At 38.3% G+C, this 125,951-nt stretch overlaps 8 protein-coding genes across 10 annotated transcripts; 5 read left to right on the top strand and 3 right to left on the bottom strand.

The window, feature by feature from the left end:
- The first annotated feature begins 52,911 nt into the window (after positions 1 to 52,911).
- On the top strand, positions 52,912 to 54,290 carry LOC121793869 (E3 ubiquitin-protein ligase ATL6-like). Its single transcript, XM_042191895.1, has one exon. It carries the CDS (start codon positions 52,992 to 52,994, stop codon positions 54,084 to 54,086), a length of 1,095 nt encoding a protein of 364 aa, XP_042047829.1. The 5' UTR covers positions 52,912 to 52,991; the 3' UTR covers positions 54,087 to 54,290.
- A 1,639-nt stretch (positions 54,291 to 55,929) lies between these two features.
- On the top strand, positions 55,930 to 58,334 carry LOC121794079 (receptor-like cytosolic serine/threonine-protein kinase RBK2). 2 transcript variants are annotated; one of them, XM_042192079.1, is made up of 9 exons: positions 55,930 to 56,063; positions 56,222 to 56,304; positions 56,373 to 56,696; positions 56,881 to 57,132; positions 57,203 to 57,357; positions 57,432 to 57,511; positions 57,596 to 57,731; positions 57,812 to 57,961; positions 58,030 to 58,334. In XM_042192079.1, the coding sequence occupies exons 1-9, from the start codon at positions 56,023 to 56,025 to the stop codon at positions 58,198 to 58,200; spliced, it is 1,392 nt and encodes a 463-aa protein (XP_042048013.1). In that variant the 5' UTR covers positions 55,930 to 56,022; the 3' UTR covers positions 58,201 to 58,334. The 2 variants fall into 2 exon arrangements, with proteins under 2 accessions (XP_042048013.1, XP_042048014.1); XM_042192080.1 differs by lacking the exon at positions 56,881 to 57,132.
- Positions 58,335 to 64,719: 6,385 nt separating this feature from the next.
- On the top strand, positions 64,720 to 67,870 carry LOC121795348 (trafficking protein particle complex subunit 6B-like). Its single transcript, XM_042193873.1, has 4 exons — positions 64,720 to 64,997; positions 66,560 to 66,677; positions 66,757 to 66,985; positions 67,537 to 67,870. The coding sequence occupies exons 1-4, from the start codon at positions 64,846 to 64,848 to the stop codon at positions 67,563 to 67,565; spliced, it is 528 nt and encodes a 175-aa protein (XP_042049807.1). The 5' UTR covers positions 64,720 to 64,845; the 3' UTR covers positions 67,566 to 67,870.
- A 295-nt stretch (positions 67,871 to 68,165) lies between these two features.
- On the bottom strand, positions 68,166 to 72,456 carry LOC121795347 (aspartic proteinase 36-like). 2 transcript variants are annotated; one of them, XM_042193871.1, is made up of 12 exons: positions 72,078 to 72,456; positions 71,871 to 71,991; positions 70,702 to 71,129; positions 70,447 to 70,603; positions 70,283 to 70,365; positions 70,095 to 70,191; positions 69,885 to 69,957; positions 69,606 to 69,812; positions 69,397 to 69,527; positions 69,122 to 69,223; positions 68,952 to 69,049; positions 68,166 to 68,609 (listed from the first exon to the last, which is right to left on the bottom strand). In XM_042193871.1, exons 1-12 carry the CDS (start codon positions 72,329 to 72,331, stop codon positions 68,429 to 68,431), a joined length of 1,932 nt encoding a protein of 643 aa, XP_042049805.1. In that variant the 5' UTR covers positions 72,332 to 72,456; the 3' UTR covers positions 68,166 to 68,428. The 2 variants fall into 2 exon arrangements, with proteins under 2 accessions (XP_042049805.1, XP_042049806.1); XM_042193872.1 differs by having other exon boundaries at positions 69,397 to 69,521.
- Positions 72,457 to 74,374: 1,918 nt separating this feature from the next.
- LOC121793432 (zeta-carotene desaturase, chloroplastic/chromoplastic-like) lies at positions 74,375 to 78,969 on the bottom strand. The gene is made up of 14 exons (XM_042191436.1): positions 78,610 to 78,969; positions 78,330 to 78,454; positions 78,106 to 78,240; positions 77,841 to 77,913; positions 77,661 to 77,734; positions 77,306 to 77,410; positions 76,761 to 77,005; positions 76,581 to 76,668; positions 75,982 to 76,024; positions 75,739 to 75,895; positions 75,512 to 75,640; positions 75,360 to 75,432; positions 74,897 to 75,061; positions 74,375 to 74,695 (listed from the first exon to the last, which is right to left on the bottom strand). Exons 1-14 carry the CDS (start codon positions 78,758 to 78,760, stop codon positions 74,561 to 74,563), a joined length of 1,698 nt encoding a protein of 565 aa, XP_042047370.1. The 5' UTR covers positions 78,761 to 78,969; the 3' UTR covers positions 74,375 to 74,560.
- Positions 78,970 to 83,089: 4,120 nt separating this feature from the next.
- LOC121794872 (late embryogenesis abundant protein 47-like) lies at positions 83,090 to 84,148 on the top strand. The gene is made up of 3 exons (XM_042193248.1): positions 83,090 to 83,270; positions 83,395 to 83,670; positions 83,752 to 84,148. The coding sequence occupies exons 1-3, from the start codon at positions 83,127 to 83,129 to the stop codon at positions 83,938 to 83,940; spliced, it is 609 nt and encodes a 202-aa protein (XP_042049182.1). The 5' UTR covers positions 83,090 to 83,126; the 3' UTR covers positions 83,941 to 84,148.
- A 175-nt stretch (positions 84,149 to 84,323) lies between these two features.
- LOC121795346 (serine/threonine-protein kinase EDR1-like) lies at positions 84,324 to 93,715 on the bottom strand. Its single transcript, XM_042193870.1, has 13 exons — positions 93,246 to 93,715; positions 91,169 to 91,591; positions 89,440 to 89,543; positions 87,388 to 88,481; positions 87,084 to 87,124; positions 86,592 to 86,660; positions 86,018 to 86,118; positions 85,804 to 85,882; positions 85,624 to 85,722; positions 85,386 to 85,454; positions 85,220 to 85,269; positions 84,806 to 84,982; positions 84,324 to 84,730 (listed from the first exon to the last, which is right to left on the bottom strand). The coding sequence occupies exons 1-13, from the start codon at positions 93,636 to 93,638 to the stop codon at positions 84,619 to 84,621; spliced, it is 2,811 nt and encodes a 936-aa protein (XP_042049804.1). The 5' UTR covers positions 93,639 to 93,715; the 3' UTR covers positions 84,324 to 84,618.
- Positions 93,716 to 114,535: 20,820 nt separating this feature from the next.
- Positions 114,536 to 118,208, top strand: LOC121795345 (leucine-rich repeat receptor-like serine/threonine-protein kinase BAM1). The gene is made up of 2 exons (XM_042193869.1): positions 114,536 to 117,523; positions 117,590 to 118,208. Exons 1-2 carry the CDS (start codon positions 114,952 to 114,954, stop codon positions 117,946 to 117,948), a joined length of 2,931 nt encoding a protein of 976 aa, XP_042049803.1. The 5' UTR covers positions 114,536 to 114,951; the 3' UTR covers positions 117,949 to 118,208.
- The last annotated feature ends 7,743 nt before the right edge of the window (positions 118,209 to 125,951 follow it).

Here is a 125,951-nt window from a genome sequence, read left to right as displayed (position 1 = left end):
TAAAAAAAATGCACACAATTGATTTTCTTATGAATATTGCAATTAATATGCGTGAAAGGTATATAATTTAGGGTAAATTTAAATCCTAAACTATATTTGCGTTATTAAAAATGTACAAAATATGATACTCCATATTTAATTAAATCTCAAACTATTCGTATCAAAAATATCATGTGTCCAATTTTCGGTCTTCGAAATCTCGGTATAATCCATCATATGTCAGAGTATACTTTCATTTTTATTTTTAAAATTACTTGAGACAAAATGATGTTGTTTTCCGTGGGAATTCCCATTGGGCGCGGGGCGGTTTTCCGTCGTGAAATCCTCCGGAAAAATTGATTTCAATTATTTTATAAATATATTTTTTCATTTATGTTTACTCTCATTCTTCTCGTCATTTTACTATCTCTATTTCCATTTTCACTTTCATAACCTCTCTTTCTATCTTTCCTATTCTCTCTCTAAACGAATTCCGACGAGAGCAAGTCTTCTTATGATAAGTTTTAATTGGGTTATTTACTTATTTACAGTGTGTTGCGATTATTACTGGAATTACAAGAGATAAATAAAACCGAGCGTAAACTGGAAATCAAACTTAGCTGAGTCGAGGAACGTCCTCTTTCCGCAAGACGAGATACGCCCCGGTAGTGCTCTCGGTTTAGCGTGTCGTCCCCAAAGAAAAAACGGCAACGTCTCTGGTGAAGCAGCACCGCTATCAGCAGAGCTCCGGTGAAATGGAAGAGGAGAGAGCAGACCTTTGGGAAGAAAGACTATGCAAAGAGAGTATGATGTTTGTGTGAATGTTCTATTGATACAAGAAATGACTAGCCTATTTATAGACCTAGTCCACTGTAGGGGTCAACTCAGCCTTGATGGCTGTCATCATGGGGTGGTTGTAATGACTGGCCGTTACGAATTTGAAAGCTGAAGTAGTCGACGATGAATCTAGACGTTGTACACGCCCTAGTTCATCCGTCGCATGTGGACTGCGTTACGTGGCAGCCTCGTAGACTTTGACTGCGTCATAGTTGACGATGTGTCATGCCACTGGTCTCGCTGACTAAGCGTTGGTCCAAAACATTAAGTTTGGTCCAGGGACAAGCCCAAGAACCAAGTCCAAGTCCAAGGGCAAGGGCACGGGCTCGGGCTCGGGCACGGGCACGGCTCGGCTCGGCGCACATGCGCGCGCGTGTGGGCTCTTCAACCCATCTTAGTCCATTATAATTATTAAGTGTAGTAAAGTCACTTAATAAATACACATTAAAAGATGTGTCTCATCTCCTATATGGGATAATTAACACTAGTTAATTACTGCCTAAGCTTTAATCTCATAGCTTTATTAAAAGCTACAATGTGACCAACTTTAATCCAATTTTTCCCACTCACCGGAAATCAGATTTGAGAAAGTGAATATGCTACGGTCATCTACGCGGAACGTAGATCGAAGCTATATAATTTAATTTCCAAAAATTAAATATCTCGTCACATTTATTATTGGTCAAATTTCATTGACCGGGCATCTTAAATTCAAGATTCCAATAATCCCCCACATGAGTGGAAAAAGCCAAATGTATATGCATGCAGACACAAGCTCAACCCTCACGAGGTATATAAGTATAAGGATAGGTAGTTTTTGGCCTTGAACTGTCCATAGATAGCACCATCGGATACACAAGCGGACTAGTAACGCGGTGCCTTGAACTATTCCTCCACGGCGTGTACCGAGACAATGATGTTAACACTTAAACACCTTAACCTCTTTCGTTCTCACAATTTGTGTCCATTGCGGTCTTGGACACCACTTTGGATTCATAAGTGCGTTTTGTGAAGCGATCACACTTCGCATTTACATAGGTGATTCTTAGTCAAGTACCTTGCCCTACTTGGTCTTTTTGAGAACTCCATCTCTTTGAGATCCTTAAGAACCATTAAAAGTCATAGACTTAGCCTTACCACTTAGGTAGGTTTTTCAACACTCTATTGCTCTTAGGGAATAGATGTAGATGGGTGTTTCTCATGAACTCTCATAGCTTAGTATTCCCATTAAACCAAGTTCTTGGGATCTCCAGTCATCATGGTTGGGTTACCACTATGATTATTCTTTTAGTTTGTGGATTTTAGACTCATTCCCTCTAGCAGTTTATTCATTTGATCATGGTTTAACCCTTTGGTTAGCAGATCCGCTAGATTATCTATTGACTTCACATAGTCGATTGTAATCACGCTAGTTGTGATCAAATGCCTCACGGTGTTGTGTCGTCGACGAATGTGTCGAGACTTACCATTATAGAAGCCATTATTTGCTCTTCCGATAGCTGCTTGGCTATCACAGTGAATTAACACTGGAGGCGCAGGCTTGGACCAACAAGGAAGGTCCTCTAGGAAATTCTTAAGCTACTCGGCTTCTTCACCAGCTTTATCTAAAGCTATGAATTCAGATTCCATTGTTGATCGAGCTATACAAGTCTGTTTTGTGGATTTCCACGAGACAGCACCGCCCCCAATAGTAAAGACGTATCCACTTGTAGAGAGTGAGTCTTTGTTATCGGATATCCAGTTTGCATCACAGTACCCTTCAAGTACCGGGGGTATCTTGTAAAGTGTAGCCCATGATTTTGAGTGTATTTTAAATATCTCAAAACCCTTACAAGAGCAGTCCAATGCTATTTGTTTAAATTGCTCGTGTAGCGTGCTAATTTGTTCACAGCGCAAGCGATATCGGACCGTGTGCAATTAGTCAGATACATAATGCACCCAATGTCCTTCGCATATTCTTCTTGTGCGACAGGTTCGCCTTTGTTCTTGGTTAAATGAACATTTAGCTCTATATGTGTCTTAGCCGGCATGATATCTTAAGCGTTGAATCTTCTTAGTACTTTCTCAACATAATGAGATTGTGTTAAGGTGATTCATTCGGATGTTCTTAGAATTTTCATTCTAAGAATTACATCGGCTAGACCCATGTCTTTCATGTCGAAGTTTCTTTTTAACATTGTTTTCGTGTCGTTAATCACTTGGGTGTTACTACCCATGATTAACATATCATCAACATATATACACACTATAACGTATCCATTATTAGTGTTCTTAATGTAGACACATTTGTCACATTCGTTGATTTTAAATCCATTTGATAACATCACGTTATCAAATTTCAAGTGCCACTGCAACGGTGCTTGTTTCAATCCATAGAGGGATTTAACCAGTTTGCATACCTTTTTCTCTTATCCAGGTACTACAAAACCTTCAGGTTGTTCCATATAGATTTCATCTTCAAGGTCACCATTTAGAAACGCAGTCTTAACATCCATTTGATGAATCTCAAGATTGTGTACAGCAGCAATCGCGAGAATTACTCAAATTGATGTAATCCTCGTTACAGGTGAGTAGGTATCGAAGAAATCGTACCCTTCTTTTTTGTTTAAAGCCTTTGACTACCAGTCTAGCTTTATACTTGTCCACTGTTCCATCGGCATTAAACTTTCTTTTAAGGACCCATTTGCATCCTTAAGGTTTAGCACCCTCAGGTAGATCAACCAACACTCACATGTGGTTTAGCAAAATTGAATCAATTTCGCTTTGAACAAATTCTTTCCAATGCAACCCGTCTGGTCCTGCAAAGGCTACTTTTATCGATGTTGGTTCTTCATCCAACATGAATGCAATATAGTCAGGACCAAATGTCTTTGGTGTTCTGACCCTATTCCCACGTCTCAGTGCTGCCTCATTCAGATCAGGCCTTGCACGTTTGCGTGAATCGGGTTCTATCTCCAATGGTTTAGAACTGGTGGTTTCATCCTCAATTCTTGTCTCAGAATTGGATGCTACGTTTTCCTTATTTTTACAAGGAAATGTATTTTCAAGAAATACAACGTTTCTTGATTCAATCGTTGTTCCTACCGTCACAGTTGGAATTTCAGACTTGTGGACCACAAATCTGTATGCACTACTATTAAGTGCATATCCAATGAAGATGCAATTAATCGTTTTAGGTCCGATTGTAACTTGTTTGGGCGGGGGGACCATCACCTTAGCCAAACACCCCCACACTTTGAGGTATTTGTAAGATGGTTTCCTTACTTTCCACAGCTCATACGGGGTAACATCTTTGCCCTTGAGAGGGATTTTATTCAAGATATAGTTGGCTATCAAAACCGCTTCCCCCCACATGTTATGTGGTAATCCTGAAGTCAGAAGCAGTGCATTCATCATCACTTTTAGAGTTCGATTTTTACGTTCTGCAACCCCATTAGATTGGGGTGAATAGGGAGCAGTTGTTTGATGAATTATGCCACTTGCGTTGCATAGTTCTTCAAACGGGGCTACATATTCGCCTCCTCTATCACTTCGAATCATTTTGATTTTGCAACCAAGTTGATTCTCACCTTCGTTCTTATAATTCTTGAACGCTTCTATTGCTTTATCTTTGCTTTACAAAAGATAGATGTAGCAATATCTTGTGCAATCATCTGTAAAGGTGGTAAAGTACTTTTTACCACCTCTTGTTTGCACAAATTTTAAGTCACATACATCGGTATGAATTAATTCAAGGGGTTTGGTGTTTCTTTCAACTGAATGAAACGGTTGAAAGAGCAGGTTTGCGTAGGTGTCGTTCAAGCAAGATGCGTCCTACTGATCAGTAAGAAACAATCCCCTGCTAAGCCTAAACCTGGTATCAATAAATCCTCAACCCTCTTCTACTGGGTAGTATAGTGAAGGTAGGGGTCGAATCCCACAGAGATGGTGACGGTTGGACAGATTGCGGTGATATTTTGGATGGTTTGGTTAGCTACCACGCTTGGGTTGAGTCTCTACATAGACGGGAAATTAAGATGGTGTCCTACTGACTAGAAAGGGTGAATGGTGGTCGACATGTAGTGGTGTACGTGGAATTATGGTGAATGCGGTATAACGGAAAATATGTGGAAAGTACTAGGTTTCTATAAAAGGCTAAACAGAAAAGCATGGAATAAGTGGTAGTTGTGGTGACTAGACTGTCGGATCTGCAGGGTGTACTAAAAGTGAGGACAAAAAGCAAAAAGCATCTAAAAAGCAAAGTGGTCCCCAACATTGGATCTGGACATCATCTTCTTCAACAAACACAAACTAAAATCAGAAAACAAACCAGATTCAACACCATTAAAACACAGATTGATAACTCACGAACACAGATCTACAATCAAAGATTCCAAATCGAAAATCAAACATCGAAACTGAAATTCCGCCTACTGATCAACATGGAAGAAAACAGGAAACACATAACTGCACCTTGCATGAAACAAACCTCTATGAAATAAAAGTAAACAGATTATGTTAACTCGAAGAAATAAACTACGAACTGGAAACACACGATTCGATACTCAAAACGACCAGAAACTCTAGATCCAAGCTAACTAGGCATAAAGAAAGGAGATCGGCGAAGTAAACTGAACAGAAAACAACTTCATAGCATAAACATGTTCGGATCTTCAAACAAAGTACTTCTAGGCAGTGAAATTCAAAAGCAAACAAAGATCCAGCGTAAGGAAAAACAAGCAATTTAACTACGAAAGCGAAATAAAAGTGTTTTGCCACGCCGGGCGATGGAACTTCTAACTACGATCTTGCTGACTAGATGAGAACGTCTGGAACTCCGGGAACTTCTTGACGACCTTCAAGTGACCATGGCAGTGGCGAGGAACGAGACTCTGGACTGGGCTGAAGGACTGAACTACCGAGAGAATTCTACCTAAGAGTGATGATGATGAATCTTCGTTATCTCTCTCCATGTGGCTTCCTTTTATAGGGAGGCTTACCCTTGATTTTAGGGTAAAACCTTGTGGTGAGATGACTTCTTTGCCCTTAATTGTGGTTGATCAGTCCCAGCTATCATTCTTCTCCATCTCGAGCCATTTTCGCATGTATACTGGTCAGTACGTAATCGTCCTGACGCCCTTTGCACCTGAAGTATTTGAAGCTTTGCCTACTGGCTAGAACACTCAACCCGCACACTTTGAGCAACTGTTTTGCAGATATAATCAATTACGCACATCATACTGACCAGTAACCAAGGCATAGAATGCGACTTATCAAACTGCTGACACTTACCACATGCTTGTCCTCAAGTGTGAAGACAAACAAAAGAAGTAAGTCGTATTCTAGCCTGGTTACTCCCCTGACCGACTCTACCTAAACTAGACTCTATACCACGACGCAAAGAAAAACACTTGAACAAACACAGAAAAACACACAATCAAACATAAAAAGACTAAAACACAAAGATTGGGCTATATTTTCAACCATCCCTCCCCTCGGGATTAGGTGCAATCCGGCCTTAGACAGCCTTGAGCTTCCGCCACCCCCTCTTTCTTTCCCAGTCAGTATATCCGCTTGTCAAGATCGCCCAAACTCTCAGCCAAACACTAGGTTCACTCAGTCACTCATACCTTACAAGGACGATTAGGACTGCATTCTCTCAATATGCTCAACCACAATTGCTTCGGACTTAGATCTCACGTGCAGCTACTGAAGGACTTAAAGGCTTGTAATGGGGCTATTGGTTTGTAATGTTTTGGGGTGGATGTTCCTAAGGCTCTAGGTTCAAAATTTCTGCTTTATTGAGGTGGGGGAACTGTGTGCGTTTGGGCTCTTGGTTGTTGCTTCTCTGGGTTGGTGCTCCTGGCTGGGGTCTCCAACTGGTCAGTGGCTTCGCCACCCTTATACCTTCTTCATTTTTTTGTGGCCGAGTTTTTTTTCTGACCATTTTTCTTCATATTCTTCTCTCTTTTTTTCTTTTTTTTTTCTTTTTGTGGCTTCGCCACCCTTATACCTTCTTTTTGGGCCTGGGATGACTCCCTGGTCGATTTTCTTCCAAACTTTCTTGCCCAGCTGGATTCTGCTTTCTTGTACACCTTTCTGGCCAGTAAGCTCCAATCGTCTCATTCCTTGCTCACACAGTCCCAGACTCCCAGTGGCTAGGGGTGTATATTTGGGTATAAAGAGTTAAGAAAATGGGTTTTAAAGGTGGTTTTTTTTTGGGGAGGGGGGGTTCCTACTGCGTTCAGTGTTGCTACCCGTGGTCACTTCACCCTAGGCAATTTGTGGCAGCCGCTCTTTTCTTTTCTAAACATGTGGAAAGTGGTTCCACTTAAAGCTTATAACTCACATTTGGCTTTCGTGTTTGGCTCTAAGTATGGGCTTTTCTCTCATACTTACATCATCTATCCTGGCTAGGAGGTACTAAGGGGGGTGGTTTCTGTTTTCCAGCATGTCTTATTTCCCTCAATTCCCCTCACCGTCAACTCAAGACAGTTGAGTTTTAAGCCAAATCAACACACAAAATAAAAAAAAAACTATACCTAACAGGACACTAACACAAGCACAAACACAGACCACACATATACACATTCATCATACTGGTCATTGCGTCCCCCCCTCCCACTTCACAAGTGTCTGCCCTCAGATAGGGCTGTGAAATGGAAAAGGTAATGGCCAGTATGATGGACACATAGACAAACAGACAAAAACAACATATTAAAACTAAAACTTCTCACACTTAGACTATGGAATGGGCTAAGTGGGAGAGTTTGAAAATCTAAACAGAAACCAACAAACAAAACACACATATATACAAAACTCCTCACACTTAGGCCATGCAATGGGCTAAGTGTGAGCCAACATGCTTACGAAAAAGAAAACAGAAAACACAAACACATGCGCCAAAAAAACAAACCCTTTACTTCTCACACTTAGACTATTAAATAGGCTAAGTGTTAGAAATGGGGTTTGCACACAAACAACAAATTATACTACCAAAAAAAAAACAATTAAAGTACGAAAAAAACTAAAAACTGAAAATAAAAAGAAAACTAACTGGTCAGGTGGGGTGGTGGTCACTTGTTCCTCCTGCTCCTTCGCGGGGCAGGTGGTGCAGGAGATTGTTCCTTCTCGGTCCCAGCTTGCTCCTCATCTACGTCCGCCGGCTCCTCGGCCTCTCCTCTCTCTGTCTCGGGTTCTACTGGTACACTTGGTCCGGGATGCTGGGCTTCATTGCCCCTGTCTCCTGTAGCTTCTTCCTTCCTCTAGCTGGTTACTTCCTCCAATATCTCATCTATCACAGATGCCATCCTGTTCATCTCAGTTATCAACCGCTGGTTCTCCTCTCCTAGCTCGGTCAGTATACTCTGTCCCGCAGATTCCTTTAGGATCCTTTCCATTACCGACGCTAACCGGATCATCTCTGCTCTCATCTGTCTGTTCTCTACTCTTATTTCGTCCATAGCCTTCTCAATCCTTTCTTGACGCTGCTCTTGTGCTGATTCCTCCCGGGCTGCTGCTACCCGTCCGGTGGGCAAAGCTTCCTCCCCCATTGCATAAAAGCGTGGCACGCCTTGCCTTAAGTGGACCGCGTTCGTTCGGATGAACAGGGGGGTATCAAACAAACCTGGGCCGTCCACCATTGTCAAGGGAGATAAGTCCTCTCCCTCCGAGACGGTTATATTGTTTCTCACAAAAATTCCCAATAAGTGGCAGAGGGAAAGATTCCGTGCTGGGTGGGTGGCGATGAGGTGGCATTGGTACGCGGTCCAAAATCCCAAGTGCAACTTCCTGCCCTTCTTGGCACACCACAAGAGGTACAACTCCGTCATCGATGTTCTCACTGCCGAATTTGACTGTCCTAAAAGGTTGAAGTCTAAAAACAGCTGCACCAGGCGTAAAATAGGGTCGTTGAAATGGATGGACCGCGAGAGGGTGGACTGGAACTCTCCCGAAGCTGGGTGGGTTAACTCTGCCCATGCCTCCTGGGGTTCAAACTCCACATGCCTGCGTGGGATTCCCCTCTCTCTATTCCTCCACTCCGAACTCAACGCCTCCTCCAAAGTACACATACCCATTCTTACCGTCCACTCGATTATACTCAGCTTAATTTCACTCCCAAACACCCTAAAACTGATGCACTCCTCGTCCAAATCAGTGGTGACTTTAAATCGAAAAGTCGAGAAAAATTCTTTGGCCAGCTTAACCGGGATATTCATAACCTCATTTTCCAACAGCCATTCGAAACCCAACGCATGCAAAAGGGTGAGAAACGATTCGCTAGCTTTCAATTCATCTAAAGAAGGGAGATGAAGTACCTTCCCACTCTTGATTTACTTGCTTTTGTCGTCCTTGGTGCGGTAAGCGGCCTTGAGCTCCTTGGAGTCGAACAACGTCATCTCTTCTACCACGTCGTCAGTGAGGTCAACCGTCCACCTCCGGTATCTTAATCTCTCTACCGGTGGGTGGACTAACTCTCTATGATCATCCAAGAGCTGCTGTTCAGTGTACTCCTCATCGCCCAGAGAGATGTTGCTGTCGGAAGATGATTCAGTGCTGGCTGTGTACTCGTCGTCACTCAACTCCCGCCGGCTTGGTGGAGTTCTTTGAGTTGCTTCAGTAATGACGATTCTGGTGTTCACGACACGCGGTTTCTTGGTACTAGGCTGTTTCCTCATAACGGCCTTGCCTTTTCGTTTCCTCTCCTCTTTGTATCGGACTTACTCCTGGGTAGTGGGGCTACTCTCTACCTTGGCGTCGTCCTTCTCCGGTCTTTCGGGGCTAACTGCCTTGGATTCGAGGTCCGGACCCTCAGCCATCCGTTCAGTTTCCACACCCTGATCCACTTGCACCAGAGAGGGTTCCTCGACCAAAAGGTGAGGACTCATCCCCAGGTTTTGTGGGAGTTGTCCGTTCATCGTCACTCACGATCTCCAGCGGATCTGCCGCCGTGTTCGGTTTCGCCCTGCTGGATGCCCACTTACCCAAACATCGTTGCGGCACCCTTTGTGGTTTGGGCCGGTCTACCTTGGAATCCGTCTTCACTACCAGTCTCCGCTTGACGGGAATCGGCTTTACTACCTGAGGTGCCATTGGGGTAGGTGCTTCTACTTCTGGTTCTGCTGCCTCTGTTTCTGTTTCCTTGGCTTCCGTAATCGTATTACCCTTCTCTTCTTCCGGCTGGTATGCCGGGCTTTCTGGCTCACTTACTCCCCTTGTCTTTTCACTTATGCCTACTGCCTTCGAAGCGGGGTCTAGACCCTCAGCCTCCGAGGTAGTAGCTTGTGCTGCTTGGTTCACTTGGTTCAAAATGGAATCGAACTCCTCATCAGTCATAAGAGTCCGCTTCTGGGCTGACTCGTTCAGATCTAAGTCCTCCCTTGCCACTTCTTGAGATACCGGCTCCGCTTCGGGCGTCTTCTCCGTTCCACCGCTCCCCTCTTGAGTCATTTTTTCCTCATGCTCCTCAAGGTCGGAGTCGTAGTGGGCAACGATGGCGTCGAGTTCCGCCGAATTCGGTACCGAGGTTTCCGATGGCGCGGTCGCCGAGGGAGTTCCCTCCTCTGAATGTACTGCTGCATGGCTGACCGGCGCAGGCAGAACTTCACTGGTTGCGGTTTCTACACCTCCCGTTTGGCCAAAACTGGTCAGTGCCGTCGTCCAGTCCCTTGTCGGGTCTTGTTGGCGCAGAAATGCCATTATGGCGTCCAAAGAAATTGTGAGTGGCGGCTGAGCGGCAGGCGCTGGTGGTTGTGGCTGCGGTGGTTGTGCCTCTGGGATTTCTTGGCGGCGGGGTTTGGTCTTCCTGGCGAACGCTTTCTTACCCATGATTGAAAATTGCAATTTGGTGGTGGCAAGTAGGGTTTAAACTGGTGGAAATGGGGAAGAAACTTTTGGGAGAGAAAATGTAAATGAGGGTTTGTGAGGGAGAATGGGTGAGACGGTATAGTTATTTTTTGAGAGAGAGTGCGGTTGTGGGTAGTTGAAACCGGCTATGGAAGGTGACCGGTCGCGTCGTTTCAAGTGAGAGACGGTTGAGAATGCCGGATCCTGATTGGTCTTCTCTCTGCTCACGCGCCTCTCCCAGCTGCCGCCACCCTGTAAAAGCTGCACCAACTTTAATTCAAATTTTCGTCCTCTCCATAATTCCCCCTAACTTACCTAATAAGGAAAATAATTCAAATGGACACTTAAATAAAAATTGAAATAGCACCAAATAAGCAATCTCGTGGTCAATGCATACTTCAAAATAATAATTAAGCCCCGGAAATATTTTTGGGTTTTCTAAACATTAACATGCAAAGGTTTAAATCAATTAACTACCACATATTCACAATATTTACATCTTTTTCTAGGCAATTTAGAATTCTACTTGGCCAGTAAGTGTAGACTTTCAAAAGAATTGGCCCAGTGAAATTCTAAATTCCTATCCTACTGGTCAGTATGTGGCCAAGGTACGTGGTTGTAGTGGAATTTCATCCACTACAGCCACATCACTGTTGTCTCTAAATACCTTGAGCCTATGCCCATTCACAATTAAAGGTTCAGAGTTAGGAAGACTCCCTGAAATTTCTACTGCTCCATTGGAATGAAGTGAGTTGATGACATAAGGTCCTGTCCATTTCGATTTGAGTTTCCCAGGCATGAGCTTCAACCTTGACTGGAAGAGTAGTACTTTCTGGCCTACATGGAGCTCCTTGGTTCTCAGATTTCTATCATGCCACAATTTAGTTCGCTCCTTGTACCACATGGCAAAATCGAATGACTCCAATCTAAGTTTCTCAAGCTCCTGAAGCTGCAGCTTCCTTTCCTCTTCACAGGCTGTAGCATCCATATTCACTTCCTGTACTGCCCAGTATGCCCGGTGTTCAATTCCAACCGGTAAATGGCACATCTTCCCAAAAACGATCCGATACGGGGACATCCCTATGGGGGTCTTGTAGGCTGTTCGGTATGCCCAGAGAGCATCTTCTAACCTCACACTCCAATCCTTCCTAGAAGGATCAGTCTTCTCCAGAATCTTCTTGATCTCGCGGTTAGAAATCTCCGCCTGACCGTTAGCTTGCGGATGGTAGGGACTCGAAAGTCTGTGGTGCACACCGTATTTTTTCATTAAGGCCTCAATCGTGCGATTACAGAAGTGTGTACCTTGATCAGATATGATCGCCCTCGGAACTCCAAACTGGCTGAAAATATGACTCTTTAAGAACTTGGCCACCTCCTTTGCTTCACAAGTGCTCGTGGCTTTGGCTTCTATCCATTTGGAGACGTAATCCACCGCGACTAAGATATACAAATTGCCATAGGATGAAGGAAACGGACCCACGAAGTCCATTCCCCAAATGTCGAACAATTCACATACAATTACCGGAACCTGGGGCATCTCGTCTTTCGCAGATATCCCACCGGTCAGTTGACAGCGCTCACAACTTCTGCAGAACTCGTACGCATCCTTGTTGAGGGTTGGCCAATAGAAGCCGCTATCCAAAATCTTCCTTGCTGTTTTCTTGGATCCGAAATGTCCTCCACATGCTAACGAGTAGCAATGGATCAGAACGTCTCTTTGCTCCCAGTCAGGAACGCACCTCCTTATCACTTGATCGGATCCTACTCTCCACAGATAGGGGTCGTCCCAAAAGTAGTATTTTGCCTCACTCTTGATCTTCATTCTTTGGGCCTTAGTAATACTCGGCATTTCTGGAAGTTCTCCAGTCACCAGGTAGTTGGCCAGGTCTGCATACCACGACTCTTGCCCTACCTTTTCTTTTCCTTTTGCTGTATCGTACTGGCCAGTAAGTTTCATTACTTCTTCCCAGTCAATCTTCATTACTTCAAAAATTACCTCACATAAATGCTCCTCTGGAAACTTGTCGTGCACCTCTTCGCTGTTTCCATCTTGCACTATTCTACTCAAATGGTCCGCCACCTTATTCTCGACTCCTCTCTTATCTTCCACCGCGCAATCAAATTCTTGTAACAAGAGGACCCATCGGATCAAGCGGGGTTTGGATTCCTTCTTGGCAATCAGATACTTAATCGCTGCATGGTCAGTATAAACGATGACCTTGGATCCCAACAAATATGGCCAGAACTTCTCGAACGAATACACCACTGCCAGCATCTCCTTTTCAGTGGTATCGTAATTCCGCTGGGCTTGATTCAGAGTCTTAGAGGCATAAAAAATTACGTACATCTTCCCATCGATCTTCTGACCCAGTACGACTCCCACTGCATAATCATTGGCGTCGCACATTACTTCGAAAGGGTAGTCCCAGTCAGGAGCCCGTATGATAGGTGCGGATATGAGCTTTTCCTTGAGAAGGTTGAACGCAGCCTTGCATTGCTCATCAAAAACAAACTCTACGTCATTCTGAAGAAGTCGGGTGAGGGGTTGGGCAATCTTGGAGAAATCCTTGATAAATCTTCGATAAAAACCGGCGTGCCCCAGAAAACCCCTTATCCCCTTCTGATCAGTAGGGAATGGTAATTTGGATATCACATCCACTTTGGCTCGATCCACCTGGATACCTCTTTCCGAGACCACGTGTCCTAAAACTATCCCTTCGGTGACCATAAAATGACACTTCTCAAAATTCAAAACCAAACTCTTGGCTTGACACCGCTCTAGAATTATGTCCAAATGATGAAGGCAAGTATCGAAAGAGTCTCCGTAAACCGTGAAGTCATCCATGATTATCTCTATGCAGACCTCAATCAAATTGGAGAATATGCTCATCATACATCGTTGAAACGTACCTGGAGCGTTCTCATAAGCCGAAAGGCATGCGTCAGTATGCATAGGTTTCGAATGGGCAAGTGAAGGTGGTCTTATCCTGGTCTTCAGGATCTACATAAATTTGGAAGTAACCGTTGTACCCATCTAGAAAACAGAAGTACTTTTTCCCAGCTAATCTCTCCAACATTTGGTCGATGAAAGGCAAGGGAAAATGGTCCTTCCTGGTCGCATTATTCAGCTTACGGTAATCGATGCACATTCGCCAACCCGTGACCAGCCTCGTTGGAATCAGCTCATTCCTCTCATTTTTAACGACTTGGATTCCCGACTTCTTTGGGACCATGTGGATCGGGCTGACCCACTCACTATCTGGCACTGAATAGATAATCCCTAGCGACAACAATTTCAAGATTTCCTTCAATATTTCTTCTCGCATGTTGGGGTTTACCATCCTTTGGGCATCTCGATGTGCCTTTGCTCCCTCTTCCAGCCTGATGTGGTGCATGCAGACATCGAGACTTATTCCCACTAAATCTGTAAGGCTCCATCCAATTGCCTTTCTGTTCTTACTCAACACAGTCAGTAGCCTTGCCTCCTGTTCCTTTGTAAGGCTGCTGCTGATAATCACCGGATATGAGTTCTCCTCTCCGAGGAAGGCATACTTCAAATTCGATGGCAATTTCTTCAGCTCAACTTGGGCTGGAAGCGTGTCTTCGGGTAGAGGGTTTTTCTTAGCCTCTCCTTCTTTTTCTATTTCTCCCTCTGAAGATTCCTCTATACTGACTGGTAGCTTGGCCCCTGTGGCTCCAATGAATTCCGATTTCTGGCAGAAGTCCTTAATTGCTCCCTCTATCTCTTCATCGGTTAACCCTTGGCTACTGATCAGATCACACCCTGCAGCAGCTTCTATGTCCGCCTGCTCATAAACATCTAAAGCCTGGAGCTTCTCCTGCAATAGTTCGGTCTCAAGAAAATCTTGGACTAGGGGGTCAATCACATCAACATAGCACAAGTTTTCAGAATCAATAGGTTTCTTCATGGCCTCATTGATATCAAAAGTAAATTTCTCTCCATGGAAATCAATGCAAATTGTCCCCTCGGCCATGTCTACTATTGTCTTGGCCGTTCTAAAAAATGGCCTTCCTAACAATATGCCACTAGATTCCCTAGCCTCGGACTCACTCATTTTGATCACGTAAAAGTCCGCAGGGTAGGTAAAATCATGCAATCTAACCAACACATTTTCTAGAACACCCTCAGGACTTATGCATGACCTATCAGCCAGTTGGATCAACACTCTAGTGCTCGACAACCTAACTCCCTTCAATCGGTTATAGATTGACAAAGGCATGACATTAATAGAAGCTCCCAGATCACACATTGCATGCTCGACTTTCACATCTCCTATAGTTATGGGTAGAGTGAACATACCTGGATCGGCCCTCTTGGGCGGTAGCTTCTCCTGCACAATTGCAGACGCGATCCCTTCTACCATGATCTTCCCATCCTCTTGGGCTTTCCCGGCTATGAATTCCTTAATGAACTTCCCAAGTGGGGGTAGCTTCATGGCTTGGAGGAATGGTATGGTGACATCCAATTTCCCAAAAATCGACAAGTAGTCCACCGGGTTTTCCTTCTTTCTTTTTATAACAAAGCGGAAAGGGAATAGTCTCTCCCCCTTTTTCTCCTCTACCGGTCCCTCAGCAACCTTCTTAGAATCTTCCTTGGGCAATTTCTGGGTCTGAGCCTCCGTTCTGGATTCTACCTCTTGATTGGGTTCCTTCCTGACCATTACGCTCTCGGGTTCACCTCCTCCACATGGCGTCTCCCCCAAGAGAAATGGGTCCTGCTTCCGCGGCATGGATCTCTTAAGCTCTTCCACTGAGATGGTGTCGCCCCCTATCTTCGTTCCACTCGGCTCTCCACTTGGTTGTTTCGGTCGAGGTCCATCATAAGTAGTTCCTGACCTCAATGTAACCTTACTCACATTCGCCTTTTCGGGTATTTGGACTGTAGACGGGAGTTTCCCTGCATTTCCTCTTATTTCACCCATAGAACTGGCCAGTTGGGCCAACTGCTTATTCATCATATCCATGTTCGCTTTATGTTCCTTCTGGGAACTTTGGTTGGGCTAGAAATTTTAGAAGTTTTGCTGGGTCTGGTTAGGTGGGTACTGGTTATACTGGCCAGGAGGGTTGTACTGGTCCTGGCGATATTGGTTCTGATTTTGGTTTTGGAACTGATTTTGGTTCTGATGGTGCTGGGGTGCTTGATTCGGTTGATTTTGATAATTTTGGAAGTTTCTCTGGTGGGGTGGTGCATAAACAGGTTTTTGGTTTTGGGATTGTTGGTTCCTTCCTGACCAGTTGAACTGGTGGTCCGAGTTTGCTGGTCCACGATTGGGGTTTTGGTTTTGGTGGGGGTTATATTGGTTCTGACCTTGACCTTGGTTTTGATTTTGGTTCCCTTATCCCCATCGAATGTTTGGGTGATCCCTCCATGGTGCGTCCCGTTGTCTCCCCTGGATCCAATTCCCATTTGAGTTAAAATACCCGGCAGCATTAGCCTGTTCCATACTGACCAAGTTGTTTGGCTGATCATAGCTCGGTCCTTGGTTTCCCTGTTCTGCACCCTTGCCGTTCCCAACTGGGGAAACCGGCGGTGTATTCTTCTCGATTGCGCTCAGGAGTGACTTCTTCAGCTCATCCATCTTCAAATCCATCTTCTGTTCAAGCTTCTGCTCCTGGTCAGTAGACGAGGCACTTGCAACCCTTTCTCGGTTGTATCCATCCCTTGAATGGTCATACTCCTTCTTCGCACTCAGTAGCTTCCTTAGGACCCTCTTTGCTTCGCTGACCCGTAGCTGTGTGAAGCTTCCTCCCGACGACGAATTGGCCAGGTCCTTGGTTGTTATGTTCATCCCCTCATAGAAAGTATGATGTATCTCAATATCCGCCATGCGATGATTGGGACATGCATCTAAAAGGCTCATATACCTCGCCCAATAATCGCTCAAGAGTTCATCGTACCCTTGCTTCACACTAGTTATTTCCCTCTTCAGCACGCTCGTGTTGGATGAAGGGAAAAACTCGCCTAGGAATACTGACTTGAAATCGGCCCAACTCTCAATAGAGTCGGGGGGCAGGCGCATGAACCAGGTGTTTGCCTCCCCTTTCAAAACGAACGGCAAAGCCTTCAATCTGTAATCATCCTCGGTCGCCCCTGCTGGCCTCCTCTTCGCCCTACAAATCTTACAAAACTCATGAAGGAACTCGTAAGGCCTTTCGTAACTCTTCCCGCAGTATGTAGGCAGAATTGCGATCACATGAGGCTTCACATCACAGGCAGTTTGTCCTGGGGTCACAACTATGGCTTGAGGTGGTTCTCCCTCGGTATGTGCGTTCAACGTCCCGATCTCAGGATCTTCTTCTCCTTGAGCGGCCATCCTTCTCGGGTTTCCCTCTATCCTTAGGATCTCTTCCGGTATTGGTCCTTCTATGGTGTATTGCTCCTCGTCACTACTCGAACCTAAATCAGACAAAGCCGTCGACAAACCGGATCGAGTGGTTACGAGTATAGATCCTCGCTGAAGTATCTTCGGCCTCCACTGGTCAGGAGCCGAGCTGCTGCTCATAAACTGAAACGAAAAGAAAAGAGAAAAATTATGAACAGTATATACGCCAAAATATCACTCTCAATAACAGCTAATAACGCCATCCATCCCCAGCAACGGCGCCATTTGAAAGAGCAGGTTTGCGTAGGTGTCGTTCAAGCAAGATGCGTCCTACTGATCAGTAAAAAACAATCCCCTGCTAAGCTTAAACCTGGTATCAATAAATCCTCAACCCTCTTCTACTGGGTAGTATAGTGAAGGTAGGGGTCGAATCCCACAGAGATGGTGACGGTTGGACAGATTGTGGTGATATTTTGGATGGTTTGGTTAGCTACCACGCTTGGGTTGAGTCTCTACCTAGACGGGAAATTAAGATGGTGTCCTACTGACTAGAAAGGGTGAATGGTGGTCGACATGTAGTGGTGTACGTGGTATTATGGTGAATGAGGTGTAACAGAAAATATGCGGAAAGTACTAGGTTTCTATAAAAGGCTAAACAGAAAAGCAGGGAATAAGTGGTAGTTGTGGTGACTAGACTGTCGGATCTGCAGGGGTGTACTAAAAGTGAAGGTGATAAGGCTAATTTCATGCATCGGTCTAGGGATTTTATTTCGTGAAAACGCTGGGTCTAACGCATGTTTAAAGCCAGGTGTGTGAAGGTTTTCGCTAGATCCAGAAAAGGAAGAGGACGCTTGCATGGTCCTAGGAAACTGGCGAAAGAGTGGACATTATGAAGAAAATTGCTTGACGGAGGAAGCCTCGGAGTTGAAGGGTAGAATAGGGATTTCTACGAAGACTCTAGAAGGCTATGTCCGCATCTATAAAAGGAAGAAGCATGCAAGCTGGAGGGACCTTCTCGGTTGGAGGCCTCGCTAACAGCCTGTAGCTTAAGTTCACTTTTCACACACTTGGGTTCTAATTCGCGGAGGATCTCGGGTTCGCACTGGGGTTCACGTTTAATTTTCTCGGAAGTATTTGTGGGTTGTAACACCGTCTTTCTGTGGGGCGAAGAAACAATTTAATTTCTATTTTCGTACTTTGCTGATTTCGCCGAGCTCCGCTGTTCGAAGCTCGGTCCTCTGTTTCTTTGCTGAATATTTCTCTTATCTTAATGCAAGTTTCATTTTCGCTTATGTTGATTGTGTTGATTTCTGTTTGTTGATTGTGTTTACTTGAATGCTGGAGTTGGAATTGTTGGAGTTGGTTGTTTTCGTGGATTATTGCAGGTTCGTGGTTGGATCTGGGAGAATGGAGTTTGTTTGTGGATGAATCGGGGTTTTGTCTTGCTGATATTGTAGGATTGTCTGTGATTGTTGGAATTCGGAGTTGATCGGAGCAGATCTGTAAGAATCGGAGTTATGAAGTTGATTTTGATGGTTGTTGAGTTCGGATGGCTTGGATCTGGAGTGGATTAAGCACTCGACGTGAATTTGAGCAGTGTTGATTTAATTTCATGCCTAGTTTTCATTTCGCTTCGCCTAGTTTATGTCGATCTGATGTATTTCCGATTCGTAGCAAGTTTCCGGCGTCCTGATTTCTATATTCTGTTTGAATCTAGGTATGTGCTCTGTTTTCTCCATTTACGTATTTGAGTCGGTTAGGAAAATGCATGTCGTTGTTAATTAGGGCATGAGTTGGTTGTTTGCAGCTTTTACCGTACTTGCTATATTTGGAGTCATGGTCCCCACTACTTTTATTCTCTCTGTCTAGTCTTAATTAGTGAATCGTTTACACGGTCTAGGAAGTGATTTTATTACCTCGCGGTCATGACGATGTTTGCTGTCAGTGTGTTTACAGTTTCCTAGGTCTAGCATTTACATTTCGTGCCTAGGACTAGAGTTAGGTAAAATTCTCAACCCTTTGCGTGGCAGCAGCCGCTTGTTTCCAGAGTCTCTAAGCACTACTTTACGAATCCATCTTCGTGGGATCGACCCCGCTTCCCTATAGTAATCCATAGTATTTGGGGTTGAGGGATTTAATTGTTGAAGGGGAGTCGAGTGTGTCCAACGACAGAAACACTCTGTGTTCCTTGAGTTCCTGGACCTAGTGATCCAATGGATTTAAGAAGCGCGGTGTCTTGACCGAGCATCTGCATTAACTTTCTCTGTGCACACTTGCTCACTCCGCTCCTGAGTCATATCTTAGAGAGCACGCACTTCAAATGGCGCTGTTGCCGGGGATGGATGACGTGCTTTGTGTTAGTGTTCAGAGCCTGTGGTGTAAATAGTTTTGATTTATTTTCTCTCTCTTTTATTTGTAGTTTATGAGCAGAGGCTCAAGATCTACCTACTGGAGCAACTCATCTGGGTGGAAGCACGGCCAGTTTAACTGGCGGGTAAAGGATACAGTCTCTACTGTGACCACCAGATCAGGGTTGACCACGGGAGATCCGTTTCCGAGTGAATTTACTAGCGACGAATCTTGGACGTCATCAGGACGCGAAGATCCAGAGTCACCACCCGAATCAGAAACAGAGTCAGAAACAGGGGAAGCAGAGGAAGTAGTCATGGCGCAAGTAGTAGATCCAGATCCAGAGATCGGTTCGCTCACTGCCCATTTAGAAGGAGAACCAGCTCAAGCAATAGTGATGAATCTACGCCAGAGGACTATTGAGATCAAGACAAACGTACTTGGCATCTTGCCAATGTTCTCTGGGCGTAGGAATGAGTGTCCGTATGAGTTCCTAAATGAATTCAGTAAGTTGTGTGGTATTCATAAGAGGCCGAATGATGCAACAGAGGAGGATTATCGCCTACGTGCAATTCCATTTACCTTGAAGTGGGAAGCTAATACGTGGTTATTGAGGTTGCCCCCAGATTCTATCCGCACATGGAGGGACTTCAAGTTGGAATTCTTAGATTATTTATTTCCATCCAACAAGACGAATGCACTGAAAAAAGAAATACTAGAGTGTAAGCAGGATTACAATGAATCGCTGAGTCAGTATTGGTCGAGATTCAAGGGGTTGTTGGATGCATGCCCGAACCACCGAATGATAGAGGCAGAGACCTACTCTCTGTTTTACGAAGGGGCAACTCCTGAGTCAAAGGACCTAATGAATTCCTCGAGTGGAGGGAATTTCACAAGAAAAAGAGGAAGTGAGGCAAGAGAAATCCTGGGGAAGTTGATCGACGCTAAAAAAGCATACGATAACCCTTGGAATGCAGTGAGGAGAGGATCGGTGCATGCTGTAAGAGAGCAAGAAGATGACAAAGTAGAAGCAAGAATTGATAGGCTCGAGAAAGCTCTTTTGAACGCGATTGAAAAGACGATTCCACTGGCTTCACAAGAGAATGAGAAATCTCCTGGTCCAGGAGATAATCAAATTCAGCAATATTACGGGATCCAGGAAGGAGATTATCAGGCCCAGGTCAATTTAATGGGAAGTTGGAATTCCGATGGGAGCTGGAATCCAGGGAGACAGAGAGATGCGCCCTGGAGAAACCATCCAAATTTCAGATGGACTGACAATGAGCAGAATCAGCCGGCACCACAACAAAGTCAGCAATTTGCACCTCAGCCCGAAAGACAAGGTAACTGGTCAGGAAGGAATCAAGAGGGGCAGGGCAGCTGGATCAATCGGAACCAAGGAGACCACTCTAGCTGGGGAAACAGAAATCAGAACAGTCAAGGGAACTCTTATGTACCACCGCACCAAAGGAATTTTCAGAACAATTACCAGGGTCAAGGAAATCAATACAACAACTCTTCAGGAGGTCAAGGAAACGCTCATCAGGGTCAAGTGAGTGAACCGACTTTGAGCATAGGTCCAGGGCCCAGTCAGCCATCGAAATCACCAAAGAGTATCGATGATATGGTGCACGATCTCGTCAGTTCTCAGCAGCATATGCAAAACAACCTGCAATCGAACAATGACGTAGTGCACAAGCTTCAAGAAGCTCAACATGAGCAAAATGCAGCAATGGATATACTGGCCAAGCAGTTATCCCAGATAGCCACTTCTTTGAGTGATATGAGGGGAAATGAAGGGAAGATTCCCGCCTCCGTAAGGCCACTGGATAGAGCGAATATAAGTCAGATTACCTTGAGATCCGGGAAAGGATATGATGGGCCAGTGGTAAGAACGAAAGAAGCGACAAGCCCCAAGGAAGGCAAGGACGAGGATACAATTCCTAGGCCTAGGAACTTGGAGGGAGGAACTTCCTAGGTCAAGGATTATCTTAAGACAGGGGATTTGGAGAAACCCTTACCAAGGTCAGCTGAGCCTTTTTTCCTCGATCCAGAGCCGGAGTTGGAGAACGAGGCAGTAAGGGAGGAAACTGGAGAATTCTTAGCTGAAAGCTCTACAGGAGCAGGGAAGCGACTGAAGCCTTTCCCAAGTCGGGGGGAAGCCAAGAAGAAGAAGGAAGAACCGGTGGACTTCATGGATATTTTTGGGAAATTGGAGATTAATCTACCATTTTTACAGGCCTTGAAATTGCCGGTGTTTAGCAAGTTTATCAAGGAATTTATAGTTGGGAAGGCTAGACCCAGCGGAAAAATTTTGATAGGCGAGAACGTCTCTGCAGTGATTCAAAAGCGGAGGATGCCTTCGAAATGCAATGATCCAGGTATGTTTACCTTACCCATCTCTATTGGTAATGTAAAAATCGAGCATGCTATGTGCGATTTAGGTGCATCCATAAATGTGTTACCACTGTCTATATACAAGAAGTTAGTAGGGGTAGGCATGGTGGACACGAAAGTTGTGATCCAATTGGCAGACAGGTCATGCATTTGTCCTGAAGGAGTTCTTGAGAATGTGATAGTAAAGGTACATGACTTCTTGTACCCAGCTGATTTCCATGTGATTAGAATGAGCGATAATGAATCCGCAGAATCTGGCGGAGTACTTTTAGGGAGACCCTTCCTACGTACCGCCAAGACTATCATTGATGTTTTTGATGGTACCATCTGCCTTGATTATAATGGGGAGAAATATACATTCAGTATAGATGAGGCAATGAAAAAACCTCTTGACGTCGAAAATTTGCATGCTATAGATGTTATTAACCCCTTGGTCCAGGAATACCTTGAGACAGAATTAATGCAGGAACAGATCGAGAATTTCGAGATAAGTCATGCCATTGATAGAGAAGTAGCTAGTTGGTGTCAAGCAATGAACACGAGTGAGTTATCAGATGATGAGCTAGCTGAAGCGATTCTGGAATTCTGTGCGAACCCGAAGCTAGCTAGATCAAGGAAGGCACCTTATGTGGCGAGCATGGACAATTCTACTGAGTCTAAGAAGGGAATCGCAACAGGGTCGACAAAGAAAAATCCCTTGCCCCAGGAAAAAGATGTCCCCAAGAAAGAATTGAAAACGCTTCCACCTGGGCTCAAGTATGCGTATCTGGAGGAGAATGAAAATTTCCCGGTAATTATTAACAGCGGCTTGACCGAGGGACAAGAAGAGAAATTGCTGAATGTGATCTGGAGACACAAGAAGGCTATTGGGTGGACACTCTCTGACTTGGTTGGAATCAGTCTAGATATGTGCATGCATCACATTCGTCTAGAAGAAGGAGCAAAGGCCTGCAGGGACCCAAAACGCAAGTTGAATCCGAACATGAGGGAAAAAGTGCTGAAGGAAGTATTGAAGCTGCTCTCCCTAGGAATCATTTATTCCATACCAGACAGTGAATGGGTTAGTCCAGTACATATGGTACCCAAGAAGTCAGGAATTCAGGTGGTAAAGAACGACAAGAATGAGTTGGTGCCCACTAGACTAGTAACTGGGTGGAGGATGTGCATCGACTATAGGAAGTTAAATGAAGCGACCAAGAAAGACCATTTCCCTCTACCTTTCATTGACCAGATGCTGGAAAGGCTGGCGAGCAAGCAATATTTCTGTTTCCTAGACGGGTATAGTGGGTATTTTCAAATCTATGTGGATCCCGCGGACCAGGAGAGACAACTTTCACGTGTCCCTTTGGAACGTATGCTTACAGGAGGATGTCGTTTGGCCTGTGCAATGCGCCAGGCACCTTTCAGCGGTGTATGATGAGTATCTTCTCGGATCTCCTGGAGGATTGCATCGAGATTTTTATGGATGACTTCACTGTGCACGGGAATTCATTTGACTCGTGTTTGGCAAGTTTGGATGTAGTGCTGAGGAGGTGTCAGGAGAAGCACTTGGTTTTGAATTTCGAGAAATGCCACTTTATGGTCCCCGAAGGAATTGTCCTAGGGCATGTGGTATCGGAAAGAGGCATACATGTAGATCAAGCAAAAATCGATGTTATCTCAAAACTGCCTTACCCGACGAATCAGAAAGAGGTGAGAGGATTCCTAGGGCATGCAGGATTTTATAGGAGGTTTATAAAGGATTTTACGAGAATTGCTCAACCACTCACTCACCTGTTGCATAACGATGTTGATTTTGTCTTTGATGAGGAGTGCAAAAAGGCTTTTCAGTTGTTGAAGGATAGGCTAGTATCTGCTCCCATTATTAGAGCGCCCGACTGGAATCTACCCTTTGAAATTATGTGTGACGCAAGCGACTATGCCGTGGGAGCGGTGCTAGGTCAAAGAGTCGATGGGAAAAGCTATGTGATCTTTTATGCTTCAAAAACGTTGAATCAGGCTCAGAGAAATTATGACACTACTGAAAAGGAAATACTGGCGGTAGTGTACTCATTTGAGAAATTTCGCCCGTACTTGCTTGGGTCGAGGGTGATAGTATTCACCGACCACGCGGCTATAAAGTACCTGTTGGCAAAGAAAGAATCCACACCGAGATTAATCCGTTGGGTGTTGCTTTTGCAGGAATTCGATTGGAAAGTCAGAGATAAAAAGGGGACAGAAAATAAGGTGGCCGATCATCTGAGTAGGATATTTCAAGGGGAGACCGATGAAGCAATACCGGATGCATTCCCCGAGGAACATTTGTACTATGTGAAAGAATTTCCTCGACCTATCAGCTGGGAAGAGATTATGGCGTTAACAGGTCCAGGGGAAGCCGGAAAAGGGAAATGTCATCAAAACGATGAGCCATGGTTCGCTGACCTGGCAAATTACCTAGTCACTGGAGAGGTGCCCAGTTCCCAAGTAATCTCACGGGCCCAGAAGATGAAATTGAAGAGCGAGGCTAAGTACTATTTCTGGGATGACCCGTATTTATGGCGAATGGGAGCCGACCAAATAATCCGGAGGTGTATTCCGGAGTGGGAACAGAGGGATGTGCTGAATCATTGCCATACCCTAGCTTGTGGAGGTCACTTTGGACCTAGGAAGACCGCAAGGAAGGTGTTAGATAGTGGATTTTACTGGCCTACATTGCATAAGGATGCGTTCGAATTCTGTCAGAATTGTGAGAAGTGTCAACAGACAGGGGGAATCTCCAGGAGGGACGAAATGCCACAAGTTCCAGTGATTGTGTGTGAGATCTTCGATGTCTGGGGAATGGATTTCAAGGGTCCATTTCCGTCTTCATACGGGAACGCATACATACTTGTGGCAGTTGATTATGTTTCAAAGTGGATAGAGGCCAAGGCGACCACATCGTGTGAAGCCAAAGAGGTAGCGAAATTTCTTAGAGCTAACATCTTTAACAGGTACGGAGTGCCCAGAGCTATAATATCTGATAATGGGACGCATTTCCGTAACCGGACTATTGAAGCTCTAATGAGAAAGTACGGAGTTCACCATCGCCTTTCCACACCATATCATCCTTAATCAAATGGGCAAGCTGAAATATCAAACAGGGAAATCAAAGCGATTCTGGAAAAGACGGTTAATCCGTCAAGGAAGGACTGGAGTAAGAGACTTGATGACGCACTATGGGCATACAAAACAGCATATAAAATGCCCATTGGAATGTCTCCTTACAGGTTAGTATTCGGCAAGATGTGTCACTTGCCGGTGGGAATTGAGCATAGGGCGTACGCAGTCAAGGAGATTAATATGAATCCTCAAGCCTGTGAGGGAGAGAAGAAACTGCAGCTCCAGGAGTTGGAAGAATTGAGGCTTGAGTCTTACGAATCAGCGATGTGGTACAAAGAAAAGACCAAGCTTTGGCATGATAAGAATCTCCGGACCAAGGAACTGCAAGTTGGGCAGAAAGTTCTCCTGTTCCAATCTCGGGTCAAGATAATGCCTGGTAAGCTGAAGTCCAAATGGACTGGACCATACACTATTGTGAGTCTTCGTGCAAATGGAGCAGTAGAGATCCAGGGAAGTGCTTCAAACTCAACTCCTTTTCTTGTCAACTGTCATCGTGTGAAGGTATTTAGGGATAACTCGGAGCTGTGTGTAGTGGACGAAATGCCACTACGCGCACTCCCTGATATCGCCTGATCGGTCTAGGAAGAGAGTGTTCTTAAGGACTTCCTAGGTCCAGTATCCAAGAAGTTTTACCATGACCTGACCTAGGAATCGTGAGAACACTTGAACACAATTTGTAAATATTTAATTGTTTTCCTTAAATCAAGAAAACCCAAACAAATCAGAAAAAAAATAATCTTCCAAAAATATTTTCGAAATAACAGACTCCTTGGGAATGTTTTTGATATTGTCATATCCTAGACCTGGGGGGTCTGGCGTTTCATTTTTCTAGTTTGATTTTTTTTTATGTGTAGTTCTGCAGAGAGTATCTACTGGGGCAGGGAGTTGAGGAGCAAAACATTGGAGGGAATTGGCACCGGTTAGGATTTCAAAAAAAAAAAAAAAACTAAATGGACACCTTAATGGGGAGGCGTACAGTCGCTAGCGTCATGCCTGCCAACTGCCTGCAAAACCGTTCTCTCCCATACCTATCGGCTAATAACCGTGTTCTCCTTTATTTTTCCTTACTCTCTCTCTACATCCAGAATTCCCCAAATTTCTCTCTAGGTTTTCTTTCTCTAACCCTAATCCAAGAAAATTTCTGTCCAAGTTTTTGTCAAAATTTCTACAGAATTCTTCATGGAAGCAGAATACCGGAAACACTTCAGGATCCGCCGATTCTAACGCGGCGGCATTCATGGCTGACCTACTACAAAAATTTGGGGGGCCAAAAAAAGCTATGGAGGCGTTCGCCATGTTCGCATATGTGATGGGGAAATCCGTACCAGCCGTTTCAACATCCGCCGCACCGCCACCAGAGACAGTTCAAGAAGCCACCGCTGAGCCGGAGGCAGTTCCAGAAATCACTACTGCCATTCAAGAAACCACCGCTGCGGAAACTCGTGAAGAAGAAGCAGATCTGACCGCGGGGTTGGAATTGTTGGTCGTAAGTGAACCCAGGTTAGGTTCTGTCACTGAGGGGGAAATCCCTGTTTTAGAGGTAGAGGGTAAAGTGGTTGGCGTTTCTGAGGGGGTAAATCCTGTGTTTGCCGCTGTGGATTTTGTTGAGAAAGAATCCCTACCTGAATCTGAGGGTGTGGATCTTTCTGTTGTTACTGATAGTCGTACAGAGGGGGAAACCCCTGTTTTGGAGGAGTTTGTTGAGGGGGAAACCCCTATTGTTGGTGATGATGTTCCAAAGGGCGATGACACCCAAGAAAATGTTAGTAAGGGGGAAACCCCTGTACAAGCGGTGGGTGCCAAAGCCCACGTTAGAGATGGTTTGGAGGGGACAGAAACCCCTATTTACATCACGGGGGCAACCCCTTTACTGAGTGAAGAGGGAGAAGCCCTCGTTTCTGGAAATGTACGGGAACCCGTCGGTGACGGGATGAATTTGATAGTGGACCAGACTGATGCCCCTGAAGGGACCGATTCACCGGTTAACGCAAGGGAAGCAAGAAGGCAAGCTCGCCGGAGCCTACTTGATGAGATAGATGAAACCGTCCAGCAGACGGAAGAAGGGTCGCTGGGTCTAGAGACTGCAGCCCCTGAGCAGGTAATCTCTCCTAGTCTTAACGATGATGAGAGCGACAAGGAGGAGCGCTGCCAGGCGGTGGATAGAAAGAGGAAAGGAAAACAGATTGCTCATTCCTCGACCAAGAAAGCAAAAGGAAAGCCCGTTGAACACTCTCTCACTCCACCTGCTAAGGTACCGTACGCTGCTGAGTCCTAAAGCCCTGAGGGGTCCAGTGAATCCGAAGAAGCACAAGAAGTGGAGCTCAACTTTGAGCCGAAAGAAATCTGGATCACTAAAGAACTGCTGAACGAGATGAAGAAGTTCGCAGACCCAAAACGCACAACAATATATGCGGAGAAGAGTGCCGTGGGGAAGTATGCCAAATCAGGGAAGATGTACGATTCGGCCGAGCTTAAGGGGATCTCAAGCAATTACGAGTTTTGGGGGTATATAGAGGCAATCGGTTTTGACTGGTTGCTAAAACATAGCACCCTTGAGGTTCCGATAGACTTGGCACGTGAATTTTTCTCGACTTTTCGGTTTAAGTCCACCACTGACTTGGATGCCGATTCCATCAACTTTCGGCTTTTCAATGAAGAGCATGTGATGAGCATCCGTGAGTGGACTTTACGAATGGGTCTGCTGACGCGTACAGAAGATGACGAAGGATTATGGAACGAGAGAATGGTTGGCCCACCAAAGTTCACACCAGGTTTCAAAGCGCAGAGCGCATGGGAATTCTTGACTCACCCGAGGGTGGGTCAATTTAAAACTAGTTTTTCGAAGGCTCACCATATCGAGGACAGGGTCCTGAGGTTCGCCCAAACCTTCATTAGCTACAATCTGATGGGCACGGCCAACAACGCATTGACGACCCCCGACTTATACTTCACCTGGTGCATGGCCTTGAGAGTGCGTGTCCATTTGGGTTATTGGTTAGCCCAAGCCTGCCACCAAGTAACTGCCAACCCTTCTCGGCATCTATACACATGCCATCTCCTTGGGGCTTATCTACAGCGGAATGTGATCATGAAGATCCACAAGGCTTGCCGGGAAGTGAAGATGTGTCTACCCCAATGGTTTTCAACATGGATTACTTCTTTAACAAGGGGCTGCTAATCACGCACGGGAAGGATGTCTGTTTTTATGAAGTTGGTAAATCGGATGCCCAGATCAAACAGGAGCAAGAGGTGGCGGGAGTGAAGAAAGTTGCTGATGTGGATGGAGCCAGACAGTCAGTCGTGGAAGTGGAAGTAATGAGGAAGGAAGTCGGATGGATGAGATCCGAAATTAAAAAGGTGAGGGAAGAAATAATGGCCCTACGGGGTAATGGAAAGGACAGTAGTGAGGCTGAGAGGGTCAGGAAAGAAGTTGTCGGAGTAAGAACGGGAGTGGAAGAAATGAGAACGGAGGTTAGGGAGGTTAGGAAGGAAATGGTGGCCCTCAAGGGGCGCATCTCTGATCTGGTGGCGACGTCATCCAGATGCACTGAGAGGATGACGGAAGGTGTCTCGCTGATAATGGCAATGACGAAGTGGTCGCGCGAGAAATTCCCGGACGCACCAAAGACACTTCCTGGACCTAGTAGCGGATCCAAGGCGCCAAGTCCAGGAAATCTATCTATCCAGAAGCAGCCACAAGTCACCAAGCCTGTAATCACCCCGTTCTCTACTAGACCCATGACCCTGAAGAAGACCGTACCCGGACAGATAGAAGAGAGGACAGAGAAGCCGGAATCGCCGGCAAGAAAGAAAGCTAAAGTGACCCAACAGGCCGTGCCACCCAAGTCTGGCTCCCGAGGGGGCCAGACCCCGAATTAATCTCCCAAACCAAGTAACCTTTACTTTTCTGTCTTTTACTTTTCGTTTTTCTTGCGTTTATGTTTTTATGTGCCAGCATGCTTTGTTTTGTATATATGTGTTATACCCTTCTACACTTAGCCCAATTTTTGGTCTAAGTGTGAGAAGGGGTTGTTTTGTCTTGCATGTCTTGGTTTTGTGTGTTGTGCCTTCTCCCACTTAGCCCGATGTTCGGTCTAAGTGTGAGAAGTTTGTTTTGTTTGTGCGCCTTGTTTGTTTTTGTTTCATGTTTCTGTCTGCTGTTCTTACTTCCTTTCCCCCCTTCACTAGGATAGCTTGGGGACAAGCTTGAGTGAATAGGGCGGGGGGAGGGAGTAAGTATGGTGTCTGTTTTTCTGTTTTAGAGTCTTTAGGATGTGTGTTTCGCATGAGCTAGCAAGACAATAAGGCAAGTTTCCCTTAGTGAGAGCGATTAAAGAGAGAATGCATGTCAACTTTGACACCTTCTTCCTTAATAAACTAAAAGCGGTCTGAATGAAGTTAGGACGATGGAAAAAACCTTAGATAACCTAGCTGTGCAACCCTACTATAAGAGTGAGTTATAAGCCTAAACACTTTTTGTGCTAACATGTAAAATGGGCTACCACTTGATGCTTAGGGAGTAGAGTATGAAGGAGAAAAAAGTGGGTTATGGAGGTATAAGCTGGACGAAGTCCAGAACAGGAGGTATAAGCTGGACGAAGTCCAGGGGAGGTAAAAAAATAATAAAAATAAAATAATAATAATAATAATAATAATAATAATAATAATAATAATAATAATAATAATAATAATAATAATAATAATAATAATAATAATAATAATAATAATAATAATAATAATAATAATAATAATAATAATAATAATAATAATAATAATAATAATAATAATAATAATTTGGAGGTATAAGCTGGATGAAGTCCAGGGGGAAAGGGGATATAATACAGGAAAAAATAAACAGAAAAGAAAAATCATTATCCTCAAGGGCAGAAAGCAATTGCAACCTGACCCAGGAAAATCAATAATAAAAAAAAAGAGAAGAAAGAAGGGAAAAACTCTCATAACCCGACGCATCAGTGGTATAACTTTAACTATGGAGCGTGTTGATCCTAACATCCCTGGTGAGAAATGAGTGATCGAGCGAACCTAACCGCTGGGAAATCAAAAGGATATCTTGACGAACTGACAGACCGTTTAGATAGAAGAAGGAATGGGGAGGATTTAAAGACTGTAGACGATCGGATTGAACTTAAGCTTGTGGGGACGGTCGCCTAAAAGTTGAAACTAGTTCATGTTTATCTGTTATGTTTGTTGTGTTTTGTTTTTGTGATGTTTTTTTTTTTGAGTCTGTTAGTTGTCTAGGTCTAGGAGTCTATTTTTGTTTGTAAAGTCGTACTTGGGGACCGTGCATTGAAATTCGCCTTATTTCTTTTCTTGTCTTTCATACTTGAGGACAAGCATGGTTTAAGTGTGAGCAGTTTGATAAGGCTAATTTCATGCATCGGTCTAGGGATTTTATTTCGTGAAAACGCTGGGTCTAACGCATGTTTAAAGCCAGGTGTGTGAAGGTTTTCGCTAGATCCAGGAAAGGAAGAGGACGCTTGCATGGTCCTAGGAAACTGGCGAAAGAGTGGACATTATGAAGAAAATTGCTTGACGGAGGAAGCCTCGGAGTTGAAGGGTAGAATAGGGATTTCTACGAAGACTCTAGAAGGCTATGTCCGCATCTATAAAAGGAAGAAGCATGCAAGCTGGAGGGACCTTCTCGGTTGGAGGCCTCGCTAACAGCCTGTAGCTTAAGTTCACTTTTCACACACTTGGGTTCTAATTCGCGGAGGATCTCGGGTTCGCACTAGGGTTCACGTTTAATTTTCTCGGAAGTATTTGTGGGTTGTAACACCGTCTTTCTGTGGGGCGAAGAAACAATTTAATTTATGTTTTCGTACTTTGCTGATTTCGCCGAGCTCCGCTGTTCGAAGCTCGGTCCTCTGTTTCTTTGCTGAATATTTCTCTTATCTTAATGCAAGTTTCATTTTCGCTTATGTTGATTGTGTTGATTTCTGTTTGTTGATTGTGTTTACTTGAATGCTGGAGTTGGAATTGTTGGAGTTGGTTGTTTTCGTGGATTATTGCAGGTTCGTGGTTGGATCTGGGAGAATGGAGTTTGTTTGTGGATGAATCGGGGTTTTGTCTTGCTGATATTGTAGGATTGTCTGTGATTGTTGGAATTCGGAGTTGATCGGAGCAGATCTGTAAGAATCGGAGTTATGAAGTTGATTTTGATGGTTGTTGAGTTCGGATGGCTTGGATCTGGAGTGGATTAAGCACTCGACGTGAATTTGAGCAGTGTTGATTTAATTTCATGCCTAGTTTTCATTTCGCTTCGCCTAGTTTATGTCGATCTGATGTATTTCCGATTCGTAGCAAGTTTCCGGCGTCCTGATTTCTATATTCTGTTTGAATCTAGGTATGTGCTCTGTTTTCTCCATTTACGTATTTGAGTCGGTTAGGAAAATGCATGTCGTTGTTAATTAGGGCATGAGTTGGTTGTTTGCAGCTTTTACCGTACTTGCTATATTTGGAGTCATGGTCCCCACTACTTTTATTCTCTCTGTCTAGTCTTAATTAGTGAATCGTTTACACGGTCTAGGAAGTGATTTTATTACCTCGCGGTCATGACGATGTTTGCTGTCAGTGTGTTTACAGTTTCCTAGGTCTAGCATTTACATTTCGTGCCTAGGACTAGAGTTAGGTAAAATTCTCAACCCTTTGCGTGGCAGCAGCCGCTTGTTTCCAGAGTCTCTAAGCACTACTTTACGAATCCATCTTCGTGGGATCGACCCCGCTTCCCTATACTAATCCATAGTATTTGGGGTTGAGGGATTTAATTGTTGAAGGGGAGTCGAGTGTGTCCAACGACAGAAACACTCTGTGTTCCTTGAGTTCCTGGACCTAGTGATCCAGTGGATTTAAGAAGCGCGGTGTCTTGACCGAGCATCTGCATTAACTTTCTCTGTGCACACTTGCTCACTCCGCTCCTTAAGTTCACTTTTCACACACTTGGGTTCTAATTCGCGGAGGATCTCGGGTTCGCACTGGGGTTCACGTTTAGTTTTCTCGGAAGTATTTGTGGGTTGTAACACCGTCTTTCTGTGGGGCGAAGAAACAATTTAATTTCTGTTTTCATACTTTGCTGATTTCGCCGAGCTCCGCTGTTCGAAGCTCGGTCCTCTGTTTCTTTGCTGAATATTTCTCTTATCTTAATGCAAGTTTCGTTTTCTCTTATGTTGATTGTGTTGATTTCTGTTTGTTGATTGTGTTTACTTGAATGCTGGAGTTGGAATTGTTGGAGCTGGTTGTTTTCGTGGATTATTGCAGGTTCGTGATTTCAGTACTTGACTCATGGTTTTTATGAATAACATTTGTAGTTGACTTACTTGATTCACCAAAATTTTCAGAAAGTTTTTTAAGAATGTTCTCTGTTTTTGAATTAAAAGAAATATTCTTATTTTTTAAAATTTCATTACTTTTGAAAAAGGTTTGGAAGTATCATTAAGGATACTTTGTCTGTTAGCAGGAAAGTTATTTGAAGAAATAGTATCTAATTGATTTGCCATAGTATGAAGAATCTGGTTTGCATAATTATTTTGTTGAATGATTTTTCGGAATTCTCTATTTTCTTCAGGGTCATTCACTTTAGTTCGTTTGAAAGGGTCAGCAATAATTTCCCCTTTGGAAGTTTGTATTTTTAAGGATTGAAGAGGGGGATGAATTGCTGTAAAAATATCATTATTTTCAGAAGAACACCATTTTCTCATAAGGTTTGAGCCGACTTTAAAGGCCGGTTTTTTAAAACAATTATACCATCCTTCCGAAGATAGGTATATTATCATTAAATCATAGAAAAGGAAATTTGTTTTAATTCTCATCATTTCTTTCATCCACTCATCTTTTATTTTATCTTTAACTTCATCGTTTAACTTATTGAACCATTCTTCTTTTTCTTTGTAGACAGGATTGTTTAATTCTTCGTTCAAATAAACCATATCAGGTTTAAAATCTTTATTACAAGTTATGACCATTGTACTTCTAGTAGGTGAGTAAGGATCACCTATATTTTCTTCGACAGTTAAATTTGATTGAGGTATGGGGGTTTTGAAAGTCCAATTTCTTTCTGAAGTGCTAGGCATATCAGAGCAGGAGGCTCTACTACTTTCATAGATAAAACTCCTGCTGTTTCTGGAATTTGAGAAAGAATTTGTTCTATCAAATTTGACTATTACAGTTCCATCAGGTTCTTCAATGATATCTGATGGTTCAGTTTTCTCTATGTTTCTAGGGGCTTGTGGTTTTTTTATGATAAACTGACTTGGAATTGTAATCTCATTTCATTTAAGTCTTTTAGGAGTATAGGTGGTAGGTTATTCAGCATCAACCTGTAAGAGGATGGTTTCTCCTTTTGAGAAAGGATTCCTGCTGAATTTAGGATTTAAGTTTGAAGACATAAGTCTAAGATAGACCCTAAACATTATTACAAAATTATTACATTCATGAAACTCATCTCTTTGTATTTGGACATCAAGGATGAGAGACTCAAGAATCATGGGATCTGTAAGGTCTACAGACAAATTAAGAGAACAATTAAAGTATATGGGGCAAGGTCTACAGAGAAATTAAGAGAACAATTAAAGTATATAGGGCCATTACATATATTGGTTTGAACCATTGCTAAAATAGATGTTTTATATTTTTTGAGTCTTCCATCTCTTAGAGTAATATATATGGGAGAATCAACTCCTATGTGAACCAAATGTTTGACAGCAATTTGAGCAAGACCAAAATGGGCATATCTATACTTTTGTTCCTTGTATCTTTTTATAGATTCTCTATTAAGGAGGGGAAAACTTTCCGATTTTTGCAATATGCTTCTAGTTTCTTCATGAGTTCTTATACAAAAGGTAGTTTTAAAATCAATGAGACCTATATCATAGAAATTTTCTACTTTTTCTTTAGGAATAGTCCAATTTGAATAATCAATAGGGGCATGGATCTCGCTACTTGAAACAATATTTTTGTCATTCTTATTTTTAGTACTGGATCTTAACAGATTTCTAAATCTACTGGCCATATATAAAAAGGGATAAAGACTTGGATTAGGAATTGGTTTAGATGGGAGAAACTGGTCGCAGGGGAACACTATGCGTGGAACACCTAAACATAAGGCTTGCCAACCGTCTTATAAGCTTACCAGGCCTGAATTCCAACGTTTCTCTTACAAAACTTACTCCTAAGATCAATCTTATCATCTCTGTTTTAAATATTAAGTCAGTTGAATTTAAAAAACTACTAACATCCATTACCGCCATCGAAATGGCTCTGATACCATTTGAGGTTGAGTTTTGATTAATTTTGATTAGATCATAAAATCCTATGATGTTCACCTTGTTGTTAGAACACGTATTGGCAACAGTCGTGTTGTGTAATAACGTATTGGTTTTCATCATATGATCTATGATAAAGTTTTGATAAATTATTCTATTATTAAAAGACATATGAAGAAGAGATAATATATGCAGAATGAAAGTAGTTTGCAAAATGAAAGAAAGTGATATGAAAAAGTAATATGAAAACTCACTTTGGATTAAAACTTGGAAGGTAAAAGAGGGAAGGAGGGAGAAGAGCAATGGTTCTGAGATCAGTAATCGGTGTGCTTCTCTTCCTAAAAAACCTCTTATTTATAACTAACAACCCTGGCTACATAGGAGTACAGTATTTTACAGAAACGTAAGTAGTGACGTAAAACACAATAATTTACATAGTGGAGCAACAATTACAAACAGTTATTTACAAAAAGAGTGGCTACGTGGTGATTTTTTCTGGAGTAGCCGTCATTCTTGACTTTTAAGAGGAGAGCTTTTGAAGAAGGTGGCTCATAAATCAATTATGCAGCCAATATGATGTTAATCCGCTGAATTTTGCTTTTACAATACTTGATGTATTGGCAACGTCTCCATTCTTCATTATTATGGTAGAAGTCCATATGATGACTTCTTCTCATTCGGTATTTGTACATTTCTTCCAAGCATCTTTCTTCATTAAGAATTGCTGCCTGGAGCCATCTGAGTTCTGATCTAAAATCGAATCTTTGAAAAGGATGCATTGGTCAAGCTGCAGTAATAATGGAGATAATTTTGAGAGTTCTTTTCATCCTTTTAATTCTATTGACTCTATGAAAAATGTCATCAATGGTTTCTCTAAGAAATGGAAAATCCACTACTTCTGGAGGGACTTCAAGAATAATCTTTGTAATCTCTGAAAGGGAGATGATCATTTCGGTATCAATCTTGATATTTTCAATGAGAAACCTAGAATAGGCTTCAGTATTCTTCTTTCTAAAGAAACCTGTCATCAAAAATCAAAGGGGTCCTGACTTCCAATAGGATCAGAAGAGACCGATTCTTCAGATTTTGATTTTGAAGAGACAGACTTTTGAGCCATAAAATCAAAGAAATCCCTCTTCATATGTTCTGGAAGGTTTTCCAGAAAATTATTTGGCTCCGCAGTACTGGCCTTCTTTGTTCTTTCTGCCTTGCTTTTCTCTTTCTTGTCTTTTTGGAAAATCACCTTTTCACCAGTGGTAAAAAAATTGTTTGACAGCAGATTCAGCTCCAATATGATTTTGGAACTTAGCCCACCATTTAACTTTATAGACCCTTGTCAAGGAGAAAGGAGTAGGATCTGGAAAGATTTTTTCAAAATTAAAATCCCAGGAAAAAATCTAAGGGACTTTGAATTCCGCATGGAACATGAAGAATTTTTGGAAAATTTTGAGAGTAATATTCAGCAAAAGTATGAAACCCTTGTTGAACATCAAAAAGGAGAATTTGGATTGAAGATCCCATTTTCCTCCACCAGCCAGGGAACCAAACAGGGAACTGTTTTTCACAATTATGATGAAAGCTTATGAACCAAGAGTGATTATAATATCTCAATAAGAAAGCTCTGAACCAAGCATTCTTATAATCGATATAATTGTACCCTTGAGCTGGGTGGTTAAAATTTTTGAACTCATTGAGGCCACCAAAAGTGGTTGTGGTAAGGACTCTTTTGATAATGCATTTTGAATACTCAATTTCTTTAGATCTGTTGTAAATATGAGTTATTTCAACTGAGTCAGAGTCAATTAGAATAAACTCATAGTACTTCTGATCTTTTAAACAATCATCAGATTCTCAGAGTTGGGAAGTATTTGAAAACCGGTTTCTTATGAAATCAATTTGAGAAGGTTTGGCAGGAAACTCAGAGAAAGGAGTCGTCCCACAATCTTCATGCCAGTGTTTAGAGAAGTACTTGAACTGATCAGGCATGTTAGGTATTTGAATATTGGTGGATTTTGGAATGTTTGAGGTAAGAACAGTTTTATAAGGTATTTCAAGGGCGTTTTGAAGAGGGGAAAACCTGTTAGAAAGAGTTTGATTGGGTTTTTGATGAATTGTTGGGGTCGAGGAAGAGACCAGGGCTTTTGAGGTTGCTTTTGAAGGGAAGACTTCATAGTGTTTGATACTTTGTCTCTTGGATGTCCTAGAGTCTGTCAATGTGACCTTGAAGAAATTCTCTAGTCAGAAAATCAGGTAAAGAATTGTTTTCTCCTTTAATGAACTCAATTTCAAAATCAAATACGGATAAAATGGGAGAAATGAATTTAAATTTTATCTTCCTTCCCTGGACATTGGTAGTGATGCCATTATCATCGACATGGAAGGGATAGATTTGAGTTAGGAAGGGTGTTCCTAGAATCATATTATAAGTGATATCTTCAACAATTGTGAAAATATTTTTGAAACAATATCCTTCATTACAGATATGGGCTTTGGAGAGTTTGTATCTAATCCTCAAAGGATTATTATTGGCTGTATAAAGTTTTTCTTTGGTTTTATCGCAATATTTAGTCCGAACAATTCCTTCTCCGATTATGTTGTGATCAGCTCCCGAGTCAACCAAAGCCATAATATTAGTTTTGAAATCATTTATAACAAGAGTTATGTTAACATGCCATTTTTGATAAATTACCTCTTGGATGACTTTTATGGAATTATTTGCTGAATCTTGTTCCGGATTTTCCCAATTATTTACTTCTGCATTATTCTCAATGACAGAAAGTCTTGTTTCCAACTCAAAATTCTTTTCTTTTAATCCATAAAATTCTTTATTAATTTGTTTCTTAAGATTGTTAATCTCACTCTGGAGGTCTTTCGTCGTTATTTGTTTTGATATACTTTGATAAGGATATTTATCCCATAGTTTGTTTAAACTAAATTGTTCCTTGATATTAATCTTTTTGGAAGTAGAAGGTTCCTCAAGAATTAAGTCTTTTAACTTATTAAGATATTCATCCCTCGTTTCAGTGTCAGGAATTTGGTGGACGAGATCAAGAATAGCTTCTTTATTTTCTTTGGAAATGACATTGATGCAAATTTTGCAAATATCCTTTTCATTTTCAACACTACTATGGTAATTACTACTTTCAGAAATGTTTTGAATTTCTTCAATCTCAGACTCACTTCCTGAGTTTGAGGAATTATTTTCTTTTCTTAACATGTTATTAATTTGTTTACTTAATAACCTGATGTTTTTCTTCTTTTTCTTCCAACATTGGTCTTCAGTGTGGCCCGATTTTTTGCAATACCAACATTTTATGTCATTCCTATCTTTATTATTAGTTGGTTTGAATTTTCTTATAGGTCTTGTTCTTCTAAAATTACCTTGGGGCGGTTTGTAATTATCTTGCCTTTTCGATTCTTTTTTGAATTTTCTAGTTTTCCTTTTGATCTTAGAAGAAGGGGCTTCAATTTTTTCGATCCCGAACATTTCACAGAAACATCCTAATTCATTTTTCTCCTTTTGTTTGTCTTTTCTATATTTGTTTTGTATTTTTATTTCCATACAAAGGGCTAGCCCTTCTTTTTTGACAAAAGCAAATAATTGGGCAAACGTTATATTTTCGAAAGAGATGTTTTCAGAGTTAATATCATCTTTGAGTTTTTGTATTATTCTTTCGCTAAAAATTTTAGGTAATCCTGCTATGAATCTTTCTTTCCAGAAGGCTTGGTTACAATCACTCCTTTTGAGGACATGAGTTAAAAAGACATCTTTGTACCATCTGTAATCAGATAAGGAAGGACACCTAAGGTTGTTTAAAACCATAGAAGAGCTATTATACTCTTCCCTAGGATTTCCTACGAAATACATAGAAATGGTGACAACAAGAAAGTCACAAGCATCGCTTGCCTCTTGTATATCTCCATCTTGATCTTCAATATTAACAACATGATTAAGTATTTCCTCTTTGCTTTCCAAACTTAAAGCGTTATCCCACCAATTTTTAAGTTGACCTGTAAAGCCATTAACAAGGAGGACACAAGCTTCTTTTTCAGAAATACCTGCGTATCTATACGCCATCTTTGCCATTCCCATTTCTTGTAAAGTATTGAGAATTTCATATTCAGGTTTTCCATCAATATTCCATTCGGTAATTGAAGTTCCGTCATAACTGGATTTATGAAATTGACCTCTTTCTTCGTAGAGTAAGTCTGCCGGCGAAGGTCTATTATAATAAGGTTTACTGTTGTTAAATTTTTTCCCTTTGAAAATTTTATTTATTTTGAGAGGGGAGTTATTAGAATCTTTGAAAATATCTTCTAATTTTTCAACAAAATTATCTTCCTTTTCAGAGGAAGAGTAACTTGATTGCTCAGTACTTGACTCATGGTTTTTATGAATAACATTTGTAGTTGACTTACTTGATTCACCAAAATTTTCAGAAAGTTTTTTAAGAATGTTCTCTGTTTTTTAATTAAAAGAAATATTCTTATTTTTTAAAATTTCATTACTTTTGAAAAAAGGTTTGGAAGTATCATTAAGGATACTTTGTCTGTTAGCAGGAAAGTTATTTGAAGAAATAGTATCTAATTGATTTGCCATAGTATGAAGAATCTGGTTTGCATAATTATTTTGTTGAATGATTTTTCGGAATTCTCTATTTTCTTCAGGGTCATTCACTTTAGTTCGTTTGAAAGGGTCAGCAATAATTTCCCCTTTGGAAGTTTGTATTTTTAAGGATTGAAGAGGGGGATGAATTGCTGTAAAAATATCATTATTTTCAGAAGAACACCATTTTCTCATAAGGTTTGAGCCGACTTTAAAGGCCGGTTTTTTAAAACAATTATACCATCCTTCCGAAGATAGGTATATTATCATTAAATCATAGAAAAGGAAATTTGTTTTAATTCTCATCATTTCTTTCATCCACTCATCTTTTATTTTATCTTTAACTTCATCGTTTAACTTATTGAACCATTCTTCTTTTTCTTTGTAGACAGGATTGTTTAATTCTTCGTTCAAATAAACCATATCAGGTTTAAAATCTTTATTACAAGTTATGACCATTGTACTTCTAGTAGGTGAGTAAGGATCACCTATATTTTCTTCGACAGTTAAATTTGATTGAGGTATGGGGGTTTTGAAAGTCCAATTTCTTTCTGAAGTGCTAGGCATATCAGAGCAGGAGGCTCTACTACTTTCATAGATAAAACTCCTGCTGTTTCTGGAATTTGAGAAAGAATTTGTTCTATCAAATTTGACTATTACAGTTCCATCAGGTTCTTCAATGATATCTGATGGTTCAGTTTTCTCTATGTTTCTAGGGGCTTGTGGTTTTTTTATGATAAACTGACTTGGAATTGTAATCTCATTTCATTTAAGTCTTTTAGGAGTATAGGTAGTAGGTTGTTCAGCATCAACCTGTAAGAGGATGGTTTCTCCCTTTGAGAAAGGATTCCTGCTGAATTTAGGATTTAAGTTTGAAGACATAAGTCTAAGATAGACCCTAAACATTATTGCAAAATTTTTACATTCATGAAACTCATCTCCTTGTATTTGGACATCAAGGATGAGAGACTCAAGAATCATGGGATCTGTAAGGTCTACAGAGAAATTAGGAGAACAATTAAAGTATATAGGGCCATTACATATATTGGTTTGAACCATCGCTAAAATAGATGTTTTATATTTTTTTAGTCTTCCATCTCTTAGAGTAATATATATGGGAGAATCAACTCCTATGTGAACCAAAGGTTTGACAGTAATTTGAGCAAGACCAAAATGGGCATATCTATACTTTTGTTCCCTGTATCTTTTTATAGATTCTCTATTAAGGAGGGGAAAACTTTTCAATTTTTGGAAAATCACCTTTTCACCAGTGGTAAAAAATTGTTTGACAGCAGATTCAGCTCCAATATGATTTTGGAACTTAGCCCACCATTTAACTTTATAGACCCTTGTCAAGGAGAAAGGAGTAGGATATGGATAGATTTTTTCAAAATTAAAATCCCAGGAAAAAATCCGACGGACTTTGAATTCCGCATGGAACGTGATGAATTTTTGGAAATTTTTGAGAGTAGAATATTCAGCAAAAGTATGAAACCCTTGTTGAACATCAAAGGGGAGAATTTGGATTGAAGATCCCATTTTCCTCCACCAGTCAGGGAACCAAATAGGGAACTGTTTTTCACAATTATGATGAAAGCTTATGAACCAAGAGTGATTATAATATCTCAATAAGAAAGCTCTGAACCAAGCATTCTTATAATCGATATAATTGTACCCTTGAGTTGGGTGGTTAAAATTTTTGAACTCATTGAGGCCACCAAAAGTGGTTGTGGTAAGGACTCTTTTGATAATGCGTTTTGAATACTCAATTTCTTTAAATCTGTTGTAAATATGAGTTATTTCAACTGAGTCAGAGTCAATTAGAATAAATTCATAGTACTTCTGATATTTTAAACAATCATCAGATTCCCAGAGTTGGGAAGTATTTGAAAACCGGTTTCTTATGAAATCAATTTGAAGGGAAGACTTCATAGTCTTTGATACTTTGTCTCTTGGATGTCCTAGAGTCTGTCATTGTGACCTTGAAGAAATTCTCTAGTCAGAAAATCAGGTAGAGAATTGTTTTCTCCTTTAATGAACTCAATTTCAAAATCAAATACGGATAAAATGGCTTGCCATCTGGCAAAAATGTGTTTTGAAACAATATTTTGGACATCTTTGGTAAGGACTTCTTTTGCGGATTTGCAATCAATCCTTATTAAGAATTTTTTGTTGTAGAGGTCATCTTGGAATTTTTGGATGCATAAAACAATGGATAAGATTTCTTTTTTAATAACGGAATAATTTATTTGTGCATTATTCCAGATACCAGAATGGTACCTGACAAGGTTTTCTTTTGAATCTATTCTTTGTTTTAAAATTCCTCCATAACCAATGTTTGAAGCGTCTGTTTCAATTATTAAAAAGGCTTCTAGATTGGGGATGCCAAGGCAAGGAAGAGTCTTGACTTGTTGTTTGATAGTTTTGACAACTTTAGTATGTTCTTCTGTCCAATCAGAGGGGTTTTTCTTAAGCCTTTGATAAAGAGGTTTACAATTTTGTCTAAGGTTGGGAAAGAAGTCTGAGATGTAGTTCAAACATCCTAAGAACCTTTGTAATTGGGTTTTATCTTTAATTTCATCAGGAAATTTGTCTGTGAAGGTAATAGACCTAATGATGGGTCTAAAGGTCCCTTTGTCAATCTCGTAACCTAGGAACCTAACATTAGTTTGAAAGAGTTTCATCTTTGGGGTGGAGATGACTAAACCATTTTTCTCTATAGTCTTGAGGAAAATTCCTAAATGCCTTATGTGCTGATCAAGATCTTGAGAAAAGACGAGAACATCATCAATATAGACAATGCAGAATTGACTATATAGATTTAGAATGTCATTCATGATCTTTTGGAATTCAGAGGGGGCATTTTTTAAACCAAAGGGCATTATGTGCTGTCTTATATCTATCTTTCTCAGCAATTTGAATTTGCCAGAATCCTGACTTAAGATCGAATTTGGAGAATATTTTGGAATTATAAAGTCTATTTATGAGGTCTCTCTTATTAGGGGAGCATTAAGGTCCTATTTCCCCCTTAGTGTTAAGTTCCAACTTAATATCAATCGTTAGATTAAAGGGATGGACGAACTAGATGATGATTATATATCTGACTCTGTGTTACATTATTAGGTCTAATCGGTACATTATAAGGGTATAACAGTAAAAATACAATGGATGACACACGTTTCAAAACGGCAGGTGCGATAATTAAGCGGGATTTTCATAGACCTTCCATCTGTTCACTCTCTCTCTCACTCCAAACGTATTATCCCTCAACCCACGATCAAAATCGTCTCCCCTAATTCTAAGAAAGTGCAAAACACCCTAGCCGCAACTCAAATCGAAGAAACACCATCCCTAGCGTGAAAACAACCTTCGGTCGACGATTCACAGTTTTAGTCTGATTCCTTCGCCGCGCGATGATCGATTTGCATTCGACAACAAGGTAGGTTTCAAAAGTTTCAATTTTTGGTAAGAGACACTTCTAATTGTTTATTTTCGCCGTCAAAACACCACATAGTCGACGATTCACAGTGTTCTACTAAACAATGTCACAATTTTCACCAACGTTTGGTCAATCTTTCTGTAAATCATGAAATCGTGTTCATTTTTGTTAGGTTTCTGTCCATTGTTGAATTTTTAGTTAATTACTGCTTTAGATTTGTGTTTTGGTCGATTTTGTTGAGGAAATCTTATTGTAGTTGTCTGACAGTGGTTTGAATATCCGACATACCAAGAATGACGAAGAGAGGGAGACCATTTAAGAGCCAACCCACCCAAAATGAAGGTGAGCAAGATTAACATGATTTGGCATTTTATTTCATCGATTAGTTATACATTGTGGTAGGCAGAGGTGTACATTATGTTGTTTTTATAACCTACAGCTTTCGTACATTATGGTTGGGTTGGGTTGTACATTATGACAGACAGAAGTGTACATTACGTTTGTTTTGAACTTACTCTCCATCATGGTTGGTTTGCTGTAATTGTTGGCTGAATTTTTTCACGTTTGGTCAATCTTTCTGTAAATCTGCAAATCGTGTTCATTATTGTTCAGTTTTTGTATACTGCTTATTTAACATCGTTACTGTATGATCCTGTGCTACATTATAAGTTCCTATTTTTACATGATTTAAGAACCTATGTTTATGTTACATCATGTAGGCACTTTAGTACATGAATAGCTTCAGATTATATGTATTTTTTCGTGCTACATCATAGTAGCTTATTTGTACATCATTGGTTAATACATTATTCTTAGATAAATGTACATTATTGTAAACCAAATCTGTTAATTTATTCCTACTACCACTGTACATTGTTTTTGTGCAGTATTTTGATTAAAAAGCTACATTTAGGGGTTGTATTTGTACATTATTTCAGTAGGAAACAATGATACATTATATATGCATACTTGTACATGACTTTAAAACATCATTTAGATATATTAGTACATCAATTGATGTTAATTTTATGCATCATGTTCTGTTACATCATGTATCTAGATTTGTACATCATGGTCTGTTACATTATTTAGCCATAGATGTACATTAACCGATACTGCATTGTATGTGTTTCTGAATAGGTTCAACAAGTACAAGAATCGATTCAAGGATGACTTTGACAATAATATGCCCATTGCATTAACGCAATGACGAGCTTTAAAGATGTTCAAAGATGTGCTACATTATTATTGTGTTGTAGATTATAATGTGCGAAAAGTATATTTTAATGTAGACTATGATTTATATGATTAGGGGCAGAAGTTATATCCATTCCCCAAGGGTTTAATAGTCCATGGGGCTAGGGTGTAGTACCAACCCAGTAGCACAACGTTCACTAAGGGCAAGAAGTTAGAGTCATTCTTGTAGGATTCAATTATTTATTATTTTGTGTAGTAGTCTCTGTTGTATTCTTACACTTTTTAGATTACATTATTCAGGTTAATCGCTACATTATTTGCTACTAATGTACTGTACATTAAAACCATAAATACGTACATTATCAAAATGACTGAAACCAAATTGACGGAAAAAATATACATTAAACTACTACTTTCGTACATTATTCATTGTAAGGCATATAAATTATAAGACTATATTCGTACATTATTTCCTGTATAAAATCCAAAACACACATTAAAAAGCAAAATTTTAAGCATGTGATGGTATTATACCCTAGCCCCATGGATTGCTAAACCCTAGGGGAATGATTCAAACTCCCTACCCTTGGCGATGGTTTCATTTTGTGAGTCGGTACTACATTATTCAGGTTAATTGTTACATTATTTGCTACTAATGTACTGTATATTAAAACCATAAATATGTACATTACCAAAAATGACTGAAACCATTTTGATGGAAAAAATATATATTAAACTACTACTTTCGTACATTATTCACTGTAAGACATATACATTATAAGACTATATTCGTACATTCTTTCATGTATAAAATCCAAAACGCATATTAAAAAGCGAAATTTTATGCATGTGATGGTACTACACCCTAGCCCCATAGATTGCTAAACCCTAGGGAAATGATTCAAACTCCCTACCCTTGGTTATGGTTTCATTTTGTGAGTCGATACTACAACCTAGCCCCATGGATTGTTAAATCCAAAGGGTATGGATTCAAATCCCACCAAACATCATTTAGTATGATGCATGTACATTAAAGCCAATTTTCCAACATTATTTACTGTATGAAATCCTAAATACACATAAAAAAGTGAAATTCGATGCATGTGGTGGTACTATACCCTAGTCCTATATAATGCTAAACCCCTAGGGGAATGATTCAAACTCCCTACCCTTGGTGATGATTTCATTTTGTGCGTGGGTACTACAACCTAGCCCCATGGGTCGCTAAACCCAAATGGTGTGGATTCAACGTGTTGCAAGACGTTAAACTACTTATTACGTATTATACCGTTTTCGTACATTATTATACCATTTACGTACATCAGAAACAAACAATAAAAACAAAAAGTATAGGCAAGCGTTGGTACTATGTCCTACCCCGATGGATTACTAAACCCTTGGGGAAATGATTTATCTTCCTTTCCTTGGTGAAGGTTTCGTTAGTGAGTCAGTACTACAACATAGCCCAATAGATTGCTAAACCCAAATAGTATGCATTCAACGTGCTGCAAGACATTAAACCACTTCTTACGTACATTGTTATACCGTTTACGTACATTATTATACCATTTACGTACATTATTATTTTATTGATGACCAAATACTGAAAGTAACGAAGTAGATGAAAACCTAGAGCTCTTTGAATTGTTGGAAGAAATATAACTTGAATTATACTATTTAGAATCGATGATTGTTGGAAGAACAATATTATTCACACTGATTGATACATAATTTAAGTCCGATCCTTAACAAACCTTAAGTTTTATACACACATAACTATTAGTAATCTACATCATGGTAGAAGGCCACTCTACATTAAATAACTAAAATCGTACATTACTTTCTGCAAAATTACAAGTGGCGGGTTCGGCCGGTTCAGGTTCGGGCTGCTTGTTAAGATCGATCTCCTCTTGAAACCAATAGGGTTTCGTGGGGTGGAGATTGGTGGAGTGGAGGGCGTCGACTCTGGCGCCGACCTCGGCGGCTTTCTTCCTTACGGAGCCGACAGCTTTCTTCCTTATGGAGGCGGCGGAGATGGATCTGGAATTGAACATTACTGACAGCAATACATACAATCAGATTCACATTAGGTGTTTCAAGAAATTATGTAACACAAACAAACAATACACACAGTCAGATTCTACAATGAACGATTACTCCTACTAAACGGTATTTGCAGTTAACAACTCGGATTTATAATCAATGACGGCAAAAAATTAATTACCTTCTTCAATTGTTGAGAAAAACGAAAGCAATGAACAAGTTCTACAAATAAACAGTTTTTTACGATGCAAAATAAAAAACCCAGACGACTTCAATTGAAAAAAACCGACATCAATTTATGGAGAAGGTCTTCAATGGAGAAAAATGATGAGGGAGAGAAGAAAGATTGTAGTGTGTAATCTCTAGAAAAACTGACGTGATATTTGATAGAGATAATCAAGGAAGTTACCATAACCAACTCATTTGTGTATACAAAAATTGGTCTTTTAGATTTTTTAATGTATTTTAATTAAATACAAGTGGCGCTATTTTTGGCCATTAGATCTTCAAATTGTGGGGCTGGGATTTAAGGAGAAGGTTGAACAATAATTAGAAAAATGATATGAATACATCTATATATATATATATATATATATATATATATATATATATATGGGAGCGTTATTCTCCTATTCATCCCTTAAATCCTTTATTCTTCTTAATATGGGCCGTTAGATCTCATTCATCAACGGTCCAGATGATCTGCATTATTACACTATAATGGTGCATTATTAGTCGGTGTGCATTATTCAACTGAAAATTTGCATTATTAAATGACACGTGGCACCAATCTAACCGTCGGATGACAAAATCGTGGGGCTGAGATTAAAAAGAACAAAGAACAAAAGATACAAAAAAAAATGAATACATCCCTATATATATATATATATATATATATATATATCCCTATAGAGTCCTATTATTCACAAATCCACTCTTAAAGATCGAACCACCGAACCATACCAAATTAGAGTTTTTTTATCTAGTTTTTTATGGATGAGAGACACAAATTTATCATTTATTTTCGCCTTCATCACGAGCCTATTTTAATTCATCCGAAGGTAAATAAGTCATACAAACATGTTACAAAGATTTAACTTCATTCCAGTAGGTCCTTACTTCATTTCAGTAGGTTTTTACTTCATTCCAGTAGGATTATTACTTCATTCCAGTACGTAAATGCGGTTTCGCCGTCGCGTGCCGTTCTTTCTCTCTACAATATCTATCACCACCACCACAACGCTGATATGGTGTAATAAACACATGGAATGATGCAATAAATTATTGGAATGAAGTATGTGAAGTCCTACTGGAATGAAGTAAAAACCTTATCCAATGAAGTAATAACGTTTCTGAATGAAGTAATAAACGCACTTGAATAAATTGCATTTTTTAATGTAAATAAAGTAAAAACTCAGGTCAATGAATTCAAATGAAACATATGTTCAATCATTTCAAAACCTACTGGAAGAAAGTAAAAACATGTTATAGTTTCAAGGTATTACGTACGGAATGAAGTAATAAACCTATACAATGAAGTAAAATGGGCTTGTAATGAAGACCGAAAAATTTACACAGCAGCACATCTCATCAAAAAATCTAGATCTAATGGCCCAGATTTGGTCTCTAGTTCGGTCTTTAAAATTGGTTCGACATTGATCACAACCCTATCCCTATATATATATATATATATATATATATATATATAGTGTTAAACTCCTTTTCTCCCCTTAGATTTAAGTTCCTTCTTAAATTGGACCGTTGGATTTGGAGGATGGACGATCCGGATTACATTCCAAATAATCATCCCGTAGTTCATTATTTAGTGTATTTCGTGCATTACGAGGGTGAATTAGTAATTTCGTGCATTATGAGGGTGAATTAGTTCATTATTTGGTATAATCTATTCATTATTAGCCGATGTGCTTACATTATTTGCCTATGTGCATGCATTATGTTCATCTCTGTTTTTAATTGTCGAATAACAAATGGAATAATTGTTTATTCATTACCTCATATAATCTCTGCATTACGTTCATATGTTATTGCATTATTTTCCTACCTCCATGAATTATGTTTACTTCTGAATAAACAATTATTCCATTTGTTATTCGACAATTAAAAAAAGAGATTAACATAATGCATGCACATAGACAAATAATGTAAGCACATCGGCTAATAATGAATAGATTATGCCAAATAATGAACTAATTCGCCCTCATAATGCACGAAATTACTAATTCACCCTCATAATGCACGAAATACACTAAATAATGAACTACGGGATGATTAGCTAGGAATGTAATCCAGATCGTCCATCCTCCAAATCTAACGGTCCAATTTAAGAAGGAACTTAAATCTAAGGGGAGAAAAGGATTTGAATACAATCCTATATATATATATATATATATATATATATATATATATATATATATATATATATATATATATATATATATATGTATATATGAGTGTTATATTGCTAACTTAATTCTTAATTACTAACTACAATTAAATAATAGCCATTAGATAGTCAAATCAATGGCCTAGATCATCAGCCCCGTAATGTCAATACGACCAACAAAAAAAATCAATAAGGGTATTAAAGTCAATTTACAACAAATTAGTTGTAACTAATTTTTGAAAAAGATCTCATAACTTTAAAACGCATATAACTTTCTCTATTTAAATTATTTTTTTGCACAACATATATAAAATTAAAGATAATTTCATATGGATTCTAACGAGATCTCACTTGCATATGTTCCAATATCAACTTTGAATTTTTTTTTTCAAATTTTCAATTTTTTCGTACAACAACAAATGTCAACATAGTATATATAATATGTCAATATAATACATGTAGAATGTCATTTTTAAAGTAATGTGTTGACCTTCTCAAGGCATTGTGTTGATATTTTCAAAACATTATATTAATATTTTCATCCAAAACCCTAATTTGGTAGTTTTTTTTATCTTTTTCGATTTAATTAATAAAAATGAAAATTACACGTGGTAAATTTTAGACCACTAGATTTCTAAAATCATATGGTCTTAAATTAGTTGTAGTTAGCAATTAAATGATGAGTTAGCAATTGATCACTCCCATATATATATATATATATATATATATATATATATATATATATATATATATATATATATATATATATATAGGAAAATGATCAATACAAAACTAGATCTCAATACAAAATCCAGACCAAATCCTGACCATGAGATTTGACAATCCAATGGTCAATAATTAAACAAAAACACGGAGGGTCATTGTAAAGCAGTTTTAGGTCATATTATAAACTTTGGATTTGAGGTCATGTTAAGATCATTTCATGTCATCCTTACTATAATGACGTAAAAATAAGCTTACAATGACCTAAAAATGACTTTTGTATGCTTGATTCTGCATTTTTGTATTAAGAATGGTTTTGCATGGATCAAAACCCTATATATATATATATATATATATATATATATATATATATACATATATATATACATATATATAAATACATACATATATATATATACATATATATATATATAGAGGTGTGATCAAATACAAACTCACTATAATACAAACTATACAAACTGATGTCAACGGAGTGTACAAATTCTGTCAACGGGGGCTGATTTCAATAGGGGCTGATGTCAACGGAGTGTACAAATTCTGTCAACGGGGGGCTGATGTCAACGGAGTGTACAAATTCTGTCAACGGGGGCTGATTTCAACAGGGTGTACAAATTATGTCAACGGGGGTGTACAAATTCTGATTGTTCGATGTCAACGGAGTGTACAGATTTGTAGGAAATGTTGACATTAGAAAAATCTCTTATATTAACCGTTGATTAATTGTATTAAGTGAGTAGGATTAAAGTTTGTATAGTTTGTATTAAAAAGAGTTTGTAGTTTATCACACCCATATATATATATATATATATATATATGGATGTATTCATTTCCTTTTTGTATCTTTTGTTCTTTGTTCTTTTTAATCTCAGCCCCACGATTTTGTCATCCGACGGTTAGATTGGTGCCACGTGTCATTTAATAATGCAGATTTTCAGTTGAATAATGCACACCGACTAATAATGCACCATTATAGTGTAATAATGCAGATTTTCAATTGAATCATGCACACCGACTAATAATGCACCATTATTGTGTAATAATGCAGATCATCTGGACTGTTGATGAATGAGATCTAACGGCCCATATTAAGAAGAACAAAGGATCTAAGGGATGAATAGGAGAATAACGCTCTCATATATATATATATATATATATATATATAGAGAGAGAGAGAGGTGTGATCAAATACAAACTCTCTAAAATACAAACTATACAAACTATGTCACCGGAGTGTACAAATTATGTCACCGGAGTGTACAAATTATGTCAACGGACTGTACAAATTCTGTCATCGGGGGTTGATGTCAACGGAATGTACAAATTATGTCACCGGGGGGATGTACGGAGTGTACAAATTCTGTCGACGGGGGTGTCCAAATTCTGATTTTTCGATGTCAAAATGTTGACATTAGAAAAATCTCTTATATTAACCGTTGATTAATTGTATTAAGTGAGTATGATTAAAGTTTGTATAGTTTGTATTTTAGAGAGTTTGTATTTTATCACACCCCTATATATATATATATATATATATATTGTATATATTTAACTTAAAAAACCTAACCCTAATACATATCATTTTGTAATTTATTTGAGTGTTCGAGATTTTCCATAAAAAAATTGTGGATTTCTTCTATCTAGATCTTTTAATATTTCTATCTCTTCCATTCATTTTGTAATATTTTTTTAATTTAGATCATTTTAATTATTTTTATACTGTTTGTTGGGTCATATATAAATTAAGAGTTTAGGCCTTTATTTAAATATAGATTACAGTAATGTTAACATATTAGTGTGTCTTTGTGTATACATTTGTAGGCTTTGTTTTTTGTTATATTTTATATATTTTCAGTTTTTTATATATTTTATATAATTTCGGTTTAGTTCGGTTTTCGGTTTTTCGGTTAGTTCGGTTCGGTTTTCATTTTAGGGAAAATTCAGTTTTTCGGTTCGGTTCTGTTTTGGCCAAAAACCGAACCGAAAACCGAATGCACACCCCTAAGCAAGTTAGTAATTTAATAAAAATTAGCATTATAACGCATCCCTTAATTCACATATATTGTTTCACACATTAAATATTTAGGCCGTGTAATTTACATTTTAACATACTCCATCAACTATAGAACTGGACCGGGAAAATTGCCTTCAAATCCAGCCTAATAACTATGAAATTAAGTCCACACTCTGTGCCAAAGGGTTTTGTGGTAATAATGCAATTTTATTTTATTTTGTTTTGTTTTTGTCTAGAAAATAATAATAAATAAATATACGGGAATGGAAATAAGAATAAGAATAAGAATGACCAAGTAGGCGATAATAAATAGTGGCTTCTGATAAATTCATTTGATTATTCCAATTTGTTGAATAATCCATCACAAACTTGTATCACGTTTAGATCTCATTAATTAAACTAATTAAAAAGCAAATACTCCAAATGCTAATGAGATAATCGATGACTAGACAACAGCAAACAGTTGTGCGTTTGTTCATTTTAATGTGTATTTATAGTTGTTGTGATCCATAATATGAGTACTTTATACACATGTACATAAATATAAGGTATATACCTGAAAAAGCTAATAATACAAGGCATAAGCCTGCCACTGCCACCCACTGTATACTAACTAAAAGTATGAATGATTTAGTAATTTTTTTCCCCACTTGCCGGATTAATTAAATGCATTAAGTTGGGTATTACGATTTTTTTTTAAAAAAAAAAGGGATATACAATTAAAAGCACGAATCATGCAGAATTCCTTGTGGAATGTGCCTAATATATTTAATCAATTTAATATTTTGATGGTTTATACACCACTCTATTTTACATTATAACTGAAAACAAATACTATTAATAGTCATTCAAGATATCCATTTTTTATATTTAATTTGACGTGGAATAGATTAGTATTTTTGTGAGATGGAGCAAGTTCTTTTAAATTATGTTAAATCTTAAATATTTAGACCGGGCCATCATGGGGAGTGATCAATTGCTAACTCATCATTTAATTGCTAACTACAACTAATTTAAGATAAAAAAAACAATATAGTGTTTCGAAAAAGATAAAAAAAAACTACAAATTAGGGTTTTGGATGAAAATATCAATATAGTGTTTCGAAAATATCAACACAATGCTTTGAGAATGTTAACACATTATTTTATATTGACATTCTACATGTATTATATTGACATATTTTATATATCATTTTGACATTTGTTGTTGTACGAAAAAATTAAAAAATTTTGAAATTTTTTCCAAATTTTGACATCGGAACATATACAAGTGAGATCTCGTTAGAATCCTTATGAAATTATCTTTAATTTGATATATGTTGTGCGAAAAAATAATTTAAATCGAGAAAGTTATATGCGTTTTAAAGTTATAATATATTTTTCAAAAATTAGTTACAGCTAATTTGTTGTAAATTGACCTTAATACCCTTATTGAGTTGATCGTATTGACATTCCGTACTAATGATCTAGGCCCTTAATTTAAATATCTAATGACTATTATTTAGTTATAATTAGCAATTAAGTATTGAGTTAGCAATATAATACTCATCGGGCAATTATTATCTCATAGTACTACTTATGCATAGTCTAAATAACGATATTAGTCAGAAACGTCAAAATTGGCCTAATGCTTCCTCACTACAGCCTACCTTGGGCCAAATAAATAAAAGTTGCAATTAAATTGGAGATGGGGACATAATTTGAACAAGGAAATGAGACAAATCAAATGTTTAGCTGGGAAGTTTCTTTTCCAAGTTTCTTTTCCATTTTTCTGTTAGAACTGGGAAGAGAAATTTGTGATAAGAGAGCCCACATAAGTAAGTCATAGCCGCCGCCCCACTTGCTAAATATACACAACCCAACCTCATAAATTCCAAAATTACCATAATTTCATCCATTCCATTTATCGCTTTAGTATATATTCCTCACTTTACAATTGATTGGATTCAGATATTCACTTGTTGCGTCTAATGTAGTTTAAAACACTATAGTCAAATCGTCATTAAAATATTTAGATCTTTTATTTACGGATCATTAATTAATAATTATAGTACTCTAACTCCACCACAAATAGTCTAATGTGATGAAGGAAAACGGCGGAAAAATGTAAAAGTATCATGATTGAATTGATCAAATTCTTTTTTATCGGAATACAAGGAAATAACAATTTAACATAATCCATAATTTGAGTTGTGATTAAAGCCATCTTTATATTGTTACTCTATATACTTTTATATTACAAGCACATTCCATTCAATTCTACTCAACGACAATTTCACTTCCTTATATTCCATTCAACTCTACTCAACGACATTTCACTTCCTTGTAGTCGTATGTAATGAGCAGTATATATATGCACACAAACCTAGCTACAAAGACATTTTAACACCCATAACCAAAATGAAGGAGCAGCTCTTCACCACCGTCACCAAATGCCACCGCATCTTCTTCCTCTTCCTCTTCCTCTCACAGGGGGCAGCCCAATCGGGCCCCACCCCGGAAAACAACCCCACCATGTACGCCCGCTTCACCCCCTCCATGGCTGTCATCATATCCATCCTCGTCGCCGCGCTCTTCTTCATGGGCTTCTTCGCCATCTACATCCGCCACTGCTTCGACTCCTCTGGTGGGGCCAGCGTCAGCCGCGGCGGCCTCTCCCTCCTCAGGGCACGCCGCGCCGCCGCCGCCCGCGGGCTGGAGCCGTCGGTGATCGAGACGTTCCCGACCTTCTCCTACTCGGAGGTGAAGGACCACAAGATCGGCAAGGGCGCGCTCGAGTGCGCCGTCTGCCTCAACGAGTTTGAGGACGACGAAACGCTGCGTTTGCTGCCCAAGTGCGACCACGTCTTCCACCCCGACTGCATCGACGCCTGGCTCGCTTCGCACACCACCTGCCCGGTCTGCCGGGCCGATCTCATCCCCCAGACCGGTTTCGAACCGGTCCAACCGCCTGACGATGCAGTGGTAATAAGTGAATTGAGAGACAACGACCAGCAGATTGTAATCCAAGTGGACGAAGAAGAGCGAAACCCGAGCTTCGAGGTGCCAAACCGGAGGCCGAAAATGGTCGGTTTGGGTAAGTTCCGGTCGCATTCGACCGGGCACTCGCTGGTCCAACCGGGTGAGAATCTCGAGCGCTTTACTCTGAGGTTACCCGAGGGAGTGAGGAAGGAGGTGATGGACCGGGCAAAGCTGAACCGGTCTAGAAGTCTTGCGGCCGGACTAGAAAGAGAAGGAAGTTCGAGAAAAGGATACCGGACCGGGGGAGAAGAGGGCAGCAGCCGGGCCGGGAGGTTCAATAAGAGACTCGAGCTACCCGGTCGAGGAGCGAATGCGGACCGGTGGGTGTTTTTCACGAGAGGGATATCGTTCCGATCGCCGAGGGTGGTGGCGGAGAGCAGCAAGACGCCGGTGAAGATGCCTTCGTTCAAGTGCTTGGAACCAAAAACCGACGGGGATGACAACCGACCATTTTCTGAGCCGCCGCCGGTTTAGAGGAGTTGATTAGTCAATATTTGGCCATGCAGTAGGGATAGGTTCAGTGGAAAAGTCAAACTAGCTATTTTGATTATTCCATCGGAATCGGATACTAAATACTCCAATTGTTTTAGTTTTTTCGTCCATAAAACGCATTTGTATTGATTTTCCACTTTTTTAAAAAAAAATTATTTGATTATAATTTTTTACCGTTCTTCGATATGATCGGTCGTCTTGTCTGAGTAAGATCCCTTATGGGTGGGAAGAGGAAGTGGATGCCGTAAATGACTTTTGTTTGTTTGTTCAAAATTATATCTAATGTTATGTATGTATACGGTTTTCTAAAACATAAAATAGTTTATATTAATATGGTTTTTATTATAGGGTATTTGGGATCTAAGATTTCTAAAAGGGTCGTTATGGCGACATTTAACCAAGTATTAGTTTAATAAATTATGTAGTACATGAAAAAAAGATCACCTGAGTTTGAAAATTAATAATTGACCACATATGGAGTAGCCTAAAAGGCTAAAAGCAATTATTTTTCTTTAGCAATTAGTTGAATGCTATGACTAGTGCATGTGGTCAATTTGAAAAGTACTACTACTACTACTTCCTTTTAGTTTGGGTCGTCGGTGTTTCATCATACCATTAAATACTAAATGGCAAAATGTCAAGACATAAAAATAGTAGTAAAAAAATTACATCATGAAAGTTTGCCTTGTTAGGATTTTTAAAAAATAAATAAGTTGACAAGGTATTTTGAAAGAGAGACAAAGAGCATTGGCAAATTGGATTCCAGTTAATCCATGACTCCTAGCTCAACTGGTTGAGAAGAGAGGCAAGGATACTGCCCATCCAGGAGGTCTTGAGTTCGAATCCTGGATGGTGCAACCTGAGATTAATTCGAATCCTGGATGGTGCAACCTGGGATTAATTCGAATCCTGGATGGTGCAACCTGGGATTAATTTCCCCTGTGGGCCTTTACAAGGCGACAGCTTGGCAAGCTGATGAGCCTTGACCCGTCCGGGACAGCGCTGGTCTACGGGTCGAACCCGTCGGAGGGTGGTTGGTCTACGAGCCTGACCAAGGCTAGTTCACGAGACCGAATCCGGCTGGAGGGAGGCTAGTTCACGAGCTACAAGGGTTGGGAAGGGCTAGTTAGCTTGCCAAATGTATCACGAACTCCGATGTATGTGTGTGTTAAAAAAAAATTAGATTCCAGTTATAAGTTATAACCAAAATTTGCCATTCTCCTAAATCAAATCAATCGTCATAAAACATGGTGGAATTGGTGATCTCGTAATTCAGAAATCATACTAATGTGATAATGTCAATATTGCGGAAATCGAATAAAATAATTTTCTTTCAGGGCAAAATACCAGGACACTATTTTCATAAGGGCAGAATAATTGATGCTAGGTGGAGTCATTAATTACTTTTTGTCACAAATAAATAAGTCATTGCTATTTGGGTCAGTTTAAGTGGCTTTAAAATTTTCGTTGCCAATTATCCTTAGTCATATCATTATGCGTTTGGGTTGTTTGAAAAATCATCACTTTTTTTCATACATGGAATTTATAAATGAAAATTACTCGTTACGCTATATTGCATTATTATCCTATTCATCTATCATTGATGAAGAAGAGTAAAAATAGGAGATCTCCTTATATAGATGAAAATGTTCTTTGGTTTTTACTTTTCTTATTTTTTCCTAAATACTTAGACAAATTACTTAAAACTTTTGAAACTTGTTTTAGTAAACATACATAAAAAAACAGTTTTTTTTCTGTGATTCTGATTTATATCCCTGGAAAAATATTTATTTATGACGATATAAAAAACAAAAATATGATTGCGTATCATTTGTTTTTGGCAGCAAATGTTTCTTGTATACTTAAATGCTTCCAAAAACAAAAATATTCCTTGTATATATATTAACACTTGGTTTTCATGGCCGATCAAAAAACTCAAGAAATTGTTCCTATCCGCCGGTAAGCTCTAACCTTAATTAATTATGCCCTTTTTTCTTTGAATGTAAATTTTTTTTGTAATATTATTCTTAGAGATGTTGGTTAATATTTCCTAATTTTACGATCAAAGTATTTTCGATATTGGTAGGCTTTTTATATTTTAATTTTTTGAGATGCAGGAAACATGCAAAAAACCCTTCTATAGGAACACCAGCATACCAAAAGTTCGCATTCTCATTCCCTTGCTCTACTTCTGCACAAGGTAACGTTATAATCTTTTCTCTATTCATTTTATCATTTGAACTACTAATTTATTTCATTTTTCTTTAGACTTGAGAGCTTACGAGACAGAGCAAAAAGACACGAGCAAGGAAGCCGTGAAATATGAGACGGAGACGGAGACGGAGACAGAGGCAGAGGAAAAACCACCGATAAAGAAATGCGGTAGCAAGACCTCGTGGGGGTGGAGAAGATTCGTGAAGCTTTGGAAGAAGAGCCCCATCAAGAGAATACCAGTGCCTAAAGTTGTCTCAAGAAGAAAAAGCAGAATTTCTAGGCAAAATAGTTTTGACATTGATAATAGCCCCTTCAAATATACTTGGAAAACTTTCACATATCCACAACTCAAAACTGCAACCAACAACTTTAGCCCAGGTACGCTAATTACTTCACTCAATATCAATTCGTTGATTCATTAATATCAGTAGAGTCCATAACTAATACTATATTTTGTGATGCCAACTAATATTAATGAATCAACAAACTGATATGGTTTCCCAATTCTCATATATTGCTACTCAACTATATGAGTATTGTATTGATGAAAATTGGGTATTAGAGAACTTGATTGGGAAAGGAGGTTATTCTGAAGTATACAAAGGGTGTTTGGCAAATGAGGAATGTGTAGCAATCAAGAGGCTGAACAAGGGAGTGCCAGAAGAGGATGTGTTTAATTTCTTATCTGAGATTGGAATCATTGCACATCTTAATCATCCAAACACAGCAAGAATGATTGGATATGGAGTTGAAGGAGGAGCATTTCTTGTTCTCCAATTATCACCATTAGGAAGTTTGGGTGCAATGCTTCATAGTAAAACCCTTTCCATCAATTCAATATTAAAAATATACTTTCACATTCAAATAACAACAAATTATTGTAGATTCGGATACAAAATTGGAGTGGAGCAAGAGGTATAAGATAATGCTTGGGGTAGCAGAAGGCCTACATTATCTACATGAATGTTGCGAGAGAAGAATTATTCATAGAGATATTAAAGCCGATAACGTCCTTTTATCTGAAGATTTCGAGCCTCAGGTAATTAATTCGACGTTGCTTTAGTATGTTGTGCATTGATGAACTAACTAATTGGCTACATTGTGATGAAATAGATTTGTGATTTTGGGCTCTCAAAATGGTTACCCAAACATTGGTCCCATCACAATGCCACCAAGTTTGAAGGCACATTTGGGTGTGTACGTATTTCATAATTATTAAGTATCAAACTTACATACTATTTCCTAGCTAGGTATTTTATGATTGAAAGAATTGGCAGATACTTTGCTCCCGAGTATTTTATGCATGGAATCGTTGATGAGAAAATCGACATATTTTCTTTCGGTGTTCTACTTTTAGAGCTCATAACCGGGCGTGAAGCAATAGATGAGTCCAAGAACAGCCTTGTGCTTTGGGTACCTTTATATCATTTTTGGTTTCACAATTTTAAAAAAAAGTGTGATTATAATTGCAAAATGGTAAATGTGATGTGTAGGCAAAACCATTGCTGGATAAGAATGCAGTTGAGGAGCTAGTTGACCCAAGTTTGGAAAATGAGTATGTTGCAGAGCAAATGGGTTGGGTAATTTCGACTGCCAATTTGTGCATTCAGGAAAGTCCAGTTCTTAGGCCTCAAATGCACCAGGTACATTATTTCATATATACAACCATTTCATTTTATATTACATCACTATTTAATCAAATTATTGATAGGTGATTGAACTATTAAGAGGGGAAAGTAATGAAAAACGAGGGAGCCCAAAAGGAAAGAAGAAGCAGTCGTCGCATCAGAGAACTTACTCTGAAGAACTTTCTTATGTAGATGAATACAACTCAACTAAGTGTTTGATTCACCCTAATAATAAACATGATAATTTCCAATGACAACCTAGCCATGGATTCATTCCTAGTTTTTTCTTTTAACTTCTTGTAAATACTAAGATTTTTTTCCCTTTTTGGGCTTTGTAGATATCATTTATTTGAAGAAGCTACCGTAAGAGAAGGTAGTTAAGCTGTTGAGCAGTTATGTGGTTAGATAGTTGGTATAATATTTAAATTTTTTTTTAAAAAAAATCCATGCACACCCATTCTCAAGCTAAGCAATAAATCAGAATATTCCCCTTTTTCACATACTACCTACCCTCTCAAAAGCAATAAATTCTAAGTTCTTCCCAATTAACGCTTGATGCTCGTTCTCCATTCGTTGTCGATCATGATGCATGAGCACTCTGAAACTCTGTACCAAAACATCTCAAAAACTCTAGTTGTTCATTTGCCTATAATATGTACATTTTAAAAATTAATACTATATACATTGTCTTGATCTATGTATTATCATCCTTATTGGTGGCAAATCGTGTGGGTTGGGTCATTAATAACCCAACACAATAAGACAAATCGAATCCAACCTGTTAACTGTCAACCCGAATATGAACCCGATCTACTACCTTCACATCCGAACATAATCCGCACCTGACACGAACTCGTTAGTGACATGATATAATATGAGTTGCACGACACGATAACTACCCGAACCTGATATTACACAATTAAACATGTTTTTTAAACCCGACTTACATGATAAAAATTCGTTTTACACGATTTAAACTTGATTGACAGGAAATTAAAGATTTAAAGTAAAGCATAAATTTTTAAAAATTATGAAAATAACTAATATTGTTTCTTAATGGGTTATCCACATCCAACCCGAAATTATCGAGTTTTTAAGGGATTAATCCGACTTGGCCCAGACCCATTAATTTCATACGGATTATCGTGCCGTGTTAGAGATTGTGAACTCTAATCCTTATTTATTTTGTACATACATGTATGATCATCCCCCAACACCCCATCCAGCTTAATCGTGTCAGATGCTCGTGTTACCGATATTGGTGCTTATTTAGTTTTGTTCGTTTAATTGAATTGAAAATGTACCCGATTATGGATTTGTCTCGACCATGAAATTGAAACCGAACTGATGGGGCGATCAATTAGTCTGTTAGATAACTTGAACCGAATTAAAAAGTGAAATTAACATGATTCAAATTTATTGTCGTTAATAACAGCTCCACGTTAAAGCTAACCACTTTCTCTCTACTAAAAAACTGCTCAAAACTTGTAGTTTAACTCTTTAATTTAAATTGTTTTTCACAAAAAATATACTCCTACATACTTAGATTAATGGTAATTTTACAAGGTATCCACAGAGGTGGATATGTTCAAACCAATAAATTTGATAAATATTTTATATTTGTTCATACATTTTCGAACAGCAGTCAACTGTATATTAACTGATACTACTATGTTTTTTCCTAGAAATTGGTATATATTTTGCATTTAAACTAATATGATCGATGTATCCACAGACGTCCTAATTACACATACAATTTGCAATGCAAAAAATGTTGGCAAAGCAAAACATAAAAGTTCTCTATAGCATCTGTATTTGTTAATACGCAATTGACTATTTTCCAAATATATATAAACATGATATAAACATTTTTAACTTTTTAAATCTCAGCATGTGAAATTAAAATTTTGTTAGTTAAATTAGAGCATCTGCAATAGCAGACGAACGCACGCCCTAGCGACCGGCTAGCGGCTCAGGCGTCGCGTTCGTCCGCTATTGCAGTCGGCGAAAGCGGGACGGACGAACGGGGTGGACGAGCGGTCGTCCCGGTGTGATGGCGTTAGCCGATATTGTGATGACGCAATCGGCGAGCGCTATTTTTGTTTTTTTTAAATATTTTATTTCAACTCTATATATATGGCTTGTTGCACTTCATTTCATTTACACCACTTGTATTAACGAGTTTCTCTTTCTCCACTCTCATTTCTATTGAAGATAAATGGATCACGATAGTGACTCTCCCGCCACGAGAGAATCACAAACGCCGACGTTCCCCGTCGGAGGTGGAAGAAATGCGGGTGGAATGGGCGGGAACGCCGGCGGAATGCCAGGGATGGTCGGGAGAGGGGGGAATGATGCCCGGAAGGCGGGGATGAGAGCTTGGGATGCCGAGGATGACTGCGGGGATGCCCGGTATGAGTGTCGGGATGGGGGGAATGATGCCCGAGATGGCAGGGATGGGCGGGATGATGCCCGGGATGGGGAGCGGCTTGGGAATGGGTCTGCAGGGCATGTCTGCCGCTGCCGGAGGCAGTAGATCGGTGGTCCCCCAATCGCCTGGGGACAATGTCTATCGGCCCTCTCTGGATTTTTTGACAGGTGGCTCCCAGGTCCCTACTCCACCAGATACTCAGTTCACTAGCTGCGAGACTTTCTCATTGGAGGAGTTGAGTCTTTCTCCGATTAGGGAACTTTCCACACAGGTGGTAGGGCGTCGAGGTGCTTCGACAGGGAAGTCGAAGAAGAAGGGCAAGGGGGTGGCAGGTGAGTCTTCGTAGCCGGGGGGACGAGGGGGAGGCCGGTGAGGGAAGGAGGTTCGTCTGGAGTCCAGAGGAGTGTGTGGCTGTGGCAAAGGCCTGGATCAATGTTTGTGAAGATCTCATTCGGTCGAATAATCAGTCCATCGACAGGATGTGGACTAGCATCTCCAAGGCCTACGAAATATTTAAGCCGAGGGGTGTGAAGTATCACACGTCTGAGGAGAACCGGAAACAATGGGAACGGATAAAGGCTGCCGTCTCCATATTTTCCGTCATCTACGACAACAACGTCCACACGATGACCAGCGACATGAGCATGGAGGATGTGAAAATGCTGTCGATGCATCAGTTCCCTGCTGGCTGGCTGAAGCGGACGAGGCTCAATCTCTCCGGCGAGTACAGCAGCAATGCCGGTTCCCACGACCTCTTCCACGATGCCGAAGAGGCCCCTCCACCAGTTTCCCGCCGCCGTTGCCCGGTTGGGAAAAAAACGGTAATGCGGATGTCTAGGGGAGCCTCGAGCGGGTCCCCGGAGATCCTAGCTCCCAGTACCTAGCCTAGTGCAGCTCTCACCGACCTCGCGCATATGCAAGTGCAGAGGAACTTGTTCGAGGCCATACAGGAGTGGAACACAGCAACGGACCCCAAATACAAGGACTTTCTGGAGAGCCTCATCCATGATATGAGGCGCGGTTTGGGGCTGACACCCCCGCAGGGGTGCCGCTGGAGGAGTTGTTAGGGACTACGAAGAGTGAGACGGGGGCCGCGTGTGGTGAAGCTTGGAGATGATTTTTTTTGTTGCACTATGTATTTTTTTAATTGAAATATGTATGTTTTTTTTAAATAAAATGGTTGTAATTTCTCCATATTCGTACCGAATTTTTAATTCCGTATTTGTGAATTTGTGCATTTGTTTTATTGGCTAGGACGTCGGCTAGTCCTAGTGCTAGCATATTACTGAACTGTGGGATGTCCTAGTGATATGGCAGACTGTGAAATATCTTAGTGATGTGGCGGGAAGTATTTTTGGTTAATGGCCAGTCTTACCTAGTGTGGATGCTATAAGAATTTGATAGTAGTATTAAAAGTCTTACCTAGTGTGGATGCTATAAGAATTTGATAGTAGTATTTTAATACAAAGAAACACGAATAAAAAAGATTTCCTCATTGGAGTGGGAAAAATATTGCACCAAGATCAGCGGAAGGGATCACCTCATACCTTCCCTAATACATTTTATAATACACCATTAAATAGTTGACAAGTGGAACCTATTTTATGGTTAACAAAGTTATTTCTAGAAATTATTCCATAGTTTTGTTATTTCATGCACTTTTGCTTATTCTATTTAATCAAAGAATCTACGTAAATTGTTAAAAATATTTAATAAGTCAAATTTTTTTTACTTCAAAATATTTATATAAAAAGATTAATTTTTTATGTATTATATCAAATTTAAAATTTCTTTTTTATTTCTTTTCTAATTTTATTGCGATTATATAATTTTTAATATTGTAAAAGATGTCGATCTTAAATAAAAATGCAATTAACCAGAATTTGACCAAATATCATGTTTTATATAGCTATTATCGAAATACAAAATAATATAAAAAATATAGTACTCCATAAAAATAATTAAAAAATTTTAATTAATTAATTTTTTGATATAATTAGTTGATTCTATTATAATGAAACCGAATTTTTAAAAAAATATAGTCAACTAATTATGTCAACCTTTTTTAACTTAATAAAATTTGCAGTTATTTTTATAGAATATATAAAATAAATTTTATATTGAGATAATAGCGATATAAAACATAAAATTTGATCAAGCTTTAGTTTGTTCACAATTTTATATAAGAGCGACATTCTTTTAGTGATATTAAAAGATAAATCATCAAAGTAAAATAAAAAAAAAGAAATAAAAAGGGAAATTTTTGACATTTTTATATTTTTCAGAATACGTAAAAGTTACATTTTCTCTTATAAATCTTTTTAAAAATTAAAATTTGACTTATGATATTTGTTTAATAAGAGTTAACAAAATTATTTTGATTAAATATGGTAGTAAGAAAGTGCAGGGAATAATTTCCAGAAATAACTTTTTTAACCATAAGAGCATCCACAACCGTGCTCTTGCCAGCGGTACGGTTGTGGGCCCGGGCGGTACTATTCATGCCTGCTCTCTGGCAAGAGCACAACACCCACAACTGTGCTCTTCCGCAAGGACGAGCACAATTAATATAAAATTCAATTAAACAATAACATTTCCATAATATTAAAATCCATTTAAAAACCATAATAAATATTACAAATTACAAATAAAATTAAAAAATACATAATTAAAATCCTAAAAATTAAAAATTACATAATTAAACTCCTAATAAGACTACGCATCCGGCGGGATCAACCCCAATTGTTTTTGGAGACCTTTTATCATGGTCTCGTGTGTTTCAAGTTGCGTGGGGGTCATAGATGACCTATCGGCCATATTGAGTTGGCTTAAGAGCATCCACAGCGAGTTGTTCGGGGGTGGAGGTGGCACATAGGGAGCGGGAGCGGCTTCAGGAGTGGCTTCGGGAGTCGAGCCGCGACGACGGTTGGCCGCCGCCTTCTTCCTTCCTTGGGGGCGGCGTTGGGAACCGCTCGGTCCGGCGTCGGGGCTACCCAAGTTAGCTCCGGCGAGTTGGCTAGCCACTTCTTCCGAGCCGGAGTCGGATAGGGCTACTGACCTTGATCGTTTGGAGGAGCCGCTAGAGGAGGATGTTATGCCTCCCTTATACTTCGGGTGCGTCCGCGTCTCCTGCCAAACGTTAAGATATTTGAACGACTTACCGTTCATGGATTGGTAGGTGCTCAGCGCGGCGGTGATGATGTCGACCTCGCTTCGGCCGCTCCCGGCATTCCGGGACTCCTGGATGAAATAGCCGTTGAACTTGCCAATTTCTTCGTTGGCTCGGCCGATGCAGTTGCGCACCATACTCTCGTTGCGCTCGATCGTTCCGGGCGGCCGGTTTGCATTGTACCGGCTAGAGACGCGCCACCAAAAGTGATCGCCGGATTGGTTCGTTCCAACCACCGCATCTTCGGAGATTTCCAAGTACTCCTTTAACAATCTTTCCATCTCCGCCGGTGAGTACGGTGTGCGGACACCGGCGCGAGATGGAGGAATCGGCATTTGAGAAGGGGCGCGAGGCCTAGGCTCCGGTGTCCACCCCGTAGCGCCCTTCGGAGGCACCTTGGTCGTCGATTGGGTATGGACGGTAGCCACCCGGAACGGCCGAATCTTGGGTTTGAGGAGGGGCCGAATATTCCGTTTCCGGACTAGGAAACGGTTGTGAACTGAACCATTCGGGGTTCCAACTGTGGGAGCCCGAAGGGTTATCGTCTTGGCCGGACATAGTGATGTTGTAGGGTATGAGAGAATGAAGATGAAAATGGATATGAGAGAATGGATATTGGAGAATGATGATGAGAGTTGTGTAGTTTGATGTGAATTTTTGGGGTGAAATTGGGGGTATTTATAGATGAAAGTGTGTATTTTTGGGGTAAAAAAAATGAAAAAAAAATTTAAAAAGGTGTAAAAAACGGTTATAAACGGATATATTTTTTTGGGGAAGTGAAATTCTTTTTTATTTTTTATCGGTTTTTTTAATAAAAACCGATTTTAAAAAAAAATAAAAAAAATGTTTAAATGCAACGGTCGAGCCGTTGACGAATGGGAGCGCGCCACGTGTGCGTCCGCTGGCACGGACGTGCTCGATACATCTAGCAGCGCCGTGCCAGCGGCCCGAGCGCAGCGGCGGCGGATGGCGTCCGTGCCAGCGGCGCGGACGGCGGTGGCGACGGACGCCACCGCTGCACATGCTCTAAAATAGGTTCCACTTGTCAACTATTTAATGATGTATTATAAAATATATTATGCAAAGTATGAGGTGATCCCTTCCGCTAAAATAGGTTCCACTTGTCAACTATTTAATGATGTATTATAAAATGTATTATGCAAAGTATGAGGTGATCCCTTCCGCAAAATCAGGGTTCCAAAATCAGAAAATCAGATCACATTTAATAATCGAAATCTTAGCTCGATTGATTTCGATATATCAATACACAGAGACGCAAAGGAGAGAAAAGTAGCGAATATGGTGAGAGAAGTATCGGAAAGCTGTGTGGAGAGTTTGCTGTCGGAGATAGTGCTATCGTATTGCTCAGGCTTCTACGCCAACAAGCCCGAACTCGCAGCGCGGAGGATCGAAGCCATTGGCTTTCAGGTCGGTCACCAATTAAGTGAAAGGTCAGTTGATATTTTTCTAGGATTGTTAGATTCCAGAAATGTGATGAATTGATGTCCTAAATAGGGAATTTTCAAGGATTGTGAAATTTGCAGAATTTTGATGCAGCCGAGAGAAATCACCCTATTTTTGAGGGGTTTGTGCAACCTAGGTGTCGATTTCGACTTGCATTCGCGCAAGAATTCTTGAAAACTTAAATCATGAGAATGATCTTATCGATTTCGTTGAGCTTATTTCGTATACCGGAAGTTTGGTTAGAGCGTGAGGTGATCGTTCAGTAAGTCCATTTGCTTGAAGCAATATTGGATCACAACTTTAATATGAGCGCCTAACATCCATCAGTGATACTACTAGTTTCATTCATATGCAGCATTAGTCCCTCTTGATAATGCCTCCCTTAGCTCCCTAGTAAGATATGACCCTAATGTATGATTTCAATGTGGTCATTTATGTAAAATTTGCTTAGATAATTTTTTAATTTGAAATAGTTCGGTATCATATGGGATCTAATCAAGTTTTCCATAGAGTAGTTCAGGTAAACCAGATTAAAAAAGGCGTCTTTGACTCTTGGTAAATTTGGCACTTGTATTTCTGCAATTGTTAGATAAAGATCCTATACAGGGCATAGCCATGCATATAATGGAAATGTGGAATATATACTTATATCATGGCCTCGGCCCTAGCTTAAGTTTCAAATTCAGAACTCATACATCTGTAGCCAATCATTGCAGCTGACTCTTTTAATTTTGCATATGGTCACCTATAAATAGAGAGTGAATATTCTATGAGACTAAACATGTATCATGTGGGTTTAGTTATGACAATATGGCTTGTTGAATGAGGTTTTGTTGTGACAATATGGTCCAGATTAGTTCTAAGACTTGAGTAACATCTTAACTTCATGTATGATATATTGTCCTTGTACATTGATGTTAATTAGTGGCCAACAGAAATTATATCTCATATAGTAATGCATAATTACTAATTATGTTTGAATGTCATTGTCTGATACAAGATGAATACCAAACACGGATTTTAATAAGGGAAGGATGTGCAATTGACAGACTGAAGTGGGATTCTGATTTCATGGCTAATTGGTTATAAACCAAAAGATGTATAGGGTGGAGCAAATTGTTTTTTGAGACATACAACTATTCTGCATCATCTGAACATTGCAATAGGATTGATATTTAACTGTAGTAAATGCATTATATATTGATACTTGATAGAAAATGTTGGAAGTTTAACAGATTTAGGGGGGGTGACTCAAATTAGCATTTTTTCTGCATCATATCAGTTTTCTTATCTGTCATGCATCTGACTACTTGAAGTTGAAGAAACAATACTAGTGTATGATAATTTTTCACTTCACACGCTGAGTTTAGATCATTATTTATCTTACCTCAGTTCGCATTTCTTTCGACTAGTCATTTCCGCTTTATGGTTTCTCTTTCTTTTGGATTCAGCACAACAAAGTCCTTTTTGAGAGAGAACTTTCCTATCCAAATACAGAATGTTTTGATTTACATATTTTTCATCCCCATCCTTTCAATTTCCCACTTAGGTACACAATGGATCGACCAAGGTTCACCGATAACCTGGAGGCCATCAAATTTATCTGTAAGGACTTTTGGTCCGAACTCTTCAAGAAACAGATAGATAACTTAAAGACAAATCATAGAGTAAGTACCAGAATTTGAACACAGGTTCATATTACTCTTATGCGAAAATTGATGACATAAACCTTAATTTTCCTCGCAGGGTACTTTTGTATTGCAAGATAATCGATTTCGATGGCTAGCACATATGTCTATCGACCCATTAGTTCAAGCATCTGGCAATATTCAAGATCCTTCAGCAATGGCGGAAAACAAATCCGCTCAGGCTACTGGAATGCACCTATACTTTCCTTGTGGAATTATAAGAGGAACACTTTCAAATTTGGGAATAGAATGTGCAGTTTCTGCAGATATATCCAACCTCCCAGCATGTGAACTTATTACCTTAATTACATATAATAGTTTTAGCTATATATAGAGGGAGAAGTTAATTGCTACATGAATGCTCGTGCTTAAATGATGTAGTTGTGCCATTCATTACCTTTACTTATCAGTAACATTTGTGCACTATATTCCCAAAAACTCCTGAAGGTTTAGTGTTTCTCACTTCCTTGACTTGATGCACATTGTCAAGCCCTCACCCTGTGATGCACTCTGCCAGCCTTCCTCTAGCCCCCCCCCCCCCCCCCCCCCCCCTATAATACTCCAGTCGTTGTGTTGGTCTATCTGATGTCCAATCCATCTTGCCCTCTGTGGTCTTATCTTCTTTTCTTTTGTGTTCCTTTGAAGAATCACGCAGTAACTGGTTATAACAAACACAGTTATGTCCCTGATCTCCCAGACTACTGTTGCACAATGCCTTTATATGTTGCATTTTTGCTCTTTGGGGAAAGTTTGAATGCATTGCATTTTCTGAAGCCAAACATAGTCACACTTGACATTTCTGTAATTTTCTAAAATTGAATGCTTTTTCTTCATGCAGGTTCTTTCGTTATCCGAATAAAAGCCTGATAGTCCATCATAAAGGGCCGGAGATGCTGGTTGATGCTGCTGTGTTAAAACTTTTTTTCATTCTTACAGTTGGAGATCATAATCTCTAGTATACCACCTACCCCATCTTTGTGTTAATTATGCATGACTAAGTTGTCTTATTTACTGGATTGATGTTAGAAACCTTGTTATTTCAATCTGCTGTGCTATTCATTACCAGACTTTTGGTTTTGTAAAGTCTACATCTGTGAATTTTTGGACAGATGCGTACTGATCTTTGAAAATTTCCAGGTTAATAGTATTAACTAATTTTCCTGCTTTTTTTAGCAATGGAATTAGAAATACTATAATTCTAATAGATTAACTCTATTTTTGTATTTATACCGGATTCTCTTGTTCATCTTGCTTGATTAATCTTATCAAATATAACGAGTTTTGAGGAGCTTTAGAATTTGGATCTTCCGAAAATAGGAATTTATTAGACTTTATATGGATTTGAGTTGATCGTGATAGGACCTTTAAAATTTGTTTATTTACCAATAAAAAAAAGTAAGCATATAAATTGAAGTGTAGTAAGGGAAACATACATTGTAGTGCGGAAGAGGATAAAGAAGTCGAGAGTTAATGAAATGACAGACATGCCACCAGAAATGTTTTTCAACATTACTTATTTATAGTCTATAGATGCTGTGTAAAAATGTCCCTGTCACTAAACATTCTAAATTTATAAAAAGAAGAATTCGCCGTAATGGCAGCAGTGGTTTCTGAGATGAAATTCTGCTATACAGATCGCACCGCCTTCAATTTCACCTATTGCTACAGAGCAAAACGAATCAGAGGTACTAGTCAGTCACAAGCTGAGTATCAAACCAAAATTCACTTCTCTAGTTCTGCAAAGGCTGGAGTTCCTGCTCTGCTACAACCGAATCAACCGGTTTGTACGGGACTTCAGCCTGCCTCTGCTTCCTCCTCCAGATAAACCATCCCCCAGATGCCACTAGTCCAATTACAACCACTACAGAAAATGCTATGACCAAAGCCAAATAATGCTGTTTCCACCATGTCCTAGACAAATGCAATCATACTCATATTTAATACTAACGAAACTTTGATTATAAGATTCTGAGAGTCTTATTAATACTATAATATATTGTTCCAACAAAATAATCAAAACTTAAAAAATTTCATAATACATGCAATAAGAAAAACTTGAAAGCGCAGATATGCGTGAATGTAATCATATTTCAGTACATAGATAGGAAAATACTATCCTCCACTAAAGACAAGAAAATCTTCCTTAACAATTTATAGAATAGAAAATTGATGGAGCCTAATTTTCCTTAGCTAAAAAGAGAATTGCCATGCCTAGCATTAAATGTAAAACAATAAAAGAACATTTCAATTTACCTCTTAGGTGGTGGCTCCATGCTCCATTCAGACAATTTGTAGCTTCCAAAACTATCAGGGAGATGCAACTCATTTCCACTCAACCTGGATAAAATTTTCTAACAAAAGATAAAAAAGATGTTAATCTAAACGGCGCTAGCACCTTATAACCAAAATGATGAAACTCTTACCGTAGCGGTACTATTGGAGATATAATCATCAGATTGTGCTGGATAAATAGCCCATTTTAACAGCGTCTCATTCCCCCAAGCAGTGTAGTTCGTCAACTGAACCTGTTATTGCACACATCTCAAAGGTAAGTCACAATGTGAATGTCGCAGGGTTAAAATGCAAAGAATATTGTAGTACCACAAAAGTCCAATTTTAAAAAGAAAACAGAAAATCAAACTCAGTAACTGTACTCCGTATTAAATTCCTAAAATATCAGCAATTAGTATTGATCTACCTGAGAGGGCTTAACATCTAAATCCTTTCCAATTGACTGAACAAGTTCTGGGATGTGAGGCTTCAGCTCCGTGTAGTTGATGGTCAACAACATAGAGAATTTTATCAAGCCAATTTTAACATCTCCTGCACCTTAAGGATACCAAATGTTAAAGTAATTAAACCATTCTAATTTGGCTCACACAAAGCGAAAATAGTAACATATTAAACCTGGAGTTTGGGGTTGAGGGGGTCCAGTTGGGGCAAGTTTAGGATTCATGCCCGTGGTTGAGTTCACCTCATCTGTGTCTGAAGGAAGAGATGATGAGGCAGGCGATAAGTGAAGTCTCTCCCATAACTCGGAGCAATTGGTTTTCCAGAAACCAATCTTCTCATGCTCACGGTCATACGTTACAAGTGTATTCCGGACAATTATACCTGCCATAAGAAGAGATAAGATATCCATCCTTCAACTTTCAAATTTTGACCACAACATAAACCAGACAGTACCTCCCAAAAGAGTAGTTGACTCCTTTCCATTCTGGAAGATCCCAAGACAGTATGCACCATGGACCTTCGAGTGCTGTATTTCAGAAGAACAAGAGTGACCATAAAATCTGACTCTACTTAAATGCTAAGCGCAGCGAATATATTATGTTATTGATTGTGCATCACAGTACTAAAAAGGATATGGGGATAAAATGAAGAAAAGGATTTTACCCTGAACAGATAATTTTCGGGGGCCAACAACAGCTTTTGTCCATTACCAAATACCATTTCAGCGGATGGAAAAGCTTTTGAAAGTTGTGCAGCATCACTGGAGCAATATTGACATTTAACATCACAAATATAAGCGACAGGAAACTTATACTACTATATAGCCAATTCCACAACAAAAATCACATTACCTTCCAGCGCCTGAGAAGCAGATATCATTATAGTTAGGGTCAGGCCCTTGTATTGTTTTGAGGGATTGGGCTTCCTTCAAAATCTACATGCAAAAATGGGAGATTAGCTAAGGCATGTCTCTTAGGACTTCCAAAAGCAGTATAATCCACAAAATGAATATTACAGCTGCTTTAAAGGCCTCAAATGCAGCTTGTGGAAGATAAGCATAGGTTGTGCCACTATCCAGAACAGTTCCATGTTTGCCATCAAAAACCTTGGGATTTAGAGGCAGCTTTTTCCCAGCAACACGAATCTCATTCAGCTCTATATTGTAATATGGACTGTTGCCATCCCGAAACTAGAGTAAATGTGTGAGATCTATCAAGTGTACTTGTTAGGATAGAGCCTAACACTCAGTTGTAAGTCTTCCGAAGCGTACCTGCGAACAGGGTCGGAATTTGAAAAAACCATCTCCTTAGGAGAGGAAATTCCTCCAAGAACCATTGAACCACCACCCACATCCATTCCACCATAGCATAACGAGAATGAATCACTGATTACACCTTTATCAACAAGCTGATCCACGATACTAAGATCTCCACGACCTAAACCCATTATCCCATCAGCATGTTGGCTGTAAAGATCCCCTGTTTCCATATTCTCACATCCAAAAGTAGCTCGTTGCGGTTGTAGATCACTTAGATTGCCAAATGAAATTATGTCTACTCCCAAGACCCCACTGCTCGAACTCATTTCAGCATATTGTCTTTCATAAATACATTGTTCTCTATCAGTATCGCAATTGCAATCAATATTGCACTTTAGAGGTTCATATGTGATAGACGACTCCGGTTGGAACTTTGGATCCTATTAAAAGAAAGAGAATCTCAATAAAATTGGGTAAAAGAATACAAAATGTGTAATGTAGATTACTTGTTCATAAGGGAGTGATATAAGAACTGTAAATAGAAAAGATACAGTCACCCAAAATAGTACTACCTATGGATTATACCTAGAGCACTACTGAATCATTAAGTAAGAAAAAAGAAGGTAGTCCTTACCCAAAATGAAAAGAGAGGAAAATAGTGTCCAATAAACTGAAAATACACATGATAAAGTGCACTGATTTCACACAGACAGACCTATATGCTCCTCAATATAGTGAAGCTATGATTTTCTCCCATCTTTCTATTTCAAGTTGGCTACACCTTAGAGCATAAACCACAAAGTAAGAACTACTCATCCGCTCCCTTTGTCCATTTTGTGTTATTTGATGGGAGCATAATTCAATTCATCAGGTGGATCTCAATGGCTACGATATTAACAAATCAATGTTGGCCTTTATATATTTGAATCGATGCATAGTAGTAAATCGTTACAGGTAAAAACAGAATGCCCCAACAGTATTGTTCTCACCCTTACTCTGCAAGTTGACACTTTTTATCATTAACCAGCTAAAGTTTTGATTGGTATAAATTAATTACCAGATTTATTTCCCAGAATAATAAAAAGATGGAAATTCGAAAGTAAATAAGAGAGGCGCTGCAATCGAGGAAATTTTCAATCGCAAAACAAAGAAGAAAAGAAAGAAATTAGAGAGAAGAGAACCTGATGCTTTCCACACTGTTCACAAGTGGAGCAAGGAACATAAGTAACAGTACTGCCAGTATCAACTATGAGGGCGAAACGCTGCGGCGGAGTCCCGATCCAGAGCCGAGTGGTGTAATAGCTGCATCAGAATTGATGAGATATCCGAGATCGGATCTGGCATCGCAAGAGAAAATGTCAAATTGAAACAGAGAAGAGGACGCAAACCCGTTAAGGAGGAGATCGTCATGGAGAGGCATGCGAGCATGGGGGATGGTGCTTGCGTGGAGATGGCGGCGGGTGAAAAAGTGATCCTTGAGGGCGTGCTGCTTGAAAAAGAGGGGCAAGATCATGGCGTTGCCTCTGGTAATGGTGTTATTGAGGAATGTAAGCGAATGGTAATCCGGAGAATTCGATCGAAATACAGCGGCGGAGACGGCGGTGGTGAAGAAGAGGATGGCGAGAGTCAGTACCCAAGCCATTATATAAGGCTGGGGCGGGGCCACCGTGGATCGGTATCGCTGCAGCCGGCGGAGAGAGGGGGAGATTCAGGTGAAGTTAAAATGGAAGAGATTTTGTGGAGTACTAATTTTTTTCTCAACCTGACTTTTATTTTATGCGTGTGCTACTGCCTACTAGTATATTATTATTAGACAAAGACTTTGTAAAATTAAGATAATTATTCAACTATGACTTTTATACGGAGTAGTATTTTTTCATTTAATAAATTATATTTTCTAATTAATTTTACTCAACAATGACATACTAGAATTTGAAAACTACCCCACATTCATTTTTCTATATAGTTATACAAACTCCTACAATCATAAAATCAAATATACGCTATAGATCATCACTATTTTATTCTGGAGATTAAATATGTCCAATATCAATAATCTTCACCAATGTTATTTCTTCACATGTTTGACATCAACGATATTCATTTTCAATCTCGATTTCTTTACTTTTCGACGATATTCACTAACCAGTGTCGATTTCTTCACATTGCTATTCAAAATAAATCTTCAATTCTCGATCCCATCAAATTGCAATTTGATGGACGTTGGTATAATTTATAATTTTATTTTTTTAAAAATTTATAATAACATGTATTTGATGCAGTTTTTATTAACATTAAAATAAAAAATTAAATAGTAAGTTGACAATATTATTAGTTATAGCTAATGGTATGCACATGTATCATTTCCATGATTAGCTTCAAAATAATGCAGCATAAATCACATATACTTTCCCGTTCATAGATTTTAAAGGTTGTTTTGATTAATTAAACAAAAATAAATAGTAATAGTACTAAACTAAGAGAGTGAATAAATAAAGAAAGATCAAATAAGCAAGGAAATCCTATGTTTTTTATTTCATAACTCTCCTGCATTTCTAATTAGTTAGTACAATGTTTATTTGTCTCAAACAATACTAGGACGATACAAATATAATCATAAACCTCTTTTTAAGTTTGTTTATATTAGGGCAGAAAATTTCAACACGACACAATAACGATAGCCCAACACAAACACGCACAAAAAGTGTTTGGATGAATCTTTATTGGGTTGGTGTCCTTATCAGGTTGACCTGTGAAAAATATTATAATTTCAGGCTGATTTTGATTGGATTGATAAACCCTTATGGGGAATTATGTGCAAGATAAAATATGTTCAAAGTGGAGAATTATCTCTACTTTAGTCTTCTTTGAATCCTTATCTTGCTTTGCATTCTCGATCTCAGAGCTCCCAAATGATTTGTGAATGTATTAATGAATAAAAATATGTTGTTGATCCTTGAAATCTGGGCCATAAATTCTTATTATACTCTTCATAACATGGAAGGTAATTTTTAGATCGCTTCAGTTCATACAAGCGTGATGAATTGATGTGTTGATCTTTCGTCATTTAACATTCTAGCCTAGTGATACGAGTCTAAATTACGACTAAAAAGAAAACTCCCAGGCCCAGAGCAAAAGAAGCTACTAATACCACTCTGTTACGACTGCACTTTGCATAGGAGAGTGTGAAAAAACTTGACTAATGTGAGATTAAAGAAGATGGAATAGAAAGGGGATGAAGACGATGCCACTATGTTAGTGCAACATAATTTAAATCCTTAGCTCGAGAATTAGATGATGCAATGAGATAACTCAATCCGAAAGGATTGAGTGGAAGTTAAAAAAAACAATACCATAATATCATAAGTAATAAATTCTTGCGTCAACAGTTGTTTTAACAATGGAAGCAATTAAAAGAGTCATGTACGAAGACATGCATCACAAAGAGTCTAGTTTTAGCATTTCTCAACGCCCCTCGGACATGTATCAATTAGGTCAATTTAAGATCATTTTTGTGTATATGTATGAAAAAAAAACAATTTCAAAATAATCTTTCTATGACCTAATTGATATCTAAAAATAATCTTTCTATGTATTAGTGTTTGGTAATTAAGTTATATATGTGTGGACCACAACTTCTACTCCTTTTTCTCTATTTCTTTTATAATTAAGTAAACAAAATTAGTTGGGTTACACTCTATTGTTGAAAATAATTTTCGGAAAACACAAATTGGAAAGCGATAAAAGTAGTAGTAATAAAGAAGAAGTATATACTGAGGTAGGAACCTTGGATTCTTCAACCCAATGCCATAAAAATAAATAAAAATCATTCAACTCTGGTCTATTAGCAAAATGGAATTTATGGGGGAGTTCAGACAAGTGTTAGCTCCTCCGATGTGACAGCAAGAGCATTCCGTAGCTCCACCAGCTCTTCTCCTGCGTCGCATATGTAGGCCGATGCTTGTCTACCCGACAGTGTCGCTCCTTCCATGCTATCGATGTAATCCTGTTACACAATATCAGATCCATCAAAGTTATGATTGCAAACAAGCCAGCCAAACTACTCCCATCTCAACTCCGTGAAAACCTTAAGCTCAACACTAGCTAGCTCGTGAGCAGCCTCGTTAACTGAACTAGGTACAAAATGCCAAATTTATCAAACAGTAGCATGAACGCAAAACCAAACTGTAAAATGTAAGAGGCTAACCTGTTTAGTGTAGGAGCCAGCCAGGAAGAAGTTCTTGATTGGTGTCTTCTGGTCTGGTCTAAATGGATCCTTACCTGGCCCTTCTCGATACAACGACTGTGCAATTTTTACAACAGATGACCAGGTAACCTCCAGACCTTGTGAAGATGGGAAGAGCTCCAAAACCTAATGTCGACAAATCATTATCAGCACGGGCAACATGATAACAAATATTGGTCAGGGCTTACCAAAAGCTTTTAGAAACAATTCTGATATATGTCATAAAGCATAAAAGACAATTGAGAAGTTAAAAGCATAAAAATAAGTATAATCAGAGTTCGGAGAGTCGCCTAAGTTGCCAGTGAAAAATCATAAACCAGTTGCTAAAAACATAGCGCTTTTTCCTCCCAATAGTCAACAGTTTTATCTACTAGACTAGTAGCTTTTCTCAAAAGAGCCAAGCAGTGGAAGTATGGCAGCCTACCTGCTTTGACACTCTCCGTATGATTTCCTCATTCGGTAGACGCATGTAAGGGTCCCCAGGAGTAAGTACACATCTATTAACAGACAACATAGTGAGCCAATGCAGAAACCATACAGAAAAGATATAACTCGAGGTAAGTAGCATTCACTTACTGAAGCAAGGAGCCATGGCCCTCGAGGTAATAATTCTCTGGTGACGAGAGGGCAAGGTCTGCAAAACATGAGAAATCTGCATCCGGAGTGTAAAGTAGGTTGTCCAGGCCTGCAGCTTTCCTCAATTGCCTGACCATCTAAGAGTTAATAGTTTGACAGAAAAACACAAGCTATTTAAGGTAAAGAAACTATGACTGTAGTAAAAGTAGATGCTAGATAACGCTCACCTTGCACGTTCCAAGTCCCTTAGCTCTGTAACCCAACCATTATATCGCAGTTGCACTGTCACAACGGGTACTCCCACCAATTTATAAATATTGTCAAAGAATTTCGAGTCCCTCCAGCTCCGGGGAAGTAATCTTTTAATTCCGGGGACATCACAAGCTGCAAACAAAAAAAAGCTTCCAGAGTTTATCCAGCAAGAAGAAAAAAGAGAAAAGAGAAACAATGGCATGTTCATGCTCACTGACCTGCTACATAAACATCAGCTTTTATGATTTGCTTTTGAGTAGCCTGAATCACAAAAGACAAGTTAATCATAAATCAAGCCAGGCAAGCACTATAAACTCACACCAATATTTAATCATTATATAAGGAACACAGCCTTAAGATCATAAGTTTTGCAAATGAATTATAAGACACTACATCCCTTAGCAATCAATTTCAGAATTTGATCAAAATAATGACAACATCACATAAATTGGCAATCTGGGATGATAACAATTTTCTTTTCTAACAATATTTATTTTCCAACACAAGAGCACCGGGTTCAATTAACAAAGAAATGATGCCGATGTAAATATTATTTTACACCTTATTGGCACATTTGTTTTGCATGAGAATTATATATACTTAAATTTGACTAAGATACTTTAACAAGGTTCGGTATCATCACCAAGATACTCCAAAAAACATAGTGCATATGAATGGCAAATTCACAATTTAAGAATCTCAAGTTTTGGCAATCGAAATGCATCAAATACACTTCCATTAGCAGCTTTACAAATGCATACTTGAACAACAGGTTAGGACAGGGTGAAAAATAAATTGTCTGAATAGATGTGTGAACCTTTGACATGGCTAGCCCCTTTACATATACACTTCCATCAGCAGCTTTATCGTATAGGATTTCTCTGCATCCCCACCTCATATGGAACCTAAGATGAGAAACAATAAAAAGAAATTAATCTGTCAACCAACCCAAGAACTGTAGGTACATATATAACAACCAGTATGTATTTGTGGTCACCTGCCACCCTTTGCCAAGATATAGTCTTTGATAGGACCACTCAAATAAACATCTGGAGAACCTTTAAGCATACGGAGTAGGGAGGCCTCGGTTTTAGTAGCAAAAAGTGAAAATATAGTGAGCATACAGCGTGCGCTAATATTATCACAGTCGATGAATCCCAGGGCATAAGAAACAGGATCCCACATCTTCTGGATGCTCTTGCGAGTCCCCCCTTTAGACATAAACCAATCCGAGAAGCTAATCTGTTGTAGTATATAACAATGCAATTACTAGAAGCCAATATAGATATGAAAGTATAAATTAAATGTAGCTACATAAAATTATAAAACAAAGTATACATAACCCTCTAGGATTCTGCTTCGCTGATCCGGAGTGAAATAGACTTATATCACAAAATGAATAATTATTCTACTTTATCCCTCTGTTGTTCATATTTTATTCCCTCTAAAAACCTTAATCTTGTGCTCCTACTCTTGATATGCAACTTTCACAAAAACTTCACAGATAAAATAGGAAAGAGGCTAAGGAGAGAGAACACAGACATTATCTAGATCCCGTATGTCCCGCATAGCTCCATCTGGATCAACAAGGGCCCTTACAACTGGACTAAGGGCGAGTGCCAGTGCGTTTCTTGCTTTATCATAAGGCTGCACATAACAGGGAAACACATAATTCTTTAACTGCAAAGACAACAACATACAGAAACCATAGCTTTTTCCTTACACTGCCTACCGTCAGTTTAAATATAGCTAATATCTGAAAGCTCTTTTCACCAAGACAAGTAATCATGATCAGAGCTAAAAACAACCTAGATGAGATACCACTATGCCACACGATGATAAACTATAATATTGTTCCTTCAGTGAAACAGACAGACATGCAGCGAGCACTGGGTACCTCGAGCTGATTAGTCGTCAAGAATGCGTTAATTCCATGAAGTGGCGCTCCAATTGGTAGGCGGAAATCAAGTTCTGCAATTGGAGATGCAATGAAATCAAACATGCGGTGTTTTATATGATTGCACCACCCCTTCGATATACGAACTGTTTGATTATTTTTAAATCAAATTGATCATACCACCAATTTCACCGCCTTTGTTGACAAAAGTGTGAGTATGATCCTTCACAAGCAGATTTTTCTCACCTCCAACCTGTGAAAATTTTGGTGACATATAATTAGGCCATCACATAAAACATGATTGTCTATTCCCTAACCTATTTCTGATTTCAGGAACATTCACTTCAGATACAGTTATGCAACCTATATCTAATCTAGCTATTTCCACAAGAAAATCAAGAACACATCCATGTCGTTTCCAACAAGGAGGAGAAGTTGGTTTTACCTTTTTCAATAAACGAAACAGATTGTTGTAGCATCCAAAGAAAACGTGCAGTCCCATTTCAATATGATTACCCTTTTTGTCTACATAAGAACCAACTTTTCCACCTATGAAAGACCTCGAGTCATATATATCCACCTGCATTTGTATCCATAGCTCATAAAATGATACATACAACTATATTCCATTAAAACAGAATTACGTATCAAGGCAACAATTTAATTTACCTCATGGCCTTGGTCCAAAAGCTCCACTGCAGTCGACATGCCAGCAAGCCCAGCTCCGATAATCGCCACTTTTAGCTTCGGGCCGCGGTAATGCTCAGGTTCTGGTGGAAATAAACCTTTTGGAGCTACAAGGCAAAGAATCAAAATGAGACGAACATCATCAAAAAACTATGAGAAAAACTAGAATCAAGCAAGTCCCACACAACAAAAATTAAACTTGATAAAACCTCCGAAATTCGAAACCAATTCTGAAAGCGATCAACAGCTCAATTTCACCTACCATTAGTTCTCATGTCGGAAACATTGGAGTCCAAATCAGAGCGGATGGTGACCCTGCGGACTCTATTGAGCTGTTTAGCAGATGATCCAATACGGAAACCCGAGCGGTTCCCATTTGCAGGAAGGCAAAGAGAAGCGGAAGAAGCAGCCATGCACCACACCAACTCCTCCTTCAGCTGCTGCTGCGGATTGAATTAGTATTCACAAATAGGAGTAGCGAATTGATATAGAACAGGAGGAGGAGTGATGAATGGTTATTTGTAGGTGGAATCCTAAGAGAAGAAGATGCTGATGGTGAAATTTGTCTCGACTCCAGGCCGAATTTAGAGCTCTGTCATTTGCTGGTGCGTGTATGAGTATCTGTGTATTTATTTTAATTTTGTTGGTGGAACTGATTTTTTTGGCACCGATATTCGTTAATATTTTATTGAAACTTTAAAAATGAGTATAGGTTGTTGCATAGCTCACCTTCCCCTAGAGCATCCTTCCCAACGCTTATATTACAAACATCATTTTAATTATATATCTACAATTGTTTTTTACAAACTTGCCTTGTAAATATGGAGTAGTATAATTTTGTTTAAAAAATAATTATATTTATATTGAATTTTGTGAGTATTTTTATAATTTTCAATATCTCTACATTTTATAGCACTAATTGAAATTTCCTTCTCTCATGATTTCTCAATTTGCATTTCTATTCTTACAAAGTTGGTATCATACGAATTCACGAGACTAAATAATCCAACTATAGTTCTTGGTTTTTAATTTTTCAAAATTTTTAAATCGTAAGTATATTTTCAAATTTCATAAGAATCTCAAATTTTATCTAATACTACTAAATATTCATAAAATAATAAATTTTATCAAATCAAAATCCAACATCTTAAGAAATTCTCAAATTTGAAAAATCATTCGAATTTTAAATGAATCATGCATCGCTCGAAGGTTGACACAAGTATATAGTATGTAATACTATCTTCATCCATGATAAATTGTCTTAGTGGTGGATAATACGGATTTGAATGTAAAATTAGTAAAGTAAAAGAGAGATATAGAGATTTTAAAAAATAATTAGATTATTAGAGGAAAAATAAGACTAATTTTCATAAAAAGAATATAATGTAAAAGTAGTAGATTAATAGGTTCTTTATTAAGATAATCCTGTATGAAAAATGAGTTTCATTTTTTTTAGAACGTTCATGTTTCCCCACAACTGTCTTAGTAGTAGTATTAGTTTTTTTAGATAAGTTCTCAACAATCTTTAATTTGGTGCCCCTAAAAGTTACACCAAGAAATATAATTATTTCAACCATTTATTTGATTAGAAGGAGAAATAGAAAGACGACATTTGTTACAAAAAATAAATTTCTAGGGAGTAGTATTCTATTTCTAGTGTTTGGTGTAAACATTACTCGTATAATTTATAGGCTTCCCATACTATATGTTGATTTATTTAAACTTAAAAACTTAGTATAGGCTGTAATGTAATCAAACTCAATCAGCTAAATTTGTCATCTGTAATCGAATTAGGATTCCCACAATTCCGCACCACCAAGGTTTAAATTAGAGTTTATGAGTAGTATTTAGTTAAACTTTTGTTACTATTCTTTTATTAGTTAATTTTCAACTAAACTTTATTAATATAATTATAATTTTATTAAGATGAACATACCGTGCATCCAGTTATCCAAGAGTGTATGCAATATGCGAATACATGGACGCTAAATATGTAAAATTATATAACGAAGAAGAATAAATTATGGAAGCAAAAAAATTAAATAGTATCAAAATCCTGTAATAATGGCTAATAAATTTTACGATAGTCGTTATTTGTATTTTAATAAAATCATATTAATCTATAATGAGTAAAGGAGTATGTAAATGGTTCGGATTTTATCTTTGCATCTCTAAAACTTTCTCTGCAGAGTCTAATTAATAGCGTAGCTACTAGTATAGAATTTTTTTGTTTGACCTTTTATTTAACATAATGATCCTGAGCCGTCAAATACCTTTTTTTTTTATAATTTCTACTATTTGCTCATTACTACAGAAAATATATATGTACGGGATTGCTATTTTTATTAATATTTTATACATTTGCCAATTAGTAACGTAGCTTGGTCCTCTTATATTACTTATAGCATCATACTCCAAAACTAAGACTAAATCTACACTCTTAGATTTTGAAATAAATGGATGAGATTAAACCTCATGAATTTTTATAAATAGTAGACAAAATATCAACAAAGGGGTAAGATCGCCATTTAGTTAACATATTATAATTTTCGTGATTTTTTTTACATTAATATAGTGTATTACAAATATCAACACAGTGACATGCGAATCTCAGCACAAGTACCAGAAACTATCAACACAGTTTTATTGATATTGTACGTGCATAATATTGAGATTTGAGATTGTTTGATGCATTTATTGATAAAAAAAATCTACTCCATTCGTTTCTCCATAGTTGGGTCATTTTTCCATTTTCGGAAGTTCCCTCATAGTTGAGTCATTTCTCTATATAGTAACTTTTTTCTCTTTCTTACCTCTACTTTATTCATTTTCTACTTTATTCTCTCTACTTTTTCCATCTCTTACTTTTTTATCTATTTATTTAACACATTCAGCATCCATTTTTTAAACTCCGTGCCGAAAAGTTTTGCCTCAACTATGAAGAAACGGAGGGAGTATTTATTCACATATACTCCCTCCGTCCAAAGATAAGTGACTCACATTCCTTTTTAGAACGTCCCAAGATAAGTGAGTCATTTGCTTTTTTTGGAATTCTCTCTATTACTTTTTCTCTCTACTTTATTAACTCTTTTATTTTATTCACTTTCCACTTTACTAACAAAACCTCATTTTCTTAAATCTCGTGCCGAAAAGTTTTGGCTCACTCATCTTGGGATGGAGGGAGTACGAAACTGAAATAAAATTATCAAATTTCATCATTCGAACGTTGTCGAAACATAAGCAATTGAGATCTCGTTAGAATCTTTATAAAATTATCTTTAATTTGATATATTTTTTGCAAAAAAAATAATTTAAACAGAGAGAGTTACGTAAATTTAAAATTTTGAGATGATTTTGAAGAGAGAGAAAGACGTTAGTTTTAACTACTATATTTATAAATTGACATTAATACCCTTTGAATTTATTTAATTATTATTTAAATTTATATTATAATTCACTTGTTATTATTTCAATCACTAGATGTCATCATCTAACGGTTAGGAATTGGTCTCAATTTTAGATTACTAATTAGTTAGCAATTGATCTCCACGCTGCAGCTAATAGCTATGCATATATATCTACGGGTGAACCTTCGATTTTCAGTTTAATTTATTGTTCGAATCAAAATGAAAAATTAGATTTTTATGAAAATTAAAATCGAATTGAACTTATTCGAAAAATGAACTAAAAATCAAAATCCAAACTATATAACCAATCCAATATAAAAAATACATCATATCCAATTTCAAGAATAAAATTAATTCGAAATAGCACAAATCATCCAATATTAATCAATATTATATTATATCCAGTTTCAAGGATAAAAATAATACTCCTACTGTATATTTTTATTTAAAAAAGAACAATAACTTATTTACTAGAAGAACTGCTATCTTTCTATATTAAACTAATAGTAGTATATTTTAATAAATAATTATTACTACTACTACTTTTTATAAAAATAAGATATTAGTCCCTATTTAAATTAAAAATGTATCTGTATTAACTTATTTTTATTAACATTTGAAAATTGTTGGGGATTATAAAAATAATAATCATGTACAAGATTTGTAATAAAATCCACATAAATTATTTGTCAAAAATTTCCCTTTTCTCACTTTTCCACACACAATTTGCTGCAAGGATATAGAGCCATATAGTATGATTCTCGTGTCTGCACGGAATCACAAACAAGCTTAACAAAGTTCGCTACATGAATCTTCCAATTCTAGTTAAATGTATATAATTAGTTCTTATAAATTATAATATCCACCATTAGACAATAGTACTATTGTATTGTTTGTCTGGGAATGTCCACTATCATCTGATTATCCACCACACTGCAAAATTGTTGCACTTTCCGAAAGTAATATAAACAGATAGTTATAAAAAAAATTGTTTGAGAGTATGATATTTTTTAGCAATTACTAAAATGTCTTTGTTTTTCAATAATTAGCTCGTTAATCTAAGATAATCCATTACGAAAAAAGTGAATGTTTAATAGTAGTACTATGATTTTTCCAATTTCTTGTAATATACATATATTCCTCCCAAGATTATTTGTTTCCATTGAATTTTTGGGCCATACACTCTCTCCTTCATTTCCCACCAAAAAAAAACTAAAATGACTATTGATAGAACATATACATAGTTGGAGGTTTCCCCACCTTAAAAGACACCCTATATAACCAACTTGTACATGCAGCCATGCAAATTGTATAGATATGTTGGTATCCAAAGAATCACATTCCAAAATTGAGGAAGAAAAAATTTGAAAAGATGAACCAAGAACAACCAAGCAAGCATGTTCAAGACACAATTAACGAATTTAATGCTCAAGAAGCGGCCACCCATCCTCAAACCTCCTCTCGTAAAGCTCATAGCAATGTCGTCGCTAGCCAGAAAGAACTCGTTGGCGTTCAGGTATTATTATTTTTTTTTTGGTAAAGCAAGCAGGCTAAGCCTGAAGCGTTCAGGTATTATTTACCAATTATGCCAATTCTTTTGTTTTCAAAATTACTTTAAGATTCCAATTTTGTTATTCAAGGGGATCAAGGAGATCGAGTCAAGCCCACTAGGGTCACGGACAGAGCAGCGAGGGGAAATCACCATCGGTGAAGCACTCGAGGCAACTGCTCTCACGGCTGGCCACCGCCCTGTTGACTACAGCGACGCTGCCGCCATACAGGCCGCCGAGGTTAGGGCCACCGGCCGTACCAATATAGTACCGGGCGGTGTCGCTGCGGCTGCTCAATCCGCTGCTACTCGCAACGCTCGGTTGGCTAACGATGAGGACAAGACCAAGCTCGGAGAGATTCTTTCGGTCTCTCCTCTTTCACTCTCATCAAATCAAATGATACTTCTACAATGAAATAAATTACATATAATAATGCATTGCATGCAGGATGCAACTTCAAAGCTACCGTCAGACAAGCCGGTGACGCGCAGAGATGCAGAGGGAGTGATCGGCGCTGAGCTGAGGAACGATCCTAACCTATGCACCCGCCCGGGTGGCGTAGCAGCCTCCATCGCTGCTGCGGCCAGGCTTAACCAGACAAATGCTTCTATAAATAATCAAAACAAAACCAACTAGTAACACAAAACTTCTAATTTAGCCATCATTTACAAACTGCAGGTGGCCTAAATATGAAACAAAGATCATAGTTGGTTTTCTTTCAAGGGATTGTGTATATATTTATTGTTATTATTTTTAGTTTGGCTTTATTTGATATATGTAGTGTATATACACGCCATCCTTGGCTTGTTCTTCTTCCTTTGTTCATCACTAGTGTTTTCAAGTTTGTATAATTCAACATTTTTCTATGTATTGACTAATTGTCATTGTACTTATTATGTATAGTTGAACAAGAAATTGTTTTTGTCTGCTGCTTATTATGAGCCTTTTCAAATGAACACATGTTGACAAAGCAGTATCACATGAAGTGCAGGAAAATGATGAAGGGAGATTCTGTGCAGTGTCAAGAAATAGAAGATGAATGATAGGTAGCCTGAAACAAGAGATGGTTGCCTTGCCACAACCAATATATACATTACAAGGCCATTGGGTAAGACTAGACTTATATAATATATCTGACGACTATACTGTACAATAATGCCACAGCCCAAATACAGATTATTTTCCACTTGGGATTCTTTGTTTTTCTTTCTTTCAACCATGTTCATAGATATACATTTACAGATCAAAATCCCATTCACTTGGTCACATCATTTTGCTATACTCACACTTGTCTTGTGCAAATAAAAAAAAGTCTTAAGGTGTAGAATTTACTTGTGGTTGCTCTACATGTGAAGAAACAACAAGCCGCTGCAAAGGCTTTAGCGCCACACAGAGCTGGGCAAAAGAGGGTCGCAAATTCGGATCCCTGGCATGGCAACAGGCCAGGTGGAAATTAGTACGTATAAGAGATGAACATAATGAAATATTCACAAATACGTACGTCTGCCAACATTCCCATATTATCCTTCCAACAAGGGGATCAACGTCTTTTGGTATATCAAGACGACGGTTTTGGAAACCTACTGCACCTACAACTTGCATAGGATTCATTCCGCTCCAAGGCAATTTGAGTGTTGCCAGTTCCCATAGAATAATACCGAAGCTATATACATCACACCTGTTGACACTCGCACCAGGTCAAAAGAATGGCTCGTAAATATTTTTAGTAGGAGTACTTCATTGATACAATAACAAGTTAAATTTGTCTATTACTGCATTGTTAGTCGATCATTTGGCCACCAACGTTTCATGAGATTAGGATTAGATTTTTAGTCGCTACGTAGTCACCAAAGCAGCATAGAACATCACATATTGGATATGACTGCAAATGTAGAAAGATTATAAGCATACTTACTTTTCATTTGAAGGCTCATTTCGAAGAACTTCTGGAGCCATCCACTCGGGCTTCACCCCAAAAGTCAATAAATACAAGAACACAAAAATGTCAGATAAAGAACAACATATATCATATACTAACATTGATTGCTGAAGAAGGCATTATTAGCTAGGGCGAAGCTCACCGTTCCAGCAGTAGACTTAGATGACAAAAATGTATTGTGCTTCAAGCGTGACAATCCGAAATCACCCACCTGCATCACATTTCATATACAACTAAAACACCCAGCCACCAAAAATAAAGACCTGCCCATGGGTTTTGATTTATAAAAGATTACTAGACTTAAAAAAAATGATAAATTCATGGGCTTGAACTGAATTTATACAATTCGCGATGAGTACGTAATCCACAGGATGATATACCTTGACATTCCAGTTATTGTCCACTAAGAGATTAGGAGATTTTAAATCGCGGTGGACTATTGTCGGTATACTTGTGTGTAAGCAGTTCATGCCTTTAGCCTACAATATGACCTCCAAACATTTGTATTGACAAAAACAGGAAAATAATGTGAAAAACATATCCAAGTTTGACATCTGTACCACATCCAGAGCCATTTTAATCCTCCTCTTTTCATCAATTTGACAATGAGGGCGATGAATGATCCGGTACAAGCTTCCACTGGAAAACAAAAAAGTGATATAGGAAGGATCAGTCCACTGATATGATTACTAGAAAAATGATCCTTAATGGTTAAATGCTAAAGCATAACATCATCCACAGGAATAAGGAACAACTACAGTAGAAGCAACATACCGAGGCAGAAACTCAGTAATGATGGAAAGGTTTGGTGGGCGAGTCACTGCCCCCATAAAAAGAACTACGTTTGGATGGCGTAACCTACGCATTATCCGTACCTGAAATACAAAAGCCACATTTTGTGAAGTAATATACTAGCACACAATAGTTATTACATACAGCTTTAAGAAGAAACTCAAGAGGGTAGCAGCAAACAGAAAGGTGACTTGGTAGCATAACCAATTGTTAACTCTATGTAAGTTTACAATGTCTATTCATGTCAAACCATTGAGGAACAAGAAATGCCCAGGAAAAACCATATTGCCATTCATGATGTTGAAAATGCTGTACACTCAATATAATCCAGTAATTAGTTACACCAGCATACGTAATGATTTTGACGACTTCTGGATTTTCTTCAAGGAGTTTTTGTGTTCAGTGGGAGGCAATGTACAAGAAATTTAATCAGTTATCAGTAGAAGATATGCTCAAAATCCTTTGGGGGTATCGCTGCACTAATCTAACAGACCGGTCTCTCAACTGTACCAAACATTTCAAGTTTACAGGAAAATCAAGGAAAGCAGGTCCTTACTTCTCTCTTGAACTCGTCCAAGGCAGCACCTGAGAAATCTTGGTCAAGAAACTTCTTCACAGCAACTTCCTGTTGACAAAACAATCCAGATTCAGGGTTCAATATGTTCAAAAATGACTTTACTGTATATCTACCAACCAGAAAGCTATTAGAAAAGTAAGGGATAGAGCATAAATTCCGCCCCTGCTATACCCAACACTACAGAGAGACCAATCAAATTACATGCCAATGTGAGGTTTTACAAAACAGAGGAACAAACTTGTATAAGTTGTATTAAAAAATCAATTATCTCAACAAGGGGCCATGTATTTACAATGCTTAAACAGGTCTTAACAATTACTACAATCAAGCAAGGGTTATTATCAAGCTATTAAAGTAACAAATTTTCTGTGCCCCAGAGCAAACCTGCCTGGTCTTATTAGACCTAAATGGGAATATGTTAATATATGTTTTTGATAGTTGAAAAAGTTCAGAATGATATCGACAACTTACAGTGCCATTCCAATCAGCATGGTAGACCTCTCCATAGGAACCTGAATAAGGTACACAGTGATTAGACATAAATCATACATATGAGAAAAATTATGAAGGACGCCTACAAAACTTAGTAGATGATACAGAAACAAAGAAGAGAGAAGACAGAAGGAGCCAGTACCCAAGCATTATGATGATGATTACAGTTTTAGGAAGTGCAACCACAGCCCAGATCATGAGCACAAAGAAAGATTTCATAGATACTTAAAACTTAAGGCATGTAACGTTGCAGCAGATAAAAAGTGGTAGACAACTACATTACCTAGTCCAATCCTTTCACCTAGGACAAGATCTTCCCAGACGATTTCACAATCAACAACATCATCAATCTCTGTATCAGCATGATTAGTACCAAGATTGAGTGAATTGCTAGAACCTTCATTTCCCTTCATTTTCATATTTGCCATGCTTAACCTGTCTGGCAAAATTTTCTTTTCCCCATGCAACCTAGTTATGACATTCTCGCTGTCTCCTACTTTAGCCTCTTCATTCTTAACATCCTCCCTGAGATATGTTTCACTATTATTCAAACTAGAATCTTTCCCTGGAGGCAATTGACCATGTCCACTTTCACCAGATGCTGACATAAAATTGTTATTATATGTATCGTCACGTCTATCTGCAGAATTAATTAAGGATTTTTCAGGAAACTTAGAGGCTTTGGCTGGTGGTTTTGAACTTGTGGAAAGGACTGATGGTGCATTTCCTTTCTTAGTTCCTGCATTGTTCTTCCCAGATGATCCTTCTAGAAAACCAGATTCGTTTTCTTTAGGAACGTCATTCCACGCATGACGATTTTTCCACATCAAGGGTGAGGGAGGGCGGCCACTGATAAGATTGTTCTTTGAAAATTGCATTTTTCCAGCTTCATTTGAAATATCATTCTGTACAACTGTTTTGCCAGATCCTTTTATTTGGAAGGGATTCAGATCAGCAAAAAGATTTTTTGGGTCTTCAGCAGTTTTTGGGCTGTATGGAACCACATTTACATTTATCCTGGCACCATCACTAACTAAGTTTGGTCCACGGCCCCCTTTATATAATGAACTTCCGATTCCCTGTGACACACCATGGCCCGACTGATTAGCAGAAGGCACATTATCATGAAGTCCAGAAGTCCCTACTCCATCATTAGCACTAGCATCTGTAAGAAGTGCTTCTGGCTTCCAGGATGTAGCACCCAAGGGAAAATTATATCCACCCAAATAACCAGGCTGAGTGGATGAAACTCTAGGGTCTGCACTGGGAAGCCTACTTGACTGTGTACTGTACGGCTTCAAAGGAGTATCCCTTCCACTAAGAGCATCGGCAGGGATTAGTGTCCCAGGAGCTCCCATGAGATCAACCAAGCACTCACTGCACCAGAAAAATGATTTACTTCAAGTAATATGTAACAGGAACATATGTAATAATTGACCGATAAAGTATGCAAACCACATTAGCATGCCTAGGAGTATAGTGAGTGGATGATATGTGAGATTCAAGAAGAATATTCAACTATACACATGGTTCTTTAGCTGACAATAAATTATCACTCCAAGAAACAAGAATTTAACCCCTCAACATAGTTAACACTTACAGATGTTAAACTGCCCGTGACTCGATGAGCTGACCCAACTAACATGAGAATTCTAGGGTTAGGTGCACAATTGTCTCAGCCTATTTAATGTGAACAGAATATAAGACGGACCTTTTAAACAGGAGCTTGTTAATACCTTCCCGAAAACCAAAGATTAGCCCATTTGACTTGTTTGAGTCATCCAATAGTGGCCCGTTTAACTACAACCTCATAGGGTTTAGGTTCACAAATTTAGAAACCATTTTAACTGAAGTGATTAATCAGAGCCTGTAAGGTCCAAAGAGCTATGGCTGGCTTGCTCTAGATTAAAAGGAAGAGAATGGGCACACCACAATTTTCAAGATTTCCTGAGTTGAGAAAGGCATCTATAGGTTTCCCTATACACAATATAGTTTTCAATTGGCTATATTATCACAAGATTTACTACAAATGGTTCCCTCTTTCATAATAAACCGCTCTTCAACATTATAAGAGACGACAAGGTTCATCTCATCCAATCAGGATTTAAACAAAAGAACCATTATCTACAATAAATACTCCCTCCGTCTCAAGCTACTTGCTCCATTTCCTTTTTTTCGGCAAAAACTTTATCTTGTCTCTTCCTTTATTCTTTCTTTCTCTTTCTTACTTTGTTCTCTCTTCATTAAACCTTTAAACATCAACTTTTAAACTTCGTGCCCAAAAGAAATGCATCAACTAGCTAGGGGTGGAGGGAGTATATATTTGATATGTTACCTATCATCATGTAGCTTTATGATGTTAACAGCATCATCCTCAACACCAGTGTAATGACTACCCTTCACTAATCTGCAAGGTATTCCAACACTATCAGCTAACGCCTGCATCCAAAAAAATAAATAAATAATGGAACAGCTCAAATGCAAAAAAAAAATTGATATCATTATAGCATAATAAAGGGTCTTGAGCACTTCCTTTTTGCCCTTATGGACAGTATAAAGCTTTCGAGTTGAACCCATGCAAGCCTTTCAACAAGAACAAAGAATCCATTATTTGAGTGGAAAAAGAAACCTATCTATCATGCTAAATCCTTGACAAAACTTCACTGTCAAACTCTGGAAGAAAGGAAACTCCATTGGCTAATTGCCAACCTTTCAATCCAAGTTTTTATATAACTGGCAGATTATATGCATTGACAAAGATTGTTCCACATCTTATAACACAAGGAAATCCAGAACAACCAGAATTCATGATACTTGTTAGCGTCTTAGATCACATTTTAGTTAAACGTGGGAAAGTCTTTTCAAAGAAAGTATCTGCGAGTTCAAATTAAGGTTATATGCTCTAGTTTGTAGGTAATTAATATTTATAGCCTACCTTTGGCTGCATTATGAAGGCTTCTCATGCCCTCATCTAGAAAATGTTCAGAAAATGTTGAATGTGTCTTTAACTTCCAACTTCAGAAAATTGTGAACCAGTCAAATGTAAAAACTGCCTCAAGTACAATCTCACAATTCCACACATTACAACTATCTTGATGAGACCTTGCCACCTTGGTGAAGACAAACTAAAACTATTTCAAAGAAAAATAAAAGTGGATCTACTAAATTTCTTAGAAAATGTACTATCGAGTAAAGGTTATTTTTGGATAAAGCTGTATTTACTTATCAAAGAAAACAATGTGGCATTGAGTGTCAACCTCTATTTTTTTTCCTGACGAAAATATTTGTTTGAGTATGTAAATAAATTGCAAATATGATCCAAGTAATAAAGGCCCAAGTTTCTTTTGGGTCCCAACTCCAATAGGATCACCATGCTCACCATGCTTTGTTAGCCCATACTGCTCCAGAAAAAATTCCTATCGTTAAAAAGAGAAATGCCTCAAGGAAGCCAGTATATGACCTTGTTTTAGAACCTTTGGCCTCGCAGTTACTTCATCCCCAACTCCAGCACATGTCTCTATGAGTCACTCGTAATTTCACCAGCATTTTCTGTTCCTAGATCCCGCAGACCCCAAGCAAGTATCCTGTCACCAAACTACTTTGGTGCATCATTTTCACCTCAAATCCAAAATCATTTTCACCTTATTTTTTTTAAGAGCAGGCAAAACAATTTAGAAATCCAGAAAAATGCGTTGGCTCAACAGCTCATAGCTTCTAGATGGTGTGTTGTTTTAATTTAGTGTTTTACACAAATCCTAAGGTTTCACACTCCTGACTTACTAAAGCAATACTTTCTCCTCCTATTTGACATCATAGTTGAATTCAAAACCATGAATCAGAGTTCAAGTTCACCTAAAAAGAAGGAAGGGAAACCTTTTCCTTTTTCAAGCCTAAAAAGAGCACCTAAAAGACTTTTCTAAAATGATCAGCAATACTTCATCTACCTATGCAATGGATATGCACCACATGTCACTTATGACTTATGTACCGCCACAGGAGGTATACCTGCCACTGGTATAACAGAGAATAAAAGAGTAAAATAATACTTAAGAATTTCATCTTGCCTTGAAAAGCAATGCTCGGTGACGTGAAAGGCCAATTCTTAAGGATCCAATAGGCAGCACACTGGTGTGGAGAGATGTTCTCAACTTCATACTTCTTTCAATCCATTTAGCCAAAATGACATTCGCATCACGTACAGGACCACCTAAATGTTCTGTAACAAGTTCAGCCAGTCTCTGTATGAGCAGATTGATCTCAGATGTAGGGCAGTCTAATTCAATGCAGTGTGCTATCTGCATCAGCTCCTCCAAAGCTGGGTCTATTTTTCTGTTTACAATGACAACCTCATAATCAGAGGCCCCAGTATCGCTTTCAAGATCTGTAAGAGAAGGCATGTTCCCTCGAGATGCTGGATCAGAAGATAGATTATATACATCATAGAACCCATCCACCACTCTCTCCTCAAAGTCGAGCACACCAAAATTCTGACAGGAGATGAAACAAACACAAGTTGACATCACAAAAATGAAGTTCAGTTTTTGTCCAATTTAGAATAATTTTAGCAGTAAAAGAAATAATATAAAAAATTCAAGAGCCACACAATACAATGAGCTATAAAAAAAGGCAATTGATATCCTATAGGATCTGGACAGAGGCCCTGTATTAAAGCCAGTGATGTGCTCCAAATTGAGGCCGAAAAAACTTATTGAAAGCATAAATTGTCGCTTAGCACCACTACAATTGCACATATTGTTCAAAGAATGGTATATTGCTTGCATTTTAACATATAGCTCTACATAGCAACCAATTTCAGTTTGCCACTTATACATCTTATTATACTAGATATCAGTGATCATGTTCACGGAGGGGATGTTCGGTTTGCAAGATTGTATTTCGCGATTAAAGATTGTATCTCGGGATTATCATGTGATAATTAGTCATAGCCAACCCCCTCCAACTAAAATAATCTCACAAATTAATCCTAGATTATATATTGGTACTATTTTATCTAGGAAGCCGAACACCACCGGAGATTATTTTAACTTCCCAAACCTGCTCTTTTCAATTTAAACACTTATAATAAGAAAATGTGTTTGTTTTATTTGTTCTATCAACACTTACTATTTTAATCATACATTACCATTACAGAGAAAAATACCATCTAACCTTTTATCTGTTGATGTTAATTAATAACTACAGTGTAAAAATATGTCTCAAAATATTACAGTATTCATGCTAACATAAAAAATACTCACCACTTGTCAATTTACTAACTAAAAACAAAACTAACAGAATGCAAAGGCAACCACCAACATTGAAGCAATATACTACGATATATATCATGATCATCCCTAAATCAAAAATTCAACCTAAATTGTATATCGTCCACAATCAGAGTATATTGTGTTATTTAGTCTCTTGTGATGTTCTAAAAGCACTGACATGTTAATCACAAACCTCAATGACCTCATATAGAACTATACCGGGCAGGCAAAATCTCATAAATTATCTCAAGATTCATTTGTGTTGATGTTGCACACTTGCATTTTTCTGATGTTGCACACAAACCATATCTACATATACATATATTGTTGAACATCTTATTATGGCATGCAAGACCAGATTTTCTTCTCTATTCATCAAGAAATGGAAAGAAAACAAAGATAGCACACCCAAGTTTTTGACATATCAAAACACCTTACAGCCAGTGTTACCATGATCCGGTAACTAAAAAGTACCAAAATCAATTGGATTAGTACATTTTCAATCCAAAGGCATCAATTGGGTCAGAGACATTTAACAGTAGCCTTAAAGATCATATCATACACTGCAGTTAACCTTCTTCCTACCCCGCTTCATCAGAACAAAAGAACAAACCCGAATAACCACCTTTAAAAGTATACACTGATGAAATATCAAAATCAAAAAATCATCCACAAGGAATGAAATTTTAAGAGCAACGAATTATAAATTTAGTATATATGCTCCCAGATAGAAGCAAACACTGGTCTTTAGTAAATTAAATTAACAGGATGATTGAACCCTTCAAGTCTCGAAATTATCGCCATCCGGATTATGAAATTGGACACGTATTTTCAAGGGCGCAATTAGGGTCAACAACAAGTAAAGCGAACTAACCCAGTAGCGGCGGGACAACAAATCCGCAGCAGCCTCGCCGTTATCCGTGATGCGGATCGGGGCTTTTTCCGGGTCAATTAGGGCCGAGTCCTGGCCAGACGACGACACGCTCAGAGCTAGCGCCAATTGGACCTGGTACTCCTCCTCGGAGGCATAATAATCCTGCTGTGTGTGGTGCTGCAGGCTATTATTACCCTCGCTAGCAGCACCACCACTACTGAGAGCAGCTGAGACGGCGGGGGTGCTGGTGGCAGCGGTGGATGAAGCGGCGACGGGAGAAGAGGAGGCAGCGCGATTATCGGAGAAGGGCGGCGACTGAGGTGGTGGCGGTTGTTGAGGGGTCTCGTTGGAACGATTCGGGTGGTGATGAAGCTTCTTGAAAATGTGTTTCATCTTCGCTCGCTCTCTCTCTCTCTCTCTAAGCTGCTTGTGAATTGATTAGAAAATGTGAAGCGATGACTGTAAATGAATGGTGCTTTGTCAAAAGAAAGAAGAAGAAATAAATTACGCGCTAATATTGGGATAAATTCATACAGTTTTCAGTTTTGTGTGTTCAATTGGGCTGGACAGGCCCGGTAAGGCCCGACTAGGTTAAGACCCAATGCTCATCATATCTGAAGCGAGTTGGGTTGGGCCGAACTTTTATTAACATATTTTGCATCCAGCCCAGCCTTGTATTTTCTAATTTCTGTATATAAAAAGATGCAAAAAATATTATATATAACATGTATTCATGTCTTATTTCCACTAAAAGTTTAAGTTGACTTTGTACTAGTATAAAGTTTTTCCCTTCACAATTTTATTTTTTTATGTAGAAGTGCATAACTAAAGAAAGAATCAATATTATTATTTTTGTAAGTAGATAATATTGTTGATATTATATTTTTAAAACTAGAAGTATAGAAACTAATAAATTTTAAAAGTGTTATAATTACTCAATAGATATTAGGTTTTGAATACCATCAAGACACGAATAATGTTTTTATCATAGCCATCTTTTATCATGGATAAAAAATAAATTAGATAAATTTTGTGTTCTTTTAAAATATCATTAGTGTTTTAATTGATTCTATAATTCTATTCAACCTACTTTTATTCTGAATTGCAACATAATTGAAAAGTCTATGCTTCTAAAATCTTCCATACGATAAAAAAATAATGCATATGTTCCTTCATAATTGAGATGAAACTTTTTGATACGGAGTTTAAGAAATGGATGTTTAATGTGTTAAGAGCATCCACAACGCGCGCCACCCGCGTTCCGCGTTTCGTGCCGGAGGAACGAAACGGGCGCGCGACGCGTTGCGGACATGCGTTCCGTGCCCAGGCCGTGCCCATGCCGTGCCGTGTACCGTCGTCGCGAGAAGCGGCACGGCTTGCGTCGCCACGCGCTTCGGCGACGTGGCGCGCCCCTGCATCGTGCGTGACGCCCACTCGCCGGCCCGCGAGTGGGCATCGTCATTTATGACGCAATAAATATTTTTTTAATTCAAATTTATAATAAAAAAATTAAAAATGTGTAAACAGTAATATTACCGTTTTATATCCGTTTTTCCTTTTTTTATTATTTTTTATTTTTTTACTCTATAAATACTCCTAATTCATCCTCATTTCACACACAACTACACATCTATTCGTCCTAAAATCAACTTCATTTCCTCTCCAATTTTCATCTAACATCTCATTAAAAAATGTCCGGCGACGGCAACTCCGGCGGTGGCGGCTCTGGCGGGTGGGATCTCAACACGTTTACCGATTGGGATACCATGTACAACACACTTGGTGGTTCCGGTTCGTCGACGCCGGGCACGGCGGGTTCGGCGACGCTGGGTGGGTACCAACCACCCACGTAGATGCATACGCTCGACCCTCCGCCCCCCGGTATTCGCAGGGATTATCCCAGATCCGGGAGGATTTCCCCGTTGAACCCACTCTGGGAGGAGGCCGAGGCGGGCGAGGAGGAGGAGGAGGCCGAGGCGGTGGAAGCTCCAGGGCGGAGTCGGAGGCGGGCGAGGAGGAGGAAGAAGAAGAGGAGGATCTAGGCCGGCATCCGTACAGCAACAACGAAACGATGGCTGTGTACAATGCCTGGATCACCGTCTCGTACGATCCCATCGTCGGGAATCAACAAGCCCACAAGCGCTTCTGGGAAAAGGTCACCGAGATCTACCACCAGATTAAGCTGAAAGGCTCCCGGAAGCACACATATATAATGCTCCGCTCTCACTTTGGCTGAGTCGACAAACAGGTCAAAAAATTCTGCGGCATCTACTCGAACGAAGTGGCACACTACCAAAGCGGAGCTTCGGGAGCCGACATTCTGAGGGCGGCTTTGCGCGTCTACAACCAGGACACCGGCAAACAATTCAGATTTGTTGATGTTTGGCAGGCTGTCAAGGACGAGGAACGGTGGGCCAGCGGTGTCCGCTCCAGCTCGGGCTCAACCTCGAAGCGCACGAAGCACACTGCGAGTGGCCAATACTCGTCTGGTGACACCGGTGAGGGCAGCCGCTGACAAGAGGGTGCACCGTAGGAGTTTGCGGGTACGGCCGGCGATGACGAGGGATCCAGTCGTGCGCGCCGTCGGCCGCAATGGATGAAGGCGGCGAAGGCGGCTAGAGCGAGGAAGGGCCGAGGCGAATCAAACCAGGCGGGCTCGGGGGGAGGCTCGAACACCCTTATGGTGGTGTACATGACCGCCACAATGGCGGACACTTCCCGCTTCTCGCCCTCCCAATACGAGGCCTGGTGGAACGGAATTGTGCATATGGCAGCACAACTTGGCCTTCCGACTCCCCCTCCACCTCGACCGCCTTCGGGGGATGATTCGCCGGCGGAGTAGTTTTTTTATTTTCTTTAAATTTGTATTATAAATTATGCAACGTTTAATTTTTTAGGATTTTAATTGTGTGTTTTTTATTTTTTAGAATTTGAAGTTGTAATTTTTTTATGTTGTGTGTTTTTAATGAAGTGTGTTTGTTTTAATTGAATTGGGTTGGAAATAAAAATAAAAAAGTGAAATTGAATAAATAGTAATTTAAGGAACGGTTAAGAAACGGATAAGGAACGGAGGGTTGAAGGTTCCGTTCCTTAGTTAAGAAATGGAGCTAAAAAGTACAGTGTGACTCACAAATAGTAGTTTAAGGAACGGTTAAGGAACGGTAGGGGAACATCGTAGTGGATGCTCTAAGTAGTTAGATAAAAAAGTAAGAGAAAGAGAAAGAGAAAGAGAAAGTATAGATAATAGAGTAGCTAGAAAGTGAATAAAGTAGATAGAATAAAATAAGGAGAATAAAGTAAGATTGAGAAAAAGTGTTAATTATTATGGAAATGACTCAATTACAAGAGAACTTCTTAAAATAGGAAAACGACTCAACTATGACAGAATGATGGGAGTAATAAGGTAAAACATAAGGGGTCTTCTATCTGCTTATTACTACGTAGAGATTACGATAACATTTAAAGATACTTAGATGTTAACTATTAATAGTGACATAGTCAAGAATTTTCTTTTGCTTGCGTTAGTTTAAAAATCTTGACTCTGTCACTTATCCATTTGTCCATGATTAGAAGAATTCTTCTTTTTATCTGTTACGAATTTTAAGAAATATAAGTAAAAATAATAGAAGAATATATATCTCACTTTTATATTTCTAGTTTTATAACTAAATATGAATTATAGAGTTATTGAAATGTATGGTGTACTTACCATTTGTGAGGTTAAAAGTGAAAAGAGACACATATTAGTGGATAAACTGAAATATAAAATATAGTAGTAATTTTTATTATTGGATGGAAGGAGTATTATTTATATGCTATCACATAAATGTGTAATTAACGTGTTTAGTTTCTTTTCATGTGAGTTGAGTGACATCACTTAAATTGGCATACAACTATCGATTTTACATTTTTAACCAATTTTACATAATAATAATATATAATCAATACATAAAATATTTTAAATCAAAGTATCAATTGTGAGAAAATGAATCTAGGGCGATGATGAGAATGATGATGTCTCACAACGACAATAAGCGACAAAAGAGCATTGGACTATGACTTGGAATTCCACCATGTCCATAGCTTTCGACCCCACAAACAAGAGCTAAATTATTTGTAGTACTAGTACTATTTATTTCATCAATCTCTAATAATTTATCACCATTTAATCCGTTAGGAGTTTTAAGAAATACTATAATAAAAAATGGGTTGAAAATTTTAGTATAATATGAGTCCTACTTTTATATATGAGTTTTATAATAAAATGTGAGTGAGAATGAGTTTGTGGAATGTGGAATTTTCTATCAAATATAGTAAAAATGAAAGGTGATAAATTTTTAGGAATATATAAAAATAAAAATAAAAAACAAATTTTCAAGGACGAATGAAGTAACTATTATTATCTTAATTATAGATACGAGCCTACAGGCTCCTAATTTGCCCACTCCCTTAAAGGTACATACTCTTAATAATATTTGACATAAATGGGATAAGTGAGAAAATGAACGTATTTCTAAAGTAAAAATCAATTGGGATAAGTGAGAAAATGAACGCATTTTTATTAATTCGAAATCAATGAGACCAATCATTATAACTTTCAATTATTAATTTTTGCAAATAATTTGTTGTAAGACTAAAGTCCAAAACTTATCTTCAAAATATGTTATTTTACAAATTTGCTCTAGAATAGCTTTGGTATTTGTATTCTTAATTTATAAATGGACTAAAGGCCTTAACATATTGCGTTTTTTTCATTTTGATCCAAAACATTATCTTTTGAATTATTCGGTCCCTCACATTTGAAATCGGATCACATTTGGTCCATTTTGGACGGTTCCGTCAAATTTTTGACGGTTTTAATTATCGGGTCACAAATCCGTCGCTAATCCGTCACTAACTAGGAGAAACTGATCCGTCTCAAATCCGTCACTAATCCGTCCTCTTCTTCATCTTCTCCTTCGCTTTCACCCTCCTCACCATGAGGGACGCCGCCACCAATCGCCACCGCCGCCAACTAAATGCGGTGTCCAGAATTGCCAATGGCAGCCGTACTCCAATTCCGGAGATTTCAAGGCAAACACGGCCTTAGTCGTCGGCTTCCTCTTCTGCACCCTAATCTGCGGTCTGGCGATCAACTTCGCCATCAAACACATGTGCAAGCGGTATCGCCGAATCCAGTCGCCGGAGACCGTCAGCGCGGATACGGAGAACGTGATCGAGGTTCCGTCTTTGATTTACTCGAAGGGGATGCAGCTCGGGGCGGCGGAGGAGTGCGCGATTTGCTTGTCGGAGTTCGAGATTGGGGAGAGAATTAGGGTTCTGGAGAAGTGCAGCCATGGCTTCCATATGCAGTGCATAGAGCGGTGGCTGAATTCGTGCTCTTCATGCCCGATTTGCCGAGCGAATTCGCGGTAAAATTGAGTTCGTTGCCGCCATGTTTGAATACTTTCTGTTGAGTTTTTTATTTGTTAATTATTGTTAATAACACACATATTGCTATATATTAATTGGATATGCATCATCCGATTATATATAATTAAAAATCACAATAATATCATCGCAATGTGTAAATAAATAGCATGACTAAAATCGTGAGAAGATATATTGTGGAAATCACACCTCCCAAATCTCCCAAATCTCAAACGTGTATCAATTTGTAATAGTCAGCGATTTTCCTTAAAATGACGGATTTCTCCCAATTAGTGACGGTTTTGTGACGGATTTGTGACGGATCAGTTTCTCCCAGTTAGTGACGGATCAGTGACGGATCCGTGACCCGATAATTAAAACCGTCAAAAATTTGACGAAACCGTCCAAAATGGACCAAATGTGATCCGATTTCAAATGTGATGGACCGAATAATTCAAAAGATAATATTTTGGACCAAAATAAAAAAAACGTTATATGTTAAGGACCAAATTGAGACTTTAGTCTTATAAATTTGATCCATTTATTTGCCATTTTGACTAAACCATAAAAAATTAGTCAAATAATTGAATAATTTTTGAGCCAATAAGTATAATAATCATATAGCACCCAAAGTTATAAATTAAAAAATAGAATGAGAAAATATTACTAGAATTTTAGTATGTATATAAATCAATTTTGTATTTTACATTTGTTACGTGATTCTTTGTTATGCATTTGATTGAAGTAATAAGTATATGATACGAACCTGATATGATTATGTGTTTTTTGATATCGATTGTGAAATGGGATATTGATATGTAATTGATGCAATTGATAAGTTTCACATATGGTATTGAATTTATTTGAACGGTTGGATTAAAGAAGATCTGCGAGTTTGTGACAGTCTTGCCCTGAGTCTTATATTAATTGCAATAAACCTGCAAGTCATATACAATGACAATGGACCATCGGATTAAAGAAAAAAGATGTGACACCACTTTTTGAGTTTTAATTAATTGAGTAAGGGGTGTTACAAACACAAAATTAATTTGGTGGACTAATGGCTTATATATCACCCTGCTCGGTTAGAAGTATTTTAAATGGGCATTCTAAGTTGACTCGGTCGGGTGAGATTTGTGTCTCAAAGCACTAGTCCAAGTAAAAACTACTTAAGTTTACGATGAGTCGACTCGAATGGGTTGTGTAATGGTGCAATTTTACGACTGGGTGAGTTGGGTGAATTTTAGTGCTAATTCCCACTTGGTCGGGGAGACTCATCTGCTGCTCTCCCAGTATTCGTTTCTTCGCCATTTTAGCCCGTTTTCACTTGTTTTCTCAATACATTCTCAACAAACTCGTTAAATTAGCCAATTGCTATGTAATTGATTGAAAACTCAAGATGCAAGCTATCAAACTCGACAATATGCACAACAATCAACTAATAGAACATCATTATTGTTTCAAGCAAAAGAAAAATATGATAAATGTTTCCAGTGACGTAACAACAAGCATAAGAGAATAAACAATACTCTACAACTACTAACTCATATGTCACCTAGTCAAGATGGCCTAACAAGTAGATGCATTGTTATTTTCTCTCACTCTCAGATGTATAAAGTCATGCGTATACACTTAAAATCAAGGTATCATACAATGTATACCATAAGTTTTACTCAAGTATGAATGTAATCCTAAAATCATAAAAGTCTTTAATTCAGCTTATAATGTAGGTTGTTTAGAATGTAGGGAAATTTGGGTAAGTGGCATAAATATTGCATAAAACAAAGGTGATCAAGCTCTACTTCACAATAGATCACAACACTAATCATATATCAACTCAAATTTCAGAAAACTAAACTTTGTTGAATTTCTTCCCTTTCTTACAACACCATTTCTTCTTTTCTTTTTTCAATCATTTCTTCTTTTTCTAAACTTTTTTTCTTCTTTTTTTTTTTGCTTTCTTTTGCTCATTTTGCACTATTTTTATTTTTTTTTCTTTTTTAAATACATTTCTCTTTTTAGAACTCCTTACTTGTACCCCAAATTAAGTAACAGTACAGAATATATTTTTCTTCTTCAAGGTTCATTACAATAAAGCTAAGATATTATTTACAATATTGGCTCATTAACAAAAATAGACTTTAAGGCTAAAAAAGGGTTGGTTAGGGAATTTTTCGAGTAAAGGGTCCAAGTGTGGATTAAGATTAACTAACAGTGATGACCTAACTTTATATGTCGTTCACATCCATTATTTAGATTCAATAAGATAGTGATCACGTTTTCAAAATCAAAGTCATGTACTCGATCAAATCACACATCGGTGATATTGAGGCTCAAAACTCATTATGTATAAGCATAAGACAAGACAAACGGGCAATTCAATATAGACCATATCATGATAAAAATGCGAGTCACTAGCTACGAATACATATTTTAAAATTAAACTCATTTGTAATATTATTAACAACTCATCTATCTTCATTGCATGTTTCAGTTTTTCGTCTCATTCCAACCTCACATGAATTTCCACACACGAGCGCTGCTAAAATAAACAACACAATCAAAACCAAATAAAGTGAAATAAACAAAACTGAAATAAGCAAATCAGAATGAGACCAAAAGTTTCTAAAAATGACAAGCAACTAAGAAGAGCAGACCAAATCCATGTGATACCCCAAGCACGAATAGGTTTGAGTGAGGTGAATTTGGGAAACTATCTTTATTGTGGAGGAAGAGGTGGATGATGAAATGCTAAAATTAAACATTAATTTTATCTCTGTGTTCCCTCCTTTGCCTCCACTGAAGGTCATTCTGCTAATTGAGGAAAACTTGAATTATATCATGTTTTAGCGTAAATTAAAACCCTAAACATGAATTCTACAAAGGAATCGATATCTTGATGGTTCTCCAAAGAATCGAAGTGGGTTAAAACTTCTCTACGTGATGATCTTCAGAACTCGACCAGAGACCCTTTGACTGTTTCACAAACTTCTATTTTGATCTTAGAGTGGACTAAGTTTATCAAAATTTATAGGTCTTGAATAGAGAAGATGCATAATTTATCTTCTAAGTAGGAGTAAAATTTTGATCCCTACATTGTACAATGGGGATAAAATTTTCCGATTATAGAGACTTTTGTCTCTCTCTCTCATCTATTTATCTTATAAAGTTATGTTGGACCATTATAGATCTAAAGAGGTTTGGATTTTGGTCACACCTTTTTAGCTTTTAATTAGTTAAATTGAGCTCCAATTTAATTCAAGTTCAAATAGAATATTATTATTAGTCACTACGGTAAAATAATATTGATTGTCCATCCAAATATGAAATTAGGAGTATTTCAGGATTCCTTTTAAATTTAATTATTTCCACACTTAAAGATATAAATATCTAGTAATTAATTAAAGTGTGCTATTGACTTTATTAGTTAACATATTTTTTCAAGAGTGGTCTACTTCAGAGTTCTTATTTATTATTCATAAAATAAATTCTAGCTGATCATATTCTAAATAATAAAACTTAATTCCAAACACCTCTAAAGGATATTATTAAGTCAGACTTGCATGTGGTGGGGTTCAATATAATACAATCCTAACACCGCTAGACACTGATTACCACTATCTAAGATATCAAATTTTTTGAATTACGAAAAATCTACATTTTTTTATTAATCAAAGTAATGTATAATCAACAGTGTATGCTCAAAGTTAAATATATTGATTAAGAGATAATAATCATTGAGACCTCGTCTTTCAGTAAATAGCAATAAAGACGTGTCTGTCTCACTGTAAGATTCGTTCAGTGTTATAACATATCAGTATCATTTATTTCCTTAAGGATATGAAATATGCGGACTGACACTACAATCTTTCGCGATTAGGCAGTCAATGTCTATCTAGGTTGTGAAATATCATTTCTCTTCTGACATATTTAACCTTTTGTCAACATTTTTGTTTATTGTTTTGACGTTCGCAAAATTGAACACTACAAAAAAAAAAAGTTGGATTACAGGCGGAATTACCGACAAATAGCAATCCCTCGTTAATTACTGACAGATTAACGACCAATAGAAACCCTCGTAACACTGTTTACTGACAGAAATTTCCATTAGTAAAATTATTATTTTTTGTAGTGGAATCATGGACGTTGACTTTTTAATCTAGTGATCGATATTTAGTTGTTACTCCCTCCGTCCGTGAAATGTTGTCCAGTTTTGCCATTTCGGTCCACACGTGAAATGTTGTCCACTTTGCTTTTTTTTCCATTTTTGGTAAATGGACCCTACTTTCCACCAACTCATTACACTCACATTCTATTATAAAACTAATATATTAATGTGGGGTCTACATTCCACTAACTTTTTCCACTAATTTTTCTTCACATTCTTAAAATCTGCACCGAGTCAAACAAGGACAACATTTTGCGGACGGAGGGAGCATTATATATTAGGATGGTAATAGCACTCAAATAGGACTATAACCCCAATTATTAATATTAATTAGTCATATGATGTATAACCCTGATTAGTTATAGGTTTATTACTTCATTCTGGTACGTAGTACCTTGAAACTACAATATGTTTTTACTTATTTCAAGTATGTTTTGAAATGATTCAACACATGCTTTATTCGAATTCATTGAACTGAGTTTTTACTTTATTCACTTTAAAAAATACAATATATTCATGTAGATTTATTACTTCATTCAAAAATGTTATTACTTCACTGGACAAGGTTTTTACTTCATTCCAGTAAGACTTCAAATGCTTCTACACATACTTCATTCAAATAGTTTATTACATCATTACATGTGCTTATTACACCATTTAATTAGGTTATTATTCCATTTTGTTGTCAGCGTTGTGGCGGTGGTAATTGACATTGAAGAGAGAAAGAACGGTACGCGGCGGCGAAACCGCATGTACGTACTGAAATGAAGTAATAATCCTATTGAAATGAAGTAAAAAAACCTATTGGAATGAAGTTAAATCCTCATAATATGTTATGACTTATTTGTACTGGGCTTAAGTAAAATAGGTTTGTGATGAAGCCGAAAATAATTTATACATTTGCGCATCTCATCCATAAAAAACTAGATCTAAAAATTCTAACTTGGTGTAGTTATGCGGTTCTGCAATAAGGACTGGATTTACATATAATGGGACTCTGTTATGATATATTGGTAATAAATTGTGCTGATGTGTTAGTCGGTGTTATTGTGCTTCATGATATTTTAATCACTAACACAGTTCCAAGTTCATCATGCTAAGCGGAGCTATACATCATATATTATATAAATTAGCATAGTTCCAAGTTCGTTATATGAAATGATATATTGGTAATATATTGTGCATGAACGTGGAAGAGTGGTGTAGCTCAGAAAATGACTGCTAAAAGATGATGATATTGATTTTGAATCAACTTCCATCAAATGACATTATTGTTGTTTCCTGGGCCATTATTCCATACTGATTAGCAGCAATTCTACTTAAATTAATGGCTATAAAAATCAATAGTTCGAGAAAACATGATAAAATAGATTACCGCAAAATAGACTATCTTGGCAAAAATAAACAGTTCAATAAAACATGTAAAAACGGTATATATAGTGAATATTGAATATACTTATGTATAAATATAAATTTTGGTAAGATAAATGTATGATTTTTCATACCAAATTTCGGTATACGGTATGACAGTTTCATGACGGTATATCTTACCGACCGATACATACATACCATACGTACACTAAATATATATATAGCACACACTATACACAAAATACACGCACTACACACATGCAAATACACATTGTATGTGCATGTGTAATGTGTGTTGTGTGTGTACAAATTCTTTAAATTGAATTCATAACAATTAGTACTTTATTTTACCTAACATAAAACTAATTGAATTAAATTAAATATCAATTCATTTTTTATTCAACTCCAGAGAATTCTAAGTCCAATTTTATACCAAACAGACCTTAAAAGTTCATTTTTATTTTAAACCGACTGGTCAAATATTTTTTCGATCAAAAGAGAGATATACAAGACTTGAATTCTGACATTGGTTTAAATCGATGGCAACAATGGCTCTCTTAACGTGTAGTGATAAGGGGAATTGGCATGAATATAGACGCATGTATTTTTTTTATGATTAGTTCCTTTAATTGCCCTCTTTTTTGCCCTTTAATTGAAAAATTGACACTTTTTTGGCACCAAAGGCAAGAAAAAAAGAGAGGAAATTACAGAAATTCAGGGCACCATGCAAAGAAAGCATAGGCTCATCAGACAATGGCTTTCCAAACGTGAATTCTTGATTCCTTGCTTTAGGCCCTTTGTTCCCTTTCTTTCTTTCTCTTTACTAGTAGTATGTATATGGATTGGTGCCTTGCCTACTAGTCAAATTGTATAAAGACTGCACACTTTGTATTAATATCTCTATATAGCCTCATTCTATAATCATTTGTAGTTGGACATATTTAAAATATACACATGTACTCGTAGATAAATATAACAAATATTCACTCAATCCATATATGTTCCATTCATGCATGATAGAGTATAATATGGCATTCAATTGAATTCCTTATACATTGCTTTTTCAGATATATATACTATAATTCTTGGATCACATAATAGTTTAATTTATGAAAAAGTGCTTGCGTTGATGCTTTACTGATAATGTGTGCATGTAGTTTGAAACTTAATAAAGATGTAATAGAAGCAATGATGCATATTGATGGGATAAAATCAACAGTTCAATAAGTGGGCAGCATTATGCTTTAACAAAATTCGATATATATATATATATATATATAGAGTCCTATTATTTACATTTCCACTCTTAAAGACCGAACTAGAGACCAAATTAGGGCCCTTAGATCTAGATTTGAATGGATGAGATTAAACCATGTCTCATGAATTTTGCTACTTCATTATGTAAGCAATATACTTCAAATCAGGGGTATTTCGGTCAAATTACATCTAGGCTAAAAAAATTCCATGCTGCTTCTCCTCATTCACGCCGCTCATCTTCTTTCTCATCTCTCTCATTTTCTTCTTCTCCAAATCGAAGAATACTTCTCCAAATCAAAGAATTCTTCTACAAATCGATGAATTTTCTTCCACAAAGCGACGAATCTTCTTCTTCAAAGCGACGCTCATCTTCTTCTCAAAATCAACTCTCACTTCTACTGCAAATCGACGCTCAAACGCTGCTTCTCTACCAAAATCGACGACTCCACAACTTCCTCTTCTACAATCGACGACATCTCAAGCTGATTCAAGTCGATTAACCACAGATTCAAAATGGTTGACACACGAAAGTCGTCGATCGATAGTCGTTGATTAACCACGGATTCAACATCTATATCCGTCGATCTCAGCATCTCTATCTCTCTATCAGCCGACGTCCACATCTCCACGCGATTTGAAATAGTTGACACCAAATTCATCAATGGAAGGTGAAGGTTTATATTATACTCCCTCCGTTCCATAGTAGTGGAGTCATTTTGTCATTTTGGTACATTCCATAGTAGTGGAGTCATTTCCCTTTTTAGTAAAAGTTAACACACTTCTTCTCACTTACTTTACTCTCTCTTACTTTATTCTCTCTTCATCTCTCTACTTTCTTAATCTCCGTGCCGAAAAGAAATGCCCCCACTACTATGGAATGGATGGAGTATTGTTTTTCTGAACTTCCTATTTTGAAGTCTATGGCTAAAATTGCTTCGATTTACTGTTTCAGATGGACGCCGATTGCGTTCCGGCAAAACGTTATGCCTCATGTAATACACTGTATTGAAGTTTTATATTTTTCAAAATTCTACTTTACTTCATACTTTCTTACTTTGGTTTCTGATTTTTGCGTAATTAGTTTATCAATCAGTGGGTAACAAGTTCAATTAGGGGTGAAATATAATCGTTTGCTGGTGGCTAATTCGCAACATCATTAGTATTACTTCAAGTCCAATTTATGTCTTCATCATGTTTCCTATTACTTCATTTTTCAGATTGTTCATAGTACTTCATTCGTACACTTTATTACTTCATTCATGTTGCATGTTACTTCATTCGTACACTATATTACTTCAATCATGTTGCCTGTTACTTCATTTTTCAGATTGTTCATAGTACTTCATTAGTATACTTTATTACTTCATTCATGTTGCTTGTTACTTCATTCAATAGGTCTTGTTCCTCATATGTGCAAATCAGCATTATTATGTTGTTTGTTTTTGCTTCAAGAGAAATGCTATTGCTGTAATAGACAATTCTGCAAACGGGATGACAATGACCTCACAATAAATTATGGTCACATTCCAGAAACATTGGTTTGTATTCTTCTCTTATGATTGAATTTTATAGCACATACATATGAATACACACAACTATAAATGATATGTATTTGTGTTGTACATGCAGAGATCATACTTTTGTCACTTCCTCACCAAGAATGGTCTCCATGCATATTGTAAGATCGTGTCCAACTCCAAAATGCAGAGATTGAAAATGCCATGGAGGATAACGTTGAAGATTATGGAGTATTTCTAATGCGGCATATGAAAACGTACAAGGGTGAGCGAGAAGGTTGCTGGAATTGTGACTTGAAGAAATCAAGTTCGGGTGTGCTTCAGAGCTTTAGGGCTAAATATTGTTCGGCGCTGATGTTAGCCGAAAACAGCCACGAAAGCTTCAACAACAAAATTGTTACAGCAGCGTATTACGAAGAGGAAAGCAAACACACTGAAATTGATGTTGAGAAAATGATTGCAGCATATTTAAAGAAGAAATGATCATTTTAGTAGATCAAATTTTGTATTCGACATACATCTGTTATGAGCATTGAATAAAGTACCACGCTTTCTAATGTTGTTCATTATTAGCCTATACTACTGCATTTGGTAACAGATTTAGCCCATTTCAGAAATCTTAGTTCATTTCAAAGATCTATTGACAAATGGAAAATATTTCATATAAAGTAAGATTAATAATCTACTCCTACAATATATTTTGTCTATTCTCTTTAAGCTTGCAAAAAGTCTAAACAAATTCAAATTCAAAATGTAAATGAAGTAAGAAACTACATGATTGAAGTACAGAAGTAAGGCAATGAAGAACATAATTATCCGAATGAAGTAAATTTGGAACAGAACTACTTGAACTAAATAGAATAACCAACCTTAACATCGGATTTTCCTCTTTAAATGTTGTTCAATATTAGCTTGTAATACTGCATTGGGTACCATATTTAGTTCATTTCAGAGATCTTAGTTCATTTTTGAGATCTATTGATTATTGATGAGTGAATGACAAATGGAAAATATATCAAAGTAAGACTAAGAAAAACATTATAATAAAGAAAAAATAAGCCATATAAAAACACTTCAGTCTATTATCTTTAAGCTTGCAAAAAGTTTTAAAAAATTCAAATTCAAAATGTAAATGAAGTAAGAAACTACAAGACTGAAGTACAGAAGTAAGAGAATGAAGAACAGAAATATCTGAATGAAGTAATAAAACAACCAGCTTCAACATCCAGAATTGATCCAATACTAGCTTCTTCATTATTGGTCGATGAAGATCCATCTTCAACCGCAGAATTTGTCGGTGTTTTTCCTACTCCATCTTCAACCGCAGAATTTGGACACTGCAGAAATGAAATATGCATAAAAGCATTTGAAGTCCTACTGGAATGGAATGAAGTAAAAACCTAGTTCAATGAAGTAATTATGTTTTTGAATGAAGTAATAAATCTATTGGAATAAATTATACTATTGTTTACACTGAATAAAGTAAAAACCTAGCTCAATATATTACATGCTGGAATGAAGTAATAAACTTACTTGAATGAAGTAAAAATCAACTAAAATGAAGTAAAAACTAACTGGAATGAAGTAAAAACCTAGTTCAATGAATTCGAATGAAACATGTGTTAAATAATTTGAAAACCTACTGCATGCAATGAACTAAAAACATGTTTGAATGAAGAAACGACTCATTTAAATGAAGTAGTATTTAATGAAGTAAAAATCTGTTCATTTTCAATATATTACGTACTGGAATGAAGTAATAAACTTACTTGAATGAAGTAAAAATCAACTGAAATGAAGTAAAAACTAACTGGAATGAAGTAAAAACCTAGTTCAATGAATTCGAATGAAACATGTGTTAAATCATTTGAAAACCTACTGCATGCAATGAACTAAAAACCTGTTTGAATGAAGTAACGTCTCATTTAAATGAAGTAATATGGAATGAAGTAAATTCTGTTCATTTCAATATATTATGTACTGGAATGAAGTAATGAACTTACTTGAATGAAGTAAAAACCAACTAGAATGAAGTAAAAACATTTTCATTTTAAATTTATTAGATAATGAACTAAAGCAATAAACTTACTGTAATGAAATAAAAAACTACAAAAATGAAGTAATACCTACTGGAAATAAATTACTTCATATTGATCTGTTTATTACTAAAAGCGTGAAAAAATCAAATGAAACCTACTGGTGAAATAATTTACTAATGCTCTTCTTCTTCTTCTTCTTCTTCTTTTTCCTCCTCCTCCTCCTCCCAGTACTGCTAATATTACTTCATTCAATCTGGTGATTACTTCATTCAGATAATCTATTACTTCATACTGATATATTTATTACTACAAACGTGAAAAAATAAAAAATATACAAATTGTTAATATGAGTTTGCATGAAGAAGAGTGCCAATTGGTGTTTGTAGATCATCCATAATCAGAATTCTTCTATGAGATTCTGAAGGTAAGCTTGAGAAGTAATCGAAATTCTGATCTCACGAAGTAATCGGAATTCTGATCTCACGAAGTAATCGAAATTCTTCACGTTCGGCTTCATTGTGTAGATATCTCCAGCTTTATATTCAGAGATGAATCACGATTTGATGCAGGTCGCGATTGTTGAATTGATGAAATTGCAAAACGATCGATGAAATTGATGAATTGATGCAGATAGTGAATTGATGAAGGCGAGGGAGACGATGGAGATTTAAGGAGATTACATTAAGAAGATCGATGAAGATCGATGGAGATTGAAGAATTTGATGCAGATCCAGAATTTGATGCAGATCACGATTGTTGAATTGATGAAATTGCAAAACGATCGATGAAATTGATGAATTGATGCAGATAGTGAATCGATGAAGGCGATGGAGGCGATGAAGGCGATGAAGGCGATGGAGACGATGGAGATTTAAGGAGATACAGGAAGAAGATCGATGGAGATTGAAGAAATCTGCGATCGAAGATTTGAGAAAGATGAAACACGTATTTTTGGAGAGTTAATAAATTGATTTCCTAAAATAACCTCAGCAAGTTTTTAAAAATAAAATAATGAAATAATGGTAAATTAATCATAACCATAAGATCTAGAAGATGGAGGGCCCTAATTTGGTCTCTAGTTCGGTCCTTAAGAATGGTTCGACATTGATCACAACCCTATATATATATTCACAAATCCACTCTTAAAGACCGAACCACCGAACCATACCAAATTAGGGTTTTTAGATCTAGTTTTTTATAGTTGAGAGACACAAATTTATCAATTATTTCCTCCTTCATCACGAGCCTATTTTAATTCATGTGAAGGTAAATAAGTCATACGAACGTGTTACGAAGATTTAAATTCTTTCCAGTAGGTTTTTACTTCATTCTAGTAGGTTTTTACTTCATTCCAGTAGGATTATTACTTCATTCCAGTACGTAAATGCGGTTTTGCCGTCGCGTGCCGTTCTTTCTCTCCACTATATCTATCACCACCGCCACAACGCTGATATGGTGTAATAAACACATGGAATGATATAATAAATTATTGGAATGAAGTATGTGTAGAAGCATTTGAAGTCCTACTGGAATGAAGTAAAAACCTTATCCAATGAAGTAATAATGTTTCTGAATGAAGTAATAAACGCACTTGAATAAATTGCATTTTTTAATGTAAATAAAGTAAAAACTCAGGTCAATGAATTCAAATGAAACATATGTTGAATCATTCAAAACCTACTGGAAGAAAGTAAAAACACGTTGTAGTTTCAAGGTATTACGTACGGAATGAAGTAATAAACCTATACAATGAAGTAAAATGGGCTTGTAATGAAGACCGAAAAATTTACACAGCAGCACATCTCATCAAAAAAACTAGATCTAATGGCCCAGATTTGGTCTCTAGTTCGGTCCTTAAGAATGGTTCGACATTGATCAGAACCATTCTTAAGGACCGAACTAGAGACCAAATCTGGGCCATTAGATCTAGTTTTTTTGATGAGATGTGCTGCTGTGTAAATTTTTCGGTCTTCATTACAAGCCCATTTTACTTCATTGTATAGGTTTATTACTTCATTCCCTACGTAATACCTTGAAACTACAACGTGTGTTTACTTTCTTCCAGTAGGTTTTGAAATGATTCAATATATGTTTCATTTGAATTCATTGACCTGAGTTTTTACTTTATTTACATTAAAAAATGCAATTTATTTAAGTGTGTTTATTACTTCATTCAAAAACGTTATTACTTCATTGGATAAGGTTTTTACTTCATTCCAGTAGGACTTCAAATACTTCTACAGATACTGATACTTCATTCCAATAATTTATTACATCATTCCATGTGTTTATTACACCATATCAGTGTTGTGGACGTGGTGATAGATATTGTAGAGAGAAAGAACGGCACGCGACGGCGAAACCGCATTTACGTACTTGAATGAAGTAATAATCCTACTGGAATGAAGTAAAAACCTGCTGGAATGAAGTTAAATCTTCGTAACATGTTAGTATGACTTATTTACCTTCGGTTGAATTAAAATAGGCTCGTGATGAAGGCGAAAATAATTGATAAATTTGTGTCTCTCATCCATAAAAAACTAGATCTAAAAACCCTAATTTGGTATGGTTCGGTGGTTCGGTCTTTAAGAGTGGATTTGTGAATAATGAGACTCTATATATATATATATATGAAAATTATCAATACAAAACTTGATTTCAATACAAAATCTAGACCAAATCCTAACCATGAGATTTGACAATCTAATGGTCAATAATTAAATAAAAACACGGAGGGTCATTATAAAGTAGTTTTAGGTCATATTATAAAATTCGTGTTTGAGGTCATGTTAAGATCATTTTATGTCATCATTACTATAATGACGTAAAAATAAGCTTATGATGACTTAAAAATGACTTTTGTATGCTTGGTTCTGCATTTTTGTATTAAGAATGCTTTTGCATGGATCAAAACCCTGCAAAACCATTCTTAATACAAAAATGCAGAACCAAGCATACAAAAGTCATTTTTAGGTCATTGTAAGCTTATTTTTACTTCATTATAGTAAGGATGACATGAAATGATCTTAACATGACCTCAAATCCAAAGTTTATAATATGACCTAAAACTGCTTTACAATGACCCTCCGTGTTTTTGTTTAATTATTGACCATTGGATTGTCAAATCTCATGGTCAGGATTTGGTCTGGATTTTGTATTGAGATCAAGTTTTGTATTGATCATTTTCCTATATATATATATATATATATATATATATATATATATATATGGTTTTGATCTATGCAAAGTCCATTCTTAATACAAAAATGCAGAACCAAGCATACAAAAGTCATTTTTAGGTCATTGTAAGCTTATTTTTACGTCATTATAGTAAGGATGACATGAAATAATCTTAACATGACCTCAAACCCAAAGTTTATAATATGACCTAAAACTGCTTTACAATGACCCCCCGTGTTTTTGTTTAATTATTGACCATTGGATTGTCAAATCTCATGGTCAAGATTTGGTCTGGATTTTGTATTGAGATCAAGTTTTGTATTGATCATTTTCCTATATATATATATATATATATATATATATATATATATATATATATGGTTTTGATCTATGCAAAACCATTCTTAATACAAAAATGCAGAACCAAGAATACAAAAGTCATTTTTTGGTCATTGTAAGCTTATTTTTACGTCATTATAGTAAGGATGACATGAAATGATCTTAACATGATCTCAAACCCAAAGTTTATAATATGACCTAAAACTGCTTTACAATGACCCTCCGTGTTTTTGTTTAATTATTGACCATTGGATTGTCAAATCTCATGGTCAGGATTTGGTCTGGATTTTGTATTGAGATCAAGTTTTGTATTGATCATTTTCCTATATAGGATTTTATATATATATATATATATAAATTTCCATTTATATTGGCTTGTATATCAATGATGGGTGTAAGAAATCATGATTATTCATGATCAAACAAAATGAGTCACATCTACTGCTGTCTCTAGATATATTAGTATATGTTTGTGATGCAAATACAGAAAAGGGCCTGCTTGAGAATTGTACTGTCTGATCTATAAGTTTCCATGACATAATAGTAGTGGGCTTTTGTTATCCCTTTCCTCCTGAAATGATGCAGAAAAATTTCATGTCATTCAAGGCCAACAGCACCTTTCTCTTTTCCTAGTCATGTTGTCCAATGATTCCACAAGTAATTGTGTCCCTCCATGGATATAATTCATGCACTTACCATGAATCATCTTGCTTCAAAGTTTTTGCTTCCAAGTAAGCTATATTATGGAGGGGACTTATGTCAACAAATTCATGAAAATGACTCTTCAATGTGGGCCATCAAGATTGACATGGACATCTCATGAGGGCTTGCTCATGTCTGTTGAGAATTGAGACAATTAACTCATGACAAAAAACCATATTTACTTGTACATGTGTGTGCGTTTGTTTGGAAGTTTTGGTTAATGATACAAGAGCACTCTTTTCCATGTGAAAGATAATGGATTTATCTTTACAAGTGGAGATCAAAAGCAAAGATCTCTCTCCTTCCCTCTCTGCTTTTGCTTTTTCAGCTCTCCCTTTAGGACTATTCCATCTTCTATTAAAGCTCAAATACACATTACTATAGTGAACATTTGGTCCCATTCCTGTAGGACAAATTAAGGAGGGAAAGAATAAAGAAAAAATTAAAAGAAGAGGGAAAAAAACTTTATTGGTTGCTTCTCCCATGCAATCCCATTCATGCTAACACAATTAAACATTCTTACAACAAAAAACATTGTAATCATATAATAATAATCATCATCTTTTGCTTCTCTTACATCCTACTGTATGTTGCAGGCACATGAGCCATCTTTTCAGCTGTGGGAATTGCAAGAAAAAAAATATATGCTTACTTTTAATGCTGTATTTAATAGTACTAACACGTATACATCAAAGTACACAAATTTTGTGTCCTCAGCTACTAATTAATTAAGTTTTTTTACACAATTTTCACACATAATCTTCTGGGATTTTCTGTCAGTATAAAATCCTCTCAGCCATTTCCCAAAACCATTCTTTCTGATTAAAATAATTCATTCAAGAAATAGACCAAAAACTCCCTAAAAAGAATATGTAGTAGAAAATTTTGGAAATGCTCCTTGTAAGGGTACAGAGTGTGAGCCATGCAGAATGTGGATTGAATGCAGGAAATGGTCCCAAAATTCAGATATAGTATACTTTAGTTTTCATGCATTGCTAAAATACACAAAACATTAAATTACTGAAAACTACAATGCAAATCCACACATCTTTCAGCTGTCATTTTCATTACATGGGGTCAATGATATACTAATATGCTAGATGAGTATCTTTGTAATAGTGGCATCAATTGATTACATCAACCCCACCATTATTTATTTATATTTATACATAGATATCGATGAAGAAGACGACCATGGTTATGATATGTATTTATCAGAGCTCAGCCATTTCTTGATTGCTCAAAGTGCAATTTCATCACCTTCCACTCAAAGTGAGTGAAAAAAGCAAAGGGAAAAACTATATTTTTAATATCTCTTCGTTTAAAGATATGAAAGTGTGACAATGTAATTCAAATAAAGAAGAAACAAAGTGAGAGAGAGAGAGAATCAACTTTTGCTTTTTGTTTCTTCATAATCTCTCATCTTTAAATTTCGGTTATCCAACGGCTGTTTTTCACCCTCTCTCCTCTCTCTTCTTTTTCCCTTAGGCCTAACCTCGTGTTTAACCTCTGCAAAAATAAAATTTCTGCTGCAACCAAAATTCGAACTAAGATGAGCTGATGATCAAAGCAAAAGAGAAAAGGCGAAGCTTAGCTTCTTCCTTGAAGTTGAAGTCTCTTTTTGCAAGATGATTGATTCTTTACCTCTATACAAACTTCAACTCCTTCATATTCCCTCTGCTTTCCATTTCCTACACTTCCCTTGAACCATTCCACACACAAAAATGGCTCCCTTCATTGTCCTACTAATTATAGCATCACTCGCCAACACCTCCGTCTCCTCCACCCTCATATCGGATTTCCACGCGCTGGTCGCGTTGAAGCAAGGATTCAACTTCCCAAACTCCGCTATCAGCGCGTGGAACTCCTCAAATCCCACTTCAATCTGCTCGTGGAGTGGCGTCCAATGCCTCCACGGCAGAGTGGCATTGCTCGACCTGTCCAACATGGCCCTGTACGGCTCCGTCTCCCCCGACATTTCAAGGCTCGACAGGCTGGAAGAGCTCTCCATCGACGGGAACAACTTCACCGGCGAGATCAATCTCGAAAGCATGAGCTCCCTCCGCTTCATAAACATCTCCAACAACCAATTCAGCGGCGGCCTCGACTGGAACTACTCCAGCCTCCCAAATCTCCAAGTTGTTGATGCGTACAACAACAACTTCTCCTCCGGCCTACCTATTGGGGTGGTGAACTTGAGAAGCCTCAAGCACCTCGAGCTCGGAGGGAATTTCTTCTACGGAAGAATACCTCCGAGCTATGGCGAGCTAGCCGGATTGGAGTTCTTATCACTAACGGGAAACGATCTGCAGGGGAGGGTTCCTAGGGAGTTAGGCAACCTCACAAACTTGAAGGAGTTGTATCTAGGCTACTTCAACTTGTTCGAGGGCGGGATCCCTCGAGAGCTTGGCAAGTTGACGAATCTTGAGCATTTTGATCTATCCTCGTGCGACCTGGACGGCTCAATCCCTCCGGAGCTTGGGAATCTCAAGTCACTGGACACATTGTTCCTGCACGTAAACCGGCTCACGGGGCCAATCCCGAGGGAGCTGGGGAACCTGACGAGGCTGGTGAATCTTGACTTGTCTCTGAATGAGCTGACAGGGGAGATCCCATACGAGCTGATCAACCTGAGGCGGATCCGGCTGATGAACCTGTTCATCAACAGGCTGCACGGCTCCATCCCGGACTTTGTGGCTGAGTATCCCGAGATGGAGACGCTGGCGCTGTGGATGAACAACTTCACTGGGGTCATACCTAGGAATCTCGGACAGAATCAGAGGCTGCAGATTCTTGATCTGTCTTCCAACAAGCTCACCGGTACTGTTCCTCACAATTTGTGTGAATCTGGGCAGCTCAGGATCCTTATTCTTCAGAAGAATTTCCTTTTTGGCTCCATTCCACAGGAATTAGGCAACTGTTTGAGCCTGGTGAGAGTGAGGTTGGGAGAGAACTACTTCAATGGCAGCATTCCTAGTAGCTTCATATACCTGCCTCAGCTCAACTTTCTTGAGCTGCAAAACAATATGCTCTCTGGTACCCTGTCTGAGAACACCGACTCTTCATCCAAGAATCAAAGTAAACTAGGGCAGATGAATCTCTCAAACAATCAGCTTTCCTGGCTGTTACCGTTTTCCTTATCCAATTTCTCATCCCTCCAAATCCTATTGCTCAGCGGCAACAACTTCTCCGGCCCCATACCGCCTTCTGTGGGAGAGCTGCATCAGGCGGTGAAGATTGATCTAAGCGGAAACTCTCTCACGGGAGGAATCCCTCATGAAATCGGAGAATGTCTACATCTCAACTACCTGGACTTGAGCCAGAACAACCTCGCCGGCCCAATCCCGCCGGAGATATCCAGCATCCGAATCCTCAACTACCTAAATCTATCACGGAACCATCTGACAGACTCCATACCCCAATCCATCGCCTCCATGAAGAGCCTCACCACCGCAGACTTCTCCTTCAACGACCTCTCGGGCAGGCTGCCGGAGACAGGGCAGTTCTCTGTGTTCAACGCCACCTCCTACGCAGGCAACCCCAAGCTTTGTGGCTCAACAGTGAACAACCCCTGCAATGCCACAGCAGGCGCCGCCGCAAAATCGCACAACGCGTTCAAGCTGGTGTTCGCGGTGGGGCTATTGGTGTGCTCGCTGGTGTTCGCGACGGCGGCAATCGCCAAGGCCAGGTCATTCAAGAGGGGCAGCAGGTCGGATTCGTGGAAGATGACAGTGTTCCAGAAGGCGGAGTTCACGGTGGCGGAGGTGGCGGAGTGCGTCAAGGATGGGAATGTGATCGGGCGGGGCGGGGCGGGGATAGTATACCACGGGAAGATGGGAAACGGGGTGGAGATCGCGGTGAAGAAGCTTCTAGGTTTCAATGGCATAAACAGCCACGACCACGGGTTCAAAGCCGAGATCAGGACGCTGGGGAATATCAGGCACAGGAACATCGTGCGGCTGCTGGCCTTCTGCTCGAACAAGGAGGCGAACCTCCTTGTGTACGAGTACATGAGGAACGGAAGCTTGGGGGAGGCGCTCCACGGGAAGAAGGGAGGGTTTCTGAGCTGGAATTTGAGGTACAAAATCGGCCTTGATTCTGCCAAGGGGCTCTGCTATCTCCACCACGATTGCTCGCCCTTGATCGTGCACCGCGACGTCAAGTCCAACAACATTCTCCTCAACTCAAACTTCGAAGCTCACGTCGCAGATTTCGGCCTCGCCAAGTTTCTGGTCGACGGCGCCGCGTCGCAGTGCATGTCCGCCATTGCTGGCTCCTACGGCTACATTGCTCCAGGTACGTACACAAACGCTTTCATTCTAAGAGAATCGATCGGAAATGATAGTGTCCATGTGTTTGCAGAGTACGCGTACACGTTGAGAGTGGACGAGAAGAGCGACGTGTACAGCTTCGGAGTGGTGCTGCTGGAGCTGGTGACGGGGCGGAGGGCGGTGGGGGAGTTCGGGGAAGGAGTGGACATCGTGCAGTGGGTCAGGTGTTTGACGAAATGCCGGAGAGAGGAGGTGAGCCGCATCCTGGATCCGAGGTTGACGATGGTGCCCAAGGATGAGGCCATGCACCTCTTCTTCGTCGCCATGCTCTGCGTGCAGGAAAACAGCGTAGAGCGCCCCACCATGAGAGAGGTCGTGCAGATGCTCTCCGAGTTCCCCCGCCGCTCGCCGGACTTCCACTCCTCCTCCAATCACAAAATTGGAGTATGACTTTTTAGTTTTTAGGAACACAAATGATTAAAAATAACTCACTTTTTTTGGGGGTCTTTTCTGTATTTCTATGATTTATGGTCTTATTCCCTTATGTTTTTTTATTTTTATGATTTTATTTTTGGTGGGTCAAACAATTAGGTGTAGAATTGACTATGTAAGTACGGAGCTTGTATTCGTAGTTAGTGTGTTTTAGTATTCTAGTATTATAGTGTACACAGAGGGGGTGTTCGGTTTACAAGATTGTATCTGAGATTAAATTTGTTGTGTGTTTGGTTCATGAGATTCAACCTCACAACTCAATCCTAGATGAATAATCATGGGATAATTAGTCATAGCTAACATCTTATGACTAAAATAATCTCACAACTCAATCTTAGATTGTATATTGGTATTATTTTATCTTGCAAATCGAACACCACCAGAGAGTAATGCATTAACCATTTTTGGGGGTGAATTGCATTTTTCGTTTCTATCATTTTTTACCTTTTTGGTGGCTTTATTTTTCTCGAGATTTTATAGAGTTATAGAGTTTTTTTTTCATTTTGCAAAATCAAGATATTAACTAAGAATACTATGGAATTGGGATGTAATAGTTGAAATTGAAGGCTTCAATTCCAAATTTAATGTTTAGAATAAAAAAAATACTATTTAAATATGAAATTGAATTACAATCCAAATAGATAAATCTTATAGTGTAAGAAAAAATAATAAGACTTAGTCTTCTGTTTTCACAAAAGTCAGATAGCATACTTGATAGTACTAATTAATGGATATTTAGATCTTTAACACGGAAATAACTTAATTAAAGAAGAAGTCTCGGAATACTTGTAATTCGGTTTGGACGGACAATCTGTATTATATTTATAGTGACTGATAATAATATTTTAAATTTGGGCTTGAATTAAGTTGACTTTTAATTTAACTAGTGTTATCACCCGTGCTATGCACGAGACAAAAAAATTTCGAATAATAAAGATATATTAATAGCGAAGTAGATTAAAATAAAAATATAGAGCAAAAAATATATAAATATATTTACAGTTAAGAATATAAACTAATTAAAATAAGTATTTATAATGTTATAAAAAAATTAAAAAATTATTAAAAACAATAAAACGACAAATATATTTTTAAACCCACTATAAATCAAACATTTTATATTCAACCGACAATTTTATACTATTTAAATATCTATAATATAAAATAAAGGAAATAATAAAAGTGGAGATGTGTGGATGAAATAAAATAAGACATACAAATAAAGGAAAATGTACTACTAAAGACAAAAGGGAAAAAAACATATTATTTGAACGAATAAATAGTTAACCGGTTTTAATCACAAAACAGGTTTCATAAATGCAAACAAAAACTTAGAAAAATAACAATAAACCATTAGTTCATAAACAATATTTTCTCTGTCCCACGAGAATATGTATTTTTCAATTTTTAAAAACCTCTTTTTCTCTAATGAGGTGTGACTCATTCCCCACTAACAATACTTTAATTATTTTTTCTTTCCACCTCTCTCTTACTTTACCAACTTTGCATTAAAACTCATGCCGAAGCCAAAGTGCATAGTTTTTAGGGACGAAGAGAATATTAATAAATTATACTCCTATAAGTTAAATATTAGATATAAATAAAAATTTATTTATATATATAAATCTTAAATGATTTCAATATATTAAAAAGAACTCTCACCGTCCCACCATAAGAGAGTTATTTTCCTTTTAAGCAAAACGGTTTCTCTCTTACTTTATTTTTACACTTTATTCTTTTCACTTCTCCAATTTTCTCTCTCTCATACCTTTAGTGTCCAATGAAGTGACTTGCTTATAATGGGACGTAAGAAGTAATAAAAAATAAAAAATAAAAAATATTAAGATATAATTTAATTACTTAATTCAATAAAATTTAATTTTAAAAATATATACAAAGTCCAAAAAAATTTGGACCAATTAATTATGGAGTAGTTCCTAAACTATAGAATCATAAGTAAAATCAATCTTGTCATTATAAACTAAAATCTAGTGACTCTTGAAAATATAACATGAAAGTGACCATGAATAAAAAATTTATGTCCACGACTAAAATATATTACCTCCGTCTCACAATAAGAGTCATATTTTATCATTTTGGTCTATTCTACAATAAGAGTCACATTTCACTTATACTATATATGGTAAGTAGGATCCACATTCCACTAACGGGCTTCTCTCACATTTTATTATAAAGCTAATATAAATAAGTGGGCATCATATTTCATTAACTTTTTTAATCCATAATTTTTAAAATCTATGTCCATATCAAATGTGAGTCCTATTGTGGGAATCAGGTAGTAATAGAATCCTACACTCGAACTGTATTTTGTTCGTCTCATGTTAGATAGAAGTTAGACCTTATAGGGGAAGAAATTTGCGTGCTTCTGAAAAAATAATAAAGATAGATGAGCTGGCCAACCTCAAAAGAACTCCCCAGAATTTATCCCGTCAGTCCAATAAGCTTTACGAAACTTGCCATGCATAAATAAATAAATAAAGCTTGACGGATGCACTTTGTCTTTGTCCAATCTCACTTAAATTGACACTATATTATTTCAAACCCTATTAGAACATCCACACTGGGGCGCCCATAAAACCCGCCCAATGTACCGTTACGTCAGCATTTTATCCTCCTACCTTCCACCTGTAGTGGGGCGCCTTACATTTTCTTCTATTTGAATATTTAAATAACTACAAAAATTAGGAAAAACCTTCATTTCATTTATAAAATTAATACATTACAATACGAATTAAAAAAATATGCAAATTCAGCGACGGCGGTTACGGGCCAACACTTCTTCAATCATGTCGTTCATGAGTTGCACATGGTCGTGTTGGTTGCGCATTGAGGCCTGTCTAGATAGAACCTCATTGAAACCCGTCAGTAATCCTTGAGCGAGGGGCGGGGTCGCCGTGCTGGAGGAGCTAGATGCACCTTCGTCATCGGTCTAATCGGTGATGCTCCTACCTTCATGTTCGACTATCATGTTGTGCAAGATTATGCACGCATACATGACATCGGAGAGGACTTCCTTGAACCAGAGACGTCCCGGCCCTTTCACTATTGCCCACCGTGATTGGAGCACACCAAATGCCCGCTCCACATCCTTCCGCGCCTCCTCCTGCTTTTGCGCAAATAAAACTCTCTTATCACCAATTGGCCAGCTGATCGTCTTCAGAAAAACAGGTCACCTTGGGTATATGCCATCGGCCAAGTAGTACCCCATGTGGTATTGCGCCTGTTGGCAGTGAACTCGATGGCCGGGCCGTTGCCATTGCATTGCTCGGTGAAGAGAGTGGATGAGTTGAGGACGTTGATGTCATTGTTCGACCTTGCTACACCGAAGTAAGCATGCCAGATCCAGAGCCGATGGTCAGCGACGGCTTCGAGGATCATCGTCGGGTGGCTGCCCTTGTATCCACTAGTGAATTGGCCTCTCCACGTCGTCGGACAATTCTTCCACTCCCAGTGCATACAGTCGATGCTCCCTAGCATCCCAGGAAAGTCGTGCGCCGTCTCGTGCATTCTCATTAGGCCTTGGTAATCTACAGCAGTCAGCTTTCGCAAATATGTGTCGTTGTTGGCCTCCACAACTCCCCTACCAAATCTCTTCAAGCACTCGCGGCCTGTTGTATCCCTGACGTGGAGGTACTCGTCGAACATGTCAGCGCTGGTGCCGTAGGCCAACTGACAGAGTGCAATTGTGCACTTCTGCAACGGCGTAAGTCCGGGTCTGCCGATGCCATCTTCCCGATACTGGAATTATTCATCACTTGACTCCAACGTTTAGACAATGCTGAGAAAAAGGTAACGAGGCATTCTAAACCGACGGCGGAAAACAGTCGGGCCCCACCGTGGTTGCTCGGTAAAATAGTATGCAAATACACGTTCGTGAGCTGCGGCGTGTTCGCGGAGGACAAACGTCCGACGTCGAATAGGCATGGGGATCTGCTCCGCCGCCGCCGCCACCTCCTCGCTTTGCATTATGGCTAAGCATTCCGCCATTGCGTCTTGCACGGCTGCATTTAAGGCTCGAGTCAAGGTCGGACTACCGTCCTCCGAGGAACTCTGGTGGTCGTCGTGGTTCATTTTGGTTTGTGAGAGATGAGAGAAATGAGAGATGCGAGAAATGTTCGTATGAAAAATAGAATGACAATCGAGGTTTAAATAGACAAATTTTAAAAAAAATAAAAACGCGTTGCATCGTCCGCGTCGCCCACAGTGGGCGGACGATGTCGCGGACGATTCCCTATCGTCCGCGCTTCGTCCGCGGACTAAGCTTAGGGTGCGGACGACGCATCATCTGTCGTCCGCGCACCCACAGTGACGGACGATGGCGTGCCCGAGGCATCGGGCGGCCAATTGTTCGCCCCACTGTGGATGCCCTTAGCCACACGCACACACCACACCAAGCTGTGATGGTTAGTAGCTATTAAAACTGGAGTACTACTTCATTTTTGCATTGCCATCACTCACAACTCGAATATAATTTGCGTGGGAAATGTTCAAATCGATTGGTACATATTCAAATATTCCAATTACTACTACTATAATAGGAGTAAAATTATACACTAAAATCTAAATTGTAGAGCCCAATACACTAAAAGTCCAAACTAAAGCCCAATAGTATAGATAAACTAATATTCTCTCAAACCCTACATGAAAGTGGCTCCATCGTCCCCTTTCTGCCGTCCGTCTGGATTCTCCTCCCCATTTCACTTCTCTCTGTCAAATCAAAATCAAGAGAAAGCCCAAATCCAGATATCTCCACCTCTCCTCTCTTTGTTTCGCTCAAACGCCACATCCACCATCGATTCCCCATCTATGTTCGCCGGCATACGTGAGTTGCGGCACCACCATTGAGCATGCCTTCTGACTTCGACCCGTCGCCATTTCCTTCGCCAGCTACCGTCGTGACTCCGTCAGGTTCCATATAGGAAATAAAATAAAAGAACTTTTTGTTGATTGTATGTATTTGTATTTGTATTTACTGTCATGCATCTTACATAATTCGTTTTAGATATTTTATGGGTGAATTTGTTTATAGGTGAAAGAATCAGAGGTTGAAGGGAGAAAAGAGAAGAATGTTGTGTACGTGCCAAAATGCCGGTAATTTGGCACACAAATATTGATATACTATAATTTTATGTCTTGATATATTATTACAAGAACTTGAATCTAATATTATTAATTTAAAAATGGAGGTTTCTCGAGGAGACAAATTGTGTATGAATGTGCACTAAGACCATCCACTACGCGTCTCGCCAGCGTCTCGCGTCCCGTCCCGGAGAGACGAGACCCCTGCGCGACGCGTTGCAGCTTGCCGTCCCGTCCCGCGTCTCGTCCCGCGTCGCGTCCCGTCGAGCCACGAGATGGGCTGTCTCGCCACGCGCCTAAGCGACGTGGCGCGACCCGGCGCCGTGCGTGACGCCCACTCGCCGGCCCGCGAGTGGACGTCGTCACGTGCTGAAGCAATAAATATTTTTTTTTAAATTTGAATTTAAAAAAAAAATAAAATAAAAAATAAAAGAAAAAAAAATTGTAACGGTAATAATACCGTTTTTTTGTTTTATTTTAATTTTTTTAATTTTTAATTAATTTTTTTACTTTATAAATACTCATAAACTCATCCTCATTTCACACACAACTACACATCTATTCTTCCTATCATCTAAATTTTCTCTCAAATTTTCATATAACAACTCAAGATGTCCGGCGACGGCAACTACGGCGGTTCCGGCTCCGGCGGGTGGGATCTCAACGCGTTCGGCGATTGGGAGACCATGATCAACACATTGGGCGGTTCCGGTTTGTCAACGCCGGGTACCCAGGGTTCGGCGACGCCAGGGGGGTACCAACCACCCAATTTTGACCTTGATGCATATGTTCGTCCCTCCGCCCCGCGGTATTCGCAGGGATTATCCCAGATCCGGGAGGATTTTCCCTTTGATCCCACGCCGGGAGTAGGCCGAGGCGGTGGAGGTGGCCGAGGTGGTGGAGGTGGTTGAGGCGGTGTACAACCCCAGGCGGGCGAGGACGAGGAGGAAGAGGAAGAAGAGGAAGAGGATCTAGGCCGGCATCCGTACAACAACCTCGAAACGCTGGCGGTGTACAACGCCTGGATCACCGTCTCGTACGATCCCATCGTCGGGAATCAACAATCTCGGAAGTGTTTCTGGGAAAAGGTCTGCGAGGTCTACCACCAGATAAAGCCGAAAGGCTCCCTCAAGCGCAAATTTAAAATGCTCCGCTCTCACTTTGACCGAGTCGACCGACAAGTCAAAATATTCTGCAGCATCTACTCGGCCGAAGAGGCGCGCTACCAAAGCGGCGCAACGGCAACTGACATTTTGACGTCCGCTTTGCGCGCCTACTACCAGGACGAACGTCATCAATTCAGATTTGTTGATGTTTGACAGGCCGTCAAGGACGAGGAACGGTGGGACGACGGTTTTCGCTCCAGCTCGGGCTCAACCTCGAAGCGCACGAAGCATACGGCGAGTGGCCAATACTCGTCTGGTGGTGACACCGCTGAGGGCATCAGCCAACCTGAGGCTGAATCCCAGGAGTTTGCGGGTACGGTCGGCGATGCTGGAGGATCCGCGAGTGGGCGCCGTCGGCCGCAAGGGACGAAGGTGGCGAAAGCGGCTAGAGCAAGGAAGGGCCGAGGCGAATCAAGCCAGCCGGCCTCGGGATCGGGCTCGCGGGGAGGCTCGGACACACTTATGGTGGCGTACATGACCGCCACAATGGCGGACACTTCCCGCTTCTCGTACGCCCAATTCACGGCCTGGTGAAACGGAATTGTGTATATGGCAGCACAACTTGGCCTTCCGACTTCCCCTCAACCTCGACCGCCTCCGGAGGATGATTAGCCGGCGGAGTAGTTTTTTTATTTTTCTTTAAATTTGTATTTTAAATTATGTTGTGTGTTTTTTATGTTGTATGTTTTTTTATGTTGTGTGTTTTTTAATAAAGTGTGTTTTTAATAAAGTGTGTTTGTTTTAATTGAATTGGGTTGGGAAAAAAAATAAAAAATGAAATTGAATGAATAGTAATTAAGGGACGGAATAAGGGACGGTTAAGGGACGGAGCGTTGCAGGTTCCGTCCCTTAGTTAAGGGATGGAGGAAAAAAGGACAGTGGGGCCCTCAAATAGTGGTCAAATAGTATTTAAGAGACGGTTTAAGGGACGGTATAGAGACAGCGTAGTGAATGACCTAATCTTCGCAAGATGCCTTCTCAATCGTTTATTAAGGACTCCCTTGGAATGCCCATCACTATGGTCCCCACTTAGCAATTCTCACTCTACCCACTTTTAATTACCATTAAAAAAAATGACTATCCAACAGCATATCTAGATTTTAAATTTGAGCTAGTCTAGATTTGTCTAACTCGATTAAAGAAAAAAGCAAGCCATTAAGGTTTACCTTCAAAAGGTTTGAGAGGGAGCGTTGGTTGATAAATGAAAAAAAATATTCATAACATAATCTTGAGTGATGGTGTTTGACAAATGAAACAAAATATTCTTAACAATTTTCACAGAATACAGAGATAAATGAACCGTTATAAAAGTCTTGAAACAATCCCATATATATAGGATGGGACTTTATATATTGCTATAATAGTATTAATGTAGATACGATATTTGATAATGATGCATATATAATTGTCGAAAATATTGAGAAACAGTAGTTGCACTACAACTTGGTAACTTGGAATATTTAAGATGATGAAACTAAATGGAGGACCCCATTTTACATGCATATATACTGATGACACGCACAAATGACACTCATTAATATGTGTGTGTACACTCTTTGAATGCTCCACTTGGTAATGAAATTAGTAGAAACATGTGACTTGCATATACATTAAATAAATACTAGTAGTACATTTTCCAGATTATAGTAGCTTAAATGGGAAGTGAGTGAGTGTTTATGGTCAAAATCGATAGTA

Source organism: Salvia splendens, chromosome 3, assembly GCF_004379255.2.
Source record: "Salvia splendens isolate huo1 chromosome 3, SspV2, whole genome shotgun sequence".
Classification (NCBI taxonomy): Eukaryota; Viridiplantae; Streptophyta; class Magnoliopsida; order Lamiales; family Lamiaceae; genus Salvia; species Salvia splendens.
This window is presented reverse-complemented; position numbering and strand designations above follow the sequence as displayed.

What these genes read in the sequence shown, in the direction of transcription:
- LOC121793432 (XM_042191436.1), bottom strand. Translation starts at nt 78,760, where the DNA reads ATGGCTGCTTCTTCCGCTTCTCTTTGCCTTCCTGCAAATGGGAACCGC. An exon ending in ATCTTGGCAAAGGGTGGCAG is followed by an intron (nt 76,669 to 76,760) that starts GTGACCACAAAT and finishes TTCTCATCTTAG; the next exon opens with GTTCCATATGAGGTGGGGAT. An exon ending in AGCTGATGTTTATGTAGCAG is followed by an intron (nt 75,896 to 75,981) that starts GTCAGTGAGCAT and finishes TTTTGTTTGCAG; the next exon opens with CTTGTGATGTCCCCGGAATT.
- LOC121794079 (XM_042192079.1), top strand. Translation starts at nt 56,023, where the DNA reads ATGGCCGATCAAAAAACTCAAGAAATTGTTCCTATCCGCCG. An exon ending in AAGTTTGAAGGCACATTTGG is followed by an intron (nt 57,512 to 57,595) that starts GTGTGTACGTAT and finishes AAGAATTGGCAG; the next exon opens with ATACTTTGCTCCCGAGTATT. An exon ending in TTAGGCCTCAAATGCACCAG is followed by an intron (nt 57,962 to 58,029) that starts GTACATTATTTC and finishes AATTATTGATAG; the next exon opens with GTGATTGAACTATTAAGAGG.
- LOC121795347 (XM_042193871.1), bottom strand. Translation starts at nt 72,331, where the DNA reads ATGGCTTGGGTACTGACTCTCGCCATCCTCTTCTTCACCACCGCCGTC. An exon ending in CCGAAAATTATCTGTTCAGG is followed by an intron (nt 69,958 to 70,094) that starts GTAAAATCCTTT and finishes TCTGAAATACAG; the next exon opens with CACTCGAAGGTCCATGGTGC. An exon ending in GTCAACTACTCTTTTGGGAG is followed by an intron (nt 69,813 to 69,884) that starts GTACTGTCTGGT and finishes TTCTTATGGCAG; the next exon opens with GTATAATTGTCCGGAATACA.
- LOC121795345 (XM_042193869.1), top strand. Translation starts at nt 114,952, where the DNA reads ATGGCTCCCTTCATTGTCCTACTAATTATAGCATCACTCGCCAACACC. An exon ending in CTACGGCTACATTGCTCCAG is followed by an intron (nt 117,524 to 117,589) that starts GTACGTACACAA and finishes ATGTGTTTGCAG; the next exon opens with AGTACGCGTACACGTTGAGA.
- LOC121793869 (XM_042191895.1), top strand. Translation starts at nt 52,992, where the DNA reads ATGAAGGAGCAGCTCTTCACCACCGTCACCAAATGCCACCGCATCTTC.
- LOC121794872 (XM_042193248.1), top strand. Translation starts at nt 83,127, where the DNA reads ATGAACCAAGAACAACCAAGCAAGCATGTTCAAGACACAATTAACGAA. An exon ending in AAGAACTCGTTGGCGTTCAG is followed by an intron (nt 83,271 to 83,394) that starts GTATTATTATTT and finishes TTGTTATTCAAG; the next exon opens with GGGATCAAGGAGATCGAGTC. An exon ending in AGCTCGGAGAGATTCTTTCG is followed by an intron (nt 83,671 to 83,751) that starts GTCTCTCCTCTT and finishes CATTGCATGCAG; the next exon opens with GATGCAACTTCAAAGCTACC.
- LOC121795348 (XM_042193873.1), top strand. Translation starts at nt 64,846, where the DNA reads ATGGTGAGAGAAGTATCGGAAAGCTGTGTGGAGAGTTTGCTGTCGGAG. An exon ending in GGTCACCAATTAAGTGAAAG is followed by an intron (nt 64,998 to 66,559) that starts GTCAGTTGATAT and finishes TTTCCCACTTAG; the next exon opens with GTACACAATGGATCGACCAA. An exon ending in ACTTAAAGACAAATCATAGA is followed by an intron (nt 66,678 to 66,756) that starts GTAAGTACCAGA and finishes TTTTCCTCGCAG; the next exon opens with GGTACTTTTGTATTGCAAGA.
- LOC121795346 (XM_042193870.1), bottom strand. Translation starts at nt 93,638, where the DNA reads ATGAAACACATTTTCAAGAAGCTTCATCACCACCCGAATCGTTCCAAC. An exon ending in ATGCTGATTGGAATGGCACT is followed by an intron (nt 86,661 to 87,083) that starts GTAAGTTGTCGA and finishes TTTTGTCAACAG; the next exon opens with GAAGTTGCTGTGAAGAAGTT. An exon ending in ATATGGGAATGTTGGCAGAC is followed by an intron (nt 84,731 to 84,805) that starts GTACGTATTTGT and finishes TTGCCATGCCAG; the next exon opens with GGATCCGAATTTGCGACCCT.